The 144,179-nt window shown below is 43.3% G+C and overlaps 1 protein-coding gene across 1 annotated transcript; it reads left to right on the top strand.

Moving 5' to 3' along the window:
- Positions 1-4,320: 4,320 nt before the first annotated feature.
- EBF2 (EBF transcription factor 2) lies at positions 4,321-116,843 on the top strand (the record flags this gene model as incomplete). Its single annotated transcript, XM_082072743.1, has 16 exons — positions 4,321-4,451; positions 7,220-7,376; positions 8,375-8,438; positions 8,725-8,780; positions 9,138-9,211; positions 15,064-15,132; positions 88,737-88,818; positions 96,638-96,755; positions 98,517-98,647; positions 99,188-99,314; positions 105,748-105,836; positions 106,777-106,842; positions 106,942-107,119; positions 107,822-108,007; positions 109,353-109,520; positions 116,252-116,843. The coding sequence occupies 16 exons, from the start codon at positions 4,321-4,323 to the stop codon at positions 116,281-116,283; spliced, it is 1,728 nt and encodes a 575-aa protein (XP_081928869.1). The 3' UTR covers positions 116,284-116,843.
- Between the last annotated feature and the right edge of the window lie 27,336 nt (positions 116,844-144,179).

Below are 144,179 nucleotides of genomic sequence, written 5' to 3' on the forward strand. Positions count from 1 at the left end.
GAACTGCTTGAAACCTCTCATATTAAAAACGTTTTAAGAAACTTTTTTCCCCCCCTTAAGCTCAGTACCTTCTTATTTCAGTTAAATTGAGGGTCTTGTAAATGAAGAGTCGTCCTGCATCAGCTGGAGCAGTTTGGACATAGTGCTCTGAGCACCCCACACCCTTGTCCTTCCACGAGTTCAGAACTCAGCCTGTTCCTGGTTCTTGTCGCCACGTTTCTGCTGCAGGGTATCCCGTGCAAGTAAATGTTTTGTTTATGCTTATGTTAGGCTCTTGAAAGCTATTTTCGGGGACTTCTTTGTTTGTCAAATACCGTTACGTTGCCAAAAAATGTGATTGATGTGTGCTTGAACATGAATCACTTGCATTTAGAATGTCTTAAAACTTTAAGCTGTTAACAGCTTAAATTAACGTTTATAACAGGCACTTTTATTTTTCTGGTACAGGTGTACCGGAAAAATGAAACTTCCAGTGAGATTATTGGATAAAGCGGGAAAGATTAGTTATCCTTCTCCCTTCTGACATGGATAATTTTAACCTACGATTCGTTCCCTTGAGACACCTGAAGGATGGTGAATTCTCACAAATGAATAGGAACAAGAATGAAGTGCTTCCTTCCAAGTGTCGTCTTTAGACGTAGTTTAACTTTCTCATTGACATTTTCTCCTTAAACGTGACAGGAAACAATAGTAGTTTTAAGGTAACGCTTTTAAAGGACTTGAGTATCAGCTTCAATGCATGTGTTTCTTCCTGCTGGCAGCCGCTGTGTCGAGTCGTGAAAGTTGATTCTGGTGTATTAAACGACGTTATTAAAAACCCGCTAACAAAGACGAGCATCTCGCTTTACCACGTCAAAACTGCCTCACCTGTCATTTTGACCCCGGCATGTGGAAACGAGTGTGGCAGTCTGGGGGGGAACAGCCCTTCCTCCAGCAGGAAATCATCAGCGCTCATCGAAACAGTTGCCTTTTTTTTTTTTTTTTTTTTTTTATCCTTAGTACGAGGAAGAAAATCGCTTCAAGCGATTCCCGAGAGTGAAAGCGCCCGTGAAAGTTGTGGGGGTGCGGGGCTGCGCGCAGAGCGGCGCTGCTGCGGGAGCCCCGGCCCGGCGGGCGCGGGGGGTGCGCGGCCCGACACCCTCTCCCCGCTCCGCGCTCACCGCTGCTGCTTTACAGTCCTTTTCGCTCCGAGAAACCCTTTCCCCAAACCTTCGGCGTGCTCTTATTTATGCCTCTAAATTGTATTTAGAACTGGGTGTAAGTACGATATGAAGATACGCTGCTGGAGCTTCCTTCTCTTTACCGCGGTGAACTCGCAGGGGTTTTTTCCCAAGCCAACGCGCCATCCTTCCCGGAGTTATATGGTGCCATTTACCTGCCGGTGGAACCGACTCAGCTGAACCGCAGAAACCTCTAAAGCGCAAATCCAAATGAAGCGGCGGTTGCACCCGTATAATGCTGCTTTTACTCAGTGATTTTTGTATCAGAAGCGTCTGAGAAACAGGCTTTTCCCAAACTATTTAAACGAAGTCCCTGAAATAGGGAATCGGGAGTTTATAACTGCAGAAGTATTTAAGAACTCCTGTCATTTTAAGATACGCTGCAAAGGAGAGGAACTTAAGTGGGGGGAGAAAATTCTCCCCCTGAAAGCGCTTCCTCTCGCAGGAGTCGAAGAGGCGCCCGGGCGCGGGGCTGAGCCTGGCGCAGCGCTTCCCCCCCGGCCTCCAGCGCTTCCCCCCCGGTCTTCAGCGCTCCCCGCCCCCGGCCAGCAGCCCCCGCTGGGGCAGCAGGAGAAGGCTCCGTTCATTTGTCCCTGAAGTGCAAAATTGTGGTGGCAGCTGTTTGGGGCGAAGAAAGTGCATCTCCTCTGACCTGCGCCGCTGCCCTCTGACCCGCTATGAATCCCGAAAAGCGGGGCTCCCCGGGGGCCCCGGCACACGAGTGCCCATTGTTCCCGGAGCTGGCACGGTCCGTGCCCGGCGGTTCTTAAGCGACTGGGTTGGAACTGAATAAGCGTTTGGGTTGGATCCCTTGAACGCGTTTCAGGGACAGACTCGGCTTTATCAGTAGGAGCGAGGGACAGCAGTTATTAGGAAACATTTTCTCCTTATGAGTACGTCGGCCAAGGTTAGATCGAGTGGGAATTCCGCCCCCCCACCTTCCGTCCCTGCCCCAGGTTTAAGAATAAATGCAGGAATGGTCAGAGTGGCATTGCCAAAAATGATCTTATTACAAAGAGGAGGCTTTTATTTGAGGAAATGTACCCACGCCTATTGCAAAATGGTTTTTAAAAAATCGCCATAATATGCCTTTACCATCGCATGTGCGTTTACATCGTGTGTTTTGTTTGTTGTTGGTTTTTTTTCTCACCTTTTTTTTTTTTTTTTCTTTTATTCGAATGTCATACCACTGTTTGGATTGGGTCTTTTCAGATAGAGAAATTGCATCTCAAAGATGCTAATATCATGTCTTGAAAGGTTGGCTTCTGCTCTCTAACACCATCAAACTGCCGGTGCTTTGCTGTAGCGTTAGAATAAATCCAGCCTCGCCTTTTGCTAACCTGACAAAATCACTTACTGCATATTTATCAATTTGGGGAGGTGGGTCAGCGCGATAAATTTCCTTGAACAAAGATTGTGTGAGATGTATTAGTTCATCTAATACCACGTCTGTCACTTTTGTAGACAAAATAATTCGGAGTGCCGGCTTTGCCCTCTATCGTGCTTGAATTAAGTATACATTTTCATGAAAGTTTTATGGGAAGATTTTAATTTGCAATTTTTTTGAGGGAACTGTAGGAAACTCCTTGACAATAATCTAGCCTTTAATAGAAAGGCGGCTTTTTCAAATGCGGCTGAACGTGGGTGGAAGGAATTAGGATTTTTTTTCTGAAATGGAAATTGTATTTCTATCCCGTAAAAAAAAAAAAAAAGGCAGGTTAAAGAGAGGAGCTGCACATAATGAGTCAAGGAAATCCTTACGCTGTCCCTTTAACTACCGAACATCTGATTCCCTCATCTGGCAGATGGTCTCTGAGCACAGATTTGCATTCATTGTCTTGAAATCTGTTTTCGCGTTGGTGTTATATAGATTTCAGAGGCAGATCTATACACAGATCAGAATACAAAAGGGCCAGGAGGAAAATATCACCAAGGCAGAGTGGTTTAAGAAAAAGATTAAATGTGGACGCAGGTATCGTCCCGCTTCACAGCGGGCTGGGCTGAGCTCCAGTTTCCTTTAATGGGAAATTTTGCCTAGATATAGTGTGTTACAAAAAGTTTAAGGCTGAACCTGACAGCTTGTGTAGAGTAAGAACTTCAGGGTCTTCTGGGTGCGTTGAGTCTCACTCGCTCTTGCTTATGCAGATAGTCTCAGCATCCAAAACCCCCGCAGGCTTTGCGACCGGGACCCATTTCATGCCCTCTAAGCACTTAAAAATCTTTTAAAAATACCGCGCCCCGAAATAAACCCGCCAACTACCTGTGTGGTTGCTTTATTATTTCGATATGGAACAGATTTCTAGAGATTGCCGCATTGAGCGCAGGTCAGTTATGTAGCAGGACCGTCTGGTGTGCGGCTGACGACATGAAATTACAAGCCAGCCTGCGGGGCCGGGGCCGCGGGCCGGTCCGGTCCCTCTCCCGCCCGCAGCCGCGGGGCTCCGGCCTCGCCGCCCCCGCCCCGGGGCTGAGCGCTCGGAGCCGGCAGGCGGCAGGATCGCACGCAGCCCTCCAATCGGGGCATCTTATGCAAATGAGAAGCCCTTATTTGGGAGCAGGCTCCGCCCCCTTCCCGCTCTGTGCGCTCCCCTCGCTGTAACCCATTCATGGTGGCCACTTTGGAAAGGATCGGCGCTTCCCAGCCGTAGTGTGTAATCAGACTCTCTTTAGCTCCATTTCTTCCTTTCTTTTACAATTTATCCCGCTTCTTCTTCCTGTTTTTTGTTTTTTTTTTTTTTTTTTTTCCTTCTCCTCTGGATTAGGCAGCAATCAATTCTCCCTGTGTCTGAGAAACAGGTGATCCTTGTTAACTGCTATCAGTTTCTGGATGCAGTTTGCTCTCCTGCGTTTGAAGGATAATGACACCAGGCAAGACCGAATCAGCATAACTTTTACTTTGCAAGAGGAAAAACTTTTTTTCCCTATTTGAAGGCATTAAAAACACGTAACATTTAAAGACAGAAGAAGTTGGTTTTAAAGCTGAACTTCTCCACTTTCTGGGATTTGTGTGTGTCAACTTCAAAGGCTGCGTCTTTTTTTTTTTTTCCTCCTCCCTTATCTCCCAAAAGGAAACTGTTGCTAGTTGGAATAGACTTTTTAAATGTTTGGGATTCAAGATACTTTAGGAAGAGGACCAATTCTGAAAGATAAATCTCTAGGTTCTGAAATGGATTCCGTCAGGTCCTGGGTCAGAAACGTTGGGGTTGTGGATGCAAACGTAGCAGCACAAAGGTAACTGTGACTGTTTTCTCCCCCACTTCCCCCCCCCCCCCTTTTTTTTTAACCAAGCCTTTTCTTTACTCTCTATTGTTTGCATTTGATATTAAATTTATTTTCTCCCTTTCTGTCCCCCTCCTTCCTCCCGGTTTCTTCTAGTCAGTGAAAATTCAGGGTATTACAGCTAAAGCAAGGGAGAAGCACTCCAAAAACGGAGAGCATCAGGAGTCCGAAAATCCAGTGCAGGGATCAGATGACACAGAGCTCGGATCATTCTTTCTTTTTCAGCACAAGGGAGATGTGTGGGGGGGTGGATTGGTTGTACCTAGCGATACACAGAACTCCTTCCCGCTTTCTGGGGCAGACAGCTGAATAGGAGCGGACCAAGTTAGGATTAATTTAAATGTAGATCTTTTCCCTCGCTCCGCCCCGGCCCATCTTGTTTTACTTAATTCAAGTGTCTCTGTAGCTACGGTAAGCACTGGAGAAACCTCAGCTCGTGAATTGCAGGCTGCTAGAGGCAAGCAGCGAGCAAAGCAGGCTTCCGAGGGAGAAGGAGTGTTGGCAGGCAGAAAAGCCGTGCGGGCAGCCCGGCGGTGCCGCGGCCCCAGCGCGGAGCGGCCGCACAGCGCGGAGCCCGCTCGCTGCCTGTCCACTGGCTGCCCCGCTCCCTGCCCGGAGCCCCTCTCCCCTGCCCGCTCCCTGCCCGGAGCCCCTCTCCCCTGCCCGGACCCCGCTCCCTGCGCAGAGCCCCGCTCCCGGCCCCGCTCCTCTTCCCGCAGCCCCGCTCCCTGCCCCGCTCCTCTTCCCGCAGCCCCGCTCCCTGCCCCGCTCCTCTTCCCGCAGCCCCGCTCCCTGCCCCTCTCCTTTTCCCGCAGCCCCGCTCCCTGCCCGCTCCCTGCGCGTAGCCCCACTCCCTTCCCCGCTCCCTGCCCGCTCCATCCCACCTGCACGGCCCGGCTGGTCCAGCACCTGCGGGTGCCAGGGATCGCTGCTGCTCTGCAATGCCAGTAAACACACGGAACTGGGGGGCTCTTTGGTTTTTACTTGTTCGGGCGGCTTAGCTTTCCCCCGCTTTTTAAATTTTCTTTTCCCAGCCAGTCGGCACAAGTCCGTTATTCTAGTCTCTACCCGTTAGGGGTAAGACGATGAAAAACCTTTTTAGGTATTTTTTTTTTTTTTTTCTCCTCACTCTCTGGATACTTTTTAACATTTTTTTTTAAACTAGTAGCATCGGGGAAGGGAAAGGCTAAATTGGTTCCGGGAATAAGTTCGCTTTTATTTAACATAGAGACAAGGCAAAGGGCATATAACAGTAGATGGAACTTCAAATGAAATAGGGACATTATAGAGATAGTCCATCCATGCCCCCACCCACGGCTTGATCCGTGCGAAAGGTTTTCCAAACACTATGGGAGGAGTTATCAGAGTTTTATGAATGTCGATAGACGGTTTAATAACTACGATGACGGGGGGAGAGGTTTATTCCCGGGGAAACCGAAAGTAAAAGGAAGCGGCTCCCAAGCAGCCTCTAATTTGCGGGCGCGGTGGAGACGCGGTCGCGCTGTGTTAGGTGGTGGCATTGCCGGGTTTTTTTCAGAGATCCGTAATAAACCAAGAAATCCGAGTTTTTCCATGTAGAATGAGAGGAAGCCCCAAACTAGGTGCAGTTGTGGCGGATGTGGCGAGTCCCCGCTGTACCTATTTGGCAATGGAAAACACAGGGAAACATCTGTAGTTCTCCGAAAGAGGAAAATACTTTGGCTAATGCGGTGGAGCTGTTTTGGGGACTGACAACTGAAGCTGTTCTGATTCCTAACTTGTCTGGCAGATAAATTTAATCCGTCTGTTAAGTAATATGGAGGTGCTTGCGTGCACCTATTTTCAAATTCGCATTACGGAGAGGGAGCTACAACTAGTTTCACTGAGAAATGTAGCAGTTAGGGATACTCTGGATATGCAAAAGCATTTGAATCTTTACAAGCCCGGCAATGTGTGGGAACCACTGCATTTTCTGCAATCAGGGACAAGATTTGGGCAAGGACTAATTAACTGGAGTCTAAATTCTTTCCATTTAAATCAGAAATTGAAGACCCAGGCATTGGTTCAAATAGGTCAGTGAGTAAAGACTACATTGACGAAATTCATTACTGAGAAAAGCAGATATGCTGCTTGAAACTAGTTGTCTTTTGCCTAAAATGTAGCTGCCCTCAAGCTGACAGTCCACTTGTAGGAAATGTTAAGATCACTTGTCTTGTACAGGAAAAGGGAGAGATGCTGGAATGTACAGATAGCCCTTCCAGACTCTCTGATATGTTACATCTACTTCCCAACCTGTGTGTTGCATTCCAGCCATGAGTGTGACAGGCAAGAAGGAAATAGGTAGAGGAGGAAGTAAAACACTTACTGATCTCTTTACATTCAGGCTCTGTAAATTACTCTTGTCCTCAGAACATAACCATAAAGATACCAGGGCCAAGCCAAAATGAGTGTTACAATGACAGCTTCAAACTTGGGCATCGCTTCGTCCCCCCGCCAGGCTCTGCATTCGGCCGCAGCCGCCCCGGCCCTCCCTGCTGTCCCGCTGGGGAAGGAGCCATGAGAGCCAGGGTGACAAGTGACACTTCCTAACCTTGTGTGACACTCGCACAAGGTGGATGATTCCCAGCTTTTCTCTGAATGTGTTCTGCCTTTTCTGTTGTTGTTCTGCTGTTACTACTGCACAACCTGGTAATGTCTTTGTCTCTTCCCCCCACACCCCATCCCGTGTTTTTCCTCCACAGCGGAGTAGCTTTGTCCAGAGCTCACTTTGAAAAGCAGCCACCCTCCAACTTGAGGAAATCCAATTTCTTTCACTTTGTTCTGGCTCTCTACGACAGACAGGGGCAGCCCGTGGAAATAGAGAGGACAGCTTTTGTGGACTTTGTAGAAAATGATAAAGTAAGGCTTGTTATCTTTCTTCTTCCTCTTTTCTTCTCCAAATTTGACCTTTTCTTCTCCCCCAATTGAGCCGCTAACTTTTAATACCTGTTGTCCCTAACAAAATACAGCCAGCTCTTGGTCGAGTGTTCAGGTGCTTTGGTAAAGCTGTGCGTGCTGCTGTAGTTCAAAAGGCTTGCAAGCCTCTGCTGGATCTGGAATAAAATGGGAATTTCATACATCTGCTAAAAAGAGAATTAAAAAATGCATGAGGGACAACTGCGTGCCTTTTCTTTTTTTTTTTTTTTTTCCGTATCTACCAGATTTGCCAAGTTTTATTAGTACCCTAACAGAAGTGGAATCTGACCTGTAATATGTCGTATTATCTGTTGAGCTTGATTATTTGTATTCCTTAAGACTCCAAAGTAAATGGCAGTACTCGAGAAACATTTGGTTTGAGATTTTTTTAAATCCATGTGTTGACCATTTCACATTGTTTTTACAAGTATTTTCTTAGTCATGGACAAGATTTTTTTAATTATGAAGGGTGCTTGTATAAAATTATCTTCTAGGAAATTATAGTGTAAAAAAACATGCAAGGAACATCCCTGTAGCACAACCTTGGGGAAATAAATAACAATGACTCAAAATAACACTGTTACAAAGCAACGAACACATTAAAAACAAAACCCACCGAGCTTTCCCGGTATTAATCTGCTTTATATTAACTGACTGAAAACATACAGATTTGTCTCGGTGTATTGCTTTGAAAAAGTTGAGAGCATAAGAGCAAAGAAGAGAGGAAAAGAAGTTCTTGAACTCCTACAGGAAAAGATGTCAGCTGTATTTTGTAGTTTGTCCTGGGTCATTTGGAAGGTTAATATACCCCGATCAGTGGATCCACCTCTCGGAATTTTAATGAACTTTGTTGTCACTTCAATCATGATTATCAGGTTTTGCATTTTAAATGTGCCAAGTGTAAGTTCTGGAAGAAATTATTTGAAAATTGTCTCTTTCAGGAGCAAGGCAATGAAAAGACGAACAACGGCACACATTACAAACTCCAGCTTCTTTACAGCAATGGTGAGTCCCATTCCCAGTCACCTTCTGTAGGCTGTAATATGTGGCGTGCTTTGTAGGTGCTGTCACTCTGATTTCCAAAATACCCTGGAATTCCCTGGCTGATGCCCCTTCAGTGCAGGGCTGGGCTCTGAGCTTCACCTGCTGTGGACGGGCTTGGGAAACCAAGCTAAATGGTCTTTCTGAGGGCGTTTAATAAAGCACTGGCTGAAATGAATGATTTTGTTGTGATGTTTAGGGAAAGATGCGTGTTACCAGCATTATTTCTGACTCTCGTCTCTTGCTCTAGGTGTCAGGACTGAACAGGATCTCTACGTTCGGCTCATCGATTCAGTCACCAAGCAGGTGAGCACAGCTAATAAATAAATAGCTACCCTATCCCACCTCATCCTTTCTTTTTTCTTAACAGTGCCCTGCGTAGTTTTTATTCTCTTGTTCATTTGTATTGCAGATCTTATTTTTGAGGGCAATTGAAAAGTAATGCTCTTAAGTCTATTTTTTTTCCTCTGTGAATTATAGGTTTTTATCTATTTTTTATCAATAGTTATGTATAAGCTGCTTTCCCTGCTCACAAAGGCCTTGGGGCAGGTATTTATTTGCAAGCAATGGTGAGGTAAAAAGCCTTGGCCTCAGATCTGAATGTTATGACAAATAAGTAACTCTTGTATGCTACTGGCTTACCTCTTCTCTTTATTTTTGTAGCCCATCACTTATGAAGGACAGAACAAGAACCCAGAAATGTGCAGGGTTTTGCTTACCCATGAAGTCATGTGCAGGTAGGGTGACTTTACGAATGGCATCATTTGTTAAGTTGGTTTCTGTAGATGACAAAGTGGCCTTTTCAATGAAGCTGTAGGTAGGAAGAGTTTGGTTTGTTTGATTTTTGTTGGTGTTGAGTCGGAGAGATTCTTGTGTAGGAAGACTCTCATTTTACATGTGGGTAACATTTGATTTGGGTTCAATGCAGATATTTGGGGGTTTGTGTGTGGTGTTTTATGTCCTTTTTTTTCCCCTTGGCAAGAAATTTAGCAAGCCCAGGCTCACAGTCTCAGCTGCATTATTTTTATTTAAACTAGGCCTTTGTATGTGTTGTTAAATTGAGACTTTTCATACCCTTATTTCTTACAAAAATTCCCGTTCAACTTTTGAAAACAAGCTGTTTAACTTCCAGATTTTGACTTCGAAACTAAAAGGTATACTTAATGTACTTTTCTCTGGTGAAATATTTTATTTTTCTTAATTCAATTATACTCATTAATGTTCTTAAATTTTGCTTAGTTCTACCCCAACCAAAACAGAAGCCTCTCAAACCAAAATACAAATCCTTCTTTTCTATACTGTGTGAGCAATATTTAGAGGACTTCCACCTTTTAATTAAACCCCAGTATTTTTAGTTATAAATTAGAGGGTAAAATGAGTTGAGGATGTTTTTAATAACATTTGTATAAGTCTGAAGTTACATGTACCTTATGTATGTACATCGTGCTTCCATGGTAACTTATTACTTTTCCTGTTCTCGTGTAATTAAATTTTTTTCAATACATATAACAATGCAAACAGTCAGTGTGGTATATTAAAATGTGTTAAATTGTGCATAGAATGTCCTTTCGGAAAATGAGAGGCAAAACCGATCATGACCTTTACTAACAGTTTGTGATTTATTGTATTATGGGAGGCCGTTAAGCTGTTGGACTGAATGTCGCTTCTTTTAATGTTGCAGTTTGCTACTTGATTTTTGTGTTTATTTTTTTTTAAGTAGCCTTTTAAGGTAACATAGTAAGAGCAGCTCGTTTGGACAGACTTCTTGTGGTACTTAACAATTATGTCAACTATCCCTTTACTTTTAAAATATAATAAGAACGAAGTAAATGTCTAGTGTTTATCTGTTGTGCTTTGCTCTCGTTAATTAAGAAAATGAGCATTGTTCTTTTTGACCCACAATCACGTATGTATGCACAAATACAGCACATATCATGTACGAGAGATACGGCGCACTTTGCAAGGACTTGTAGATGTAGTAGCACAGATCAACGGGGTGTATGCTACTTTCTGGCACGTCTAAAACTTGTGTACGTATTTAAATATATATCCTATCTATATTGTTTAAAGTCTTCACTATAACCGGGTGAACATTAGAGAAGAAAAATCTTGGAATCGCTATGGAGTTGGGTCCTGGTTTATGCTAACAAAATAACAGGCAGGATATTTCACCCTCCTCCCCACTTCTGTATAGCGTGCGGTTCTATCTTAGAAGTTAAAATACTTCAGCAAACACCAGTATCCTCCCTCCCAAATGTACTTCTTTAAAATACAGTTATTTTGGCTTTTTCCCCTGCTCCCTGTCCCTGCCTTTATGGCATCAAACACTCTGTTCAGCTTTTATATACCTGGCCTCTGCTGATGCCTACAAACATATTCCGTGCTTGATTTAGGGCTGTGTTCTACAAATGTAAACCATTATTCCGATTATACTGAACTCTCCTGCTTGATGGATTAGCCAAGGAGGAATTACAACTCAGGGATGTTCTTGCCATGTAAAACGCAGATTAGCGAACAAAATCAAAAGCGCTCTGTAACCTAATCAAGTCATTTGACTTTAAATGTCGTGTTTTCCTAAAGTGTCTCTGAACAGGATGCAGCATATTCCGAAGAGGCATTACACACATCACGTTGAATAATGCCAAGGGAATGGATTCGACTCTAGTTAAACTCGACATTTTATTTTATTTCTTTTAAGTACAATAATCAAATCTTCCTCATTGTGTGCTGCTTAAGTGGCAGCATCAATTTTTAAAGCCCCTAGTTTAGTTTGCATTAGTAACAGTATATAAAAATTTAATGCACTGTACCCACTGTGCTGTCCAAATTGATGCCTACTGTTTTTAAAAAGAAGGGTCTGCCTGTCTTTCTCTTCTTCTTCCCATCCTTGCTAGTTGAAGGTAGGCTTTATTTTGGTATTTTTTTTAATGTAATCACACAGGCAGCTATTCTTGCTGTATAGAGACAAGTGCATCCGAAACTCGGCATCTTCCACTCAGACGGTGACAGATGCGTGCTTAGCAGGAAAGTTGTCTAAATATTGATATGGCTACAGCAATCTGTCATACCAATTGAAAGTTAAACTCTCAGCTCTCAATAATTAGTGCTTTCAGCAAGAGGCTCTATTTATTTATTTGCAAATCTGGAATTTTGCATTTGGGTTATTATGGCCTAATGGGAACTGTTCCTGTTAGGTGGATCTAAAATACACAGTCGTTCCCCCCAATGGTTGGAAATCAAGGTAAACAGTCTCCTCTCCTCAAGTAACTTTTTCTTTTCTTCCTTTCTTCCAATTACGGACTAAGAGGAAAGTAGTTGTTATGCTGCTGCCAGCAACCCCCTATGCCCTCAATGCTCAGAGGGTTAAAAGGTATTATAATTTGAACAGAAGTAGTCTCAGGGCCTACAGCTGGCTAATAACAGAGCCGCATTGAGGCAGGCGAGCCCCACAGCTGTGACTTTCGCCACAAGGCTCAGACTAGACAGGAGCTCTAATCAGCTGGGCCAGGCGGCCACTGGGGCCTGTGTCTTTATCGGCCAGATGGTGTGAATTTAGACACTTTTGTTATGCAATTGCAGGGAGGAGTTGGGGAGAAGAAAACAAAACAAAGGCCACCATGCTGTGAGCTTATTTGAGTTTGAAATTAGAGACAGATTTTTTTTTTTTTTGATGGGGGAGTGAGGGGAGGGAAGTTGAGGGCTGAATTTTAAAACCATTTTAGTCAAGTGTGAGGAGGGAAAGGATGCGAGTTTGCCTTAGACATGAGCTTTCTGGAGGATTCAGTTTGTAGAGCTGGTGGTGACTGTGGTAGATTTTTGGTTTCTGTGTTTGTTTTTAGGCTTTTTCAGGACAGTTCATACTGTAAACCATTACTTTTCCTGCGTAGTTAGAGGGGAAAGTATAATAAGAAAAAGTGTAGAAAATAGAAGTCTTGGCCTTGATATTCTTATTTTAAGCAGATGAGTGTCTCTAAAGATATGTTCCTAGCAGAACTGTAAATATTGGTTAAGTCATGCCAATAATTTGTGTTAAGAGAATATTGTAGGCTTAATCCTGGACCACCAGAGTTTGGGATTTTTGCCATTGACTTAAATTAGAACATGTCAATTCTGTTACAGACAGCACTTGTAAAACAAACCCAGTGGAAATGTTCTAAAACGCGATGTGAAGCAATGGCAACTTCTCCGGGAGGAGTGTGAGCGGATGAGATGAGGTGGAGGCGCTGCTGGTGTGTTCTGCTTGACCCTTATGGTGCTGTAGTGCAATTAGAAGTATTTTTTTATTACTGTCTGTGTAAGTTACACAACTAAAGGATATCTCATTAGTATTATCGCAAAGAGAGGAAATGCCTGCTGTTTCAGCTAGCTGGGAAAAACAAACACACACAAAACCAACACCAAAGCAAACAACAAACCACTCCGAAAGTATCTTAAAAATTGAGTTCCTTTTGTTGTTTTATTATAGCAGCATGTAAAACAGCGAGGCATTTATTCCCGGTGTTATTTCCAACGCACCATTATATTGGACATGTCAGAAGTACATGCCAAATTGATATTCTTCCGAGTGAGGCTTTTCTGCCGTTTGGGGATTTATTTTTTGTCTTTAGAAAACACCTTGCATCTTGGCTTTTAGTGCAAAAAATTGCAATTCTTTATAAACAATCATTAGGCAGCGGAATGCATAAGAGATGCACTTAAAAGGAAGTTGGGAGAAGGAGGCAGTGGCGATATTCTTAGCTGGTGTGAATTACCATAGCTTCACTGAAGCCGATGGAGCTATGACAATTTACAGCAGCTAGAGGGGCTGCCCCAGGGATTTTTAAATATTTAGTGTATCCTTTTATTTTAAAAGGGCTAGCATCGATGAATAAGTGCAGGATTGAGGCAAAGGGAATGTAGAAATGTTGAAACAGTTAGAGCTGCTATTCAAATAGATCTGCTAGTTGGATCTCATCTTGCTGGGCAATTTCAACCTGCAGATGGGAAGTTCCTGGCACACGTTGGAACCTCAGGAGAAAATGTCTGCATTTGAAATTTTTCATATCTGAATTTTGTCTAAATGCTTATTTTAGGTATTTATAATTTAATACTAGGCCTTTTGAGAAGAAAAGCTACTCTTTCATATTTTGTACTGCCTTCAGTACAGTTGGACTTTGAGGGAAATATAGTTAACAAAGATGAGGAGAAAGCTGAGGTACTTAATACCTACTTTGCCTCAGTTTTTACCAGTAAGACAGGTGGCCCTCGGGACAGCTGGTCTCTGGAGGTGGTTGACAGAGATAGGAAGCCAAATAGCCCGCTTGTATTCCAGGAGGAAATAGTTGGTGACTTACTGAGCCATCTGGATCTTCACAAGTCTATGGGACCAGATGGGATCCATCCTAGGGTGATGACGGACTGGAAAAATGGGCTGATTCCAATGGGATGAAGTTCAACAAGGCCAAGTGCCGGGTCCTGCACTTTGGCCACAACAACCCCCTGCAGCGCTCCAGGCTGGGCACAGAGCGTCTGGAGAGCAGTCGGGCAGAAAGGGACCTGGGGGGACTAATGGACAGGAAGCTCAACAGGAGCCAGCAGTGTGCCCAGGTGGCCAAGAAGGCCAGTGGTGTCCTGTCCTGTATCCAAACAGCGTGGTCAGCAGGACAAGGGCAGTGACCCTTCCCCTGTGCTCTGCACTGGGGAGGCCACACCTGGAGTCTTGTGTCCAGTTCTGGGCCCCTCAGTTCAGGAAAGAGATTGAAGTGCTGGAGTGGGTCCAGAGAAGAGCAACAAGACTGGGGAAGGGACTGGAACACAAGCCCTATGGGGAGAGGCTGAGGGAGCTGGGCTTGTTCAGTCTGGAGAAGAGGAGGCTTAGAGGTGAGCTCAGCTCTCTCCAGAACTACCTGAAGGGCAGTTCTAGCCAGGTGGGGATTGGGCTCTTCTCCCAGGCATCAGCAATAGGACAAGGGGCCATGGGCTTCAACTCTGCCAGGGGAAATTGAGACTGGATATTAGAAAGCAATTCTGGGCAGAGAGAGTGGTCAGGATTGGAATGGCTGCCCAGGGAGGTGCTGGACTCGCCGGCCCTGGAGGTTTTTAAACTGAGATTGGACATGGCACTTAGTGCCATGATCTAGTCAATGGACTGGAGTTGGACCAAGGGTTGGACTTGATGATCTCTGAGGTCTTTTCCAGCCCAGTCGATTCTGTGATTCAGTGAATTCAAGCATTTTAGTTATTTTTTCAATTCCTTTGCTTGGAATTGTTCTTCAGTTGGAAAACCATAGGATTCAGACTGCCTGGAGAATTTTGCAAATGTGTTCAGCACCTTTTATACTACTGTACAAAAACCATATTGCTGTCCATTTTTGTCTGGGAATTTGAAGAAAAGACGACAGGGAGGCAAGTGCCAAACTCAAGCTGGAATCAAGCAGGATTAGGGCACCTGGTTCCCTTAGTTCGTCTCCCTTCAGGAAAGCCTGGCCAGAGATTTCCCGGTCACTTTTCTAGGCACATAGTGAGTCCTGAAGCTTTGCAGACAAGACTTAGAGCTTTGCAATCAACAGTCCTGGTAATTCTTTAATTTTGGTTTTCTTTCTCTCTCCAGTCGATGCTGTGAGAAGAAAAGTTGCGGCAACAGAAATGAGACACCGTCTGACCCCGTGATCATTGACAGGTAGGAAACAAATCCTCCTTTTCCTACGAAAGCAAGCCCAAATTGTTGTGTGTGCTTTGAGGCAGCCGAGGGTCTTTCTTGCTGGTCTGTGTCTGCCCTTTGGGGATGTTTGTGCTTTGTAATTCTTTAGCGAAACGCCAGCCTAGGAGCTGGTTTGTTTTAGTCCAGCTGGGTCTACCTAGACAAAACTCTTGATGTTTATTTTTTAAATGAAGTTCTCTGTATATCACTTTCATTGTGACCAAATATTCTGTGTATGTCTCTGGAATACTTTCTGTTCACCAGGGATATGATCCATTTGGATTACTGAGGCAGATAAAGCTTTGAGCAACCTGGCAGCTTCAATAATATTCTTTAACAAGATAACAATATTTTTGTAGAAATGTGGGTGGAGCTGGTTTGAACAAAGGTCAGCAATTACTACATTCATTGTTTTCATCACCGAGTCAGTCTAAATTTTGGAACTTTGATGTGCTGGGGTTCTTCCATTCCCTTTACCCCACGGTTTATCCTTTTGATTTTGTACTTACAAGTTGCGCTTGGGGCCAAAGTTGGAAATTGCAGCAGACTGGGCTGTTTGTGCGGGTGCGAGTGGTAGTTTCCTGACTAGAAGCAGAAGTCCTAGATATGCCATCTCGACCTTCTCTGTGAAATTTCTAGCTTATTTTTGGCTGTGTTGATGTTTGGTATGAATCTGCATTTGGGAACTTTCCAATCTGGATTTTCTGAAACTTGTCTGACTGCTGGAGAAGCCGCATGATGTAAGTCTGGTATTAGCCCTGTGAGTTAAGAGCAGGAAGGGGGTAGTTCCCACCACTATTGAGTGAGCCCTCCGTTCTCATGCAAAATGAAGATACTGATGCTTTCTGTGGGGATTTGAGATCTGTTGAGGTCAAACGCAATGGAAGTGGAACTATTACAAAGAAGAGGGTTCTTTCTTTTAACAACTGTGTGTAAAGTATGCATCACAACTCAAAGCTTTTCCTAATTTGCTCTAAGCTTAGAACTTGTATTTGTAACTCTCCTGGTAATGGCAGTAGGCGTTCTGTTCGCACGGAAGCATCCTCTCCTGGAGTGCCGGTTCTTCCCTGTCATCTCTGTGTGTGCATGTCTCAAAACTGTGATTGAAAGCTGGAGTTCAGTAGGGACAATAATGAAGTAGATGAGAGAAATAAAGGGTGCAGCCCCATAAAGCTGTTTTCACTTGGTTTTAAAGGCAATCACTAAATCAGCTTTAGGCCGCAGAGGAAAGGAACGATCCCAAATCTGCACAGCTGTTTGGTGGTGTGGTTTAGTGAGCAGCGTGATGAATAGACACTCAACTCGCTAATCAGTGGTGCAGCATCTAGGAAATGACTCCCTCTTCTGTACAGTTATTTCTATTCCACCATTTTAGCCAGTTACACAAGGTTTGAGTGGCGAGGGATAATCCTCTGTGCTGCATCTTAATCAACACATGTAATGCAAATATAATAACAAAGTTATGCTGTACGTGTCTGTGCACAGAGGAATTCATTGTCTGGTCTGTCATCCTCAGATATTTCCACCACAGTAAGTACAACTGCTTGAGAGTTAAACCGAATGGTCAGCTCTCTCAGGCCACATTCAGACAAGCAGCAAACTCTGCTGGAGAGCCGTGTGTGTTCTGAACCAGACGGGGAATCTGGGCAGCAGTGCTCTTACTTATTTAGGAAGTCTTGATAAATGGCTTCTTGAGAAGAAAACATCTATGCTCAAGAACTTGGTAGCAGGTGGAATGCAATTTCTGAAATGCAGCTTGCAACCGTCTGCAATCACGCAGGTCAATAAATATGGTTGGATTTTCAGTCCAGTATTGGCTTCATGGTGTTTTTTTTCTTAGTTTAAAGTGAATGATAGGTTTTCTTTGAGTAATTGGAATTAAGGTGCTTTTTAATTGTTTGAAATTATAGGTAGATATAAACATTTGACATGTGACAATGCAGCTGTTACATTTTACAGACATACTAGAAAGTGGAAAAAACAGCTTAGAGAAGGGATTACAAAAATACATTTGTGTTAAGAAGAGCTGTGTCTGAACAGTGCGTGCAAAGTGAGATGGGAGCAGAGCTTTCGGTTTGAAATAGAAGGAAAATGGAGGCCAGAGAAGAACTTTGTCTGAAGCAGTTAGTTCTCCCTTTGAGCTTGCGTTAATTAACACGCGTTGCTCCTGCTGCAAGAACGCGTGTGAGAATTGTGGCTGGCGCTCCGGAGGTGCCGTCTGCATTGTCACTGCAGCCGGGGGGAACCTGGTGACAGCTCTGATTGCGCAGCAGATTAGAGACCAACATCTCCAGAGCTCCAGCAGGTGACTGTCACCAGCTGGAACCCGCTCTTAGGTTGAGCTGTGCCTAGCGTAGGTCTAGCAAGTTCCGTGTTTGATTTGCATTCAGATCACTGAGGTTATAACCTGCCATCCAGCGTTTCACTGAGCTAAACACGCACCAAATTTAGCAGAGTTATCATAAGTTGCTGCCAATGAACATAATTCCCTCTGGAATGCAGTATTTTCCCCTTTATTTGGTTCTTTCCCCGCTTCCTTTTTATGCTTCTGCTATTTTAGACTATTGTGTTGGTTCACCTGTTCATTGCGGTTGGGGGACACAATTGATTGGTGTTTGCCAAATCATGGAAACTTGGATCCCGGTTTAAAAAGGAAGAATTAGTTCAGTGGGAAAAAAATGTCAGCCGTGTTGTTGTTGGGCTTTTTCTTCTCCTTGAATGAATTCCAAAAGTTCTTATGCTGAATAAAACGTTTCTGCTGTGACCTTTGCTCCGGGGACTAGATTTAGATCCTAAGGACCTTGCAGTTATTTTTCTGCCCACTCTTGGAAACCAGCACTTGTTTAAATGAAAGGGAGCTGCTTCACTTGAAATCTACTGTGTACCCTCTCCTGCCAACAAAGATCCATAGGATACTGCAAATAAGCTTAATTCTTCATTTTACTGCAGATTTTCTTTCTCATTTTAGGTCAGTTATATAGCTTTGGATATAAATTCCCCATTCTTCAGGTGGGATTATTTTAATTATTCTTTGTGTTTCTTGAAGATTTAAGCTCTTTAGAGCAGGTTATTTTCTGTGCTGGTTACTCTTAGTGCTTTACTTAGTTCACTAAAGCTGTGATCTAATTGAAGCCCCCAGGGTGCCAGGGACAACTGGGTGACTTTTTCAGTTGAACAGCTTATTTGCTTATTATTTTTTTCTTCTAATAAGAGATAAATAGTCAAAAGAAATTTCTGTGTAATGCTGATGAAACATCTTAATTCAATTAAACAATGCAATGTAACTGGGATTTTGCTCCAGCAGAGGAAATTACTTGGAAAACCACTGCAAGATGTGAGCGTATTCTCTGTGCTGTTGCTGCGAGTCCTCTGCTGTCTTTGAGCTGATGGAATGAGATCATTTATCTCGGATGCTTTAAGAATCTGAGATCCTGGGTTCAATTCCTCCTCCTGTAAACCGAAACTCTTCCTGATTGTCCTGCAAGGAATCCACTGTGTTTTGCTACCACCTTTTATTTGTGTATTTATTGCGATTATGAACTGGGGCAGTGACGGTAGTGATGGATGGATTGGGGTGAGGTGCTGGGCTGTGTGTGCGTTACCTGGGTGAACTACGGTATTGGTCAGGCAACATGTGCTGTAAATGTTGAGGGTTTTATTGTTTTTCTTTTTAAAGAAGAAGCCCAACGCAGCTGGCACGCTTGTTAGCATCTCCGTGAAGGAGCAGAAGAGACAGGATTACATTCCTGTGCCATAGGGGTCCATCCCTTCATCGCCAAAATGGGGCGGCACGGGTAGAGCTTTTCTCCCCTGCTGATTCCCATGCCCTACCTGCTGCACAGATAAACAGGGGCCGCAGCTCTCCGGGCTGGCACTATTCACAAGCACTAAAACTCACTTTAGGAAAGACAGCTGTTGCCGGGCTTAAACATTCTCCCTGTGCCCCTATAGTGTTCATGCTGTGTGTTGAAGTGCTCTGTATGAGATGTCCGCGTTAATAGGACTGGGCTTTATGTCGTCTTATGTTCTCCCCCGGATTCCCTCTCCCTAAAAAAGGCAAAAGGGCACATAGATTAGCTTTCATTTTGAAGGATCTGGCTTGAAATAAGTGCAGACTTCTGGCTATTCTAGGGGGTTTTGTTTGGTTGTTTTTTTTCCTATCTTAGCTTCAGCTGTCTAAAAAGGACTTTATCACTTCCATCTCCCTTTCGGATTGATCCCCAAAACCCTTGGGTAACACAAGGATATTTCCTAATGCTTAGAGGCAGAACAACATGAATGGAGAGGCCTGGATCGAATTCCCACTGATACCGAGTTCCCCAGTCACTTTAAACAAGTCACATAACCCCGTGCCTCAGTTCCCCCACAATGCAGTGTTAGCAATTACCAAGCAGTGGGAACAATTTCAGCTCCTCGAATAGGAGTTTCTGGTTTTATTTCCGTGTTTCTACTGCAAGGAGGATTTCATACACATGGCAGAGCTGGATTGTTGTTGTTTTACTGTATTCTCCATAGTCCTTGTAACCCTGCCAAGGTAGAATCAGTGTCTCAGATCTGTTGCTGCCGCGGGTGAGACCAGAACCCACAGAGAGGTGCAGCCTCCTCAGCTCCCCGCGCGCTCCGTCCCCCCTTCCAAGCTCCGAACCCCACAGTGATCCCGTCTCTTGTCTTAGGGAGTCAAAGTCCTTTGTTCCCTGCTAAACCCTGCTCTCCTGCAAAGAGCTGCTGTTCTGCCATCTGTCTCTTTATGAATTTTTTAGTAGACTGGATGTTTGTGGGGAGTCAGTAACTTAAAGTGCACTATCCAGCCATTTGACAAGTGGTTCTGTTAGTGCATCATTTGCTTCTTTTTTTCTTTTCTTTTTGGTTAAACCTGCTCTTTGAGGCCAAAAGAAAATTTCCTTACTAGTTTGCTGTCTTAAAATCTTTGTGTACAATCACTTAAAGCTCGTAGATGGAGTAAGTTGGAGACTAGTTGGTTTCACTGGATCTTTTATTTTTGAATGTTGACAGACAACAGATTTTCCAGCAAGCTGGTGAGTCAAAAGAAGCATAAAGATCTCTCTGAGTGTGCTCGAAAAATGAAGAATGGACTTGTGGTTAAGGGACTACTTGGAGCTGTGCAAGTCTGGGTTCTTTTCCTTTCTCTCACTTGCAGGCTCCCTATATTTTTCTAACCATTCACATAGACTGTGTTTAACAGTAAACCAAGGCTAAGCGTGCTTTTCTAGCTTTCACTGATAACGTAAAGATACATATGCTGAAAATCGATGCGTGAAAATACTATGGTGGTGTGGAAAACTGTTGCCGTTAGACTGAAGATTGTTTTGGAATGATTTAAAAGTTGTTCTCCCCCAGACTGGTAGTTGCTGCTGGCTGGGCTGAAGGTGTTACTGCTTCTGAGACTCAGCCAGAATTAAATGAGAGGAGTTTAAATCGCTGCTGGTTTCTGGCACTGATTTATTAGGAAGGTAACAGAACAGGAACCTGATTTCCACCAGCTTTTTGTACCCGTGACTGTCCTGAGCAGCTCACCTGAGCCTGCTGAGAGCAGCATTTGCCTTTTTGGGTATGTTAGAGGGAAGAAAGTAATGGGTGGAGTGTTAACCACCATTGATTGCTTTAGTTCCACCAAGCCTGTTACTGGAATAGTTAGCACATGTTCTGGTTTCAGAACTGCAAGGGGAGCATGGTTAAGTCTGAGCAAGGACGTATTATATAATTCAGAGAAATAAAATCTGACTATTGCTACTACTGCCTAGAAGCCTTAAGAAAAACTAAGTCAAAAGAAGACAAGACCCAAAGGATTTTAGCCATTCTGCATAGATCAGATAAGCCTCCATGATGTGTTAGTGCAGTTTGGACAGCAAGCGGGGATAGATTCCAGTTGTGCTTTAGCTAAGAGAAAAAACATCGGTGATGCTGGTTTAATCCTATTTAAATTGAAGCTTTGTCCCTACAATAAGGAGGATTTGATCCAGTTTGTGGTGTTCTCGTGAACAGCAAGTGAGGGGGTTAAATGGCTGCTGATAATACGGGGTCTCGGAAGGACAGATGAGATAGTGCGAGGAGCCCTTAGAATCAATGGCTTTGGTAGCAATCAGGAGGGGAATGAAATAAAAGTTTCCCATGAACTAAAGTGCCTCTGGGAATAGAAGACGAGGATAAATTCACTGTGTAAAAGAAATTCTGGGCATGTAGAGCCGTAGCATGTGACATGGGATCTCTACAAGTCACAGCCTTGAAAATGGATCCACATTTGCCTGGATCCATTCGCACTCATCATTGAAAATGCCAACATTTCAGAGTATTTGTATCCTCATGAAAGCATCCGCTGTGTATTTATGACCTCAAATACTCTTCCTTACCCCTTTTGCGCTCCTCTCGGCCTCTGTCTAGACCTGGTTTTACAGACTTGTCACTTCATCTGCCCTGACCTTTTTTGTTACTGCCCCTTACTTTCCTTTTGAACCTTTTGTCTCTGTCCATCCCTTCCCTGTGTGTTTCTTTCACCATCTGTTTCTGGTGGGATCTTGTATATTTTCTACTCTGTAAACATCCCAGGATTTCAGTCTCTGAAGCGAGTGCTTCACATCTGAAGAAGGCCCCCAATTAATATGTAGCGTTTCCTGCTTTCAGACAGACTATGAAATAATTTGTCCTGCTCAGAACATCCCCCAAAGTCCTTGTAAAACGAAAACATGGTTGAGATTGAAAGTATATAACATATATCTGAAACTTGAGTCAGTTGGCGATGGGCTCATAATTTTAAAGATATTAAGAGCTTCCATGACTTGCCCAAGATCACGTTGGAGGTTTGACAGAGTGAGGAGTGGAATCCAAGTCTCATGTGTTCCAGGCTGGATCATGTAAGCGTGTCTTGGAACAGCATTTTCTCTCTGCAGCTCTAATTCACATTCCCATCTTTCTTTCTCTCTGATTTGGATTTAATGTGCTGCTGTCATCCAACCTATATTTTTTTTCCTCTCTATCTCCTCTTCTTTGCTAATTTCCTTCACAAATAAATACTTATTTCTCCATGGGCGTTCCATTTATAACTCCACATTTAGTGGCTTTTCCTTCAAGTGGAGTCCATTGAGCTTGTAAATTGTATTGGATCACTGAGCCTATAATGAGGCTTCTAAGTCCAAACAGTGCAAGTCTGCTGGGATTTTATTGTTCATAAAGCTTCTTCCCTGGGGAGTGATAGAGCCATTAGGTGTGTGCTGTGTTTAATATTTGGTCATGACAGGAAGCAATAATTTTCTATCTTTTACTGTGGCTCGCGAGTTGTTTTTAAGCAGTCAGCTTATTTGAGTCTCGGTGACTGGGAACCCATTAGGCAAAAGGAGTCGCTCTTTCCTACACGGGTTTGTATTTTTTCCTACAAAGGTTATTTCAAGAAAATAAATTAAAATGAAGTGGCAACTGATTGCCCTATGGTGGCTTTTAATCACTTGCCTCTCCTCAACTCCCAAGCACTGTCACCCCCGACAGGAGACGGCGTAAAGCTGATTTCACCAGCTGATGGCATTGCTGGTGCTGAAGGCATTTTAAAAAAATGTATTTCAGCAAAGAACACCCACCAGGGCTCCTATTTGTACGGTATGTTATGGGACTGGGGATTTATCTGGTGCAAAACTACACCAAGCTTCCTTTAATTCCAGCAGAAGCAGGAGCAAGGTTGGATTCCAATATTCTGGAAGTGGTTGTATATTCTAGCAGGAAAAAAAATGCAAAAGCAACCAACAATTTTGGGTACCTCCTCAAAGATCTCATCCGCTTTCTCCGCGGGATGTGCCATCGGTTCGCACTCTTCTCACGCTTCCCATTGTTGCTGCTGACGGCACCACCACGCTGCTTTTTAGCCTGATTATTGCAGGTGTTTGCTTGCTCTAGTTAGGCCTGTTCCTTTGCTCCGGGGGAAAAGTTTCCTCTACCGTATTTTCCCGCTGGGTCCTTGTCTTGATCTTTGCAGCTCTGTGCAAGAGGCTTGTAGCAGAAAGGGAAGAAATAATTGCCTTGCTCTTATGACTCTGTCCCCAAGAGCTGTGTTGCAAAAGCACGACTGCACAAGGTGGGTTTGCATTAGCCAGATACACACATGTTCCTTCTCAAAACTCCAAACCGTAGAGGAAGATCAAGTGCTTGAGAAGAGGTGGCATAGGGAGGGTAATTACAGAGGCGTTTAAAGCAGTTGAAAGCCAAAACGCAGTGAAGAGATGAAATTAGCTGATGGCATAAAGAAATTAGACTTGAAGCCGAGAGGGTTGATGCCAATACAAATTGGATTTAATTATTTTTGAAGAGATGTGGTGAGGTTTTCTTATGCAACATTGATAAAAAGCTATTTCAGCAAATGGGTCCCGATTCAGCAAAGCAATTAGCACTTGATACTATTTAGCATCAACATCAAGAAGCACATAAATATTTTGTTACAACTAAGTCCTGAAAAGAAGAATGAAACTGCGCAGATTCTCATCTGGGCTTTTGGTTTGTTTCACATTTGTACATTTTCCATAAGAAACAAGTTATTGAAATTTGTTTTTTCTGAAAAGATGAAACTTGGATTCTCATGTTCACATGGATCTAAATGGAAAGTGCTGGTTTGGGCTCTCGGTAAAGCTGCAGGGGTCTGTCTGCTTCAAACATGCTCCTTATGTTTTATTCTGGATAGTTTTAAACCATCCTTGAATTTATAACTACTAGAAATGTCACTGGGTCTTCAAAATAAGATTGTGCTGGATACTAATTTGGAGTAGGAGTGAATACTTGGAACGGCGATTTTCCAAATCTCTCCTCTCACCAGGAACATGGGTGCTCGGTACCTTGAAGAAAAATAACGGTGACTTTTAAGGTTGAATCGGTGCCAGTATAAATCCTTCTACTTGATGTTGACAAAATATCTGGTCAGGCAAAATTCCTCTGCTAAAGAGGGGAGGAAAAGTAGACAGTGTTGTGTCAGTGTCACTTGTTGACATAGAACCTCAAAAAAAACCTCCTCTGGGATGGTTTGGTTTAAGGATGTTTTCTCCTTTATCTCAAGCATTTCCCAGCATTCCTTCAGGAACATCTGGTTCTCTCATTTTCCAGCTTAGCTTTGGTGCCTTCAGAAAGTAACACTGCCGGTTTCTTTCTATTTAGCCAAACGCCACAAGCAGGATGGCAGCCCTGCCTGGTACCCGGCCTAAAAGATTGTCGCCCTTCAGAAATAGTGACCGTAACCACTTCTGTGATGGGTGACGCGACTGCATTCCACTTTCTTCTGTAGCTTCAGGCAAAACGTATGTTGGTGTTGTATATAAAGACAGGTGAAGTTTTGCCTTGTTCCTGCAATCGTATTGTACGTTGGGTGGATATTTTGCCCTACTTGAGAGCGCTGCTTTAGCAAGAGAAAAATGCTATATTTATATTATATATATATATATATACACAAATATATATATATACACAAATGCTCTTTTTGCACAGATCAAAGCTGATTTTAGAGCAGCATGGACTCGCTGGCTGATGTGAATTATCTTGCAGCTCAATTTATATCCATATACTCATGGATATGTATTGTGCAGGTTTGGGAGCATCCTTTAATGGCAGATGGTACTTCTGGGCAGGAGAACTGGGCTTTAAGGTTTGGTGAATGATTCAGTGCTGGACTAGGAGTCTGGACTGGAAGATCAGGGCCTGATAATAGGCGGAGCTCAGCTGGAGGCTGGGGAAGGGGCAAGAAGCAGCTGGAATGAGCAGGAAAAGTGGGCTTGGGGTTCAGGTATGTGCTGACATGGGGAGGAATTATATCATAAGATAATGAAGGATTGTACTGTATATGTCAAAAAGCATTTAAATTAGAGTTGCTTCTTTAATCTTAATTCTAGCATTTTCTAGATTCTGAAGGAGTTTTTATGAGCTCGGTGACATTCCTGTACTTCATTTCTTTGGCATGTGAAAGACTTCCCATTGACATTACTCTGAGCTGCAGGTGTGGGTGAAGTTTTATCTTCCTGTGAGCTTTAATATGTGTTTAAAATGTTTTTTTAAATCCCCTGTATCTCTTACATATGTTATTTTCTGTGTGTAAGAAATCTAGAGCAGTTTCCTGAGCTGTTTTGAGACAGTGTCATTGCTGGCAAAGAGCAGCACAGGGTAGCTGGTAACATACTAGTTCTACGTAGCTGTATAAAATAGCCTGCAGCACAATGTGACCATACCCGTGTGTAGTACCTACAGGATTTTAACTGACTACCAAGATCTCGCTCAGCTTAACGCTACACAAATCAAGCCTCTCTGTCGCTGCCTCCTCCTCCCTGCCCAGATACAACATCTCAAGTACACCCCGTGGTCCTGAACTACTGAGTTAAAGCTGAAGTCGTCAGAGTGACAACTTGATCTGAGTCGCAGCCCTTCCCCTCTAAGATCCGAACTTGAAAAATGAGCAGGACGTGTTTGTCCCCGCAGCTGCGTCCAGCCCACCCTGCAAGTGCTCGGCACAGGCTGCAGAATGGAACACGATGGGCAGTACGGGTGATGAATTGGTGTCTTTATCCCAGGAGAATGAGCGTTGCAATGTGCTACCCACTCTGTTCTCCTGTCACCTGTGGTGTGTCATATCCCCTCGATACACGAGGAACTTCAGGTCTTAGTGCCATAAATCTAACTTTTACTCTTCAGTGTGCTTTTCCCCTTGCCCCTGAAGATCTGTATAATGTTTGTTCTTCCTCTGAAACGGTATCTGTTGCTTTTCGACTGCGGTGTGTTAGCAGCACGTCCTTTATCTGTGTGCAGACCCACCTTAGAGCAGAATAGATTATAAGTTCTGCAATGTAGGGGTTTTGTCCTGACGCTTTGTACAGTACCTAATGGATCGGGGTCTCCAGCTGTTCTAAAACAACGCAATCATTTCAGCTGGCACCCGATGCTGATTGCTCCAGCCATTGAGATGTGCTTGTTTATTCCATGAACTCAAGGGCGAAGGTCTCCTTTCTCCCCATGCCACAGGTGTTTGAACCAGTGTGGTACATCTTAAAGTAATTCATAGAAGTAACTGAATAACCACCATTTAAATATTTTCAGTATTATGTTTTAAAAACTGGCTTCCAGAATTCATAACTTTTCTCCTGTTTGGCAAAACATTTCAGTAGGTTCTGTCAGTTGTTGAAACTGTTGTTAAAAATGAAAAGGTTTCCTTTATAAAGCCTTGTTCTATCCCAAGCATGCCCTTGCAAAATTGTGATTTTTTTTCACCAAGAAAAAGTAGTCTCAGACTCAAAATTAGGGATAACTCAAGCTGGATTAAATCCCTCATTAAAACGATTCTACTCAAATACCCCAAATAATAACTGCTAATGACAGGGTCTCTTATTTCTAGACTGCTGGTTTTAATTGATGTTATTTGATCACATCTGTTTGCTGGTCATTCAGTGGCAACTGAAACAAGAGACGGCTTTCTGAGGGCCTATGTGAACAAATAATTTACTGCCATAGTGGCATTGCTGGAGAACTTCTGACAAAGGATGAAAATCCTGTTAAAATCTGTGCCAATACAAAAAACTGGCTTTTAGTCCATTTTTGTTTGAACGAACATTTGTATCCCAAAATGTATTATACCTGTATGTTCTCCCCCAGCTCTAGGACCGGTAGCTCTGCATTACAGCAACATCCATATGGAAAACTTCCCACTAGCATTATCCACCTAGACATCCACCAATAAAAAGAAGTTCCCCCTTATCCCATAGGAAATTTCCTGTCTCGCATGGTCCCGTCTCTCTCCTAAGCCATGTTTTCTCCTGGAGTTGACTATTGTTTTGTCAGCCCACCCATCACAAAGCAGAGGTCACATCAACATGACCTTTTGCTGGTACGAGGAGGCTGCTAAATAATTCACGTGGCCAACTTGATTTCGGGGTCCACATTTGTTTTTTCCACTCTCCTAATCAAGATGCTCATTTAATTCTATTCCAGCACCTGTTCAGCAATTAACACCCTACAATTTGCATCTTACCCTGACATTTGCTATCTTTCCAATTAGTTTTTATATCAGTATAATTAGGTAGGGTTATTACAGTGCATCAAGCAGGGTCGAGGATATTCCCAAGCCTTTAAGCTCTTTCCCAGATTTGTTTAGGGAAGCCACTAAGGGTAAACGGTTGATTAGGATCACTGTTTTTCTTCTTCATTCAGATCAGGCGAAAACTGTTTCCCCATGTGGCTCATGAAAGATCAGGGAAATATGTCAGTCTGTAAGAACTAATATTATGTAGTTCATGACTTTTTGGGTGAATTTACAGGGGATTAGAAGTAAGGGTCAGGCTATGTAGCCACTTGCAGTAGCATTCATGAGGGGACATTATGCTCTTGCTTCATATTAAGCTAAGCAAATTGCAACAATCATTTTAATTTTTAAAATAAAATTTTGGGTGGGGGACAAATCGAAACTGGAGGGCACCCTGTCCATATTGAACACTTAGCTTAATTGGTAAAGATTATGGGAGTGAAATGACTGTTCTTAACACCTTTAATTTAAATTTATGAGAAGGAAGGTGTTGCTGTTCAGCAATCATTGGTTTGGATTGTAGGCTCTTTGAGTCAAAAATTGTCTCGTGGCCAATGTATATAGTGTTGAGCACAGCGCACCTTCCTCATCCTGCTGCACTGCCAGGAGCACAAGAGGAGGCTCCTTGCTGCTACTGTTGATTTTTTTTTAATATATTTTTTCCCCATCAATACACAGTGCTGACATAAGGGAGACTTAGGTGTATGTAGGGGAAGTGGGACACTAGGAGGTGAGATCTATAGCATGGATGAGAGCGGAGAAGTTTTTTCTGATCTCACATTGCCTGGCTCTGCATGGTGCTTCTTTCTCATGTTTGGTTTGAAATGATCTCCCTCCCAGCCCCCAATTCCCCTGCATCTCTCTTAATTCTGTGGGTGCATACAAAGACTGTATTATCAAGAGGCGATATTGCCTTTGGCGGGATTGCAGTGAAGAAAAGGATGCGATTGTAGGAAGATCACGTCTTGCTGGGTAAAGCGAAGAGGTGGATGAAACCCCCCCACAAAGCAGCACCCTTCGTATCTGGTGTGTTGCTGCTGAACATGGTTGTTATTCTGAGCCTTTCTGCAACGTGTCTTAATGAGGCTGGGGCCCAAAGGAGGAATCAGCCCCCTCCAATTCCCCAGCCTGGAAAAGCTGGAGAGAAGCACAGATCTCATGTGCTGGGTTGGTACAGCCAGGGCTACAAGCAGTTCTATACAATAGATTTACTCTTGCGCAATTTAATATTATATGTTTTACTGAGCTTCATCTCTCCTCATTGTGTCTTTTTTTTTAATCTCCAGTTGTTCTATATGGGTAGCTGAACAGGATTAGAAAAATACAGGGTAGAAATGTCTTGGGAAACTGAGGCAACAAGAAAGAAGTGGGATGGAAAAGAAACCTGGGGAGATGAGTTTGATTAATGGGAATGATCAGATCCAGAATAAGAAAACAAGGCCAGCGATCAGACAAGAGTTTTGAACATGAAATCTCATTTTTGTGGGTGAGATCTCGGTCTTAGGACTGGGTAGAGATCTCAGCTGTGCAGTACTCAAGAAGTTGAGGGTTTTTTTTTTTTATATGTTTTATTTTGGTGACTTGAGTCAACAGGAAGGGGAAAGCTGAGCCTCTGCCTTGTGAACCTTTCCCCTTTCCTGAAGCTTTTCTTGGGCTTCAGTTACATTTCCAGGTTTGTGTTGGGATGTGCTGCAGTGGGGGGAGGAGAGGGGGGAATCCTGAGAGGTTTTATGGAGTGGGAGGAAAGGGTTGGAGTTAAAGAAGGGGAAGCAGAACACCAAGATGCTGTAATTCACTCCCTCTACTGGTGCCATGGAACCAGCCTTTGATTTCCCGAGTTCCTTGCTCTTAGTCTGTATTTGAGAGCAGAATCTGAGGTAAGAATCAAGGTAGCAAAGTATTCCTGTTCATTGAATCTCCCTCTTCCTAAGTTAAATACTATTCTAAAGTGGCTGTAAATGCGCTTGGAAGTATGAGAAAGGACAATTTGTATAAAGTAAATTAAAAAGTTCTCTTTATTGACATTTCCTATCAGATTTTTCAAATTCATAGGCTTCAGCTGGATGCTTATCAAAGCTGAACCCTGAGCAGTGTGAGGCTTTACTCCAATGTTCACCCCTATCTCAGGGTAAAATCTGGAGTCTCATGTACTTAGTAGGTGGACAAGAGAGTAAACAAATAGTTCAGTTTGAAATGGTAACAATATGCTGTATTGTGTAGCATAATATCATTATCTGATCACCTTGTCTGCACTGAAATATCACACTTCATCTTTCCCCTTAATAGATTTCACCTTGGGATGCAAATACACTTTGTCACTGCTGAGCAGGCTGGTTAATCCGGTGCCTGGTTGCCCTGGCTGGGGAGAGTTTCTGAACATGCGTCAGAACCCGCTTGGAGTGCTGAACGGCTGGCAAGGGGGTGAGGACAGATTTGGGGTTGGGTGTGTGTGGCAGCGTTGGGAAGGGATGGGTGTCAGGGGTGCACGAGAGCTCCTCTGAAGCTGATCTGCTCATGGACCAAGGTCCTGAACGTTAAAAATTTAAGGTTTAGTTCCATAATCACTATTTAGACAGAGATCCTCTGTGTTACCTAAGAGTTTATAATGGAAATTATAATTCAAATCTAATAGCTGGCTTGGAAAAAAACGCCTAAAGACAGCAGTGGATGTTACAGAAATTGCTGGCTCTTAAGAACTTTTGAAAATGAAGCCATTTCTAGCCTGTTGCTTTTGAATTTAAGAATCCTGCTCTAAATCATCATTTTATCTAATGGTAGGTAACACCAGCAACCTCTTCTCAGGTGAGAGAATGGTGTTGGTTTGAAGAATCTTTCATCAAGTGTCCAAAGAGAAAATTTAACCTGGAGTCTTCAGTGTGTGTTCACAGCGTGTTTCTCTTTGAATCCTTGGGGTCTGGGCTGCTTTGTCAGTGGAATCAGACTGACAGAAGTTCGGTCTTTTCCATTAGGTCAGCCAGTGCTCCCCCAGTGCTGCCCTGCTAAGGAATCTCTGCTCTATTTTATTAATATATTCCCGCTGTAAGTTGGTGCGTTGCTTCCCCGAAGGCAGGTGCCCAGCATTAATGGGAGTTCCATGCACTAGCGCAGGGACGTGTTGGATCATCAGCATCTCTGGAAATGGAAGAAGAAAGAAACGAATTAAGTAAATGAATAATAATATTAATGATGTTTGCTAAATCTCTCCTGTAGTGCACTAGCCAGCGTAATTGCTTTAGTGCTTTGTGTGAAAGCCAGCAGGCTGATTGAGAAATATAAACAGAATTATTCCCCTCCCTTTTTCCCAAACAAGCAGATAGCCATTCATAAGGGTTCTTTGTTTCCTAAAAATAGGACCATGATGTGTGAGCAGGCAAGGTTTGTGGATGTAATCAGTACTAGCTACACAGCCAGTGTATCCAGTTTCCTCTAGTTTTGGGGATCTTGGTGCGTTTACAGTTGTGTTAATAGAAGTGAAGTTTCTCTCTCTCTCTATATATAAATATTTGTGTGTGAGAGAACCTGCAGTGATCAGTTTGATCTGTTTTTTCAACCCTCAGTTTATCAACACATTATTAGACTGAAATGATGTGAAACTCTGCAAATCCTTTTGTAATCTTTAAAAGCAAATCTTGGGGAAAAGAATAATAACAAAGGCTTACGTTGCTAAAGTTGAAACCAAAGTTTGAAAAAAGAAATCCTTCAGGTTAGGTAATATCAGCAGAATATACAACTTCTTGGTTTCTCCTCCTTTAAATCTTGTGGGATGAGTGCAGTGATTGCCAGGTGTCGGGTACAAAAGGGGCTGGCTGCTGTTTGGAAATAAATGAATTTGTAACATGAAAGGTCGTGTAAAATATTTGGGAGCTTGGGAGACACTGCAGAACTCGGTTGGCACCATGAGAAGCTGTTTGGCTTGTTGGGTTTCCTGCGCTGGGTGGCTGCTGTGTCATTTTTCAGGAGCGTACGTGGGGATCGGGATGGAAAAGGGGGAACCCGGTGAGTGTTTTGCTGCCTGAAACAGGTGAGCAAATTGATCAGTCGCTACCGTGTTCTGTTCAAGGAGGGGTCGGAGGAGAAAATGCACTTGGGGAGCAGGGCCAGGCTGTGCGTGGTCGCATTTTAACAGCTCCCGTGCGAAGCAGGAGGCCGGCTTGGGGTGCTGAGCTCCTGCCTGTGCAGTGTGTGCGCTGGGCAGCCCAGGCTGTCAGCAGCGTTCGTGCTGAGGGCTGGGGAGCTTTGCTCGGCGGAGCCGGCGCAGCAGCCGCTAGGGAGCTGTCTTTAGCTCGGATTGCACCGCTCCCTCCTCTCACCAACAGCAGCACACACGCACTTTGTTTTCTTCAAGAATTTGTCAGTCGGGCTGTATTTATAGAGTTATAGCTAGACAATAATATTATCGCATCTCCTGTTACGTTTTGTAATGGCCTAGTGAGTTGGATGGTACATTTTTTTTTCCATAGAGGAGCTTTCCCGTTTCCTGCACCCCTTCTCCCCACAGTGCTCTCTATCTTAGATTGCCAAATCCTTTGTATCTTCTCAGAATCACCAGGGCTTGGCCATCTATTTGGAACACTCAGAAGGAATTTTTGCCCAACTTTTTTTTTTTTTTCCCAGCGCTAACTGTGTTGAACGGGTTGTCTCATTCACATTTCTCCTTCCAAACCTTTCTCCACGCCCCACTCCCCCCCGGCTGGTGCCAATAACACACCGTGATGCTTCCCAGCATCCTTGTGATTTATCAGACAGCACCAGCAGGATCTGCTGAGCTGGGCTCTTTTTTAGCTCCTCCCCTGAAGCTGTTTGGCCTCTTGTTGCACAAGTTTACTTGACCGCTTGTTCTGCTTTCCAATGTTTCTAGTGGCAGCTTCTGTCTGTGGCTCTTGGTGCTAAGGTGTGAGCACAGAGGTATTTTATAGGAATTGTTATGCTATTACTCCAGCCGTTAGTAAAATCCGTCCTGTAGGATGTGGCCACACTCTGCAAACAGATGAGACGGTCCTGGGAACTCCAGTGCAGGAGGAGAAAGAAAATAACCAGAGGAGCATGAGCCAGGAACTCTGGAGTTGTAATCTTAGTATCTAATACACTTTCCCTCTCTGGCCTTAACCACATTGATTTAATGTCTTTGCTTCAATTTCAGTAGTCAGTTTTGACTACTTTTGCTTGGAAGCCTCTGGTTAGGTTCCATACTAACAAAGAGGAATAAAATTGTGAAAGAAAACTAATGCAAAACCTCATATTTTTTACTTATAACTTTAATTTATGAAAAATTGGACTTGCAGCTTTTCAGCCTGATTTAGGTGCTAATAAGCAGACCCTTCTTAGCCTGGCTTGTTACCGTATGACATTTCAGATTGTTAAACCAGAACAGCAATATCAGGGCTTAAAGTTGGACTGAGTATTAAGTAAAAGTGTGGAAATGTGTGATGTTCTTTGGAATTGCAGGCTGCTTGGGCAGCAGGTAGGAACCCTGCAGCCCGTCTGCTGGGCCAGGGAAGGCAGGATGTGATTTTAGGAGGGAGGATACGAACACGCTGTGACCTCCCACTGGAAAATGTCACCACTGGTGGCTGGGAAGCGGGGCTGAGTGTCAGGGCTGGTTCAGAGCCCTGAGCACACAAAGCCCAGACCCTTTCTTTCCATTTCAGGAGGGGTTTGTCTCATTTATCAAATGGAAGAGAGTTATACTCAGCTACCTTACTAGCTATTTTCGTGACTGGAAGATGTTTGGATATTTAAGTATTAAAGAGAACTGGGGGTGAACAAGAGCTAAATATCTTTTCAGGTTATAATGTTGGAAATTCAGTGGTGTGTTTCATGCCTTTTGAGCACAGAGGAAAATCCTGCACAGGAAAAACCCCTGAACTGCGCTCATTACAAGTCTTAATTTTTCTTGATTGAAATATTCTCTCAGCTTTGGATTTCAGCCTAAAATTTGTCCAACTGGTATATATCTATATAGGAAATATTCCAAATAGGGATTAAAAGCAACTAATGCCTAAGTGTCTTTTACCACAGTAACATAACTGTAAATAAGTTAAAGAGATAACAATACAGTGTCATGTTGGTTAAAAGAACAGGGTAGTGGTGGCTTGTCCTTACCAAACAGAAGGTACAACTTTTCTTGCTCCTTATTTGCTTGTACTTATGTCCTAAGGGGAGGTGGGTTTGTATCTGACACTGTAGCTGTGACTCCCGGAACACCACAAACCTGACACCAGGAATCATTTACATCATTTATCAGTCACGGTAGCTCTGCAGTTTTATGTCCCCCTTTCCTGTTCCACGAGGGGCATCGTGGCTGACGGGCAGAAACGGGAGTTACTGGGGGCACCAGTGGCAAACTGGCATTTTGAGCTCATTCCCTGCAGCAGCAGCTGAACGACCGAGTCCAACACAGCGATCTCTGGCAAAAAGCACTGGCAAACTGAGTATTAATTAAACAGCTGATAAAGTTTCATTTGGTTAATTTTCCCTGCAATAAAACACTAATTATAGCAAAATGAGAACATTTCTGAGCGTTGCAGCAGGATGGGACTGAAATGACGGTGAAAGCAGCCAGTCCTCCCACACGTGGAACGGAACAGAGACACGATGCTTGCAGAGCCAAGGTATGAACCCAGTTCAACAGCAAGTGCTGGGCTTTGGTGGTTAAACCTTTTGATTAAGCCTTTTGTTTTCCATAAACAGCTTAGCAGCCCTATACTTAGGCTAATATAAGGAAACTTCCACTCAACTGCGTGATGATGGTGGTAATTAGAAATGGTTGGAAGGTGGTTGGTACTGTGCATAACAAGTCTAAAAATTAATAGTTACGAAGTTTTTCTCTCTTAGCAAGAAGCTCTTGAAACTTGGAAGTGTATTTTCAGTTATTGGAAGGAAAAATCCCAACATTTTTTCCTGCCCACAAGTGCCCAGAAGAAGATGAGCAATTGCACTTCAGTATTTCTTGAGGCCGAAACATTTCCTGGAGGGAGCATAACTAATACTGGAGATAACTGTATTATGGCTGTTTCAGATCTTTTTGGTATAGGATTAGATAAGAGTTGGGGGATCCAGAGACAGAACCAAAGATGAAATTGCAGGACACGAAGGAGTAGGATTGTCAGCAGAAAGCTGCGTTGTTCCTCTACCTTTGTTTCTGCAGATGCCAACCAGCCCATGAGCTTGGTATCCCGCACACTTTGCTGCTGCTTCTGTCCTGTATGGACCAGTGCGGCTTCTCAAATATTATTATTCTCTGCATATAGTCCTGAAGGCAGGAGAATGAACTGCTGTTCTTTCAAGGTCTCTTTCAGTGTTAGTTTTTAATGAGCAAGTGTGTTGTATCCTAATTTCAATCAAATAACAATAATGACAATGCAGTGTTGAGCGTTACCACCCTGGTAGGGACATTCCTGGAAATGGAGCTTTCTGGGATCCATCCAGCAGGCAAGATCTACCCAGATGTCACCAGGGTGCTGGTTTCATGCATGATTTTCTGTAAAGGAAACCATGTTTCTGGTCGTCTGTCTCATCCTCTCTCCTCCCCCATCTCCCCAGCCTGCCGTGGTGGTTGTTTCTCCTCTGAGGTTAAGCTACAGTTAGAGAGAATAAAATAATGAATGCAATAAGGAGAGGAAACCGGAGTTTCTTTTTAGCATTTCAATTTTATTTCTGTCAAATGACATTTCAGGAGTTGGAGCCTGTTAATGCTCTCTCCAAGGAGCAAGGTTTCTTTTGAGAGAAGAACTACAGGGAAATGCAGCAGCAACAACAAAAGTGCACCAGAATCCTTCAGACCTGGGCATTCTCTAAAGAGCTCTGCCTGTCATAATTTACACACCTTGCCTAATTCAGAGCACATGTCTCAGCTACAACAGGCATTCAGTAGACATGCTGCTGTCTTCCTCTCAGTGGGCCTGCTGTGAGTTTGTCAGCAATGCTGTTAACAATGACAAAGTAGTTCATCAATATATTTTTTTTTTCCCTAACACCAATATCCTAGAAGCAGCAAAAATCCTGCGCGCTGTTCCTGTGCAGCGTTCCCTCCTGTAGCCTTAGGGAGAACCGCGGTAGGTAATAGAGCTGCTGCTGGATGCCGGAACCTTGTTCTCCTTTAATCAAGAAATTGGCAGTTTGTCTTTTAATGTAGCACTATCTGGGGTTCGTTCCGATATCTGTGAGGGAGATTATCTGGCTTGTTGGTTAGCTGCTCCGTTAGCACAGAGCTCGGAGATTCTGCTGGGCCAAGGGCTGCGCTGCTCTGGAAGCAGCTTTAAATGCATTGCATATATGTCTATACGGGTTCCACTTGTACTTCTGCATCTGATTTTCCAGCACTTGTAGGTGTGGAAGGACAGACTGCCTTGGATGCACGGTCCTGACAGTCCAGCTTTCAGGACCGAGCCTGCTCTGTGTCTCCTGTGTTACACATGACTAAGTTACAAAGTCCTTCTGGACCCAGAAGCACTTGCAAATGTGATGCAGAGATATCTGAGCTGGCTCTGCAGGAAATCCAGCTGGATGATTGCATTTCATGGGGTTTTTCCTACCGTTGCAATATCTAATGCCAGCTGAATTGTGCTTTGTAATCCAAAAATCATCACTTGCATTTATCCATGGACCTATAAGCTGCCCATTTGCCTCAGTGGGAATGATGGGAATGGAGTAGAAATTTGTCGAATTTAAAGAATGACTTAAAACCACCACCAACAGAAAATTCAACTGTAACTGAAACATTAGTTTGGAAGCTGGAAGAGGTCAGGGAGAAATAGAAGAGTGTTGGATGAGAATTCTGTCCAGCCCGAAAGTTCTGATGAGACTCCTGCTGCACAATGAGCTGCGTGTTTCATCCTAGAGGAACTATGTAAAAGTGGAAATGGGTAAAAAGGTAGAATGAAGGAATATAAAATAGTACAAGGCTTGGAACAGGGGCATAGTTTATTATAAAATAAGCAAAGAGAATATTCCATGAAATGGAAAGACTGCAGACAAAGAAAGAAATAGCGTTATTTTGACGTATAGTTGGCCTCTAGCCTGTGTTCCCAGTCAATATTACAGAATTCATGATTATCAGGGCTTATAAATATTCTGTATGGGTGTGATGTTGAAAGTTTTAGGAAGGACATAGCTAACGGCTCGGTGAGTTCTGACACTTATCAAGAACACTGTAATCATGCATTGCCGGCTTTTCTAGAGGGCTAAGCATAGGATTGAAGGGTCAAATGTTGTGTGTGATGTGGCAACACCCCTGACCAATGCTTGTGTGTCTGACAGAGCTGCTGAACGAGCCCTCCTAGCAACAGATTGTGAGACCAAGTCGAGCAAATAAACCACAATGGGACATAATAGATAAGGCAATCCATAGTTTCACCTTTTTTCAATGCGAAAGTGTGACATAATCCATACGGTTTATTTTATCGTCAGTCTCCATTTATGACACGGGTCTGAGAGCAGCCACGTGTAACCCCGCCAGCTGAGCAGCATGTGGAACACGTTGACCCACTGCAAATTTACTGGCCAATAAAAGGATGAATTCCATGGTTTTCCTGTTGCTTTTATGAATATCTCGTTGCTCCTCGGTTTTCAGTTTCTGGAGCTGTGCGAGGCAGCGCTGGAGCGGACTGGGCAGCCTGGGAAACTGCCTCTCGGAGCTGCCCAAGGAACCCTCTGCTCTGTTCGCCTCCTCCTTCCCCCTCCCTGCTGCCCAAGGAGCTTGTCTGACTCATGTCTGGCCTTTACAACATGTGGTAAGAGTTAAGAGGAGGGGAAAAAGCAAAATAAGACCAAAAAAAAAAAGGTGGGGGAAGGGTAGGATGCAAAGGTTCCACAGAATTTAATAAGACTGCTTAGAATTTATGCTAAAATCCTACAGGGAAAGTATACACCCCTCCATTCCCCCGTCCCTGGTGTTTTTGCAAGTTTAGAGCCAAGAAATGTAAAATTTGGGTGGAGGTGTCAGAAAAGATATGGAGGTAGATCTTGCAGGTAGGAAAAAAATGAAGGAAGGGGTGTTAAAGGAATACAAAGTTAAAGCCTGGGCTTGGTGGAAATAGTCTTAAAGCTGCTGAAGTCACATTCCATTTTGTACCAGCTGGAGGTCTGTTCCTCTCCCAGACAGTGGTTGGGAACGTTGATGGAACTTGCACTTGGCTGCAATGTTGGGTGTTTAAGGGAATAAAATGGATATTGTTGGAGCCAAAGCTGCAGAATCCATGTTTTTTCAATCCCATCCATATTTTTCAGACCCATAGAAGATAGTTTGGAATCGTTTCTAAATACAAGGATTTGTTCAAAAATATAGCTCAGCTGCAGAAGTTTCAGTTGGTCCTTGGCCTTTCCAGCGCCTCGATCCAGAGCTGATGGGCACTGATCTTGAGTGCGTTGCTAAGCAGGGTCTAAGTGCTGGCCTTGTTAGTGCAGATCCTACAGGGAGAGTTTGTGTTTTCCCTTGGATGTCTTAAGGACACATTTGCTTGTGTTACCTCTGTGTGGGCTTTTTGGCTGCTCACGTACTAATTTGTTGACATAAGAATATAACCATCTTTTCAAGCAGCATCTGCTTGTCTTTCTTCCATGAATTCTGCATATTTTCTGCTCTGTTTTTCCAAAAGCCGCTGGGCCTACATCCAATAACCTCTCCCCAACTCTTCCAAAAAGTGTTTCCGGCAATTGCCCAACAGCCTGTATAAATATGAGAGAAAAAGGGACTTGTCTGCATGAGAACGATTGTAACAGTGCGACAAATATGAATAAAGCAAACCCCCCTGCCCCCAGCAAAACATGTAATCAGTGGAGTCCACAGCGATGGAGTTTAAAGCCAGGCCTTGGGGTACAGTTGCAGCAGCACTACAAAATCAGTTTGAAACCTTCTCACTTAAGGCTTTGATTTGTGTTTATTTACAGTACATTAGTTTCAGATGGCGCCTCTTTTTCACTGCAGAGCTGGTGAAGTTACTGACATCATGGACAAAGACGTAGCTCAATGTGCCGCTGAAGGTGTGTTTAAGCTGAGCCTAGCTGGCTTTTACGGGCAGCCCCAGGTAAATGCTGCTCGTTGCATTTTGCCAACTCTGCTCCGAGGGAGGTAACCCCCAAAAAGCAGCAGCATGGAGAGCCCAGGGCAAAAAGTTTGAAACCCCACACGTCAATTTGTGACAGTTTGTCTGTCAGCGCGTTAACTCGGGCAAATTTCTTGATGAAAACCAACTGGACGATAAATAAGGTATATAAAGGATGAACTTGTGCGCTACCCTCGCGCTTCGCGGGTTGTGAATACGGATCATCGAGCTCCTTTGGAAATGAGATCAGTCTCTTCACGCAGTGCCAGATATAGCTCTTAATTGCCCTGTTGTAATGTGTTATTCCTTTGCTAATAGTTTGAGTTATTTCTTTGTTAACCTTTACACAGCCAATAACAAATTAAACATCATTATCTGAGTTTAAAATAGGCTGTAAATCTTGAAGCCCTGGTTAATACTCAGGTACTTACAACGAGGGAGCAATAAAAGGGCATTTAATGACACTCTGAAACGCAATGTGGGAAGTGTTATAAGCAAAAGAGAAGAAAACAGGGCAGTTATGTATTGTCCATGGAAAGATAAGTTTACACAGATGACAGTGTTCATAAAATGTGTCTCTTTCTTACCAAATTATTCACAAATAACACGGTTCCAATGCTCCAAATTGCTTTGACTCAACAAAATTTAAGGCATATAGTAAAACTTTCAATGAAATCGCTTGATGTTCTGCAAATAACATTAGGATGAGAAACAGCATTGACATAAGAGATTGGAAATTTTGGTCTGCTCTCTGTCAGGAATATTTATTCCTTTCTCTATCAAACCAAAGGTGCAGGCACAGCCAGCTCCTGTTTTCCGAGGATGCTGCTCTTGGTTTGTGTAAAGGTGCCGTGTTCCATGAGACCTGGATGTCGGTGTTGGATGTGGGCTAAAAATGTCAGTGCTTTCAACCGGGAAGATGGTGGGAGAAATGGTGGTGATGAGTTTGGAGGGTGTTTCCCTCTGGTATTGAGAGAACAATTCCCTCACAGATATGTTAATAATTCGCCGCTTGCAACTGCACACATTGAACCCTTCTCTGCTACCCTGCAAAAAAAGAAGGGCAAGAAACCACAGAAAATACATAGAAAATATTAATTGGTGTGCAGTTTGGTTACATTAGAACTACGATGGATATTGCTGGTAGTCTCAGAATGACAAGAGGTCAGAAGATGCAAAACAGGGTATCTGTCTGGCTCCCCTGTACCCACCTTGGGGATAAAGAAGGACCAAAATAATCTGATTTTCCTCAGCATTACATTCACTTCACTAAGGCCGGGAGCAAGAGGGTTAACAGACGTTTAGCTCTATATCCTTGGAATTGTAGAGTGAGCGTGTGTATATGTACACACACTTAATTTTTTGCTTGTTTGGAGCACAATCCCTTAAAAATCTGGCCAGTCAGCAAAATCTTTTAGTCTTCTCTTCATTGTGCCTCAGGGTGGGGACCTGGAGCGGGGCCTTTTCGGTGCTGGGAGGCTCCCGGTTCCCATCGTCTCTAACCCTGCTTATCCCGGGGAACCTGGGAGTCCCCTGAGACGGTGGATAAGTGGGATTTATACTTTTATATGAGCTGGCCTGGCAGAGTTTTCAATGGAATATAATGAGAGTCTGTCCGAGTTGGGGATGGAGGGCTGTGTGAGAAAGAAACCCTTCCTAGCTCAGTATATTTCTTAAGGTTAAAAACATTTTTTATCTTTACAGTTGTAATTTGTCTTGGGGAGTCAAGTCCATTCTCCTGCAACCCAACATAACCCGATATAAAGGCAACTTTCCTTCCTGCAGCACTTTGGGTGGGGGCTCAGAAATTTTCCTGCCTAAGGAACCAACCAATTCACATGAGAAGAGATGAACTGCAGAAGATGGTAAAGAAAAGCAAGCACAGGCTTTAATTCATTTTTAAAAACCATACATGCATATATTTCTATATTACAACAACAAAATGCTGTTGCTTGTTGCTCTTGATTCCTCGTGTGCCATTGGCATTGAGAAAGCAGCTGTGATGAGCATCAGGCTTTTGAGGATGTGGAGCAGAGCTGCAGGGTTGATTCCCTTGGCCATTTAGGGCTCTGTAGCAGAGCCGAGAATGAAACCCAGCATTTTGGAATTGTGATGTTTTGTCTTAAGTGTGATGGTTTGTTTTGGAAGAGGAATAGTTGGCTCTGATGATGTAGCCAGATCCCAGTTTAGGAACTGGGTCATTGCATTTCCCTACCTAGGGCTGCTGATGAGGTTATTGAATAACATCTGTCCTCTGTGCCATGACCTAACTGGGTTTAAATACATTCCGCACCATATGTGACTGCATTTCTATAGGGGGTAACTCCTACTTCTTTTTGCACCTACTGAAGATATTCCTTCACCCGTATTTCCTTAAAAATCTCTAAAGATGAAATCCAGTGCAGGTTGGCTTGTGCAGAGGAGCGTGTTTGTCTTTGCTGTTGGAGATGGTGGCTTTTGCTACCACCAACCTAAGCCAAAGATGAGAAGGATGTGGGGAGAGGCCAGATCCTGGAGATGTGGGCAGCTCTTGTGACCTCCTGTGTCTCTGTAGGAAACACTTACTGGGTTGTGCCCACAGACAGGATTTTTATTGATGTGTATTTTTTTCTAAAGGTGCTTGTTTATCTTTTTAACTGTTGAACACCTGTCATCTTTTATTGCAACTTGGAAATCTATTTTGAAAGAAAGACAAAAGATCAGCTGCTTGGTTTTGAGCCTTGTACAATCAAGTAATATGGCGTTTTCATTTTATGTAGAACAAAACATAGAGGACTCGATGATAAAAGTGCGGTTGCCCTTAATCCCACTGTACTGCGGTGATACGGAGATAAGTGAAGAAGGCCTGAGAATCCGAACTCTCCACTTGCTGTAAAGGGCCAGAAACTCTGTGAAGTTGCCTTTAGCGCAGCTTCTCGGTACTGCTTGACTTGGTTATTTATTTTGCACTCGAAGGGACTTTGGGAAGTTTGTGGTGCGCAGGGGGCAGCGGGATGACGAGGAGCTGGACTCTGGGCATCATTAAAGGTGTCAAAGGTCGGCGATCTCAAAATTGACACACTTGACCCATTTCCTTGCCACGCTGGACCTTGAGTCTGGAGTGAGTTCCCCTGGGGACAGCGCAGTGGGTTTGAAGCTGAATCTTCAACCCTTTCTTCCCATGAGGTGTATAATTCGATATTTATAGCCTTTCTCTCCAACAAGGTCTATGGCACCTCAGGGACCCATTCGGTAAAGAATGCTGATTCCCTTTATGAATTTTTGATGGGGGAGGAGGAGCAAGGGAGGCCACAAGGGGAACTTGTGAAATGTTAATATTTTTTTCTTTTTAGCAACGTTCCGAACAGCCCCTCTAATTGCGTTTGTGAGGATAAAGTTGTCTGAATTTTCCTTCTCTTCCCTTGCCCCATTCTTGCGGGCAAAGCAAGAAAACAGAAACTACCATGTCTGACTCCACAGATTTTTCAGCTGCTGGCGTCCTCTGAAAATCAAGATGATTGGTAAACAGGATATTTTCCTTGAACACAGTCGAAATGAGGCTCCTTTTGTCCGGTTTGTTTTGGTGGTCCATGGGGGTGGCCCTCCCGGGACTGGGAGCGTCTGCCTGTGTTTCAGTGCAGAGGAGGAAATGAGGGGTTTACTTTTCCTTAGTGCCTATGAATGCAAGTTACTCAGTTGAAATTTTTCTTCTTCCCGTCATACACACAAACAAATGTACACCCCTGCCTCCTGTTGTAGGCGAAATGTTCACCGATGTGACTTCAACCATGGTTTTCATCACAGGCAGCGTCTTTCTTTCTTGATGTAATTTAAACAAAGCTTTGCATAAATCTGATTTTGTGCCCTTTCCTGTTCTGGTGGTTTTGGGTTTAATTACAGTTTTCTTTTGCTTTGGATGATGATTTGTCCATTCTGTAATAAGAGGAACCACTGAAGTTTAATTTTTGGAAGAGGACAGGGCAAATGTACCCAAATTTGCATCAGTAAGAAAAAACAGAGTTAGATCTGGTGAGAGAAGGGAAATGGTAATACAGGCGCTCAAATGGCAATTTGGAGGGGGGGAGAATATATTTGATTTTTAGAACAAAATACATGATGAAAATGTGCATCAGAGAGACGGTTTGGTCTGAATTTTCATGGGTGACATTCTCGTTGAGGCGGGAGCTGATGAAATAAACGTCGTGTTCCAGCCTGCTCGCCTGGCTGGCCAGGACACCTCTCCCCTTTCATCTTTCTCTCACCTACCGAGATTGTCCCGGTGTCTGTGGTTAAGTGCCCAGACCAGTAAACTTCCTGGCTTTGACTGGGACCTCCTGCTGGTTTTGCGTTACAAACAGCAATAACGAGCCCCAGGCCGGCCGGCTGTCACCTGAACTTGGTGGCTTTGGACTGAACCTTCAGGTCAAATACTGGTGCGCTCCTTTTACTGCTGCGAAATAAGTATCTGTGATATACGGCAATGTGAGGACCTGGCCCACGTTTCCCCCTCTCCCTTCATGTTCTGGGGGGAAGGTGTCAGACAAAACAGTTGGATGGTTCTTTGGATGCAGCTCGTTGGTAGGCAGAGCTGTTTTCTTAACTGAACAACCCAATTAACTGGTGGAGCTCATTGCTGTGTGGTTTTATGGGGGATAAGCCCTTTGTATTGCGCAAAGTAAAATTCTTCACGGCAGAATTCAAATAAAAAGAAAATCCCTTGCCTACCTCTTTGGATGGGGCTACTGATACAGCCGCCTGCTCATTCTGCTTTGATTAGTGTTCTGCTTTCACTCATGTTCCACCTCTTCCTACTGTGAGGTAGAGTTTTGTACTTGCTTTAGAGTTCTGTTTGAATGTTCTCATCTGGATCTGTCCCCAGAACCCTAACCAGTTGCTTCCTCTTTTAGTGAGAATAAGACTTGCTCTCTATGAGCCGCGAAGCCCCTAAGATGATGGAAAATGATGCTGCAAAGCCCTCTGTCGAAAGCTTTGCACGGTGTGAGGAGCTGAGCCTCCTTTTCCGTGCACAGAGATGCAGGCGTCACTGTGATTAGGCAGATAACTCCAAATGCCAGTAGGGGACTGAGATTTTGAGACTATTAAGGGGTTTTACTTTGGATGGGGAAGGTAATAAATTAAACATCTGTAATGTGTTCTGCTTTTCCTATTGATTGTCTCATAAAACAATAGTTGTGAAAACAGAGGCAATTACTAACCCAGCCTTGATCCTGGAGGCGCTTAAAACACAGGCTTGGATTTGCTGTGGTGAGCAGTGCTGGGAAGGCAGCCAGCGCCTGGAGTTTTGGGGTCTTAGTGCTGAGCTGGTGGGTCAGGAGGCTGGAAAGCAGAGCCCGGAGCGTTGCGCGTCGCTCCCAGGGTGCGTGTTGTGCGGTGCTGAGATGACGAGAAGGACCTGGGGGAATGGATGGCGTCTGCTCTGTGTGTGACTTCGGGGCCGAGGGACGGCGACTGGGGCTTTGCCTGAGGTTTTTCCCATTTGTCCAGTAAGGATTAAGATACTTCCTCTGCCTCCCATCAGGGTGTAAAACTTAATGGGTTAGATTGGCTGCTTTTTGATTTCACCTGTTAGATGCTATCTTATCAAACTTGTTAGATGCTGTGTGCTCCAGCAGCTCCTTTCAGCATAATCTTTATCCTCATTGCTTTTTGCAGTGTCAGCCAAGCTCTATTTTAATTCATTTTTTCTTCTTGGACTGGTCTTCCAGAATTTAACTTTGTTCCAGCATTTGCATTCTCTTATCCTCAAATATTTCCCCTTTGTATTGTGTCTTACATGTGCTCCCTGTTTCCCTGCATGGCCAACATACACTATCGCAGCTTTGCACACCTATAGCAATCGCCTTGCAAGGTACATTTGACTGTCTGACTTTTCTTCTGACGACGTGGGATTCTTTTCCAAGAAGCTTTAGTGCTCCATTACCTTGACGAATCACAGGCTCAAGGTCAATCTTAATTTCTTGTTTCTTGCTAAGTGCGGGCAGCATCCTTCCCCTGGTAATTTGTGCCCATGCCCTTGACAGCAGCTTCAGCTTTTCTCCTTTCATTTCTCTACGTTTTTGATTTGCCTTTTCCTGCTACTGTCTCACTGTCTTTCTAGATCCCTCTGTACAGCAGACGTCCTTCTCCAGTTTGAGACTTGGTCATTCTGTACATGCACAGTTACAGCTTCCTCTTGCAACCTGCTTAACACCTTTGGCAATTTAGAAAAGATCTCCCAGTCTTTTCTATCAAAATAACCTTTAACTTTCATGATGACCCAACTTGATATTGTATTGGTTGACTTCATTTTCCTTCTTTTTTCTTTAGTATGTTGGCTTATGAGTTTGCATAGTAAACCCTACGGACAAGCGGTGTTTGTGCAGTATATTGCCAGGCATGCTTAAATTTCTGCCGGTGCTTTGCAAATATTTGCAAAGAGTTGCTTTACATTGCAATCTTGTTGGGAACAGTCTATAGATGTAGAAAGCTTTTAGTGTTAGCAGAGATAGACAACAACTTTCCTACCTAATAAAAACAGCTGAATATAAAAGCCTTCACACAAATGTGTTAAAAGGAGGCTGTTAGGACCTCTTAAATAAAGCACCCTATATAATTAGAGTGAAGTAGGCTATTAAAAACATACATTCCCATCACGATGAAAGTAGGCTAATATAAACATGGATAAAACCCACACCATTACAAAGGTAGACACGGTTCTACAAACACCTATATAAACCTCCCATCATAATAAACGTGAAGTAGACAGCAAACATTTAACAGAAGCCTTGTTCACCATAATAAAAACAAATTAGCCAGGCAAATACCACAGGCATCTGTCAGTAGAATCCCTGCTCTATTTTGAGTATCTTGGAGCATCTCTGCTCCCACCAACCATCTTGCCATGCGGCTGCACACTGAATTGCTCAGGGAACAAGCCGGGCATTTAGCAGTCGTAAAAGGCAAAGCTGCTGCTGCCTTTGGATGGGTGGTTAATGCTCCTGCCATCCTGACTCTGCTGTAGCTTCAGCCTAACGTGTCTCAGGTTCTTTCTGGCACATCTGTCTGTCTCCCTATTGAATGTTCCCTTCATAGAGAGAGGAGGTTTGTGCATGTGTAACTATTCCCTCTGGTTTCCGCGGTGTGACAAGAGTTCGGTGACAGACACTTGTGATGACTCGGGGGTTGACCTGCCCGCCAGCCTGTGACAACTGACTCTCTGCCGGATGGGGCTCGCGGTGCGTTATCTACCACTGCAAAGTGACAGCGGGTCAAAGCCGCTTTACTGAAGCGCCTAGGAAAAGGACAGGGAAATGAGGACGAGAAGAGATAAGCAAATTCACTTGTGGGTCTTCTCTTCTGGTCATTATACCAGTGTTGCGTCCTCCTTAGCCTGGCATGGAGCCGGTGGGGTGAAGTGCCACAAGCGTTTTCATGCAGAGATGCTCACAGAGGCTTCATGAGTCCATGACAGCTCCCAAATGGTAGTGACTTTCCATTTCCAAAGCAAGATGTGAACTACGATTTCCCACTCCTATCCTGGCACTTAAGAAAGCCCATTGAGTTCTTAGCAAAGCTGGTAGCAAAATACTCATCAAATTCAGCGGCGAGAAAGCTAATCTTTGCCTTTTTGATGGCAGGCTCTGATCCTTGCTGCCCGTTGGTTTGGTGGCAGGAGGCACGATGTGTCAGCGCAGCAAAGCCAGACACCTGCCCTCACCCCCCAGCCGCTGATATTTGTGCTGCCTCTACAGCCTCCTGTTGTATATGGATAATAACCCACTCTATCTGCTTAAGCTGATAAGCTCTTTGTTGTTAGAAAAGCACCTCATGTATTGTTATACCGGTATTGACATGTTGTATTGGTTCGTTGTAGGAAAGCGTTGGAATCCAGTGTTTGTCGGAGGCCAGTACTTGCCCTAGTGGGACTGAGAATATTATCTGCTGTGGCAGGGGCAAAGTGACCATCTGAAGTTAAAATTTAATGCTTAAGTGGCAGCTTCCAATTCTGTACTTTGTCACAAGCTTCCTCGGTGACTTGGGGTTACTTCTTTCACTTCCACAAGACTGAGTTTTCCTGTCTATGAGTTGGTTACTATGGGACTTTTCTTACAACTGGGTTGCTAAGATTCAGCGCTGATAATTTTTCAGTATGGATTGGCAAGAAAGATCTTCAATGGACTGCAAGTCGAATGTTTAGTATGTATAAATATTTTCCATGGATTGTTTTGAAGATGGTTATCTGGCTGAAATCCTGATCCTGCTCTATTATTTCTGAGAAGCTATAACTGTTTTCAATTTAATCTCTTCCCAGCTTCCCATATTGTTAGTAAACACAAAGTACCAGCTGCTGATGGTAGTTAGCAGTGAGTTACTGCTCTGGGTTATTTTCTTCAACTCCAGCTTTGGAAATGTCTCTTTTCTCTCTTCCCTAATTGGATATCAGTCAGAAAACAAGCCAGTTCTGGGAACACGAGATGTTAATGTGCGGTGAATAAGCACCTTGAGACTGAGGCCTGTCACTGGCCTCATCTGGAACTGCTTACACAGGGTGCACTTACTGGGGGCTGAGCCTTAATGCGGGACTTTAAAAGGTGGCACCCAAAGAAATCCTCTTAATGTCTCAACAAGCCGATGCTGACAAGCTCTTTGCATTAGCGACTTATGGCCAAGTCCAAATCCTTACTCAGTGTGTCAGACAAATAATTATAGAGAATTTTGATCTTGATGCTTTGCTCTGAGGTATCCATTCATAAAATATTTACAGTAGCTGCAGAGAATGCAACAACCTTTTTTTTCCCCTTTCTTTATCTTCTCTCTTCTTAGCACCATGATTCTTATTACCATAGACTTGTAAGAAAAAACATCAGGCTTTATATTTTTAGCAAAGACACTTCCAAGGTGAAATTCTTTTTCCCTGTAAACCATTGTGTTTTTAAATATACAAAACCTGGAAATTTCAAGCGCTGGAAACTATATAAGAATAACTACAAATTGCTAGAAAATGTGGGGAATCATACCCAAAGACTGAGCTGAGCAGCCTGTATATTTTTGCAGCTAACTCCTACTTTATGTCGTCTTGCCCAGAAGGTTGTGAGCGCGTCTCAAGGTGTCAAACAGCCCCTCGGCATCTGTGGCCCTCAGGACACTGAGCACTTGGACCGTGTTTCATAGCAGCCTGTGATGGGAGGTTGCCAGGTTGGCTAAATTCCACTGATTCGGATTCTGAAGTGGGGAAATAACCTGGAAAAAACTGCACGTGGCCTTTAAGAACTATATTAAATAATGATTTAACAATTTTAACCACATCCTATTGAAGCAACTAACTTATTTTCATGAGGCACATGATGCAACGCGATTTATCTTATGAGAAGTTTATTCATTAGAATCAGAAAGAACAGGTCAGAACTGATTTGTACTACGAATCATTTATATGTGTGTGCGCAGTTGCCTATTTTTAATGGGATATTGGTTTAAATATTATTTAAGAATCTTGTAAAGATTCAAGCCGGATGCATTTTTTGGATTTAGATTTATATTTTTGATCGGTAGCTATGTCAACTCTGAAAAACATTTATGAGAAACCATTATTATTTAAATACAAATCCACGACTTGCTTGTTCCCACCCTCAGCTTTCATAGGAGAGATGGATTTACCTCCAGCTGGAGACTGGTAGAAACTCTATTTGTATTTTTTGGGGGAGATGTGGGTCATGACTCCAAAGAATGAAACCAGTAACATCTCAGGGAACCAGGCTACCTCGAATTAATCTTTGTGCCTCTGGATTTCTCGTTCCCAGCGGCAGAGGCTGTTTCTCGGCCGCGGTGTCAGGCGGTAACGAGGGGGGAGGCGCAGCCGGTAGCTCGATTGTTCTGGATGAACTATCAGCGACCCACTGGGAATACTGGTGCCTTGACCTCCCTGCCCCTCAAAGTGCTGAGTGTGGAAAATGGGAAGTCTCCATGGACCTCAATATGCGCAAGATGTCAGAAAAATGCAGTTCTTGGAAAACTGTACCTTTTTTTTAAGGTTGCATCGTTGTGCTAACATTATGGGGTTTCCTCCTTTTTGTTTGTTTTTTGTCCCCAAATGCGCGTTTTCCTTTTTTTCATCCCTTCAGTAATGTTCACGTTTTTATTGCGTTTAGGGTGTTCACAATTGTCCTAAGAGAAGAAAAACAGCATAGAGGATTTTAAACACAGTTACATTGCAGAACGGGATCCTATTTCTTCTTCTGCCTCCACCATGGGGCTGGGATCTCTTTTAATAATGTCTTCGCCACGTTTAGCCAAAATCTCTGCTGAACTTGAGTAAACTTCCTACAGCTCCTTTTGGACTCATTAAGGGCCCAGCTATATTTCAATTTTGATATTTGGGTGTTTCCTTGGCAACCGTTTTTTCATTTGGACACATGGAAGGTTATGGATCATACACTTGCTTCTCTGAATTCCCAAGTATTGTTCGGTGTAGCAGAGCAGCCTGCAAACCCTTCGTAAGAACGAATCTGATTGCAGACTTGCTGTTTGTGACTCATGGTGCAATTTCAGATTTATAAGCATTTCCAGATTTTTTGCCAATATCCAGAAATGTGTATGGTGAGCATACAACTCGCACAAAGTTTAGTCAACAGTTTAAGATTTCAGTTAGGGAGCCAAGATCTTTTTCTTTCCTTTTTTTTCCTCCTCTTTTGAGGACAGATGGGTGTGTTCAATTCCGAGTTTCTACAGTGTGTCTCTTCGGGGTTTGACTTTTACTAATAAGCATCCTCTGAACACACCTGCCCTTTCTCTTGGTGCTGCATGGGTTTTCTCTCCTGTTCCAAACACGCTGTGTGAAAAAAACAAACTTAAGAGGAACTGAAATTGGATTTTTAGAGTCTAAATGATCTGCTGTTCCAACAGAAAACCTTTGTACTGCACTTGCTAAACTATCATTAACACTCGGTAGTTTTTGCTGTGGTTTCATGAGTGGATCTTGGAGCATCTTCTTGAGGAGGTACAGTAGTTTTTTAGTTTGAAGGATTTTGAGTGCAGTGCCTCAGGGGGCAGTGCTGGGGCCGGTATTATTCAATATATTCATCAATGATTTGGACGAAGGAATAGAGTGACTGTCAGCAAGTTTGCTGATGACACCAAGCTGGGAGGAGTGGCTGACACGGCAGAGGCTGTGCTGCCATCAGAGACCTGGACAGGCTGGAGAGCTGGGCAGGGAAACATTGAATGAAATAGAACAAGGGCAAGTGTAGAGTCTTGAATCTGGGTAGGAACAACCCCAGGTTCCAGTGTAAGTTGGGGAATGACCTATTAGAGAGCAGCGTAGGGGAAAGGGACCTGTGTAACCCCCCTGCTCCATGGGGGGATTGCACTGGATGAGCTTTCCAGGTCCCTCCCAATCCCTGACATTCTGGGATTCTGTGACATGGATGATATTTTTTAAGATGCTGTTCTTAATGAGGTATAATTATTCAGACATGCCAAAAAAATTCTTAATTGACTGAAGAAATCAACAAACAGTCAATATAGGCAAAACCCCCCATATGCACTGTCTACACAAGATCCTGTTCTTTTACTCTTGAAACAGGATCAGTTCTTACTGTGTGAAGTCTGCTACTTGAAAATAAAAATACTAGAAGGATGCCAAAGAGGTAACACCTTTTTGAGGTCTACAAGAAAGGCAAAGGGCTTGTCTCTTTGCCAGGCTCACTCTATATCTTCCTGAAAGTTTAAATCACAACTGCTTCTGGTTTTCGACCCATTCAGTGTCGCCAAAACAACATAACGAGGCCCCAACATAAAGAAAAATCAGGCTTATTGTGCTCCATCCTAAAAATAACTTCATATATACTCAGTATTTTATTAAAGGACTCTTAAAAAAGGTATTTGAATTCTTCATTCCTACAGACTAAATCTTTATTTACCTGAGAGACCACACTTCTCCACTGGTGGTTTTCGGGTGTTGTCGGTAAATACCGAACCCTTCCCAGCAGGGCCTGGTTAAGGCGCTGGCCCCGGTGGTCCCTGGTGATGAGGTGTCCGTGAAGCTGGCAAGGATTAAATACACAAACCGCCATTTAAATTATATAAGCGGGGTGTTGTGTGTGTACTTGCACTTGCAGCTGTGTCCGAGTGGGCTTGATCCGAAAGATAAAGAGTTCTGGCAGGAATTATTTATAGCTCGGACCATTTTGTCATTGCCTTTTATTTTCCACAAGAGCCAGAATTTGTTAGGATCTGCCTTAACTTTCAATTTCCTGGGTTTTGTCAGCTTAAGCCAGACACTTAACCTTATTTAAAAGTGTTTTTCTTTATTTAACTTCTTTTCAGGTTTTGTTGAGGAAGAAATGTTATGAAAAATTGAAAAATAGACTTGGCTCAAACAATATCAAAGACCAAAGTGATTTTTCAGTTCCCTGAAACAAAGGGAAGGTGAAAAATGCTGAATTTTTATCACTGCTCCCCCAGAGAAAAAGGGGAGGTTGGGGAAGGAAAATACCTTGTCTGCGTTTGACTTTGCAAATACAATTCTAAAATCCAGATGTATCATTAAAGTCAGCGGCTCGGAGAACTGTAGAAATTACAGCATGGAGCGTGTAGATCTGTTGCTTAGACGTAGTAACAAAAAGAAAATGAGGGGTTTTTTGGTTCACGAACCTTCAGGAAGCGACATCCATTAACTTCTCCATTTTAGTGAGTGATTTAAAATGCCAACTACCATGTGCCTGCAATAATTTTTGTTGTAAACTCCTCCTTTTGGACTTGCCTACAATATCATTCAGCGTTCATAAATCAATATCCAGAACCACTAGCGGCTTCTTGAGTCTCGTGTCCAGAGCTTTTCTGTCGGGAACCCGTTCATTGAGTGGATGTGAGTGAGATTTTAATCTTTTCCCTGTTTTCTTGCCTTACAAACACCCAAAGTGGTTACAACCACTAAGTGGTTCCAAACCTCCCCAGCTCATCACCAGTACGGTGTAGCTGGAGTATTTAGGGAGAGCTTCCCAACAGCTTTCAACAAATCTCGTTAAAGCCGTAGAAACGGTTAATCCTGAGATACCCTGAGTTGCATCGGTTGTGGGCTGGAGCGGCTCTTTTACCATTAGAGCCCCCTCTTGTTGATGAGGGCCGGTATCTGATGGAGAAATTATGTCTTATTATAATGCCTGTGTCCTGCAGTCTGAATAAAGAAAGGGAAGGTTGGACATTAGTACAACATGAAATAAGGAAACAGTTCTGGGTTCCATTGCATTTTGTCATGGGCTATTTTTGTGACTGGAAATCCATGATATCTAAGAGTGCATGTAGAAAGTTATTTAAAAATAACTAAATAAGCAAGCTTAGAAAAGCCAAGAGTTGGCCTTGGTTCCCCACACATGCACTTTTCTACTTAAAATGGGGAAATTCCAAGATTGCTGCAGTTAAATACTGAAGGGAATGGATGGATTATTCTGTTTTTGAAGCAATAATTGTTATTCTTTGCACTGCAGCACTAACAACACTCAGTGGATGTTGGAAGGGCCGTGTCATTGGGGACGGTGTTTTCTCCCAAGTTCACAGGGCATGTGGCACATTGGGATCCCACCTGTGCTGAGGGTCTTGGGATTTCCCAAACCACAAACTCAGATGGGCCAAAAAATTCCCTCCGCGGCCTTTACCAAGCTTAGAAGTGCTCCAAAAACTCTATTTGAGCACCGTGTCCTTCCTCCCGGAGGCGCGAAACCCTGCGAGAAGTGACCCGCGAGCAGCCGTGTTTGTTGTGGGCTGGTTTATTAGGGCAAGAAAAGCAACTCTCCTCGTTTGCGAGTCTGAGGAGAGCTTAATTAAACTCATTTTTGCTGTTACTTAAAATACGCCTCCACCTGCTTCTGTGGTGCTTTGAGAGGCTCCTGTTCCCAGAAGGCTGGGGCAGATGGGGGAAAACGAGACGAGAGTCGTATTGCAAGTTGTTTTTTTCATCCAGGCTTGTGAGTCTTAAGCTTGTGTGTTTGGATTCAAATCTATACCTGGCGGAGAGAAATTCAGGTGAAGTTCACAGGGAAAATTCCCCAATAGAGGCAAATTCTGCATATGTTCTAAAAATTTAATTTTTTAATTCAAATAAAACTTTAGACATTTTCAAAATGTAGCATTTATAATTTATTTATTCACAGCTTTTTGAAATAGTCCTTAAATAATTAGTTTTGCTGTCTGTCTCACACTTACCCAAACACAGGAAAAATCTGAGAAAAGACCCTTAATGAACCGTTTCATCAAGGGTGTTCTTTCTTTAAGCAAGTAGTTTAAAAAACCTTCCGTTAGCTCTGATTTTACAAGAAGTTATTCCTTGTACAGCCACATCTGGCCAAATTTCAGTGTCGTGTTGCAACGTAATAACTATTGAATAACAAATTGTATGCGATGCATGATTATATGTTACGTTCACATTCCACCTATAACAATATCAGTATCATTGCCAATGAATGAAATTAAATCTGTTGAAGCATTAATGGTTGTGTGTGAAATGCTGCAGTTTTGATGAAATGGGGTTTTCCGTAGGATTCTTGGTTTTGTTGAACTTTCTGTATGCGGCGGCCGAAGAGGCCGAGGGTTGAACACACCGTACGTGCCCTGCGAGGGTTCCGGAGCATTCGCGCACCCTCCAGATATTCCAGAAGCTAAAGCACAAACCAGGGTTTGGGGTCTAGTGAGTATTTGGAGCAGATATTCGAAGCCACCTGGTGCGATGCGGAGGAATTGCAGGTGTGACCCCGATCGGTGAGCGTCAGGAAAACACAAATCGTGGACGGGTTTGGGCTGGGAGGGACGTTCCCAGCTCTGCTGGGTCCCCAGAGAGCAGCTGCGGTGACTTGGACAAGTTTTATCTGCAGCAAATGGTTGTCTTAGCACACCCTGCAATCAACATTTAATTACTATAAAAGCTTATTAATGTGAGCAGTTCCTTTTAAAACTGGTGGGGACATACCAAATGCTGGCTGCGTGCAAAATATTTACAAGGCAGCGTTCTAATATTGTGTAGCTGATTCCTGTACTGTCTCTTTTAGGCATATGTTGCTATCTTTGGGGGGCGTGTTAAAATTTGGGCTGATTTCTTGCTTTTTCTTTCTTTGAAATGACTTTCCTATAGCGCACACACTCTGGTCTCCTTTGTCTTCTCGCCAGCTGAGCCTCAGCTGCAGATTCCCAGGCTCCTCTTTTCCCCTCTGCTCTCAGCAGTGATTTAATAAATACATTTAAAAATCACTTTTTCCTTTCTCCTCCACCCAGCTGCCAACTCCCACCCCCATAACGTGCGTATGCACATCCGTGCATGTGAACTGAATTCACGTCCGCAGCCACTGACAGGTCTGATTTCACCAGAATTTAATACAATCATGACTTTTTTTCATCTATTTCCTTTGTTTTTTCTTTCTTCTCCCACTGTGCATGTCCTTTTTGGATCCTGTTGTGAAAGTCCATCTCGCAGTGAGAATATGAACTAAATATATACTGTAGCCAGCTGAGAAAGGCGAGGTCAGAATGCCCAGGTCCCAGTTACCACCAGTTTGCTGAAGCTTTTGTCAAAGCCTTTTGGCACTAAATAGAATTCCCCATCCGAACTCACTCAGTGCTACAGTAAATATTTTAGTTGTTGTTGCTTCAATTCAAAAGCACGATGTTTGATGGGATTGCCTAATGTGTATGTGGAGCTCTGCTTTCCAGTGCTTGGATATTTATGGGAATTTTGTGCTTCTGAGATCTCAAATTCAATTTTCATTTGCACTGATCTGTCACAACTCCCATAGACTTCAGCAGCACTTCATAACATGGAATCGCTGAATACCTGAGTGTTGGGGGACGGGGATTCTGGAAGCAAGACCCGTTAAACTCTGTGTTAAGCTGGGCTTATGTGCCTCTGGCCATGCTGCCGGTGCTTCCAGCCAGTCACGCCCGGGGGGTTTTTGGTGCTGTCAGCTCCATGTTAAACCTACATGTGCAAAGTGCAAGATGTGCACATTGAGGTGTTCGGTGTAAATGGGCCAAACTGATAAAGGGAAAACAGGGAACGAGATGCTGGGAGGAATGAATTGACTTGCCCCACAGCATAAGACTCCGATCCCCAAATCTTCCGAGTCCCATCCCTGAACTCTTTAGTCTGGCGTTATCTCGAGTTTAAACTTTACCTTCTTGGCTGCAATCAATTCAGATCAAATTAATGTGTAACAAAGAATTAAATAGCAAAGTTCTTGTCTTCTGCTCATTCATCCCAATGGCTATAATGACTGTAATACAAATTCATGCGAAGTAAGGAGCAGTTGGTGACGAATAAACTTGAGGCAGAATGTGGCCCCAAGATTCTTACATTTCATGTCCTTTTGAAACGTGCATATCTAAGCCAGTCCTTGATGCCTTATTGGTGCAACGGTGTGTAGCAAAAGTATCTGAATGAAGCGAAGTAACATAAGACAAGATCTGTCAGCACAGGCTTTAATGTTGCTTAACAAAATATGTTACAGTAAATCTTTATAGACTGTAGAAGTATGTTGAGTTCCAACAAAGTAAACCAAAGTAAACATTTCTCTTATGGGAAATCAAATTCCATGTGGTTAAGGCAGAGCTATGATTAATTCAGCGGCAATGAGAATATAGTAAAGTTATTGACTGTGTCTTAGAAACAATTTAATGTCAGAAAAAAAAATTAAACACCAGATAGTAGGAGTGGAAAAACAGAACCGGAGTTTCTCATCTTTAATTATAAATTAAAGCGCTGATGCTGTAGGTATTAAAGACGCATCAATTATTGATAACGAGCTGGGTACAGTATTAGAACCGTCGTCTGCACCAAACCACGGCAGCTCTGGAGGGGCGGATGTGATGCCGTCCTCCCTGCCCAGTTCGGCAGGAACGGGGAGCACTGGGAGCACTGGGAACGCTGGACTGCGGCCCCCCCCGCGCAGGCTTTCATAATGCTCATTTTAACTTTAAATGATTTTTAATATTCTACATATGGTTTCATGGTTTTAAGCCTCCTCACTGGGAATGAACAAGGCTGTGGTATTATGATGAATAGTGGATCAAGTCCAGGAACACCCACTTGCTTCCCTACATATCAAACATGTGGCGCTCCCATTAAATATGGGAATCTCTCCGGGGATTAGAGTTGTCCTATCTAATCCAGTCCTATTTTGTTCCCCCGACCCGGATTGAGTAGGATGCATTGTTCCCATACATTCTTCTTTTAATTAAATGCAGTAGATATGTCATGTCAATGAAATATTCCAGGTCTGTTTTTACATCTGTAGCCATTTTCTCCTCCTTTACTTCCATTTGCCTTCTTGGAAAGAAACTCTGCATTAAATACAGTCTTGGACTAGTTGATCGGCTGTGTGTCTGCTGCCAGAACAGTTCAAATAAAAATCTTCATGTTGTTTTTTATTTTTTGCCTATGTAAAGCTAGACTATAATGTCATAGGACGCTGCTCCTCTGAGAAGTTTCAGACCCACCAGAACACTCCGTCTCCAGGTGCCCTCGTTAGTTTGGTTTGTTAAGTGGATGTTTTGCAGCAACCACAGCGACCTGTTTTCTCCTTGTTACCTCTGTAATCCCTGTAGGTATCAGCGTGACGGACACTGGACTGGGTTGGTTTTTAAATGTGCTGGAATAATTTGGTAACTGATCCAATTGATACAAAGCTTCATCATTGTTTAAAACAAAATCCTCTCTGAATATACACCAGGCAGATGATCCAGGTTTGAAAACTGATCTCCTTTTAAAAATGCCGTGTTCAATTATTATTTTTAAAATGTTGGATTACAGCTATGAATTCTCTGGAGGTTAAACTGAAGCCTTATTATAAGGGGAACTACAAGTAAACATTATTAATTATAAAAAAAAAAAATGCTTAAATTAGGTTTTTTTCACACCTGCTTCTTTCTTAATTAGCTAGTAGTCCACATATTTCAGTCAGTTGAACTCTTTAGTATTTATTCAAGCATACTTGACATTAACATACTGTTTGATGTTTGATATCCTGAGTTTTTAATTTAACCACATGACAACAAATGGTATTTATGAAATATCAGTGAGCTGGAAAAATATCCCGTGTTGCAGTGGAGCGCTGTAGTGAGCTGAAAGCTGGTTCCTTTGGAGGTTTAAGAAGGGCTTAAATGAACAGGGGGAATCTGTGCCTTGGAGTGCTACCCTGGTTTTGATCCTTTGCAAGATCTCCAGGCTGCCAGGGGTGCAGAGCTGCTGAGAGAGGCCAAGAGACACCAAAATACTTCTGAAGTGATGTCATAACTCAGAGAGTTCCTGCAAAACGGAATCTTTACTGACACACAAGTCATCACCGAAATATGTGACATCTATTTGTCCGGGTTTATTAATGTTATTACGCGTAGTATTTGGATTGTAGCTTCTCCCCCGCCTCGTTATGATCCACAGTAATTTATAAATTTTCCATGAAAACGCATGAAGCTGCTGTTTGTGTTACAGCAGCTCTGGGATCAGGTCTGTGTTAGGTGCTGTTCACCAGCAGAAGACAATTCCTGCCAAGAAGAACTTGCGTTCAAACCACATTGTTGAGCCCAGAAACCACATTGGCCTGTGAAACAAGTGCCGGGGTAGGGGCAGGATCAGAGCAGACTCCCCAGACCCCAGCCTCGCTTAGCACAGCATTACGATATGGATATTTTTTAGTGGGGAAACTGAGGTATGAAGCAGTTTTGGCTTTGCGGAGCAGCTCAGCGTCGAGGACAAAAACCAGCCCCTCAGCTGGTATTTGGGCTCGGCGTTAACTTCAGGATGTATCAGCTATCTGTCTCCAAGCAAATAATCTCACTTTTGTAATGACAAAGCTCCGTAGCCAACAATGACGGTTCCTAGAACTGGCTGGCGTTAAACTCACGGATTCTTTGCCAGAATCTTGATACCTGCTGTTTTGGTTTCGTGTGTCATCCTGTGCAGGGGTTGGGGACCGGCCGGTTGGTGGGTGAGGGATCTCGACAGAAGGGTGGGGAACATCTGACTCATTTGTTCAATCTGCTGCAGATTCTCTTGTGGAGTCTCGTCCCTCTCAGTCTGTTTCCTATCTCACGGCAAGCCTTTCTGATTTTGGTGTATGAGCGTTACAATAAGCAGAACTCAAGTGTTTTGACTGGAGTTATGTTGTTAATTACTTTTCAGTTTATCTGTTAAAATATGTGAAGGATCCCCAATGAAAAATTTTCACAAAAATGGAATACTAGAAATTTCAAGTTGATTTAGGTTAGAATTTTTGGTTTGTTTCGAGTGTAAAAACAGAAATGTAAAACCAGGCAGAATCCTCTGATGAGGAAGAGCTGGTATAACGCCCTGGTTCAGACTGATCACCCCCCCTTTGTTAAGGTTGCTGGTTGTTGTCGTAGACACCAATTTACATGTGATCCTGATCACCAGTAGATAATTTTAGTGTCAGTCAGCTGATGTGTGTTCACACTTGGTTCTCACTATCACTCCTTAGCTCTACCTGTGCCCTTCAAACACTGGCGGGTGGTGAAAGGCAAGAAAGAGATGGTTGTGTTTGCACCCACATGTCAAGAACAGGCTGGTTGTGTTTGCACCCACATCCCAGCTCCACTCCGGGGAACGTGGCTGCTGTGGGTGGGTTTGCCCCGGATCCTCACGAACAAGGGGAGCACGTGTAAAGAAACACTAAGTGTGGATTTAAAGAAAATTCCTCATGTTTGTGGAATGTTCAGTTTAGAAACTGAGAAGAATATCTTAATAAAAATAAATGGGAGACAGATGCATGAATTTCAAGTGGCGGGATAAACTCTGAGTGGAGAGAGCTTTTTTTTAAAGAAATGTTCACATGTGTTAGCAGGTCAGGATAACACCAGAGAAGATGATGCTTTCTCTAGGCTGTTAAAACTCATTCATAGCAAATCTGCAATGTCTTTGCTAGGATCTCAACTTTTGCTGGCTATCCACGTCTTAATTACCATGGGGTAAGAATGCACTTAGCTGTGTTTGGTACTTCTCAAGCAAAGCAAGCTCAAGTCCCATCACCTGCAGGAGAAGGGACGGTTCAACCTGGGCCCGCGGGGCGTGCTCCACCAGTGCCTCTGCATTGGGAGTGGGCAGATTTCTAAATCTTAATGTGTTATTCCTTGCCTGGAATTTGAAACTTCGCTTCGTTTTCCTCATAATTAGATCTGGACTTGGGCAGGTGGACTCGGACAGATGATTATTGCCTTAAAGCCTTACGTGGAGGCAAACTCCCTGAGAAGGTCTGATATTGGGCACGGTTTTAACACAGCTTTAGCTTGAGTTTTCTCTTATTCTCTCACAGTGAGGTCAAGTGAGAAGCTTAAGTGAGATACTGGGATCTAGTTTTGCCAGCTGCAAATCACAGTCAGTTGCCACCAAGATGTAATACATGGTGCTCCCACTGAGTGTCCTCAGAATCAGGTCCCCTAGTGCCTGAAATGAAACAAATGAATAACCATGGTGAGCGGACACCACATTTCAGATCTGCAGTTCTTAGGTTAAAGGAGAAAAGCCCAACTCTAAGAAGGGTGAAAGTGTCAAAAGCTGCAAGAATGGAGAAGTTGAACTGTGAATTACACCAGAGGCAAAGAGCAGAAGGTCTTAATGCTACTGCTACTCAGTGTTTGTAGGACGGACTTTGGAGAGGGAGAGAAGGCGCGAGTGCTACACACAGGGATGCCAGGAATATTTATATAAGTTTAAGAAGTCCTTGAATAAAAATGTTTGTGGAGCGATCAGCTCCTCCAGGAGTGGGAAAGAGCGGGAGAACCTGGAGAGCTCTTCCAGCAGATGGGACCGGCTGCTTTGAAGTGGGAGGCCAAAAAATGCATCGGGATTCCTGGAATAAGTTGATTTAGAGGAAGGAGGTCTTGAGGAGAAGCTGATCTAGACGAGGCAGTGACCCTGGAAGAATGGCACCAAACGCAGAGATGCAGCCCTTTCCGTTTGCAACCCCAGGGAAATATCATTTCGGGTTTAACCCAAGGATTTGCAAAGTGCTGCTTTTGCCTTAGTATCTTAATCCTCCACCTGATCCTCTGACTATCTGTTGGTAGGTGACATCTGCATAGGGTGAATGGGAGCGCTGAGACGCTGCTTCCTGTTTATTCAAAGTATTTCCTTTATGCGTAAAAAGGGGAGAGGTGTTTCGCGAACCCACCAGAACAGTTCGGTGTCATTTAGAATTGGAAAGTCCCTGCGCTCTTGACGTTTCTACTGAGAACTCAGGTTCTGCTGTAGCTCGGCTTTTGGGCTTCACCTGCATGAAACATCCCTTCATTGAGCCACTAAGAGGATGATTTTTCTTTAAAGACCACAATCCTAATACCAGTTTATTCCCCAGCCAGGAACAGAGCCAGATCAACAGACCTGTGTAAACAAGTCACCGTAGACTTTCTTGATTTTGTTCAAAACTTTTTTTATACATATAAAGAGGCTACTTCAGATTCTGCAGAAGTAATAATAAAACCAGACCTAATGGGTCACCATATGTGGAGAGGAGTTCTCTTGGGTCTTAGGATATACACTTAAAGAGTGAAATAAAGAAAAGGAAAAAAGCGGTAATATTGGCAACTGTTGTTAGGTAGTATAAACAATAGCCAGCCATTGGCTTCGAGCGGAGGATCAGGTTCCAATAGCACTCAATAGGGAGCCTTCCTTAAAAAATTAGAAGAAGCTGGGTTGGAGTTGGTCCATGCTGGGAATGGCAGAAGAAGCAAAAACAAGAGTAAATGAATGGAAATTAAGCAGCAGGAAATGGGGATTTGGCACAAGGCTGGAATTTGAAACTGCAGAGAGGTGTCAGTGATAAAGGTTGGATAGAGTTTCTGGCCAAAAACAGAAAGAAAGAATGCAGATGTGTTCATTGAATAAAGTACAGATGTAGAAAGTAGGAGGAGGGGGGCTGGTGGGGAGAGAGGAATAAAGAAAAAGAGAGGGAAAAAAAGAAAAATGGAGGGGAAATAATACTGAAAGTCGGTGCATTCATGTGTAATGTTGTTTTGAAACAGTTTTTCTTTGTGAGTCTGTAGAGGACGACAGGTCTGGGTTTAGTTCAAGCTGCCTTCTATGGGGAGCATCTTTCTGTGTGTAACTTGTTCTCGCCCCTTGTGCATCTCGGCCCCGCGTTCCCTGGGATCCTGCACGGATCGGCGTGGAGCCGGGACCGGCTCATTCATCATCCACAGCGGCTTTGCAGGAGCAGCAGCTCATGGCATTTCAGGACTATGGGGTTGGTGCTGCTGGACTCCTCCTAAAGAGACCAGGGTGTAAAAGTCTTGTTTACAGGTTATCATATAGCAGGTTCCTGTTATCATTTTCTTAATTGTTTTTGTTACTACCTCTCTACAGTGGAGTATTTATGCCTAACTCTAGGCATATGGTTGCACAATCCAAGTTTATCATGTATTATTTAAATAAGCCCACACTGTGGCAATTGACAGTGGCTATGTTCTTCCTAATTACAAAGTGGGCTGATTTGCTTCAACTGTTGTGAATATGAACCCATTTTTCCCTGCACTGGGGCAGGCTAATTGTGGTTTTGTTTCCGTTTCTGGAGTTCATCTGATGAGTAATGCTATTGTATTCTTTCCCTAAAGTCCTTTTATGGCCCATATTATAGTTGCTTCTGAGTATTTCTCTATATATCTGGCTTGAGATTGTCCCAGCGACAGAGGGAAGTCCTGTCCCTCCTCTTTACTGCTGTTCACTTAGTAAACCCAAATGCTCTGAGCTTTGAAGGCATTTAGCCAATTGTCTCCTATCGATTTGAGCACATAAAGTGTGAAATATGGTCTTAGCGATTTGCCAAATAATCACATAGCCTGTAGTAGAGCTCATAGTAGTTTCCGGGCCTTCTAAATCTAGGCTGGGACTTCAACGCTCCTTCAATATTGTGCTTACAGAGCTGAAGCTTAGGAAATAGGCCAGGGATTAAGCAGTGTCCTAGCAGTTTAACTACCTTCACTCTAGAGATCCTACAAACTTAATTACTTTTAATTGACATGTAGTAACTTACGTATTTAAATACAAATGTTATAGATGTCATGGTAGGTTTCTGAAGGGCCTGATTCACTGGTGATCCCTGTCTTGTGTTTCAGTTCCTAAGTAGAAAAGTGAGCATTTTGTGTCTGCTTTCCAGTGGATATGAATAAAAGAAGTGCAGTGCCGCGTAAGACCACAGCTCTGAGAGCAGCAAAAATGAATGGCAGCCTTTGAGTTGCGTTTGAGCAAATTATACTGTGGTTTATGGATTCATAGTGTTAGACCCTGATTCTGTAACTCAATCTGTACCGTGCCCTGTTGACTTTTGAAGAGCCTGTCCAGGAGAATTGTTTCACTGCACTGGGACCTGACCCAAGGCAGTTGCAAAGTCCCATCCTCACTGATGTATTAGGGCTTCACACCTTCGACTCAATCACTGTCAGTTTGTTTGCTATTTTATTTCTGATTGCTGCAGTTTCGGATTGGCCATCTCACTCTAGAAAATAAGGGATATTTTGGTGTCTAAGCACCATTTAATATTTTGCTCAAGTATAAAATATCTTGACTCCAGAAAGTCTTTATTGTCCTTTGAACTCTAGAAGGAATTTGTAGGGCTTTGTCACATCTGTTGTTTTGCTCTTAACTACGAGTGCTTGTTGTGCAATATTTCCTTTATATTTCAGGGTTTTGTTAAAAAAATAATCCAAATATTTGTCTTATATTATTATGTATTATGAATTTTACCACTCTGCTCTGCCAAACCATCATTCTCAAACCCTGGAGAACTCTAAAACTAAGAACTGGCATGTGGGGAAGGCTTCTCCATCCTGCAATAACAACCCCCTCTCAACCCTTAACATTTAGATAGTTTTGCTACTTGATTAATGGATGTTAGAGAATTTACCATGGAGGTATCCAGCAACTTTTGTGTGTCTAACTTGTGTGCAGATTTGAAGGCCCTTGGCGCGGCTCCAGGATCTCGTGCACAGATCCAACATTTCAGCCCTTACCCTGACTTTTCTCCTTGGAAGTGCTGCCTGATTTCAGTTTGCAGGATCAGGCTCTGGAAATGAACTTTGTAGTGGTAGCACGTTCGAAAATCTCTTCTACTTGTTCTTGTATGTAATAATTTGAACTAGAGGCTGTATCCTGCAAAACATTCCACTAAATTCCCTTAATGAAATACTGTGGATTCTCTGCCCTTACTCCCAGATTTTAAAGGGTTTCTGAAGAGAATGAGACAAAAAGGTTGTGTCTGGTTCTTGTGGGGGCTGAATACCCATCACTGGGACTTGAGCAGCTCTCAAGACCCAGAGCCACCCACCCTGGCCAGCTGAGAACGGTGCTGCACAAGTGGGTGTCACAGCTCGACTCCTTTGTGAAATCATTGTGGAGTGGCCTAAATATTGTCTGAGAATGCTTGACTTTTCCTGTGTCAGTTCCTGGGTGACGTTAATAAATAAGGAGATAAACCTGCAAAATCAAATGCATTTTTAAGAGACACAAATCCAGGTTGTTTAGAGGGTTGTTATCCCCGCTTCTAAAGCAGCATCTGGCCACCTTCCTTTTTCTATTTCTCCATTTCTGCTTCATATATCTTCCCCTCTCCCCCACCCTTGCCTTTATGGAGTCTTTTAAGTATAGATGCTACTTACATGCCTAAACAGCTGTAAAACTACCAGTGCAAACCCCTGTAAATGCCGAACAGATGCACAGTGGTGAGATACACATATGGACGGCACTGTCACCACGTTGGAGGCCTGGACCCTTCACCTCCTTCCCTTACTGAGAGAGCAGGATAAAGGAGAACTCTGCGCCAAGATTTATCTCCTTTTGCTAGAGCAGGACAGGTAATGCTGAAGCCTTTGGGTAGCTTGGGAAGGGAGCATAGTCACCTTTATTTTATGCTTGTTTTGCATTGTGCATCTTGGAGTTTTCCAGCCCACATGGCAGCACTGGGAATGCAGCAGGGCACGCAGCAACAAATACTGCAAAAAGCAAGCGTTATGCTGGGTATTTTTGAAGATTTATCGTATTATGTCTTACCTGTGAACTATTTACATGTAGAGAAACAAAATGTGCTTCTCTAGCAAAGGGGTTTTGTGAAGCTTTGCCGCCCTGTCCACACTGGAAGCAGCGAGACTTGCAGCAGGAGGAGGAACGGGGAATTTCTGACAGATCAGAGGTTTGCACGTGGAATCTTCTATCACAGGCTGGGAAGTACAACCTGTTGATATTCAACAGTAAGCATCTTTATGCACTAGGACCTGCAGGTGGTTTACCATAACTGTGGGGAATGTTAGTTCCTTGCCGCTGACAGTGTGCCCCGACATCTGTCTCACCCCACTCCTGATTTCAGATCTGTAACGCGTGCATTTGCAGATCCTTGTGCATTTGCCACAGGACTTTAGGTTTGAAGCTACACTCTTATTGCGCCTTTCTCATGTGAACTGGCAAGTTTCTCTTCTTTGCTCTCCCACCCTGCCCCTTCCACAACGTCCTTATGGTAGCAAAGCAAAGCGTTGGTACTGTGATTCACAAGACGAGAGATTTCTCTAGGTCCAGGCTCCATGGAGCCATCTATGTCTGTGTGGCTTACCCAGCGGTTCCGGCTGACACCTGAACAAAGTACTGACCTGGCTGCTGATCCTGCTGTGGTCAGATGGCCAACTCAGGGGAAGATTCTTTGCTGCACCTCCTCTGGGAACTCCCCTCGACCGTCTCCCAGCACTTGGTTCTGTTGTGCCTCCTCGTGCCGCTGGGCCGGGGGTCTGAAGGTTTGGTTCTGTCACCATCTAACAGTGCGCTCTGGGGGAATCATCCCCGATTCCTTCTCTTTTTCACGGAACTGAAGATGGGTCAGACACCTTTTCTTAATCACCCATTTTATGATTAAGAATCCTCTGCCGACAAAGCAGCACTGATTTGTCACAAAGCAGTTTGTTAGTGTAGGATGATGTGTTAATGCTGTATGGTATCTAGATCAGTGACTGAAAGGTTATGTCATTGACCGGAATCCGAAATGTTTCCACAGCTGAGATCCTCGCTCTGTTATCCAAGACATGTGCGATTCTGATTGTGACACTACTGGTCTCGGTTTGAAAGCAGGAGAGCTTTGCATGTGTGCTTAAAATGAACTGATGCGGTTTGGGTTGAAGGACAGGATGTGATTCCCATTTAACTATACTGAGCATTCATTAGTTTGGTGGGTACCTTGTTTCTGGGGATACTCCAATTTACGGGTTTCAATGTGTCTGTGAGATTGTTGCCCGCAGGATAAATGTTCTAACACAGAGGGACTCATTTCTAATCAAGGTTCTTGGCAGTTGTATTCTCTTAACAACGGAGGAAGCTCAAAATTCACAACCTTTGCATTAAGGGACATGCAAAATTCTTTAAATTTTCAAGTTTGTGTAAATTGGGGAGATTGATAAGCTGATGACTGGAGGAGGAAGATGGTACATTTCCAGACTCAAAAATAGGAGCAGATTTGCCAATAAGGTTGAGAGGACTTCCTGACCCGCGTGGGTGGCTAATGTTGCTGTTTTTGTGCCGAAACTATGTGAAAACTGCAGCTGCGAATAAAGATGTGTCTGAGCCACAAGGTTTGGATTCATGTCCACATTCACAGTCATGGGCGTTGGGATGCGATATTACAGTCTGAGCTACTCCTTGGTTCACATCCAGTTTGGATTGTTGTGTTTTCTTTTCTAGCTTGTTTTGTTCCCTTCAACTCACAGCGTAAGTTTGTGAAGGTTTGCAAGAATGTTTTAAGCACAGTGCTTGCATTAAATGCGAATAATTGTTTCTTGCATCGTCTGTGTGTGATCCTTGCACGTTTCCCGTATTTTGAATTGTAACGTGCAAGTTGCAGTTCTGGTTATGGGGAATCTCTGCTGAAGAGTCTATGGTGAAAGTGAAGGGGCAGGCTGGCAAGGGTGATACTATTGTGGGTGTCTATTACAGGGCACCAGATCAGGGTGAGGAAGTCGATGAGGCCTCTACAGACAGCTGAGAGCAGCCTCACAGTCACAGGCCCTGGTTGTGCTGGGGGATTTTAACTTCCCTGATGTTTGTTGGAAGGACGACTCGGCTGGCCAGCCAGTCTAGGAGGTTCCTCCAGGGCCTATATTATTCAATATATTCATCAATGATTTGGACGAGGGAACAGAGTGACTGTCAGCAAGTTTGCTGATGGCACCAAGGTGGGAGGAGTGGCTGACACGCCAGAGGCTGTGCTGCCATCAGAGACCTGGACAGGCTGGAGAGCTGGGCAGGGAAAAATTGCACTGGATGAGCTTTCCAGGTCCCTTCCAACCCCTGACATCCTGGGATTCTGTGAAGTTGAAGCTCTGTGCAATCAGTTACTTGTGTTCAAGTGGTGCTTCAACCATGGCTCTGGAAATGAGTGTGTCTGCAGCAGTAAAGTGGGGTTTTGTTCATCCCCCAAACTACAGTTCCACCATACACTCCTGATTTTAGCAGTTTGGCCAAATGTTTAACTACTGCAATTACAAGAGGGCATCATACTGCACATCAATCATCTTACATTGCAAATATTTGCACATAGCCAAGATTGAGAAGAAAACAAATACACAAGATGTGCATATGTTCTAATTTTGATGTGAAAGAATCATCTTCAAGCCTGTTAATACGCAGCTAGATTGGAGCAGCACTGTTAGCAGAGAACATCTTTGAGATCGCAAAACTAGAACAAGTCTCCTGTCCTTAGGAACACTGAAGGTTAGTGCAGTGAGTTTTCTGGAGAAGATCCTTTCTACAAGACTTTTGTCACGTCCATATACATATCTTTTAATTTTGCATCTTTGTGATTTAATTTATTAGAGTAGCCGGAAAAAAATATTTATTGCTTCCCTCTTGGAATTCTACTGAGTAAATATCCATAGGATCCTATGTGCTAAATTATGATAGAACCATATGGTTTATTCCCAACTGAATATAGGACTTTTGAAAAGGAGGATGGTGGCGTATTTTTTTTTTCAGCATAACCATCATTGTCTATTTACATCAGTTTCGCAAGTATGTATTAGGGAAAATGAAGCTGTTAAAAGGGTTTCTTTTTGGCCACTGTGAGATGTTGAGAGTCAGTTTGGATTTCTGGAGACGTTCTGACAGTCGAGCTTGTGAACAAATACGGATGAAAAATTGAGAAATGTGTGACTGTTTTGCTGGCTGATTTTTGATTCTGTCTCGTATCGAATTGTTCTAATCAAAAGGGACCTCCCTGTAACTGCTGAAACATCCTCTGAACGGCCGTACACTTGCACTCCCACTTCTCTGCCTTTTTCCTCCATTAAAAAATAGATGATGTCATTAGGGCTTCCTTCCTGACGGTTCAATTCTTTCAGGTGTTGATCTGCTTCTCTTTCTTTCCAGCAAAAATTCACTAAGTATACCAAATTAATTTGTATCTTTAAAATATTGTACAAGCTTAAGATATACTCATCTATGTACATTTTAACCCAGGGAGCTATACTGATTTATTATTTTTCTCTTTTGCCGTGATTTCTTTTGCCTCTTTGCGGGGCAGCGGAATAAGCAGAGAGGAAAGCAAAAAGAATAACATGAACACAAAGGAGCACTTCTTATTAGGAGTAGGTGGGTAAAGGCATTGGAAAAATAATACCTCGAGATGCATTGAAACATTTTAGGGAATTAGGGAATTCTGATCTCCTGCAAAAGAAAAAAAAAAGAAGAGAAGGAGGGGGAGAAAATTAATATTAAAGACAAGCTGTGAGTTTCCATCTGGCCTTGCCGCTTCCGACTAACGCTTCCATGACGGAATTCATCTGTCCATCAACTGTCAAAAATTCTCCTGTCAGTAAATCCCTGGGTACCCTTTCCAGCCCACCCCACTCACAAATATTCTGAGCTGCATAGTCCTGCGAATTCCGAGCGGCCCCGTCCCTCCTCCCTTCCCGCTGTGCTCCCGCTGGTACCCAACGCGTAGGGCTGCGTTATTGCTTTATTTACATCTTTCTCCTTCAAAACTGGGGTTCGGGAGGAGGGGGGAAGGTGTGTGGGGAGCGTTTGGTCATCTGGAGATGAAACCCCCCCCAGACCGTGCGCAGTCTGTCCGTGCGCAGTCTGTCTGTCCAGCAGCCAACCCACATCTGGTAGAAAGCACTGAGTGCTTGGGAAGTGTCAGCTCCCCTCTGGTTAATGGAACGACATGACTATTTAATGTACACACGGTGGCGGCGCTCGGAACGCCGCGCTGTTGTGACATGCCTGAAGGACACATCTAAACATCAGAGCGGCGCTTTATTGTGACAAAGTGCGTCTATACCGCAAACACTGAGAACCCTTTGCTCTCGAGTGGAGTCAAATGGGAGCTTAATACTATTTACCACTTTTTTTTTTTCAAGACAAATATACATTAAACTTATATTCTTTAAAATTGCATGGAGTCTATATAAATCCCACAAAGATGTTTAGTGGATGATTCATCCCAATATTTGTATTCCGTGCTGTTATTGATGATGGGAGTAGAAGGAAGCAGGTAGAGAATTTGGGAAGCCCCCAAAATTCTCGTTTCTTAGGGGTTACACCCCGCAAAGCACTTTTTGGCTTCTCTCTCTGAGCTTAATTGATTTAGAGCAGTAATTGTGGTTTTTAGTCTATTTTTCCTGTCGGTGTTACAAGGTAAAGCCGCCTCTGAAACAGCCGCCTTGTCTATGGTGGGAAGAGGAGCGGGAGAAACATTCCATCTTTAAAAGTGCATTTTGTTTCAGTGTTTTTCCTTCAAAAAAGCATCAGTTACTTGTGGCTTCTGACACCTCATTAATCAAGTGATCAGAATTCAGTATTTTACAGCAGCAAGACCAATTAACCTTTGCTAGCTACATAGCAGCCAAAAAAAATTTCTAATTGTCAAATGGGGAAAAAAACCCACCCCAAACACTGAACCTCTGAAGCACATAGAGATTAAAAAATAAGTGGGATTTCTTGGTTGTTTTGCAAGCACTTAGAGAGAAATCCGAAACTCTGCATGCGTGCCTTTCCTTCTCGGACTTTTGGAAGTAATGAAGAAACGAGGAGAGAAGGAAGTTGAAAGGTTCGACACATCCCCAGATCCCTTAGGATGAAAGATGGGCCTTTCCTCCCTCAAACTCCACATCCCGCTGCCTGAAATAATCTCCCTTTCACAGGTAGGAAATCAGGAGGAGACAAAAGATGGTGTGAAAATCTCAGATCATTCTGTTTTAGCTCAGAGCTCGGTCCGGCTGTTTCCACGACCTGCGGTTGTTCCCCGCAGAACCGCTGGATTCCGTCAGCCCGACCTGCCCTTCGGGCTTCGCTCGCAGCTCCTCACCTGAGAATTTCACGTTAAAACCAAGCGTTACTCCTCAGGGTTTACTTTTCAGTGAGGACTGACTACACTTTAATCAATTTTTACTTATGATTTACGTTTTATTATTTGAGGCAAATTGTGGTTTTAAAGGCAATCAAAACAGTGTTTTGGGCAGCTTTTAATTTTTAGTAGAGCTTATTTTAAATTAAGTCTTTTATATATGAATTGAGGGGAAGGACAGTACAGTAACAAGAAGTTCTTCTTAAAGGGGAAAAGTTAAACAAATCATCCTGATTTTCTTGCTGTTATTTCTGAAGCGTAAGTCCATAGATTTGTCAGAATTCCATTATGGAGCTTCAAATACACACAGTTAACTGGTTTTGGGGAAGGGACCCCAGTGTGCAAACTGCTTGTCTGCCATACAACAACCTTTATTTAGCTCTCCATATGTACCCTGTATTTTTTGCTTGTCCTTCAAGTCCTGTATGGACTTTCAGAAGTCTCTGTTATTTGCCTTTGAAGTCGTGATGAAATTTGCAGTGAAACTGGAGCTCAGGACCTTGAGCTAAATATTGTCATTTACTTCTGAAGCTTAGCTTTTGTATTCTTTATAGGCTGATAGCTTTCATTTTTTAGATCTTAATTATAAAGCAAAATTGGCTTCAAGTAGATTTGTGAAGTTCTCGTCAATAAGTATTTCAAGTCTTGAGTTATTTAAGTTTCATCAGTTGTGGGTTTGATTAAAAACAGCATCTCCAAGAGCATGGACACAAAGTGCTTAATGAAATTGCATATCAGGAGGACCCGTGAGGTTGGGGGTTTTGTTGTTGTTGTTTTTTGGGGTTGTTTTATTCCTCTCCAGGTTTCCCCACCTCCCCCCTTCCAGGGTCGTTCAATCTATTCCAAGCAGCCGAGGTCAAAAACGCTGGTGCATATGCAAGAGCCAAACAAATCGCCTTTCTGCTGGGGTTGGGTGACATGTGTCACCCCCTGTCACCCCGCAACAAGGGCCAGACAAAGGGGAGGGTGGAACGGGGGCGCCCCGGCAGAACCTGCCCCGCGCCGGGGCCTTTGTGCGGCAGATGCCGCCTCTCATTGTTCGCCGCCCCCCTCCCCGGCACCCCTGACAACAGGCGCTGCCGCTGGCATCCCACCCGACATCTGTTCAGCTTTATTGATGCTCTCCTGGAGGAATTCCCAGTGTAAACAGGGAATTCTCTACGGGAGCCCCATGTTGTAAAAGGGATGAGCTGCATAATGCAAAGATTTAACCACTATTTAAAGGTGTGACACTTGATTGAAAGTGACTTGATTTTTTTTTCCTTTTTCCTCCCTCTCTCCCCAACCACCTTAAATGTATTTGGCACAAACTCCATGGGTTGGACTTTTATTTTAAATTTTGGGTAGGATTTCTCCTCCTCCCCTTTCTTTCTCCTGCTCCTCCCTTCTTTTGTTTTCATGAAGCGGAATTGTCAGGATGAATGAAAACTAGGAAACGGAACATGCCAAAAATGGAAAATAAAGCAAAAGCTTGAAAATAAACCCTGGAAAGGTGGGAGAGAAAGACCCAGGTTGTGTGTAGAGGAGTCTGGTTACTCCTCCGAAAGGTCAGAAACCACTGACAGCAAATGTCTTGAAGATCTTTGTGTCTCCTGAACTCCTTCTGTGGGCTGGAAACTGGGGCAGCACGTTCAACATCTACAGCAATAGGAAGGAAAATAACGTGCCCAACCATAATATGTTTTTATTCGTGCCCTTTCCCATTTTGCGTGCTGCGTTCTGCGGGTTTTCGCGGTGAGCGCGCAGATCTGCTCCTCTAGGAAATATTCAGCTGAATTTTGGCACCAAAGGACCTGCTCCAAAATCCATAGCAGCTGATGAGAATCAGCCCATTGATTTGAATTGGCTTTGGGGCAGGATAGTAGATGCTGAAGTGGCCAAAATAGCGGGAGGGCTGGGAATTGCCGTGTGTTCTGGTGAGCGAGGGAGCGCTGTGGGGAGACTGGAGCTGGCCTTGTTTGGACTCCCTCATTTGTTTAAATAAATACGTGAAAATAAACGTGGATGTTGGAAATGCAAACACTAGGCTGTCTGCTGATCAGGTGAACCAAAACTATACAGGAAAAATCATGCTACAGAAATCCTTGTAGAATTTTACCAGGCTATAAGTTAACATGATTCTGTTGAAATTGCTCTATAAAGCCACGGTGCCCAATGCGGGAGGTGCAGCTGAGGTTCTCCCCTGCCCACAAACACGTGCTTATTTAAATTATCTGAGCGTCCAGCCTACAAACCCTTATTCTTTTTTAGAGTTCTGTCTGTGTTCTTTATTCTTTTAAGTAAAATTTTATGCAGGGTATAAATATATCTGTTATTGGATATGATATAGCAACATCCCCCCAAATAGTGAAGTCCAATAAAAAAGCACATCAACCCTACAATAAAAATTACACAGAAGGAAATAAAAATGTTATTAATGTCTAAGTAAGAGGAACAAGTGCTACATTAGAGAGAAATCTCTTAAGTCTGAGAATGTAATACTTAAAATCAATTTGGGGTTAGGCCGTGTTAGGCATGGAGAATACTGTGGAGTTATTTTGGTTCTTAGTGTGATATAATCTGCTAGGCTGGAGTTTTTATTAGCTTTATGGTATCACTGGGATGAATAAAGTGATCTCAAATTCATAGCGAACATGCGTACTCTGCCTTGCTTTAGACGTAATAAAAACCACTGTGGTAGCTGTTCCAAGGAAAGGTCTTATTGAAACCATCACTTGAAGTTTTATTGGACTGTCTATAGGATTTCATAGTCAGTTGTATATTTATTCTGTAATCCCGCTGGATTGTTTAAAAATATATTACCAATCTATAGATAGCATCTTATTTTAAAACAAATTTTACAGGATTTTTGAGGATTTTTTTTAGGAATCTGGCTAAATTATATTGGCATCTTTTAGATTCTTTCTGCGGGGGCAGTTTGATGGGATTTGTAGGAGTGTCTCTAATTAGAATGCCTTGTTTTCCCCCTCACATCTGCTTTTCCCTTGCTTATGGTAACTGAAAAATAACACATGAAATAACGGAGAGAAATCCCGAGTGTTGCTGGCCGGTCGGAGTTGTGGCCAAGTCCCACTTTGTGCTTCCTGTACACTTGCAATTCAAACACCAAGAGAAGTTGCTACTAGAATTCTCATCATCAGTCAGCCCAGAACAAATTTACCATAGAACTCCAACAACAAATCACTTAATGATTTAAGGATGTGAACAAATACCTTGCTTGGAGCATAAAGTGAGTAGTGTCACTAAAACGTGCCTCTTGATGCTGTTTGAAATGCAGCTTTTCTGTCTGTAAATATTTGGGGAAAATAGACGTTTTCTAAAAAGTTAGCAAACATTCTGGGTATTTGTCTTAATGTGAGAAGAGTGTGGGGAATAACGTGGGTTTATGCACTTAATACATTTCTACACATGTGAGGATATGTATATAGTGTCGACGTGTGTACGTATGCATGTGTGCACAAATATATTTGCATCCAGGTAAAATAACAGCTGTTATTATTAAGCTCAGCTTTTATTATCAATTTGTTGGTAGATTCAGGCACTACTACTGAGCTTTTTCCTAATCAGTTCCCTCATTTTGCTAATATTCTAACGACTGTCAATTTACTTCAGTGGTGCCATTTGCAGAATTTTCCAATTAGCAGGAAACCTGTTCCACCTTCTCCCATAATTACAGGGGACTCGCTTCAGATCAGCTGCGGCCAGACAGCATCTGATGTACTTGCCAAAATCTGCGCGCTGTGGGTTTTTGTGTGTGTGTGTGGAATTTGTTTTAACCTTTGTATGAGCTGGCACCGGCTTCCCGTCTCTGTAGGAGGCAGGGAGCTCCCTCACTAGTGGCATGTGTCAAAATATCCAAATAATTTCGAATAAACACACCACAGTGAAAACACAAATATGAGCCGATCTGCATCTTGATGGCTCTGGGCTGTGATGGATGTTCAGTGCCTTGTACTTATCCCCGCGTAGGGAAATATTCCATAGCTGCTGTGTTCTACTCCTATTAGATGATTTTATTCAGGCGGCATCCATTTGGTCACTTTTTATCACCTTTATCCCTCAGCATCTGTGTCAAGCGGTGCAGGAAGGACAATGTTGTTCTGATACTCTCTGATATTACACGGGCTGATCAGAAAACAATCACCCCCCTTTTTTCGAGCTGCTTAACCAGCTGATATTACAGCTATAACAATGGAGCAGCAATAACTATTATTGTTACATGAAAAGAAAATATATTTAATAATAAGCTCATTGATTTTTAACAGCATCTCTGTGTTGCCTAATTGATGGGAAGTTGTATGTTTGTGTAGCCAACGGGGGTTATGAATTAAATATGGTCGTCATTCCTTGAGGGATGCATGTCAATGCAAGAAAGATGGAGGATCTACATTCCCCCCAAGCGAAACAATCCCCTTGTAACAGACACAGGGAAGGCTGGAATAGGAGGAAGGGGGAAAAGGGAATAAAAAGCATCCATCACTGTTTATTAAGTGCTGCTACTTGAAGGTAAAAGGAGTATTGAACTGTTTTTAAATTGGAAGGAACATAGCTAGACAAAACATTGATGGTAATATTAGGTTGGTGACAAATTTTATTCTTTTGTCCACATTTATTACAGTAGCAATTTGAAGTGATTTATGCCTCTTACCCCTGGAAGTCCCTGTGTTTGCGTGCACACAGGCGGGCGCACACACACCAAATCAGCCTCTCTGAGTAATAAAATGAACTCTTCTGGGAACAGCCACAGAAATATGGACTCTGAGTATCTGGAGGCTGGTGATCAGCACTTGGAAAAAATGAGGCTCATCTGCAGATGTCTAAACTGGGCACCTGGTACAGAATCACTGTGCAAAACTTGAGTGACCTGTGCTCAGCTCTGCGCTACACGGGACGTGGTGGTGGATGCCGAGTACTAGGGGTGCATGGCTGTGTGTGTTAACGGCAGTGGAAGTACTTTTTGTTTTGTAAATAAATCCTTACCGTGACGTAGTTCTGAGATGTCAGGAGTGCTGAGCTCTCGGGGAAGCCTGACGTGCTCGGGTCTGGAGCTTGAACTGGGAGTGAAAGGGAAGTTCTGAGCTCATTATACTCATGAGAAACACTTGAAGTTGAAGCATCATCCATGGCTTGGATGAGCAATCACCGCTTTCTCACTCATGTATATAATATTCTGCCATATGAGCTAAAAAAAATCTGCTCTCCCATCTCTATATCAGTTCTATAATCAGGAGTGGTCTGCAGACTGGACCGTTTCACCCTTCAGGCAGCAGATCTCAGTCTCTGGTGGATGCGATTGTTGCTGCTTGTCTTTTTTCATATACCCTTTGCCTGAGTTTTGCTGGACCACGTGGGTCTACTGTTGAACTGTAATGGTTTTTAGCATGTTCACAAATCCTTGAGCTCCAGCATTATCAAACAAATTCCTAGTACAAAATCTCTGAATCATAAATGCCATTCTATTTTCTTCTGGGTGCTACTATTTTACAGCCAGATCTATTATTTTCCTGTGATTAATAGGGGATAACATAATGCAGAGCAAAGCTTGGGGCAGCTGTTTGCAGGACTATGCACTGGAGCCGGCAGATATCAGAACTTGGACAACCCTACAGTAGAACATTAAGTCTTTAATAATCAAACAATTTCTACTAACTTTAAGTAAGACTGCTTGAAATTAAGCTGGAGTGTTTGTCAGAGTTGGATTTGTTCTTGTAAACAGCTATTACAAAAACAATATCAGCTACCTCTGGGGATGCTAATTAAACGGGTAGATTCACATTAAGGCTGTGACAGGCAGAGTTTCCAACATTTCGCCCAAAGTTCAGACCAAACAGGGAGTTCCCTTCAGGATGCTGGAGGAAAATGAAAATCACCTCCCACCTAGAAAAGGAGCAAAATACTCGTGGTGAGAGGGTTGGTTCTAAGAAACCAGGAGAGCTTATTAAACAGGAGAGTTATGGATTTGAATAACAACTTATAGCCAGCTTCGCTTTCCACTTCTGATTTCAGCTGAAGGCTGCAAATGCTCTGTTCGTAAAGCAAAAACTTGTCTTGGATTTGAGCAAGTTATTGGAACCAATTTCCCCTCCTTGTTAGATCCTTGGGGGCTCAGGAAAGGGACTGTTCTGTCTCCTGCTCTTTTATAAGTGCTGGGACACGAGGCCCCGGCCCCTCTTTAAAGGTTTTGGAGAGTCTCTGAGTATAAATAATGTGTGTCATTAAGAGGGAAGGATGCTCAAGCGCTGGGCAGCTCAGGCTGGGCTCTCACCAAACCAAACTCTGCCGAGCACGGGAGAGGAAAAGCCCTTTAGAAAAACAATTGCACTTTTTGCAAAGGTTTGTCATTTTCTAAGCTAAAGTCAAAACGGTGCCAAACATAATAGCTGCACTATTATTTTTACTCAGGTGCCCAGGAATACGGACGTACTCAAGAAGGAAAATAATGAGCAGGCTTTTTTTTTTTATTAGAAAGAAACCCTCTGTTGTGTGTAAAAGACACTTTCTCCCAAATATTTTACTTGCTAATAGATAAGTATGAAGTAATTGCATAGGACAGATTAAATGGTTTGTAATGCCTCACTTGGAGAATTATAGTGAATGTTTTCCTAGCCTGTCCTCCAAATTGGTAGTCTAATTAAGCAAAAAATAATTACACAGAATCCCAGAATGTCAGGGATTGGAAGGGCCCTGGAAAGTTCATCCAGTGCAATCCCCCCAAGGAGCAGGAACACCCAGATGAGGTTACACAGGTCCCATTGGCTTCCTGGCCACAAGGGCCCAGTGCTGGCTCATGGTCACCCTGCTGTCCCCAGGACCCCCAGGTCCCTTTCCCCTACGCTGCTCTCTAATAGGTCATTCCCCAACTTATACTGGAACCCCCAAACTGTTGGCATTCACTGAATTATTGCAAAACCAGTTTAGACTGAAACTGTTGACTAATATTTTAATATTTTTGGAAGGCAGAGACGGAAAGGGGGAACAGAGAAGGGAGGGATCTGTTATTAGCAAAACCCATTAATCTTCTAAAAAAATCTCCCAGTGTCCTGGCAGAGATCAGATTTTCTGCCTTGACATTTCTTGGTTTGATGATTCCTTATGAGTGTTATTAGTAGGTTTAAACCCCGAGAGCTTCAAAGCTCTGGCACATTTTTGAGCATCTATATTAAGATGTGCAATCTTGAGCTGATCTCTCTAGTCAACCTTGATCTGCTAGAAAGAGTCGCAACGTTTTTCTGCTGCGTCCCCAGGAAAGCACATTTTGCTGAAATTGGTGTCTGTGAACTATGTAAAGCTACTTAGCCCTAAATTTTTGTATTAACCTTAATTTTGGGCTGTAAGAATGTTACTGTAATTGTTTTATTAGAACAACGATGTCCTTTACGAAGCAAATGCTGATGGTCACAGTGGCAACCAAGTCAGAACAGTTATCAGAGGCAGTTTTACATTTATGCTTGAAGAAACTTTGCAGACTTAATTTTCTTGGTAGAGAAAAATATCTTTGGAAATGTTCTGGTCTTTCCTGGAGCACTTTCTTCTCTCCTGCTGCTTTATAAAAGATGGATTTGGGGCCCAGTGGACCATAACTCCTGTAAAGTAGCTGTTCCATAGATATTTCGGTAGATACTTCTTAACAGCTCCAGAGGAGCCTTTACAAGGGATTACATCATGATGTGGAGCCAGTAAATCCTTTTTGCATATTACTGGCAAACACAGTTGTGCCATGGAGTAGGGAGGGAATATCCAGTAGCAAATCTCTACCTGGTTCAGATCATTAGAACTGTAGCAACTTCTGTGTTGGATTACAAAGCTGAGATATGCAAGTATTTAAAAAGTTTCACAGAAAATAACTGCAGGAAATACTAGAAAGTCCAGTGATTGTGAGACTGGTCGCCATGCTCAGTTACAGCAGTCTAATTGAAGAATTTATTTTTAAAAATCAGTTTAACAAAGCTACTGCAAACGTGCGTTATAATCTTACTTGCACTTAAGCTGACTTCAGTGAGGTTAAGGTTGGTTCTTAGAAAGTCAAAATCAAAATGTAACAAGAGTTTGACAACAGAGCCATAAATGAGGATGAGGAGTCAGCCTGCAGATGCACAGTGCTTTGGGCAGAGCCCAGGTAACTGCGGTCCCAAACTGTCTCAACATCTTAAATCAAAACAACGGTACTTCCAATAAAGTTATGCAGCAACTCCTGTATTTCATTTGGGAGCGTAACTCTTTACTGTTCAATGAGCTTATTCAAGTGGCCTACAAAGTGGAGAAATGTTTTAATTTTGGGTGCAACTAAATCAAACCATAAAAAGAAATATAAGCTTTTTGTAATGGAAAAGCTCACAACATCTTTTCATTCCAAGTTCTGTGCAGCTGGTGTTGAGCCCTGCTCTCCTGGAGTGTCACGGATGGTCTTGCGTTGATGTGTAATGGTTTTCAACAAGCTCCGTGTCTTTATTCCCTTAACCCGTCATGACATTGTGGGGACTGATTCCTTAGTCTAATGTCTCATCGTACAAGTTCTCTCTAATGACAGTGCTACTCCCATTAGCCTTCCTTGATGTCTATTTACCATAGCAGCTTTTCAATTATTTAAAATGCAAACATCTGGATTAAATAAAGGAAGAAAACATTCGGCAAATGTTGCATGCACACTCAAACTTTTCTCCAGAAATTCTGACTGCAGTAGGACTTGAGAAATTCAGAATTCACTGTACACATCAGCCTCTCTGTGCACCAGGGACGTGGCAGGAAGGGCTCAAGGTGGGAACTGCCAAGAGACCTTTTTCAGTAGAGAGCACGTTGTGATGATGCATGTGGAACGATACCTTGTTATTTAAAGCATCAAAGCACGAATGTTTTCCAATCAATAAGCCAACTGTTGGCTTAAAGTCTATGCTCTGCATGGATGTGCGTATGTCTGCAATTGGAGTACATAAAACATGTAATATGGATGCATAAAACTATGTTGTACATCCAAGAGATAAAATGGGTTGGATTTCCTCCCTGAGAAGTCCTTCAAAGTCAGCACGCATGGGGGTTGTATCCCTCAACACACCTGAAACAGCCTCACCTCTGGCGTTGGTGGTAGCTACTGAAGCACCAAGTTGAATCTGTCTCCATGATCTCCCCAAATCAGGGAAAAATCTGTAGAATTTGAAGTGAATGAAGAATACAGACCCTAGTTGCCATGTTTGGAAACATCTGGAACGCTCACAGAGGCTCATCAGTCTAGTCCTAAAGCAGAGTGTTGCAGAACTCTTACCTTAATGAGATTAAAATCAAGCATGATGAACCCGGAGTGCGAATGCCCACTCTGCCGGGCTCGGGGCGCTGCTGAGCGTTCAGCACTGACCTGGGCTGTGCAGTCAGGAGCTGGAGGGGAATGGAAAGTCTGGTCAATCAAGACCTGGGCTCAGACTGTCCCCAAGGGGGCAATTCCCCTCAAGGCCACGTAGTCCAAAGCCAGGTCTGGATCTGCCCTGTAAAGAGGCCCAGCAATCAGATATCTGCTTTTTGCGTGTGATACATCTCACAGACCTCGTTGGCTTTCGGTAGGTGGAAGGTCAGGAGCTGAAATTGCAAAGTGTTCACTTCGGATCCTCACAGAAGCCCCGGGAATGTGCTTTGCTCTGGGCAGAGGGCACGGCTCCGCAGCTCTGGAACAGCTTTATGAATATACACGTAGACATGCTGTAGGCATCAAGGGGGAAATTAAACCCACGACCTCCACCCATTGCTGTGCTGAAGGAGAAGCTCCCTTACCAAGTCTTGGTGTCTCGAAGGGAGGTTGCTGCTAAAACCAGACCTGAACATGTGCACCCATTCAAGTGAATGGCAAATTTTGCATTGTCTAAAGTGATGTGGGAATAGGTATTACATATACACACTCAAATGAAACCAATCTCATGCTTCAGGGTGTAAATTGATCACTGGAAAGGTCAGGAAGCAATTTTCCTCTCCTGTTAACATCGCTGCACAGTGAACTTGGGGTGTGTGTGAGAGAGGGAGGGATGGAGGGAAGAGAAGCAATTTCTCCTGTAGCATAAAGTATTTGCCAGAGGCAAAATAACTTGCTGCAGCCATGAGTTTGTAGCAAACTGATTGCCCAAGTGTTTGAATTTACCTCATCTTGATTTCTGGGTGCCTGGTCTAAGACGCTTCAAAGGAACGTGGCTCTCATGATGTATTTCATGAAAACCCCGGCTTTTTTTGAACGTTGCGACGTGACGCTGTGAGCAGTTGCACCAAATGGCTCTTCTTGCATGAAACCTGCACTTTAAGCTGTTGTGAGGGGTGTGGATGTATGGCCGTGGGTTTGAATTGTGAATGCATGTTGGCGTTTGGACCTGTTGGGTTCTGGATACGTGAATCTTCTGGGGACGTGACTTAGTGTGATTTCCAAAGGGTCTTAGACTGAGTCTACTGGAGCTGAGCTTATCTTGCTGTGTATCTTCAGAATCTCTGTATCTTCTTAGGGTAAGACGTTTGCCCCGAAATAACTGAGGAGTCAAAACAGGCAGAGTTGAGTCACTTTGAACATCATCCCACAGAGATGCTCAAGAGAAGTGGATTTGCCCCCCTGCCCCATCACTGCAGCCCCATATTGAGGTTCTGGAAAGGCACATCAGCTGTGGGCTGTTCGTCAAATGAAACCGCTCTTACGTTCCAGGCTCACCCATTGCCAATTAACAGGGTTCACACTGGCATTCTCTCATCTAATGGGAGCTCCTACCCCAAAATGCTGCTGCCTTGTTGGCCTCTGGCACAAATGTGCTACATCAAAGGGTACTGAAAAGGTTAATTAAATTTGGAGGATGGTAAGCAGAGATGAGTGAAACGTTTGCAGTGAAAGGTGGAATCACTTTAAACGTATTAATTTATTTACTGCACAAAAGGAATTTTCATATTCCTCATACGTACAAGATGGAGCATGAATATTATTCAATATGTTCATCAATGATTTGGACGAGGGAACAGAGTGACTGTCAGCAAGTTTGCTGATGACACCAAGCTGGGAGGAGTGGCTGACACTGGAAGCTGTGCTGCCATCAGAGACCTGGACAGGCTGGAGAGCTGGGCAGGGAAACATTGAATGAAATAGAACAAGGGCAAGTGTAGAGTCTTGAATCTGGGCAGGAACAACCCCAGGGTCCAGTGTAAGTTGGGGAATGACCTATTAGAGAGCAGCGTAGGGGAAAGGGACCTGGGGGTCCTGGGGACAGCAGGGTGACCATGAGCCAGCACTGGGCCCTTGTGGCTGCAAGATATCTTATTCTGACAAAACCAGAATAGCTTTACAGAGTTGCGGTGACTTGCTCGCGTACCCGGCACCGTGGCTCTGGAGATACGGATTCTATTTCTGCCTCAGCCGTGTGACCTATATATCTTTGGGCCAGTTCATCCATGGTTTAAAATGAGATGCAGTCAAAAATAAGAAGTGAAAAATGCAGACCAAAATCCGGTATTTTTTTAAACTCATTACATCTTTTCTATCTGCCTATCCAGGGTGTGAGAAGGTAAGAAATGGAGACGTATGAGACAGAAAGATGTTTTCTGTAGAGATTTCTCATTTTGTTGCTCATTTTTGTTGCTGCTAAGGATTTTATGTATATCGTATGTAGTAGACAAACCATGCTTGAAGGCTTCAGCAATCTCCTACTATAGGAATTAATTTCTGTCTTGCTTCCTTTGTTTGGGTTGAATCAGGAGTTCCACATTTTGCCTGTTCACAATTGAACCAAACACCCAAAAATGCTGGTGAGCGCTGCATTTGAGAAGGATTGATGTGAAGGCTAAACAAGGATATTAGCAACAGACACTCACATCAGAAAGTATATAAATAAACACAGTAATCAGCAAATGGGATTGTAGACAATGTGTGTGTATGTTAATAAATATAATACATTCATATTGTGAAACACCCTGTGATACTTTTGGGTGCTCTTTCCCTGTAAGATTAAATTGGTGGGGGAGATGTGAGGACTCGGCTGGTTTGTGCTCAGGGCTTGTTTGTGCAGCACAAGTGGGGTCCCCAGTTCAGGGCCTGGAACGCCGCGTGGTTTAGAAAACACACAGGCATGTGCGCTCCTCTGAATCCCAGCTCTTCAACATTAAAGCAAGACCCTTCATTTGAATCATTAGAGAATGAATCCAGTGCTAATAGCACTTAATTGTTTCACTAGAATGATCTCCGTTGGTTTTGGCAGCTGAAATGAAAACAATTCCAAATACCATCAAAGGAGCTTATCCACACACAGCATGCGGAGGGCGAGCGGTTTGATATACAGCGGTGTGTTAATATCAGAACATCTCCGAACGCCACACACGGCTCTGTAATCCTGGTCTGTCTCGGGTCTATGATCTCGGAAAGTCCGACGGGTAAAAGCAAAAGGAATAAAATAGACACAGAAAACCTTGGTCCTTGCCCCTGAAAATAACGCACCAGTGATGTCTTTGCTTCAGCCACGTACCTATATTAATCTTGACTTTCTTGAAGCTTGCCCGCTAGTTTAAATTTGTATGCGACATCAAACATACCTTTTCACATATGTTCTTTCCAGATTTTTTTTAACAGTTACTTAGCAGTTTATAGAAGGAAGTGAATGATCTCATCAAGCTGCTTAGAAATTAAAAAAAAAAAATCTGTGCTTATTAATTATGCAGGATTAGTCTAATTATAATTCAGCAAATTAATTAGCGACAGAAGGTGTTCTGAAACATTGGAGTACATTTGCATGTTAAATGGAGAGGCTAGTCTGTAATATATGTAAATTTATGCATGGCTTCATAGTTTAATTTAAAAATTTGCAGCTGCATATGGTATGGGAGCAGGTGAAAAGTCAGTTTTAGTTTAATGATGCTAACAAACATTGGATGCTGTCCTGTCTTCGGGAAGGAATGCTCTGAACGCACCCCTATCTGCCAATCCATAAATCTGTCATAGGAATATAATGTTACACCCATGTTCAGATTCAAGGTCATCTGTGACTAGACCCACAAGTACAATAGGTGTGAATCTACCAACTGAACAGACCTCGGGAAAGGGGCCCGAGCTGCTGGGTTGTGAATTTGCCTCTTTAGCAAATGGCTGGATGTTTATTCTGCACAAAACCAGTTTAGGGAGCGGTGATGCTCTTGCCGTCGTGAATGAGTGAGAGCTTTCAGCTGAGCGATATCCGCTCTGGCAGGTGTAAAATGGGTGTCTAACCTTGGTTCCGTCTCTAACGTTCGCGTCGGTGCAACTTTCTGCTCTCTTGGAGTCACCGCAAAGTTATTACCAAGTTGTGCATTAACTGCAGGGTAGAGTTTTATGTGCTGGCCTCTGCCATCTGGCAGAAATAGTAAAAACCAGCGGACCCATCAGCAGCAAAAAAGCGATTGGTGTAATTGGTGTTCACTGCTCAGCCTAGCGTGGCTCAATAGACAGAGGGGTTGTGGAGAGCTATGGGGTAAGAGAATGGAAGAGTCGGAAGATAAAGGTCTTAGAGGTTTTTCTGGGTATGGCAAAAAAAAATTGAGCATGCATCAGATTTTGTGCTCATTTAACACCTATGTAAGTCTTTTCTGGGGTCCATAGGGTTCTCAGATTAGAACCTGAGTTAAGTTTGCACCTCTGGAGGGCTATAAGTACCAAACAATACTGAAGAATGAACAGATGCACCAGGACTGCAGAACATCGGCTGGCACCAAACGCGTGTGCGCTGCTGAGCTGCCGTAGGTGTCACGGAGAAGGATTTGGCTGTGTTTTCAAAATCCTGCTGGGTGTTACGGTCCGAGGTAATGAGCTTTATGAAACTTTTGTCACTATTAAAAAGAACCAGTCGAATCACAAACAGGGCTTGCAGGGGCGGCGGGTGGTTCTTGGCTGGGAGAGCAGCTTGATCTGTGCTGTGGGTAAGTCACTTCATTTCTAGGTGCCTTGACTCCCCCCTCAGTGAAACGAGTACAAAAGCCTTTCTTTCCTCCTGTCCTTTGTGTATCTTTTCTCCAATAACAATTTCACAACGTGACACTGCAATGCTTAGCACAGTTGGAGCCCATAGATACTGTAATAAACCAGGGAATATTATCTGAACGTCCCTTTCAACAGCCCGTCAGCCCAATCCTCTACTCTATTACCTCCCTGCCTATTGACTTTTGATTATGCTATGGCATTTGGTCCTGTGCCAAATGGCATGAATAATATGGATCTTACAGTATAAATAAGCTTTTAGCCATTGTCTTGTAACTTACTGGAAAGTTTTGGTGTGGGAGGAAGGAGAAAAACCCAAAGGAAAAGGAAACTGCTCAGATTGCAAAGGGTCCTCCCAAGACTTTTTGGAGAACAATTGCAATTACAAACACGCTGTTAGTGTTGTGTTTCATTTTCAATTCGAACCCATAGAGTTCAATTATTATTTTCATTAATGGTGTCGGGTTTGCACAAACAAGGAGGTTTTCCTTGGAGAGTTTTTTTTCCTAGCAAATGTGGCCATGCCAAATAACTGCATTCAGCGCCGAGAAATGAGCGGCTCTATAACCGGCAGAGCGCTCCCCCAGCCCTTGTTTCTTGAAAATGGGATCACTTTGCAAGACAGAATAAGCATTTACCAAATGAGTGTGAATTGCAGTTTTGGATCCGTGTGCCTGGAACAGAATCTACTTCGGAGATGAAAATTGTACAGAAGGTGGAAAATGTACAGAATATAAATATCAAGTTTACTGACATGTTTTGGGTTTGGATGATGTGTTGCAGGTTTACATTCAATTACTATTAGTTTGGAAACTAAGCTCTGAAAAACCAACCACTAGATAGAGGGTAGAGAGAAATATGTTCTAGGCTGCAGAGATGGGATATTTGAGGAGGAATTGTCCTTTGTTTAAGTGCTAATTCCACCTGTTCTCTGTTAGGCTTATCTGATCTGCGTGTCCTCATATGCTTCGCATTGTGAGTATCTTGGAATGAGCATGCTGTTATTGATCAATTAAATATGAATTTAATAATAAAGATAGGCCTAAACAAAAAACTTTTGACCTCGGCTTTCCTCGGTGCAAAGGATCTGTGTGTCCTGTAGATTTTGGTCCAAACCACCTTGATTTAATAACACAAGTACAAATACAGGAAAGCCTCCCATCTTGAAGGCTTTTGCCATCACAATTTTGCCGATATCAGTGCGGTCACCCTGACCCGCGCTCTTAGGCCTCTGCAGAAGCCGACTTTACCTTGGCAAGTATCTATTTCAAAGCTAAGAAAGACATGAAGAGAAGGAGAAAGTTCCCCTAGACAGGGGTCAGGATCAGTGCCTAGAGGTGGAGAGACAGGGGTGAGATGAGGAGAAAGATGCAATGATAATGTAGAGGGCCGTATGTGCAGAAAGCATCGGTGGAAGCGTAAAAACAAGAATCATAGACATTTATGAGGATTTGAATTATTTTGAATCAAGGCAAGAGGGTAGAGAAGCATTTTTTCATTTCCCATCAGGAAATGCGGCCTTTGTTGGAGGCAGAAGTAGCTGCAAGCGTGATATTCATCTACATTTTTTGGTGCAACTGGAGTCTTTCTATTAAAAAGCAGTGACAAATGAACAGCCAACTCCTCCCCTCCCGGCCCAGGCTTGGGACCTCGTATCATCCGGCTCCCGCTCCCTTCTCCCTCAGTAAATCTCCAAAAAGTCTCCTGACCTACATCTGTTGGCTTTCACATTCGTTAAACTGGGTTCACACTTTATGCACAGGAGTTTTGTGAAGATTAATTAGCTGCTGTTTGTGGAGTATCATATAAATACTCTGGATTATTGTAATAACCTCCCCCATTTCTCACACAGGATAAGGTGGAGGTTCATTCCGAATGCCTTTGTGCAACGCCTGATCCCACACTGGCTGTAACTGCTGCAAAAGAGTAGGAAATCTTCTCATCAGCTCCCTCATAACACACACTGACATAATACAACAAAATTACTCCAGGCATAAATATTCAGATGATAAAGAAGCCTTCTACTGTGATATTCATTAAAATCAAGATGATGATATCAAATAAATGGAATTAATTGATTTGAAATATGGTGCAAGATCAGACATAGTCCCTTTGAAAGGAAGAAGTTTCCAGTAAACCCTTGTCCTCGGTTGTGTTGTGGGGTAGGGTTACTGCTCACACTTATCTCAGGGTTTGCAATGCCAAGACACACACGGGTGGATCAAGGGGGGATGCGAGACCCTGATCTCAGCTTTGCTGGAGCTGGACTGCGGCCCTTGCTGTAACGATGCCTATTTAATCTTAATATTGTTTCACTGGAGCAAAGAAACTCATAATAACAGCTCGAAGGGTATTCTTTGTTAACTTTGTGACTTTTTGGGAGCACTCGAATCATTTCAGCAGAATGCTACCATCACTTTGTATTCCTGTTAGACTGTAGCATCATAAGATCTGCTGATAACCGTAGTAGATGTGTTCTCATGCCAAAAAATGACGCTGACCGTGAATCCGAATTCTGCAGTAACCCAAACAAGACAGAATTAACTCGGTATTTGCTTTACAAGGGATATTTTTGCTCCTCGCAAGATAAAAACCAATGTAATACATAATTCTGTACCTGTATTTTAAGAAAGCACAAAAGGTGGAGAGGGAGGTTAGTTAAGATGTACAAACCAGAGTCAGGAGATATGAGACCAGCGATGGGATGGGGAGCGATTCCCTCCCACTTTCCAGGTGTAAACCGGTGAGTTCCACCAAGGGCTGCAGAGAGGGTTCGTGAGGCAGAATTAATTGAAGTTTAAGTCCCATAGAATGGCGCTGTAAAAGCACAAAGCATATTATCTATTTCTGTGGTTCCATGTGGTGAGACTAATCAGTCCCAGGTCTTGTGGCAGGGCTTTAAAAAACATGAATGGATTCTGTTGCATGCAGGACTGCTCTTTAGGGCTTCTGTCTGGTCCTGTTGAAGTCACAAGAAAGATCTGATGCCAAGAGGATTTGATTAAGGTTCTTCTTAATCACCTGAGATGGAGGATAAACACTCTCAAAGGTGTCAAATATGCGTTGTGATTGTAGCCATGTTTTTCAGTTGCCTCAGGTAGGTACAGAACGTAGTAACATAGACCAGGTGAGAGCGGGTGCAGTGATGGCTTTGGAAAGAGCTTGAGAGGTGCGAGGTGGAAAGTTTGATTATATGAGAGAGACAATACAAAAAAAAAAAATCAGTCTATTATAGTTATATCTTAATTAATCTTATGGCTCTGCATGAAGTTAGTCAGGTTCTCCATAGCGACGCCAGAGTTGTTGGTGGTAGTCGTTCAAAAGTCTTTAGGTTTCCCCAGCGCCCTTGGATGCTCAGTCCACAGCCAGTGCCGTCCTTAGGAAGGAACAAGGTCCTGCTAAGAAACATGAAAATGAGCCACTTTCTTAAATTCTGGCTTTTATTTTTTTATGTCTCTGCAGGTTAAGGCCAAAAACTGGCTAAAGGTTCTCATTTAAAAAAATTAATAAAGCCTTTCTGCAATTCTCCTGTTACCCCTAAATCAGCTTCATTTCGTGCTAAACCTTCCCTCCTCTTTGCTCCCCCCAAGTCATTTTTGTTCTAACGCTGCAATAAATATTAATGCCTTTCCCAGATGCAACCACTGAAAATATATCAGTATATATAACGACCTACCGAATACTTCATGCAGATGCCCAGTTGCAGCTAAAATTTGACTGGAGGAGAAAAAGGGAGACGCGGTTCAACTAGAGGAAAGATAAAAAGGTCTGAGCCCAGGCAATACATCTGAACATATCACCAGTCCTATAACCCAAGAGCAAAGGGAGATGAGGAATTCCTGCTGCCCAAGTTGTGGTATCTTAAAGGTGCCCAATTTTCAGCAATTCCAGAAAGTCGGGCACCTTCAGGTTTGCTCAGATGGGACCCCCAGAACTGCTGTTGGTGAAATACCCGACAGCCCCGAGCGTTTGTGTGCTCAGTGCTGTTTATTGCAAAGTGTTAGCGATGAGAATGCGTCTTGTAGGAGGCACAGAGCTCGGAGAGAAGGAGAGCTTTATTTTCTGTGGATTTTCAATGGAATCAGCACAGATCTAATTGAAATCCAAGTTAATTTTCACGGACGCTGCTGATTTACATTTGCTGGGGCTTTGAACCCCAATTTTCTGGAGACATTGAGTAGCAAATATGCATTTAGCTCGTTGCCGTGCAATGTTGCAGAGTTCAGTCTTGGATACTGTTAAGCGTACATTTAGAATTTTTACCTTATAGCATCTGCCTTTCAGGGTGTGTGTAAATACAGAACCGTGGTGTCCGAGCTCTTCCCAACGTCGGCTCAGCCGACACAGCGAGTTCTCTGACTTCGCTCTCGTTTTCTTCATCCTTTACTTTCCGTGGAGCGTTTTTCCATCTAGACGAACAGAGATGCAAGCACTTAAAACAATTAAAAAAGAACTTGCACATTTTCCTGATTAATTTGATTATTTTTCTTGAAACTAATAACTTCTTGTGGATTTTTGTTTGCAGTTATCCTCCAAAACAATCCGTTAACTCATTGATTTCCATGTGAAAGTTGCTTGCCTTGGTTCCTTTATATAGCTTGGTTACATTCCGTAGATTTTCCTTCCATAGATAGGAACATAAGGACTTTATGTATCGGCAAATATTTTTTGATGTGTGTGAGCAGGATAAAAAGGAGCGTTTGTGAGTAACGTTTCTGCCTCAAATCCTCCTGTGAATCCTCGGCTCTTTTTCCTTCGGAAAACGTTCCTTCAGATAAAATCTTGCTTATGGAATCATTCAAATATCGGGGTCAGCACAGGACCTGGGACCCGACACCCACGTCCCGATGAGCCGGCGAAGGGGATAAAATAACAACAGGCTGCAAAATGCACACGCAGAGAAAATAAGGATTTTCAGTGTGTTTTAAATGTTTCTGAGTGATTTAAGGAAAAAAAAAAGAACGTTTTAATTTTAATAGGATGGGTTTCACGACTGATTTTTTTATGACATTATCTGGGTCTTTTTTGCGGGTTCAGTTGTTGTCGTGAGGTTCTCGAAGGGTTTTATTTGTTCGAGCAACATATGAATGGATCAGATCCTTTGACTTTATGCTTTTTTATACGTTCGGGGCAGATGGAAGAGAAATACCACGATATAAGCGCTGCGAAGAAAGTCGCAATAACAAGGGAGAGCGGCTTTCTGCTTTATTGTCTTGCGTTAGGACTATTTTGGCGGTTGTTGTTGGTAAACCCCAGAAAATATACATCTTTCTCCTTTAAAGTTCTAATTCAAGGCATGAATGTGTGAGTTCTGAAGGGACTTAGGGACTGCGGTAAAAAATCGTTGTCATAGTAACAGAAAGGGAAATAGGCCCGACTCACCTGGGACTTTAACTTACTGCAAAAGCGGGTTTTTTTTTTAAGGAAAGCACTCAGCAAGTGAAATAAATAAAGAAATTGCTCTTTGTATTCTAAATCAATCCTTCCACTATTTATTTTTACTTCTATCCAAGTCTTTTTCCTTCTAAATCCATCCAAAAGCATCTGAGGAATTATTTTCAGTTGTAATTGTTGCGGCGAAACCCGTTTTGTCTGACAAATGGAAATGAAAAGAATCGCAGAAAATCTTTTCACTTGCGATGGGGGATGCCAAAAATGTCTGAATTTTGGAGACGGGCTTGTTTTGGTTTTCATGCAAACAACTGTAGTTTTCATGTAGTTTCTTTCTCTAAACTAAACCCATCGTCATGAGGAAATCTCATCAGCTTCTTCCGGGAGCTGCATTTGTTTCTGCGGGTTTTAATACGTTCTAAGGAGTTTCAAGGCTTATCTGCCTCAGAGTCCGTTTTTGTAGTTGTTACAATATTATCCTTCTATATTGTGTTCATGGAAAATCCCTTCGGACAGCAAAAAGAGCTTGTGTGCAAGGAAGAGATAAAGAAAGGGACTGAAATGGGGTGGTCAAACACACAGGGAGGAAACTGGTGCAAATGGGAGTGGATCTGGTGTTTACAGTCATCATGGTTGTACTTTACCTGATTTTTAACTTCATTCTTTAGGGTTTGGTGTTGTTATGCTTCTATTTTAGTAAGTTCTTACAGTCCTGATCTACTGATACACTATTGTGTAAATCACTATGATATATGCTTTAAAATAGGACGCACCAACCCGTGTTTTGTTTAATAGGAGTGACATGTTCTTTCTCTTTCCAGATTCTTCTTAAAATTTTTTCTCAAGTGCAATCAGAATTGTTTGAAAACAGCAGGAAACCCAAGAGATATGAGACGGTTCCAGGTAAGTCTTATAAGGCTCAGCATTAAGCTGTCTTTTTCCCCTCTCCTCTCTCCTACATTGTTCATAATAAATATGACGACAGTATCTGATAAGCCATATCAGATATTGTTAAAGTTTTTTTTCCATTTGTTGTGTTTAAACCTTTCCCCCCCTCCTTTTTTCCCGTCTTTTTTCCACTGTGAATCCCCAAGGGGTTGTGATGTTCTGTACCAACCAGCAGTGGATATTTGATTTGACACCCTCGGGCAAAGCTCTCGCACATCCAGCTGCCCACAGCGGGGATCGCGCTGGTGATACTCAGATGCCTCCCAATCTTTCAAAGTATCTCTGTACGTGGTACACAAGCAGCCTCCTCATTTCCCTCCACTCTTTCCATCTCTTTTGCCGTTTAACTCTCTCGTGCCATTTCTTTTTTCTAAAAAAAAATGAAGCCAAAATAGCGTTGGTCACTTTAAGACTTTAAGCAAAGCAAACAAGCCCCATGGGATGGTGACCCAGCTGCTTTGCAGTGAAATCTGCCACTGGTTTCATCAGCGCTGGCGCTGATGGATTGTGAATTCCAGCTCAGAAAAACACAGAAGGAGGTGAAGTGTGGCCGTGGTGAGGAGAGAGGCAGGCCCAGGCTCCCATCTTTCATTCCCTAAGCTTTTAAGCAATTATCTTTAATAAATCAGTGTTTTACCTGCAGCTCAGCCCTCCCAACCGTGTAAACTCACGCTGTTTATGGCCTGGATTTGGGAGAATGGAGGAGGAAGGTGATGCCCAAACTAACCCTCGTGGGATTGAGGGTCTGGAGAAAGGATCCAAGTTGACAGTTGGGGTCTGGCTTCTTCCCTTCAGCCAGTTCACAGTCACCTCACTACCCGCTCATCCAGACCACACTCCCTCAGTTCAGCTGTGAGGATGCTGTGGGAGACGGTGTCAAATGACTCAAGTCAAGGTAGATCACGTCCACCGCTCTGCCATCACCCATCCATCTTGTTATGTCCTCATAGAAGTCAATGAGGTTGGTCAAGCACGACTTCCCCTTGGTGAAGCCATGTTGACTGCCCCCAATGACCCTCTTTGTAGCCTATTTGTACCTCTGGTTTGCTGCAGAACCAAATATATCCATTTTCAGTGGAGCAGGGTTTGTCAGCTCTCCAGGAGACATGAAGATCCTCATTTTTATGGTGCATCTTACTGGGTTCTTCCGTAACAACAGTTACTCATGGCTGGAAAAGCGTCAAGTTAATGCTTCTGATTAGAGATGGGTGTGAAACCCCAGTTTGGGCTGGGTTTGGTTGATAGCCAAAGTTCCAGGGCGTTGGGATCCAGTCTCTGAGCCTCAGCCTCACTTCTACATACAAGATTTGGATTTTTAAAAATTATAATTACAATATATTAAACTAAATTAAATGTTCGCTTTCACTTACATCACACTTATTTAAAAGAAGAGGGAGGTGGGGAGAAAAAGGGATTGAAGGTTACATTAACACTGCATTGTAAATTTAATACAGCTCCAGATGCCTGAAGAGGGTTTTTTTTATTTAGTATAATTCTTTAGTTTGGAGAGCAACACCAGCTGCTTTGTGATCACATTAACTATGGGAAATTTGCTATGATATTAAGTAGAACATCACAGATACAATGAAAATCTCTTTTTTACAATCATATACAAAGGTTGTCTTCTGTTGAAAACAGTGTTATACCTCAGAAGTTAAAGGATATGTGATGATGATTTTATTTGGTTTATTTCCCCCAGTAATAACATAATTTTATTGCGAATCACTCACTACTTCAGTGTCTGTCAGTGGCTAAAGCAGGGAAAGAGAGTCTTTCTAGAACTAATGGGTTTTTTCATGGTTACTTGATGGCTGCCCAAATGTGTATGTAGATTGAGTAATATGTCCTTGTGAATTTAACTGAAGCAAATATTGATTATTGATCAATTACAATATTTCTGAATCGAGGTTGTCGTGGAAAGCTCAAACAAAAAGCATGTTAAAATCATAGTGCTGACTATTGGAGTTCAGCTAGTCTGCAAATCTGAGTTTACGTAGGTATTGTCATTACTGTCATTGCTATATTCTCAGGGAATGATTCTCCCAGGAACAGAATGTTTTTAAAAAAATGATGCCCTCCATTTAATGAGGACTTCTCGAGAACTTGATTGAAGCCCAATGATACTTAACGGTAACGACCGGTGTGTAATGGGGGGACAATAATTCCATGGCATTAAGATGAGGCACTTCAGCTCAAATGCTTCAGCTGAGGTTTGGTGCTAACGCATTAGACTCCTGTTGACTGGGAATTTTGCTTCATCCACTCACACGCTGATTAAACAGATCCTACAGGGCCGCGGTCGAGAGAACGGTGCAAGGCAACAGAACATCGATACTAACAATGGGTGTCTGAACCAACGTGCTTTTTTAGAAACAACAAGAGGAAGGTCAGCAATTGCCCCCTGTTTTCAGCAGAAATCGTGACATGAAGTGTTTCCTGGCAGGTGTCCCCCTCTGGGTGCTCTAGGGAGACAGAGAAAGGCAAAATAACAAGGTGTGTCCCTGGGGAGATTCCTGCCTGAGCTCAGAGTGGTTGGATGGGTTCAGCACCAGGCTGAGAATTCCCCCAGCCAGCCTCTGTGCAGCTCTGAAGGATCCGTGTCGCTCAGGAGAAAGGAAAATGGGTAAGAGTGTGAGTTAGGAATGTAGACTGGAAGAAATGAAAAGGGGTAGCAAGAATAAAACATAACTGGTCTAAATCAAAATCCTTTTCAGGCTGGTGATGAAAAAATGTGCTAGAGCCCCACGGTAGGATTTTGGGTGTGGATAGAAATTGGTGAACTGTTGTTAAAGAGGTGAATACCACATGGACTAATGTAAATATGGGAGATTAATGTCCTGGGTATAGGTTGTGAAGCAAATGCAACTGGTATCAGCAGAATCTAGAACTGTTACTGGGTGGCAGATTTCTCCATCGAATAAAGGTGACATTATTTTAGAGTCTATATGAGTAAGGGAAGGACTGACTACAACTGCAAAAGAAAAAACACTCAAGGAGCTTTATGTGTTCAGATCTTTAGACCAAATAGCCATTGTGACAGTGAGTTGCCAGAGTTGTGTGTTGTCTATCAAAAACAAAGCACAGATGAGATTCTCCCACATCTCAGGTAAACTTTGCCAGTAAAAACAAGGATGCATTGGTGCCAATGTACTCCACTGATTTCTTCTTGAAATGGGAACAGGTGCAGGAATGGATCATTAAGGTGATGGGGGAGTGGACAAATGCTTGGCTCAAATATTTCAGTGATATGCACTGAGAAGGGACATGACTGCAGTCTAAAAATATCCTAAGGTAGATTGGAATGGGGAATAATAATTGTAAAGGTAGCGTTAAGTATTAACTGACTAAGAATAAATTTAGGCAGTAAACCATAAATTCCCTGACCATCAGGACAGGCAGGCTATAAAACAAGAGGAGTACCAAAGGCAAAGGCCTGAAATAGTTGAAGACAATTTTATAAAAGTAGCTGCATGGTTTGGTTGTCTGTAACAGCGGGAGATGAGGTGTCAGTGACCAGGAATTATCTCCTTCCCAAAATGAAGGCGACGTGCACAGAATCCCAGAATGTCAGGGGTTGGAGGGCCCTGGAAAGCTCATCCAGTGCAATCCCCCCATGGAGCAGGAACACCCAGATGAGGTTACACAGGAAGGTGTCCGGGCGGGTTGGAATGTCTGCAGAGTAGGAGACAACCTGGGGTTGTTCCTACCCAGATGCAAGACTCTACACTTACCCTTGTTCTATTCCATTAAATCTTTCCTTGCATGCTTTTTTCTGGTAGTTACAGTTTCCTCAGGATCTCAGAGACGATTTCCCAAAAAATCCAATGGAAGTTCTGAGCAGAGGGAGGCTGCTGGCGTTTTTCATATTGTTTATCTTATTCCTAATCCAACTATGAAGCAAACATTATATTCTAGCATCTACTTCCGTATTACTCGCTCTACCAAAATGTCTATTGACATCAATGGCTCCGGAGCCCTGTCCGAGTGAAGCCAGCAGGATGAGGCCTGACATATTTTCTTCCACCCAGCTGGAAAATAATAATAATGATACTAATTTTTTAAATCCTCATAGTAGTTATTCTTTTGAAAAGTTAAAATAACATGGTACTGTGACTAGAGAGTTATAAGGGAAAGTGCATCAGGAATGTAATATTGTTTCCAGATGTACAATGTCATAAAGAATTTTTTCCACACTTGGAATGGTAACAGGAATTTTTTGAGAGAGATCATTTACACGGTGATGAGATGTGTTACATGTAAGTAAATGCCTGTATGCCTGGAATGTTTGTACCATATGTCTAAATAGGTGTCTATGAGTGATACGGCTTCTATATAGATGATGATGTGGATTTACTTGCATGTATGTGATTTGAAGAGAACCATACTTTAGAATATAGAAATACTGATATAATATATAGAGTGGGGGGGGAAGTTGTAGTACCCAGGTAAAGGTTTGTAAAGAAATACAACACCTTGAACTGTGCCGGGAAGGGAAAGAGCAGCTCGGAGAACCCGAGTCTAACGTGCTAAAGACAGTTTGTCTGAATGTCATGGAAGGTGAACCCGCCTGGTTTTTGTGCAGGGATTACATTACAGAAACCCACCTGGGAAACAAAACATAATGTGCAGCTACAACACACGCATTTCTTCAGTACTGCTGGAGAATCGTTGGTTTATGTCTGTGGCTTCATAACTAATAACAAGACCCTTGCAGATTAGCAGAGAGAATCTTAAGAGCTGCCAAAACCTCTGCTTAGAGGCCTGTAAGTCCCTCACTGTTCTAGAGGTGGAACCTGCCCTCGGATGGATGAAGGAATAGCACATTGACCTATTTCTTGCTTGATTGTTGTCCTCTAAAACTTGACAGAGGTGACAGGTCGATCCAGCTGTTGGGTGGCTCAAAATCATTAGTCTTTATGCTGCCTGTGTGAAATTTGCCCTCAGCTACAATTAACAGAACCCACGGCCTACCTGACATATTTTGATGTTCTCAGATCGTTCCCTTAGGATTACATTTTGCATTAACTACTGATTTTAGGGAAAAGATCATCAACTGAATAAGCATAGAAGCCAAATTATCATACACAAGAAGTGCCATCAGATCGGGAAAAGAAAAGCGCACCAAAATAATTTGTCAGTAATTTGCCGCTGCTGTGGACAAATCTGAGAACTTAAATCTCCAAGGAAGTTTGCACATCACCTTTCACTGGCACGAAATAGAGGTTAAAAAAAAGATGCCCAAACTGTTTTATGATGTTAGGAGAACAAGTGTTATTGATAAATACACGTTCAGAAGGGTATTGGCAAAAATGCATAGAAATGGTTAACAAGGTAATGGTAAGAAACGTTGACCTTGATTTGTTTAGCTAAGATGTAAAGATTTTTGAAGGTCAAAGGTGTTCTTGTGTAGTGTTTTGGAGTCTAACTGTGTCTGACCCTCTAACATTAAGCTGCTGTGGCCTGCAGTTTTGAAGAGTGAAGCAAAGCAGGGGGAAGGAGAGAAGGGGGAGAGCGCAGGAAATGGAGTGAGGTGTTTCAGGAAGTTGTCAGGAGTTGACTGATTGATTCCAGATGGAAAGGGTCACCCGTCCTGACCCAGGACATACTCACTGGGGGAAAGCAGTTGGCTTGTGAAAGGGAAGGGCCTGGGAGTTAGAGACCATCGTGGAATGTGCATTCCTCTTCCTTTTATCCATAAAACATTGGGGTTTAGTCTTTGGTATAAAACAATTCCATTGTCACCTCCATCAGGTTCAGAATGACTGGAGCAAAGTGAGGACGTTCAGTAGTTTTCATGTCTGTAATCTCACGTGTTCTTAGTGCACACCATTGCTAATGAGTTGGCCAGCAGTGTCGTGGCAAAGACGACAAAGGTCTCTGCTGAATTTCAACAGTACCTTAGAGATTTCTGCAAATGAGCTTCACGACTTGGAGAAGGTTCTGGTCCAGATCTGAACTTTGCATTTTGTCCAGTCCCCAAGAACACTGTATTTATTTACCCTCGGTCCCAGCCTGTGAAATGCCAAGTGGCTCTGACCCTCCTGTGATGAATGGGAGAGGTAAATAAGAATGGAGCTGCTCCTGGAGAGAGGGCTGGAAGTGCATCTTCCATTCCTGCGGGCTCAGGGAGCAGAGGATGCTCAGCACTTGTCCCCTGAACACAGGGCTGGTTCTTGTTGTTTCTCAAGGAACAGGATCTCGACAATTTCTGAAATGTTGCTCTTGTATTGAGCACAACACACCCCACCGATTATTCAAACAGGGAACGCGTGTATACTTGAAGTCTGCGTCTATTATAAAGATCTCATTGAAGAGCATGTGGGTGTGTGTTTATCACATACGTACCTTGTGTATGTGAGGTCAGATATGTATATATTATATAGTGTAACTGTATATATATGATATACTTTTTATTTACATTTGGTTACAATTTAAACACTTGTCGTAAATATTTCAGACACTGGAATAATTCAGGTCTATTCCCCTGCTGCCATAGTGTGCTCCGCGCTGGCCAGCCAGAGATGAAAATTTATTTCCATTGTTTAACGGAAAATAATGAAGTGCATCTGAGTGGGTTCAGCTATGTCATGCGGGAAATGTTCACTTTGGACAGGAGTCGCACTCCACCCAAATGCGCAATGATGAAATCAGTTGGCACACAAAAGCAACACATTTTGTGACAGGAATGCTTGAGAAGTATAAGAGTACAGTATGACAAGAGCCTTTTGGAATGAATTAAACTTGTCTTAAGAAAGAAAGGATTCTTTAAGCTAGCATAATCCTGTAGGAGGGCAAGGTTTTCTTGCTATATGCTGAATATAGTTTCATCAGCAATTGGAGCTTGGCATTCTCTTATTAGGACAGCTGTATCTGTGAAAATCCATGAACGTGTCCAGGGGCAGATTCTCCATAGCTGTGAATTACTGTAGCTGAGTGGAGTTAAGCTAATTTACACCAACTGATAGTTGAAACCTGAAAGTTTCAATAAGATGCATCGTCTTTCAGTAGTTAGAAAGCAGTTTGCTCATTTTTTTTTTTCCTGAGAGTTTGTGGTTTAAATGCACAATATATTTCCGGATTTATAGGACTTACAGGTTTGGATATTGTATTGTAAAGGGAAAACTAAGTGGGATTAATTAACCTATAGAGTTCCTTCCTCTAAGAATTCATATGCTCTTGGAGCCCAGCAACATGAGTCATGGAGGCGAAGGTTTCAAAACTGCTGCTTGATCTGGGCTCCTCAGGCTCAGATGATTTTCAAGAGGCACTAAGCACACGTATGTCAAAAGCCAGACGTGATATGAGGTACCGCTTTCACATAGTTAGAGTTTCCATTTCAGTAATGGAGAGCTGCGTTTTGCCAGCAGATGCAGATCTGCGTGTGCATGGTGCTGGATGGCTCTGGATCTGCGTGTTTGTATGAGATGCAGAGTCCCCGTGGTGCTCTGCAGCCTGCCCTCCTGCTCGGGATCACGGACATCAGCCCTGCACGGCACATCTAGGAAACTACACTTAGGGCCAACTGCAGCAGATAGTTCATTATCCAGTAAGAACTTTATACGGCCCTTAGGATGCTACGTTAAATGGAATTAACGCATAGAATGAAGGCTGACAATATATTCTCCCCTTCTTATTCAGGAGTAAACCCTGCAGGACGTGATGCCATTTTGCAAGCAGAACGGGGGTTTAACTAAAGTGAATAATTGATACTTAAGTGGAATTTCAAAGTAAATTGTTTACCTGCCTACTTTTTCTTCTCTTTCTAAATACCCAGGTTGTGCTATCGACAACAGTGAATGTGGATGGGCATGTGCTGGCGGTGTCTGACAACATGTTTGTTCACAACAACTCCAAGCATGGACGGAGAGCAAGGAGACTCGACCCCTCAGAAGGTAGGAGATTCGTGTGAAGAACAGTATGCAAACCAATGCAAAAGCATATTACCCATTCTTCAATTTCTGTTTGTTTTCAGGAGGGAAAGAGCTAAGGGGCAACTACAGAACCTCAGGGGGTTTGGAGAAGGAAGAGGCAGGAAAACAGGGTCTACTGTACTCAAAATTTGATCCCCTTGACATCTAAGAGACTGGCTGCCCCACCACCTCCGCAATTTGTTAATTAGTTTGTACTGAAAAGATGAAAAAATAGAAACACGAAGTATTATCTACATTTCAGCCTCTCATTCAGATGGGATAGATTTGATTTCAGGCAAATTAGGCAACCTGACATCTTAGTTAAACAGAACTGTTACAGCACAAGATGTGTATGAAAAAGTGTCACCAGTTCCCTTAAACAAACTACGCGTGAAGCGTAACAATGCACAGAAGGAAAGTGACACTAATTGATTTTAGTTTGTTTGGCTAAGCGAGACTCATGGCCATCTACAGGGATGGGTTTTGGACTATATTAAAGCAATTACAAATACTTGTATCTGTTCAACTTCAAACCGGTTGGCCCCTCCTTTCCCTCTTCCCGTGCATTCATTACCACAGCATTCCACCTCTCACACAAACAGTACCCCAAATTGCTAGAAAATGCTATCTGCGTCTCCTTTTCCCTCCCCTGCAGCTAGTGAAAGTGAGAAGAGCTGCTGATGTTAGTAGAAAAGACAAGCAAGGATATTATTTCATTATAATGTTTTGCTGCCCCACTTCTTAACCGTGCCCTATATCAACCTAAAAGAAGAATTAATGAACTGGAAGAAAATGATTGAATCAGTAAAGAATTCCGAGTGGTGTTAATTCTCCCCCAGCGGGCAGTGAAATGGTAGAAGGAAAATCCCAGGATTCCTAGGCTAGGAAGCCATCCAGTTTTTCCTTGACTGATTGGATGTGATTGACTGGCTGTTCAAAGGAGTCTCGTGTTTTTGGAGCGCTGCCAAAGTTCCCCTCCACCTCTGACCCTGTCAACATTGGGAATGGAGTGATGGATTGACTTTGGTTATGGCCTGGAAACCATATTGGGTTCCTGATGGGATGTATAGTCCAGAGGCCTTGAACATATGGAAGAGAGGAAAAAAAAATTGTACTCTATAAAATCAAGAAAATTATTAGAAATTGTCTCCTGATAGGAATTGGAGGAAACCTTTGAAATTTTGTATCTTTTTTACTTATTGATAAACTTAATAAATCTTAATCTACCTCTTTCCACAGGGTTTAGATTTGTTTGATCGTATGATAATGAGGGGGGAGTTAACAGCCTCTGCACAATCATTTAGGCGTTTCATTTTTACACCCACTACAGTTGGCCTAATAGGCTTTAATGACACAATGTTAAGTGCCAGTAATGAATAGGCAAGTAATTAACACTAGCAAGGCAGAAAACATGCTTTTTATTTATTTATTTATCTATTTATTGGGCTTGGTGGGATGATGCAGCAGCCTTCATGGGTGAGTGGCCGGAGGGGACTCGTCCCAGGTCTTTGTCAGCTCTGGGGAATTCACAATTCACGCCGGCCGTGAAGTGCGGGAACACCAGGACTGGACAGGTGAAGCTACAGGTCACATCAGGATGACTTACGACTCCTTCATGTGCACAGAAGTTGTTTGCACCCATGGGTTGCGAGGGTTTCCACACAGCATTGTGAACAATCTCAAAGCTGCGTGGGGGGAAAAGCCCATAACGTGATGCTCTGCTGTCCTTTTTGTCTTGTTTAGCCACACCGTGCATCAAAGCGATCAGCCCAAGCGAGGGCTGGACTACAGGGGGAGCGATGGTGATCATTATTGGAGACAACTTCTTCGATGGGCTGCAAGTTGTGTTTGGAACCATGCTCGTATGGAGCGAGGTAGGTAGAGATTCCTCCGTGAAGCTCTTCTAAGGAAAGTGGAGGTGGGGACAGTGTTAATTCCCATTCCAACAATGGTACAAAAGTGGTGGCATGTAAGACAGGCCATGCAAACCTGTGTGAAGGAAATTCACGGAACACGTTTAGTCTGTGGAACTCCTTTCTCTGTGGTATTATTGAGGCCAACGGCTCGGTAATATCCAGAACAGAAAATTCTAGGCACCTGGAGACAGGTAGAAGTAAAGAAATAAAGCAAGGGTTAGAGTTTGGGAAGGAGAAAGAATTCCCTCTGGGTCCAGAAATAAGCTGGCAAATAACCAATGGGCATAACCAGCACAATTTTCCTGACTAAAATTTATCCTAAAATGGGTCTTCCCCTCCTGGAGGCAAGAAACTAGACCAGAGGCATCACTTGCCTGATCTATAGTGTCTTCAGGAATAACCAACGCATTTACTCGTTAAACATGTTTGGAGAGTGTAAAGTGAATGCGGGGGGAATAACGTGGAGATAATCGTGCCTCTCCTTTTATTATTTCCCAGCTTATCACGCCTCACGCCATTCGAGTTCAGACTCCTCCACGTCACATTCCCGGAGTGGTAGAAGTGACATTATCGTACAAATCCAAACAGTTCTGCAAAGGTGCACCGGGCAGGTTTATTTACACAGGTAGGTGATGGTGATTTACTCTGGAGGAGCTGAAGCTCAGAGCCTCTTTGTTTTGGTAATAAGTATTGACGACTCTCAGCTTTATCAATGTATTTATTTATTTCTTTAGCCTCCTGCTGTTTGGAGGCCACTCTGGTAGTTGTGGCATTTGAACATGTGAGGAGGTAACTTGACTGTTGTGCAGAGGTGTTGAGGGACTGTTCCTACACCTTAATACTTTTTCCCGATTGTTGTGGTATGGATCTGCCTCTAGGTACAATGAGCGTACAGGAATATGATAGCATTGTTCTACATACTGGAAAATGTTTTATTTATAACCATATTTATTTTACATTTCCCTAAATGGATATGTGCTCTTGGTACCTGTGCTGAAAAGGTTTAGGGATGGAGCAATACAGAGATGAGTAATAGAAATGGGCATTCCTGTATGAAGAAAAGTCATCTTCTTATTGTAAAAACTGGTTTAAGTGCAAGACTTACTTGTACCATCTAGGGCGGACATGAGTCCTCCTGCAGCGCAGCTTTTTGCCATGTTAATTAGAGAGCTTCCACAAAAAAGGACATGAAGTGCACGTCGGAGCCAGCAGAAGAAAGTTAAATATACTATCCCTGTTTTCCTGCTGTTATTGGCATAGGGATATCTGTTAGCGTTCTGAGGGGCGAGTGGGTGCTTCCTGCCATATGTTACAAAACAACATTTCACAGAAGACACCGAGCTGTTAGAGCGAGGGTAGAACAGACAACTTTTCAATCTGTCTGTTCAGGAACCTGCAGTTCTCCCACCATGGCAGGCAAAATGATAAACACAGCTATTAGGTGGAGGCTCACCTGTGTAATCAATTCCCCAGGTTGTTGGTGCTAAGAGTGATAAAAACAACTTCTAAGCTATGAAAATAACATGGTGGCATTTTTTTTTTCTTTCCGCGGCATCAGAAACCCGTGGCCCTGCTGTGCCGTATTGCACCTCTAAGTTTTCCTCAGACCGTCCCCAGCAAGTTTTGAGCCTTTTGACCAATTTCTCTCAGTTTTGATCAGAAAGGCAGGAGCATCACAGATGCACTTTTGGGAAAAAGGAAAGTGGTGAGAGATCGGAATGAACCCTGCACTGAAAGAAAGGGTGAAGAGCTCAGCCACGTTCTCAGCCAGCAGAGAAGCCACCAGAAAACAGCCTTAGGAAAGCAGGTTGTCTAAATGCCCCTGTCCACAGAATGTGTGTGTCCATAGCTCTCTGTGAAATACACTCAGCAGCACCACAGAAATGCAGCTATTTGTTGGCTAGAGTGCAGCAGACGATCGTATCAAATAATGAAGAGGAAAGTTTAATAGATTTTATGATTATTGGTAAGGTAGTCCTGTGCATCATAATGAAAACCTGTTTTTTTTTTTTTCATGATAATTGAAATTTATTATTTTTGTGATACTTTTAGTACCTTCTATTGCAATATATGCCTCTGAGCTGTCACCGAGTTTATAGAAAACAAATCAGAGAGTGCAGTAGGCTTGGAGACACAAAGAAGACCACTTCGCTCTTGAATTGTATGTAGTTGCAATTATATAGTAAATGAGAATTTCTCCTCTAAATAGCTCCCCTTTACCTTCAGCCAGCACTTGGCAAAAACCTGAGAAATGCAGAGGCATTCACATCAAGCCCGGGAGACTGAAAAGTGTGAAATCCTGCAAACTCAAAGCACGGGAAGATGTAGTTCTGTCAGAACTAATAACAGCAGCAACAACCATCAGGGTCATGTTAGATTAAGTCCTTCATAATTATTAAGTGCTGAGATACAACCTCAGATGAAAAGCACGAAGGGTCAAGTCATATGAAAAATACTGCGTAGCTGCCTATAGGTACTTCAGAGGTGTAACAAGAATAATTATTGCTATAAAACCAGACCTCGGCGGGGTGCTCACCGCATCCGACATGGGCAACCAGTTACAGAACGACACGTGTTTCCATCTTATACGAGACATCGCCGCAGTACGGTGGAGAGAGATAAACCACCTGCTCGTGGCTATACAGGGAAGCTGGAGATAGGGAGACAGATCTCTCAGGCTCTAGTAACGTATTTTAATCACCAATACCCTTGTAAAACATGGAACAGATAAACAAGGATCTTATTTAGTATTGTGGGGGGCTGCTTGTGCCCTCAATATTAAGACAGAGTGTAGCAAAAATCGAGAGAGTGGCTTGTTATATGTCATTGGCAGTTGCTGAACCAACTTACCTACTTTAGTAGTTATCTCTAGACTTCAAGCAAGAGATAAGAAGTCTATTTTTAAATCAACCACAACTAAACATTTAGTCCCTGTCTGTACCTTAATCTGGTGAGAATAAAGGTTACACATACATCTCCATGTTCTGAATTACTTAAAGAAAAGTCAGCTGCTCCTAGAACACTGAGACATCTGTTCTCTGCTCCTGATCTAGCAGGAGCCTCATATTCCGCCTTTAATACTACACAAATTCAAACTCTGCCACTGTAAGTAGTTGCATTATAGTTCCCTTGACTTTAATAATGCTTACATCAATTTACGCCAGCTGAGGATATGTCTCGTAGGCTTTCATATCTTCAGCTGGATCACAGCTCTGCATTTACTTTGTCAGAGAGATGCTAACCTGGAAATGTGTATATCAGGGAGATTTTGAACATAATTTTCCTTGCTGAGCAGAAATCCTCCAGGGGTTGACTTGTCAGAGCAACGCAATATAAAATAATCTGTAGGATATGTTGGGCTCCCGGGTCGTGCTGTATCAGTCTCTGTGCCAGCTGCCACGGATAGGAGGGTCTGGTTTGCTAAAGCTTGTAAGTAGATTTGAGAAGGTGGGAAACGACGTTTATGAGCATGCAGTGAGCTCTACAAACTGGAAGAGAGAGTTTGCTTGGGCAGAACACAACTGATGGGCACAAAGAGATCACGGAGAACAGCTCCTGCCCCTGCTTCAGCCTCTGAACGACACAGGCGACAGGAGGCATGGTGGGGTGTTCGGAACAGCTCTTACCAGCACGGCAAATACAACATGAGCCCTTCTAGCAGCGTCCTCCCAACTAGAGCACAGCGTACACCTTGGAGTAGGCTGTGAGTACCTCCTACACCCAGGATTAGCAAAATTACAGCAAGCGAGCTGCTGTAGCCAGCAGCATGGAAGTGTTTTATTGTGTAGGGTGAACACCAAGCATCTCTTTACTGTTGGTTTGAGTGAAGGTTGTCACTAGTACAAAGTTGGAATTCAAGCCTGTAAGGCCACTGGTGCCTTTTTCTCTCTGTTAACATCTTTAAGACGGTCGGGCATTGCACTCCAAATACTATATGTGTCCTCTGGGTCTGTTTTCTGAGTTCCAGATATTTCTAGAGGCACCTGTACTTGGTTTCTTGTAGTTCGTGCTTTACAAACAGAGGACTTGCTGCCCTTTGGTGTGCAAAGAAGAGCTGCAGAACTTCGCTAAGGTCCTTACATGTGTCCCCTTGGTTGGCAGAGCAGGAGAGCGCCCGATATCAGGATGAGCTGTCGCTCACGGGAAACCGTGCAGATCTTCATAACATCATCCTCCTTCAACAGTCTTATGCGCTTTGACGTGTGGTGAAATAATTAATACTTTAAATGTCAGCACTGTTATCGTTGGGTATCGCGGTTGGTCCCCGTTGAGATGAGTGGGGCTGAGCTGTTGTTTCAGGCTTTGCAAATGCAGACAGATGTCACGGCATCAGTTGCTCAAGTGTGAGGGTTTTATTCCAGGGGGTCAGGGTGGCTGGAGACCTGTATTTCAGAGGAAATCACGGACTGGGGAGGGTACGGAACAATATAGAAGAGGAAGCACTGTCTGCGAGCCCTGTTGTAACTAAGTGGGGCAGCCTGGGGGCATTTAGAGCTCTCCCCACTGCCGACTGCAACACTTCTGTTGTTGGAACAGTTATGCCAGGGTGAAGTTTATAGACTAACTACCAATTTGGCTTATTCACCAGACGATTGCTCCTTTTTGCTTACATTAGAGCATGTCATGCCCAATTTTTTAAACTGTTCTCTGGGAAATTCGAGAGCCCCCTTGTCCTGGAACGCTGGGTTTGGGACTCGCCAAGGGGATTCTGCTGTATCTGGATCAGTTTTCTTAGGGGTTGCATTTCAGATATCTGATTTATAGGAGATAACGAGCAGCCTCCTTCTGTGTCAGATGGTCTCCGAATCCATGAATCCAAAAGCATTTCAATGTCATTTTGGCATATTTCTATATAACACATAGATAAATGATCACTGAGCCAGTAGCTCTTTTCTCAATGGAAGTGATATTGTGGTGGGACTGTTCAAACTTGCTGGTGGATCCTACACGTTGCTGTTCAGCTGAACAGGCACCATTTACTTCTACAACCACTGGATGTTGGTTTGTAACAGGATTTCAGGACAGAGATATTTTTGTTTCATTAATGAGTAAAACCATTAGCGGGCAATTTTGCTGCAAGCTGTACAGAAAACATCTTGTGCTGAAAGACATAATATAGACATCGATTCCAAACGGCTGAGTTCTTCTTAAAACCATTTAACGTTGTTGAGAAATGATTTGCTGCTGTTTATCAGAATGAAAATGTCCGTGTCAATCCATTGGAAAATTTTTTGTTGAATAATAGCCAATTTCTTCTTCCTGAATTAGCATTTTGTATATTCCCATTAGCTATTTTTAGTGAAGTATGTATACATATATGTCTAAATTAATATATATTTTATGTTGCTTTTGCTTAGCTCAAGATCTATAACTTAACTGATTAGACTTGCAATCAAGAAGAGAAATGGCACGTAATGATGTATGGGCTCTGGAGGGAATTGGCCTATAATTCTCAGGATTATTGGCAAAAATACCCACCTCCCAAAAACCCCCTTCCCAATTGGGATGTAGACTCTGTAGCAGTTGAAATGTGTATTATTAAACTCCTTAAGCAAACCAGAATGGCTCCCAGTGGAGAGCAGAGACATTCTAAGTATAGCCACGCCGAAATTCTCAGGTCTGGCTTTTCTCTACTCAGTTCCCACTTGATTATCTCCTGTAATATTTAAACTTCGTGCCATGCCATAATTATTTAATAAAAAGTAAATATAAAATGTATCTCAGAGGGGAATATGACCTTTTACCTTCATGTTGTTATACCAAAGACAGACACAGATAAACAGGGTCGGGATCGGTAGAACAGTCTGTCTCACTTGATCAGTTCATTGTTCCTGTGTCTGTGCTGGTTCTCCCGCAAGGTGCTGAGTATAATTTGGAAGGTCCAATAAGTGCCATCAGTGGCTCTTGCAACCAGGTATTTTCTGCTGTGCTGGTATCACCAGTTATTAAAAAAAAACCTCAAAAAACCACAAATGGTACAAGAGGATGGACCAGCACTGAATGGGGATAGTGCTAAAGGACCCGCATATATTACTTATTAAATGTGTCATGGAATTCTTAGCAAGATTCGCGACATGAATGTGTCACTTGAATTATAATGCACATTCTGGAGTATAAAGAAATAAGAAAAAAACCCAACCCGTAGCTTAGTAAACACCAGTAATCCTAATGTCTTAGAGGCAAAGCCCGTGAGAATGCAGAATGCTACGGAACTTTTCGCTTTCTGTATTAATTTGAATTGGAATTTGTTTTGAATAATCAGAAATTAGATGATAATTGCTGCAATTTCATAGTAGAGAGTATTAAAGTGCCTGAAGTTGGACGGAATCCTCAGCGATGCTGGCAGGGCCGTGCCAGCTATTGCTGAGTGAGGATCTGGGTCAAAATATCTTGGTTTATCCACTAGAGATTCACATCATTGCAGCGAAGTGGCTGCGTCTGCACAACAGCCAGATACGAGTGGAGACGTTAATGTGTCTAATGAGTCACCGTGCCCTAGTTTGTGACGGCAAAGTGTCGGGGGGCGGAGTGTAATGTGTTTATTAGCTGAGCAAATACGGTACTTGATTTCTGACTGTACAACCAACATAGAAGACCTGTTGTAGTTTGCATTTGTACCGTAACTTGCTGTATTTCTGCCATAGTCAGTTTTGTCCAGGCTAAAGACATTAACCCTTAAAGCAGTGTTTAGTGACAATGCTGCCCTGCTGTATCTTTCAGATTGTTCACTCAGCCTTTGCCACATGGTGAGGAGTCGGCAGTGGAAACTGGAGCAGTTTTCAGTGCAGAAGTCATTTATTTTCTCTTTTGAGTAAGCCAAACTCACTGGTGTAACCCTCCGGAACACCTTCAGTTAGGAGTTTTTAAATAGCGTGCAGCATTCGGATAAATTGTGCCATTTGCTTCAACATACCTGCCTCTGAATGCATTTTCCGGAGCTCTGGCGGATGATGAACCTGTGCAGGCGAGGAAGCTGTGAACTGTCTGAGCTAACGCAGCTTCAGATTCAGACAAACATATTAACTCATACAGGGGTTTTTCTTCTGTTTTCCTTTCAGCTTTAAATGAACCTACCATAGATTATGGTTTCCAAAGGCTGCAGAAGGTCATCCCAAGACACCCTGGTGACCCTGAAAGACTGGCAAAGGTAAAATATTTATAAGCATTTCACCGAGCCCACTTTGTTCTTTCACTTGTAACTCACAAAAGAGACAAAATGTGTCTCAAATGACTCTTACATGTGAACATATGTTCAGCAATTAGTTGTAGGACCAAATAAGAATTTGATTATGTAGAATGCACAGCTACCAGTAACTGTTTTCTCTTAGAACTCAAACACTACGAACTTCTTTTGCTGCTTCAGTGCAGGCTCCCTCCCAGTTCATAATCACAGTCCTTTGCATTTATCTATATGGGCAAATCACTGAGCCTAGACGATACATGCAACAGGATTTATTGCAGAGGTTAATCTGAAGGGAATCTTTTAGTAAAAAACACTTAAAGCTCAACTCTCTGTGCAGCAACGGCTGCAGAATGCACGTGTTGGAACAGCTCGGGGTTTAATGTATCCGTAATGCTGCACCTGCCATGGTGAGAGTGGCATTAATTATATTGCTAGATTTTTAGTGCAGTACCGCAATTACTTATTATCGTCTTTGCATGGTGAAAGACTGTTTTATTCAGATAGTCTACTGTGTGATTTTTTTTCCTACAAGCAGAGGTAATATAAGATACAGGTAGTGTTGTTATTAAGCTACCAACAGTGAGAAAAAATAAATGGACGTGGGATTAATTAGATTCTTATGTGTCTATGCAAAAGAATATGGTGGGATTCAGCAGGGAGGGGGGTTCCTGTTGGAATGGGGAGTTTTGAAGCGGGTTCAGGACTCTGGGGTGCTCCTGGTGCACCCATCAGCCCTTCCAGAGCCACAGTGGGTGTGCAGCTCTGGTTTGAGATACTGCAAGAGAAGAGTGGCAAACAGCAGCTCTTGAAGGGACTCCTTTTTCAGCAAACCCCATGGTTTTGTTTGCACCAAAAACCTTTTTCTGTTAAAAATGTCCATTTTCTTCATCTGCTCTTCCTCCAGGAAATGCTGTTGAAACGAGCTGCTGACCTAGTTGAAGCCCTGTACGGGACGCCACACAACAACCAGGTCAGAATGACTCCAGGGCAGCGCTGCGCGGGTGTGTTTAGTTCTAAACACTAGACAATGTCTCCGAGCCCCTTTCTGACCGTCCCCTCTGGTCGGCAGGACATCATCCTGAAGCGGGCGGCGGACATCGCCGAGGCGCTGTACAGCGTCCCGCGCAACCCCGCGCAGATCCCCGCGCTCTCCAGCTCTCCCGCCCACAGCAGCATGATGGGCATCAACTCCTACGGCAGCCAGCTGGGGGTCAGCATTTCCGAGTCCGCGCAGGGGAACAACCAAGGTGAGCGCTGCGAGTCGCGACGCGCTCGGTTCATCAACCGATAATTGCATCACAGGTGCTTCCGTCGGAGTTTCTCATCTTGTTCACCTGTTCAGCTTTCAAGTAGATGTGTGTGTGTGGCCATTGGGGGTGACGCTGTGTCTGCACCAGCTTCCAGGCACCACATTGGCAATGGTTGGAATCGTTTTTGACTATTTTTTGATACCAGCTTAACCCAGAATTCTCTCCCTGCTCCCCTCAATATTATATCTCTGTTTTCATAAAAGACAATGACAGCAACTGAACAAAACCTCTTAAAAAGGTGGGGAATTTCTTGATTGCTCTGTTTCTCTTTCTCTTTCTCTCTCTCTCTCTCTCTCTCTCTCCCCGCTAAAATTGTAGAAAATCCCATATATACATTATAAATCCTACCTCAGGAAAAGATAAGCGCACACAGTTTTTTCCAGGTCTTAGAACAAGTTTCAACTTTTAATAAATCAAATCTGATTAGAAAAGGATGTCAAAATTTAGTTTCTCACGTTGTTTTACAATTTAATATTGCTTAACTTGAAAGAATATGCATAAAACACATTGAATTTAATAGTACTTGCTTAAATGTTTAATCTGGATTTATTAATAAATCATTTGTATAAAGCAGGGAATATGCAGGAGAAAGTTCTATGCCAAATCCATTGACATGCTTTGAACTGTGTTTTATTTCAGGTTACATTCGCAACACAAGCAGCATCTCACCGCGCGGTTACTCCTCCAGCTCCACCCCCCAACAGTCCAACTACAGCACGTCCAGCAACAGCATGAACGGCTACAGCAACGTGCCCATGGGCAACCTGGGCGTGCCGGGCTCGCCCGGCTTCATCAACGGCTCCCCGACCGGCTCCCCGTACGGACGTACGTGCTCCTCGGTCATTAATGCTCCCCATCAGAAACCAGCAAGGGTTGTGTTTCCAGAGACGTTCTCAAGATTTAGTGAAGATTGTTCTGATTTGTGTTCTGGTATTTTTTAGTATGAACCAGAAAATGTTCCCTTTTCCAGGAAGAACAGAGGAATATTGAATCCTACTTGTGTTTCCTTCATTCTTTATCCTTATACAGATTCCTAAGTGGCAAAGTCCACAGTGAGACACGAGGTATAATTTGTATAATATATATAAGGTATAATCTCCAGATCCTATCTTAAAGCCACTCTAAAATCATTTTTATGTGTATGAACTATATTAACAGTAACTGATAGCTGAATAATTTCCTGTAAAGCTGTATTATCTTGATAACCAGGAATATAACAATGATAGACTTCAGTTCTGGGAGTTAGTATTGTTGTGTTTCTAGTTACTAGTTTTACCATGAGCAAGTCTCTCTTCCTTTCACACCTTCATTTCCCTCTGCCAAGAGTGTGTGGTTTCTCTCTCTTTCTCCATATGTATATGTATTTCTACCTATCTATCTCTCTCTATATATGTATATATACATATATCTATCTCCATATCTATCTATATCTCTCTATATCTATCTCTGTCTCTCCATTTATGTATTTCTATCTGTCTATTTATCTCTATCTAATTATCTATCTCTCTATCTATATCTCTACCTCTATCTCTCCATCTCTGTCTCTATATCTCTCTCTCTCTCCATCTATGTATCTCTATCTCTACTATGTATCTCTCTATATATATATAATCTATCTCTATCTATATCTCTATATATCTATCTTTCTCTATATCTCTCGCTATCTCCATCTACTATCTATCTACTATTTATCTATATCTCTCTGTCTCTTTCTGTCCATGTATCTCTATTTCTATGTATCTATTTCCATGTATCTCTCTCTATATATCTGTCTATCTCTAGCATCTCTGTCTCTAGCATCTCTATCATCTCTGTCTCTATCTATCACTGTCTCTGTCTCTATCATCTCTATCATCTCTGTCTCTATCATCTCTATCATCTCTATCATCTCTGTCTCTATCATCTCTATCATCTCTATCACTATCTCTCTATATATCTCTCTCTCTATCATCTATTTATAAGAGGACGAGCAGTTAAACAGCTATTTACTTACTGACTTCTTTAATTACTTACTCACACTGTAACTCTTGCAGAGTGTAACTCCCAACAACATGAGGATCTTGTCTTTCCAGAAAACACCTGCTATCCTGCCCAATATAGATATTTTAAGCAGTTTTACCCAACTTCTTTAACTGCATTTCTGATAAGCATTCACTATTTTCTTTTGCAGTCATGTCTTCAAGTCCAACAGTTGGCTCCTCCAGCACTTCTTCCATCCTCCCGTTCTCCTCGTCCGTCTTCCCCGCCGTCAAACAGAAGAGTGCCTTCGCTCCTGTCATCAGACCCCAAGGGTCTCCTTCCCCCGCCTGCTCCAGTGGCAATGGAAATGGGTTTAGAGGTAAGAAACGTGCAATTACTATTCACCTGCACACGTACAGCCCGCTGTGTTAGTCCAGGTAAATACAGTAATCACCTGAATAGCATCACACTGATATCACAGCCTCCGTGGTGAAAATCTGACCCAGTCCCACGGGATCAAAGCAATGCTCCCAGCTTTGTCTGGTTGGTGTTAAACCATCAGGGACAGACACTCATTTACACCGAGAGGGATTTCACCCCGGCTGCGTTTCACTGGCAGCTCTTTCGTGAGGAACGACTTCTCCTTGGGCTTCAGGGACCCGTAAAGCAACCGGCAGAGCTCCTGCACAGCTCTGCACGGACACGACGGCCAGAGCCCCAAAGCTGGGCAAGGTTTAGGCCCATACCGGGAATTGAGCCCTATAGGACATTTACAGCCTTTTTAAAGGTGATCTGCAAAACAAATGTGAGTATTAAGATAAGAATGGAAACCTGTACTAAATTCTTTCTTTTAACAGGCTGTGGGGGGCACACGGCACATAAATATGCTCCAAGTCTCCATAAAAAAAGCCTTTATAGGGCCTGAGAAGTCATCTGGCTCCCTCAGACTTCACTAGAGATACCAGAGCAAACACGACTCTGGGAATTGAGCCATGCCAAGAGCCGGGGTAATTCCGAAATGAGCCCTACAAACCGCACCTGTTGACTTGGGTGCATTATAAATCCTTAGCTAGGCCACAGGGACTTACAGAAACTGTGATTATTTTATGTAATAAGGAAATTCTAAGTCTGTTGAACAAAAACAATTACATTTTTAAAAGCTAACTTACAGAATTCTGAAACAGCGTCTTCCTGTCCCAATTACATGAAACTCTGTCTTCTCCCATTAATGTAAGACATTGTTCCACCCTGTAAACGCCCAGGTATCACGCTGACAGGGAATAAAACTTATTTTCCACTCTGTTTAAAGAAGATGAAAAAAAGGATTTGAAGCAATTTTTTAAAGTACAGGTATAGAAAGTTTTGTTGGAACAACAGTTGTAGCTGTTTCTTGAAATTATTTAGGAATGGTTTATCTCTGTTAATATTTTGTACGATTATGGTGTCGAAGGAGAAAATCACAGATTGTTTCTGGGAGGCAGAAAAAGGACAGATTAAAAAATACTTTACATTTAAGTCAATACTTTTCCTTTAGCTCCCCTGTCTGTCTGGTCTCTTTTTTAACCCTTTTGTAAACAGGTAAATACTAGAGACCATTTGATGCTATTCATGCCACTTAGTGTTTACAACATATTTTATCCACTATAAATTAGTAATCAATAAGAGATTCTAAAATTGAACTGTAATATTAAGTATAACATAAAATCTCAAAGCTAAAAGCCCAGTCCTCACACTCATGCATTTTTACTGGCAAAGGTGCGCTCTTGAGGGGTTCAGGATCCATCTGTCAGGTTATGGATTACTTACTGAAATAGCTTATGCAAACAGAGCTGCGGTGACTTGGCCACAGATAAATGGATGCAGAAGTTATGAAGCAGATCCCTTTCTTGGTGGGATGTCTCCTTATACGTCAGCGCCCTGATACACAAATACAGTAATACACTACAACTGTTATTTAAACAAGTTTTCAGAGATACAGTACCTAGTACACCTTGTACTCGTCAGTCAGACGCAACAAGACAGAGCAGATGTGGCTCCAGCTCAGGCAGCGGCTGCTCCGCAGAGTCGACCGTGTCTGCCCGAGGGTCCTTGTGCCAGGTCTTCCCACTGTTTAACTGTTTCAGCCATAGATGCAAATTCTTCTTTCCGACTGAAATATTTAAATTGATGCAAGCTGGGGAGCACATGCTTTGGAAAGGCTCCAGATCCACACAGCCTGATATCCAAATTAACATTCCCACAGTGTTGACAGACAGATGTGGCCAGAAAGTCAACAGGAGGGTCCCAAAGAGGCTCCTTGAACGGACTTACCGTGCTGCAGCGGTGGAGACTGTTGATCTCTGCTGTGCCGTCACCCTGGCCCGGAAACTAGAATAGTTGTGCTGCAAATCTAAGTTATTTATTTACTTATCAAATTTAGGCATCAGTAAATACTTGGTGGAGACAATAACACAAGCACCGAGCAGGCAGTAAGTAATGGGGGAAACATCTCCTTTAACATAACGTTTGCAATGTAGTTTTTGTTGAAAGGCAAACGTTTTCCATCCTACTTATTGCATCCTGTTGCAATGAGAACATTAGAAATACTACTAGAGACAGTAAGATAGGTGGTAAAAAGCACATTGTAACTCAAAAGTATTAACTAAGCATGAAACTTGCATATCTACCGGCTTTGGGCTGCACAACACAGCCAGGCCATGGGATACCCTCAGATAACCCTGTGCCATGTGTTCCTGCTTACCCCCCTCACCTGCCATCTGCTATACATTGGGATAGGTAGAGAACAAGCAGCAATCCATACTGGACACCACGCGCTTCTATAGGCTCTCCAAATTGAGAGCAGGTGATCCTGATCAGAGCCATCGCGTGCGCCGCCCATGTCACGCGTCAGGGCGGTTTAAAAAAGGCACCGGGAAGATGTAACGTGACGTGACGCAACGCGGCATGATAAGTACACAAATGCCCCATCATCTCGTCTCAGATGGGAGGCAGCTGATGGGAGAAGCAAATTGGAAACTGCTGGAACAGCATGGGCTGCTGACTGCCCACATTACCTTTGGCCAGCTCAGCACATCGCAACACAGAAATGCAAGCTCAGTTACAAGGAATAGCAGGCAAGCCCCAGAAGGTCAGATGTTCCATTAACCGTCAGGATTGTAGCCAATCCAAAAGGTACTGAAGTCTGATACCCTTAGGAACAGCCTCAATTTAGCGACGGGGACATCTGCGCTATTCCCCGAGAAAACGCGGGTATTTGAGTTGAAGACCCTCATTATGGGGATCTTGTCTGGCCAAAGTCAGGGGTGTCACCAGCACTGGGGATGCCGGTCCCCTGGCACTCCAAGGCTGCGCAAACGAGCTCCAGCCAACACTTCAGACACGACAACTTAAAATCATTCTTACCAGAACCCTGAACCAGGTGAAAAGCACTGGGCCGTTTCCACGCTGGGAACGCTCAGCACGGAGCTTCTGCTGGAACCAGCGCGATTCCAGAGCCCAGACAGCGACCGAAGGCTGCAAATGATACACACGTCGTGCTGTCAATAGGGATGGAAAATACTGAGCTGTCACCTGACTAAATTGGATATATTGCAAGGATCAAGTACACTTTTCTCCCTGGTTTATTGGCAGAGAGGCAAGTGGCACAGGCTGCTTCAGAATAAAGAAAACCCGAAGAGATATTTAGAACTTCTTGCTGACACTTTACAAAAATATCTCCTGTTACTATTAATTACTTATCTTTCATTTGATGGGATGCTAAATTTAGTATCTCATCGTATGTCACAGATGTATTCGGGCTTGACAAGAGCTCAATTTTTAATGGGAGAAAACAAAAATCTGCCTTTTTAAATGGAAGAAAATATTCCAGACTGCTTCGTGTCACACACAATAAAGAGGATATTGGGCAAAACGGGAAAAATATATCACTGCAGAGTGGCTATACATTTCTGTGCTCTTTAGTAATTAAACTAAGGCATATATGATTTAGCAAACACATATCTTGATTTGAAGGGTGTTCCTAATTAACGTGAATTAAATCAAAATAATTGCTCAGGCAGCCTTTTGTGCAGACACAGCTCAGCACCCGGTGAGACAGTAACTACTTCAAACAACTCAATAGATGAGGCCAAGGGAACTTCTCTATTTGGCTACCAATGGTTTTCTCTAGATTTTTAAAAGACATATTACATAAAATATGGATTAACTTGCTTATCGTCTAAAAGGACTGCATATCTATAGATATCTTACCTGGCTGTGGAGAGACAATCAGGGATGCACGAATGAAAATCTCCCATCCAAATACAGGAGGATTTCTGGGGAAAAACAAAAAAAAAGGTGTTAATTACTATGGAGGCAAAAAGAAAGAGAAATTCTTTAGGAAAAACTGGAAGCTTTTAGCTACTTTTTAATGTCTTAGTTGGGACCATTTTCAGGGGCTACTCGTACACATCAGGCTTATGAGCATTATTAATTACACCCATTAAAGGTGCCTATCACTATAGCATCTGCTTACTATCCATGTTTGATTATTTATTTATAAAAAAATTCTCCAACCTTGTGACAATTTTAATCAAGTGTTTCAGTTGATAATTGCAAGCTGTCAAGGTTAATACAATAAGGCTCATCTCTAATTCTTTTTCCATTTCCCTCCAAGTGAAAAAAAAAGACCCTCTGGGATAATGACTGTGGTTTCTATATTCCCAACTCATCAGGGAGTGTCCTGCATTGAACCACCTTTATTGAAAAGTTACATCGATTCAATATATAGTAATACAGGCAAAAATAATTACAGCTTTGCTAGCAGTGTAAGACCTTAATCCAAACCTCACAAACATTCAATAAAAAGCGATACAGGCTGGGAATAAGCTTTTGACAGTGCGGCCCCACGGGGGAGCGGCGCTGGGTGTGGAGAGAGAGAAGCGCAGAGCAGAGACTCCCCAACACCCTCGTGCTCGGCTGCAGGAGGGGAAGCTGCGATATTGGGATGGAACACCAGGGAAACGATGGGGCTTTGCTGGTCTTTTCTGGGTTATATCAGAGTGGTACCTGAATTTGTTCGCTGGTGGATTCCATCCCAACAACTTCTGGGGAGACGCTCTGCTCTGGAGCACTCGCAGCACGGAACGGAAACATGGACAAGGCGAGGAAAGCGGGGACTCACGTCTTCCTCAGGAGGAAAGGGAAAGGGAAAAAGGGAAAGGCAAAAAGGGAAAGGCAAAAAGGAAAGGGAAAAAGGAAAGGGAAAAAGGAAAGGGAAAAAGGAAAGGGAAAAAGGAAAGGGAAAAAGGAAAGGGAAAAAGGAAAGGGAAAAAGGAAAGGGAAAAAGGAAAGGGAAAAAGGAAAGGGAAAAAGGAAAGGGAAAAAGGGAAGGGAAAAAGGGAAGGGAAAAAGGGAAGGGAAAAAGGGAAGGGAAGGGAAAAAGGAAAGGGAAAGTGAAAGGATCAGCAGAACCCCAGGGGTATTACCTGCTCCTCCTGATTGCAGGTGGCAGTTTCGCCGCTGCCATCACCAGTTTGAGTCCAGGACTGCTGGATAACAGAATCTCTCTAATTTTACAAAAAAAATATGCACTTCCCCTTCAATTTAAAGGACTTTCCAAAATGCGGCATCTACAAATATGCTTCAAATATTTCTAAGAGACATGGCAGACACTTGGGCTTGGGCTTTGCTTTGATCTGCTAGAAGTTTTCCCTGATTAAAAAAAGGAAATAAATGTTGATAACAATAGTATCAGATAAAATCATCTATGCCGATAGGGCCTGTCCCCCTGGAAACAGAGCTCACACTGCACCGGCTCCCACCCGCTCCTCAGGGCTACCAGAGCATCTCTGCACTTGTAATGCACCCTGGCTCCCCACTGCCCAAAACAGGCGTACAAATCCTCACCTGCTTTATTTGGGGTTAGGTAGACTGCCTGTTTGAAAATCTGTTTGAGAAATAATTTCTAAGCAATTCAAATAAGTAGCTATTTGACTTAAGACTGTTTGGTTTCACTTTCAGTGATCAGCCGAAATTGGCAGGGACGTCCAGCCCCAGTCACTGACTGAAGAGGAAAATACTTATTTTCCTATTGTATTAAATCACAGCCCATACCCACGGTTGGTTAAAATCAACACAGCTCCAATGAAAGGCTCATGTTAGCTGAGGGTCTGGCTCTAAGCATTTTTTTAAACACTATGAACATAGGGGTGAAATTAATTCTCAGAGGATGGGGCTTTAAACACATGAATAATCCCACAAATTCCAGTGAACATAAATCTCTGCAGGATTAGGACCTCGCGCTGCGCTGAGGCCCCTTTGAAAATATGACTCACTCATTTGTTATATAAATACGTATAAACTTAACTTACCCCTCAAAACCTTTGGGAACAGCACCGGTCCCAGGCAGCTTCAAATGTTGCTGTTGTCAGTTATGAAGAAAATAGCTGCAATTAAAGGTAGTGAGAGTGACTAATAAATAATTTACATAAGCCCAGCGTTCTGGGAACGTGCCAGGTAGGACTCGAGCGGTTCAGACACAGACACACGGGCTAAGCCAAGCGACAAAGAGCCTGGTCCGTTGTTTGCACTGCAGCTGAACGAGCAAACCGGCTCCGGTCACCGGCCAGTGAACCCGGACCTGTCATTCTCGGGCGAGGGCCCGTGAGCAGCGCAGGGGCCAGTTCCCCTTTGCTCTCACATCTTCCTCACTCCCAACACGACCGTTCCTGCGAGGAACTGAGGGAAGGGAAACGCTGCTCGATCCTGGTTTGCAGGAATGATTTTGAGTGTTCAGTGGGATCTCCAAGGACCCAGGAACGGTTGGGCATTGCTGAAAGTTCATGTACTGAGACCTGAATTAATCTTCTATCCCCTTTATCCATTTAAGAACCACAAATTGCCTTTTGGTGAATATACTATGAAATAACCCGTCGTCCCTTGTCTGTGCTCATTGTCAGTCTCACATCTTAGTTCTCACTAAAGCATGAAAACATTAAACCGAAGGTCTAGTTTAACCTGCAGATCGGGCCGCTCCTGCAATGTCAGTGCACGCAGAGGGTGAAGGGCTCAAGTATATTTTGTTCCACACCAATTTGCCAGAATTTCATGTTTGTCCATTTTCTCTTTCAGCCATGACCGGCCTTGTCGTTCCCCCGATGTAAGGCCGAGCAGCTTTGCTCCTCTCCCTCTGCCCTTTTTTCCTCTTCTTTTCATTCTTCTTTTACAGCACAAAACTACTTATTGTGATGGACCACTAAAAAATAGCACTACAAGCTCTTTTTTTGGGGGAAAGCCAGGCCCAGGAAAACAAAACCAACACAAAGGAACATTTTTTATGGATCGGACAAGATAGAAATCGGCATCTCTGACCTGTTTCATATTCCTGACACAACCACGTCAGCTCCGAAAAGCGTGTGAGCGAAGAAGCAGCCCAGAGCCAGGACGAACAGCGGGACCAGGAACGCAGAGCCAAGAAACCTTCCTAACGTTTGTAAAATACAAAAAGGAGAAAGAAATTGGCAAAATGATTCAAGCTTGATATTTTGGATACAATTTGTTTTACTTTGTAGGGGAAAAAAGTTGAAGTTTCTATTTTCTATCAGATATCGATTTAGTTTATGCAGAAAAAAATGCAACAAAACAGGGTACCAGCATGAAAGAATTTCTAGGACAAACTGACATGAATGATGGAACTTTGGTGTGTGTGTGTATTTGCTTATAGTTTAACCTCTTTAAAAAATGTAAGATGTTTTACAATTATTTAAATAAATAAACTTGTAACTTATTGTATGTAGAGGTAGAAATTAAACCCTTTTTTGGATTTTTTCCTCCAGTTGTACAATGAAGAAAAATGATGCAAAACTGTAGTGATAAGTTTGAGATATATTATTACTGCTGCAATTGCTCCTCACTTCTCCCCTCCTACTGAACTCACGTGCAAGGATGTACAGGATTCTTTCTGATTAGCAAAACTCACCAAATCTTATGTACGTTGTGGTATCACTAAGTCACGCGCGACTCTCACCCTCCTCATCCTCCCCCTGCCGGCTCCTGTTTCCACTCAGACGTTCAGGTTCTGAGGTGACGTGCTGAGTGTCACAGGCCCCGCGGCGAGCGGGCGGCACCTGGGGACCGAACGGCCCGAGTTCCCACGATACCGCCTTGATTTAGAGAGTCAGTGCAGGAACGAGGAGGGAAAGGGTTCTCCATGTCTTTCCGTGTAGTTAGAACACCTTACGTTCAGTTATACTTCATATTAAGGGTGCATTTATAAAGGGTAACTATGTATTTGAATGATTTATGCACTTTTATCCTGAGTTGTTAAAAGCGGTAAGTATTTTCCATATATATATATTGAAGTTCATAGAAGTAATCAATTGCTTTGAATTTTTCTGCATTTTAGCATAAAGAAAAGTTTGGTTCCCCTTTGCGTGTCCTCTCCTGAAACTGGAAGGTGAGAACAAGTCTGATTAAAAATATCACGAGTTTTCTGACTAAACCACAGACCACTCTAACGAATTTGATTACTGGAAAGCCACTTTTAGACGAAAAAAGTATCAGCTACCCTACTCACAGCCCCCTGAGTACACAGGACCGATTCGGAGCTGTTCCTATGATTCCAGCTTTATCTTCATAAATAAACCCTTAATATGGCCCCTGCACTTGCCTGTTGCCAGTAGTTCATGGATGGGTAAGTGAAAGAGCGTTCTTGGCCATCGGTACGTGTGGTAGGAGCTGTTTGGAGATCTGGAGCTCGTTTGGAGCTAATTAGGATCACTAAGCCTAGAAAGCCCTGTCTAGACTCACAGTTCCAATCCAGCTGCAGCGACCACTGACTACAAGGCCGAAATGTCAATTAGAAGCAAATTTAAATGGTGGGAACAATGTGCTTTAAGTCAGGGTCTTACAGTCACGCTACTGACAGCATCTATGTTCCAGAAAAAAGGAAATCAAAGCACTCACCGTGAACTGCGGTCGCAAGGCCTTCGCGCTGCTGGTCTCTGCGGGTCAGCGAGGCCGCCAGCGTCACTCCGGGAGCTCTGGAACGGGAGGGCACGCGGTCTGACCCGGGCAGTGCTGTTCGGAACAAAACTAACACACAGGTAGTTCACACGGTCATGGGCACCGGTGCCCAGCAAGGGGAGGGACAAACGCGTGTTGGGAATCCTGCAGCACACGGGACAAAAGCAGATTGAGGTTACTGGAGCTGGGACTCAGACTTCCCGAAATCTCAGTAAATACCACATTGAGTCCTGGAGTTCAGCACCGTGATGGACCAGGCTCGTTTCTGAGACACCTCCCACCTTCCCCCGTTTTGACCTAAAAAATACCCCACACAGCCCCAAAGCTTCAACATAGCGGATTGTTTTTCCTCTGCCCTTCATGTTAATTTTGAGGTCTATCAGCTCTGCTTACACTCAAAATTCTATTCTGTTAATTGTCCACCCTTCTGGTTTAATTCTCAGTTAGTCTGTGCAGGCACATACAAAGATCACTGGGGTCTCAGGAAGGTTCAGGTAACGAAATCCCAGGCTGGCCACACCAAGGAAAGGTCCCGACACGCTCCACGGTCCTTTCACACTTCAGTTGCTGCTTCTCAGCTCAAGTGGGAGAATCGTGAGTCCCAGTGAAAAACAAAATATCCTGAAAAAGCTGCTTTGAGTGCATACAGGAAGAGACCCAAACGTAGCTGCCTATAGTGATGTAAACATGGAAAATGGGTTTTTCTGGCTTGATTTGAGGCAAATAAATGAAAATAATTCAACACAGGACTGATTTAGAACATGGATTTTGCTCATGCATGGAAATGGTTGTACTCGAGGTGGGTGTAGAACTTACTGGTAGCTTCCCAAATGAAAATGTGTGTAAATAAATGCAACCAGAACCCTTGCCCATGCAAGAAGGACTTTGGCAGTGGCAAAGCACCCAACCAAACGGAAAAGTCACGTCAAACTTTCTGTGTAAGGATTTGTCCGGTGTAATAAAGCAAATCTGTCCTCTCTCAGTTCTTGCTGCTCCATATTCCTGACAGCTTTCCCTTCTGCCTCTAGAAAACCAGAGTGCTGCAATAGGTAACCACAGGTTTGCTCTGAGCGAGGACGATTCCATGGTTCCTCTGGGTGTAGCATCTTACTCCCTGTTTCTTTGCACACCTCAATATGCATGGTTTTGAAAGACCATTTTCTCCCTTCTGTAAATTAAGGCCTCATTTCTCCCTCCTGTATAGTTTTGGGGTTCGTTTGGGGTCGGCTGGTTGTTTTTTGGGGTTTTTTGCTTTGTCCGTTATATCCGGTATGAAGTTGCTATGCACAGAGCTTTTGTAAAGATAGCTTTTTTGGTTTACTGTTTTTAATGGTCCTACTTATGGAATAATATCTTGTTTGTAAAATGAATATGTCTACTTCCGTTTTAAACTTTAAATTATCCTAACAAAAAATAAAATTTTTGTACTGTAAACAAGGAGGGGAATTTTCTTCATGTCGGAGTATTCAATGCGCTTTATTCTTTATCATCTTTATAGGTTGCTGTTACAGCAATGATGCTTTTTAAAAGGTGACAGTTTTCAAATCAAACCCCCATGTCTGTAGCACGTCCACCCGCTATTTGGTAGAACCAGATCAAAAAGGTAAATGAGCTTTATGAGGAAAAAATAAAGAGTGCTAAAACGTGGCTTGAAAAACAGAGATTGACTGTCTAACCCAGGAATATTCTGTTTTCTGGGGTGAAAATCACTGGAACAGTTCAAACAAATGAACGTTTTCTTTAATGATAAAAGCCACTTTTAGACTAACAGAATATGAGTCAGTGTTTAAACTGCTGCCAGATGTCAGTGGAGCATCTGAAAACAACCAACCCAACGCTGAGAAGAAAGCAGATTTTTGGGTAATCTGCCTCAACTCCTCACTCAGGGACAACACGCGGTCAGTCGGTGACCTTCTGCCCAGCAGGGAACCGCGGGGGCCGCTGTCCCACTGAATCCCCGCGTCCGGGGCCCTTTTCCAAAGCAACGTGTCCAGGTAGCACCACCAACACCAATGAACGGCCCAGACGGTCCGGTCACACACATCCCAACGCACGATTCCCGGCTCAAGAACGGCCGCCTAGAGACGCAGGTTCCCTCCCACCCTCCTCTTCCCCTTTCCAGGGCTTTTCTAGGTGGCTGTTTTGTAAGAACTTAAATTTCTCTCTAATAAATGGGGACACAACAGCCACTCACTCACCCACTTACGCGGGGCAGCGAGGGAATTGCCGGACCCGTTAAAATATTTATCTCGGTGACAACACACAGCTGTTGAGGTGCAAAGATCCGAAGCTCTAATCGGAGCAGGTTATTTAAGTAGGAATGTCTCATTAACTCCGCTTGCGGGACTGGATTAAACAGACAGCTGGTGGCCAGAGCAGCCGCTGCATTTGCCATTGCAGTTGGAGTTAATGTCACAACACAACACTTTCCTCTTACTGAGATGAAACACGCAAGCAAAGCTGATGCATGTTTAGATTCCCCATATCTATTTATTTCCAACAGAAAAACTGATTCACCCAAAGGCATGTCAGCCAACTGCAGCCACTAGTTTGCCTCGTCCCTGAAAACACAAACTTGCTATTTCATAGGATTTGAGGCGAGAAATAACGACCCAAAAGGCTTGAGCTATGACACGTTAACCACAAAACAGACCAGAGAAATAACTCGTCACTTTTCCCACCCCGGAGCTCTTCCCAGCCACAGCCGTGACCCTCCCTTAGCTCCGGTGGTGAAGGACTTGGATCGAACACCAGTGTGCAAAGGGGGTGTCTGTGCCTCCTGTAGCGCTCGAGGAGCAGCAGAAAGGGAGGCGAGGACGGAACGGGGAATAAATCTCCAGCACAAGCGCGGGAGCGTGTCCCTTGGTAACGACACCATCGCTCCGTGTTTACAAGCTCTAAACCTGACAAGACACCAGATCCTCAGCTACCGCAACCCCGAGTCAGTGCACACGTACCGATTTATGCCACCTATAGATCTGACCATATAATTACTTTCCCCTCCGGCCTGCAAACCAGAAGCACAGCTACAAAATAAGCGTAGAAAAAATAAAAACCACCAGCATTGGATTCCTTTGATGTTCCAGTTACCCCAGCGCAGCACCGAACACACGCAGGTCGCTGTAACGACACCGCGATGGTGTGTGGGCTCCCCAAGATGTACCCGCCGCGAGGAAACACCTCCGACCCGCAGCGGTCACCGTCATTTGTCACGTTAATGCGCTGGGGTTGCAGCAAAGACAGAGGGAGGTTGGGCAGGAAAAGGAAACAGCAGAAACTCAAGTAGGTCTGCACAGTCTGTACCGACCGCGAGGTGCTGCTTATTGAAACTGAGCAGTTTTGCAGCTCTTTGTCAGAATAAAGGAGCCTCTATACATTTTGTCATATTCCAAAATAACAGCGACTTTACAAAGACGCTGGATTCTCATGTTTACAGCTATTCTGCACATCTCCAACTTCAGGAGGCACATGGTTTTTAGCTTCTTAAGCAACTTTCTGGCCTATTCAATTGCAAAGGAAGATTCTTAAAAATACAACGCAGCTTTCAGAAAGGCATCGATGAGTGTGTTCGCAATTACGATTATTTTTAATCTAAGCCGTGAGTTTTTCAGACGCAACTCTTGAATTATTAGAATTAAGAGAGCTGAGAGTAGAAAGAAATACTTCCAAGAGCAAGTGGGCTTTTGAGAATGCTTCAATTCAATGTTGAGAATGCAGCTGACCTGGGAGAGGGTTCGAGCAGCCCCTTCCCTGCGGAGCGGCTGGTGCTGCCGGGCCGGATGCGCAAGGACTTCGCTCCACACTCCACTGCGATCGCAGGAACCTGATTGAAATCTCCCAGCAGGGTCCCTGTGACACTGCAATTGCCGTAGTCATTTCTTTGTCTTTAAAATGCCATATAATTGCTAATGTAATTAGTGATGTATACAGAGGGGGCCTGTGCAATTACCAAGTCCTAAGATCGAGTAATTAATGTTCTGTCAACAAAACAGCAACTGTTTCATTAACAACTGTCTGGGTCTGAAAACAGATCAACTCAGAACTTACCCACTTGGCTGAGTTTGGCAACGGCAGCGAATCCAACCCCAGCACACAGCGCCCACGGCCCCCTGAGCAGCGCCGGGGCCGAGGCCCCTCGGGCTGCAGGGTCACGGACACGCTGCCGGACTGGCCACTCCTGTCCCAGCTTTACCACCGAGTCTGAAAAACTTGCAGAGGGTTTCAAGGACCTGGAGAGTTTTATTCCACATTGCAGGACTTTTACTTTTTGGTATGGTAGATTATTTTGTTGTCCTTTGGGGTTTTGGGTTGTATTTCCAAGTTTTCTCTGCCACCAGGTCCCTGAACAGCTACCTCGTGACGTGAAAGGAGGAGCTGGGTGTCCACCCTGATTTTTCATTCTTCCTTCCTTTATAAAACAAGTAATAGTTTTAAAGAGGTTTTTATAAAATATTTAGCTTGCCTTTTTCCTTACAACTACTTCTGTTTTGACAGTTGACATCCCTTCAAGTGTTAAAATGACTTTTGTGTCTCTTTGGTTTGAATGCTGACATCAAGAGGCCGTTTTTGATGGTGAGTGAAGCCTGGAGGAGCCGCATTGCCCTGTGTGACCTGGTGGGTGCTCTACAACCTGCAGGGACATCTCCTGGTTCTTTCTCTCCCGGTTTGCTATTTAGAGAGGGATTCAAGGTCCTGCTGTCCCAGAACACGACACAGACTCAAAATACTGATGCACCAACTGGGGAATGGTCCCTGCAGCCTAAATCAGAGCACGGGGTTCAGCAGCCCCGCTGCCTCCAACCCCCAGATAAACTCTGATCCTCGCCCAAGGTGAGTGTCTGTGGCTGTGACATCCTCCGGAACGCAGCTCAGAAACCCCACACGCTTTTCCCCGTCTCCGAACGGCACCGCATGCGGTTAACGCGGCTAAACGATAAACAATAGCTGTGGCAGAACAGAATTAAGCAGCAGAAGCAAGAGGGATCAACAAGGATTTCCAGGGAGATTTGAAACACAAACAAGCATGAGGAACTCTAAAAGTATACAATTTTTCCTCCCGCTCTGCTCGTGTCATTTTATTACAGGGTAATTAAAGAACACTTTAAAATTGTGATTAATAGGCTTTTTAGCTTCAGAGAAATCAAATCTTTGATGTCAGATGCTTAAACATTCAGTTTACTTTGCCATTGAGGAATGCAATAAATAAGGAATGGCAAGTATGGGGTTTTTCCTTCTTTCATTTTACTTACTACGAGAAAGCTTTATAACAGTACTGAGGATAAAAATGAGAGTTGAGCAGGCGAACGATGCCCTCGCAGTGTGAACGGCAGGTCTGTGGCATCTCGGGAACGGCCGCACAGCATCACTGGCCGCAGTTCCAGCGCAGCCGGTGCTCACGCACAGCCGGCAAACAGGGCGCTGTACAATTCACAACCATACACCAAGTTGTTAACCATGGGTGAAGTTACACATGACGGAGAGTTGAGAAAGAAATCAGTCCTAATTGCCCTTATTTTCCCTTCTGTTAAAGATCTGGACTGTGCAACCACGCAGCACAAACCCCTGATGGCCTCGCTACCCGTCTGTTGTCGTACAGATTATGGAGGTGCCATAATAGCATTTTCAGCCCCCTGGTGGCCTATATGTCCAATATATTTTTCTTAAAGAATAATTGTTAGCTTTTCTCCATTTCTCCTTTCTCCACTCAGCCCTTCCCTTCGCATCCATAATAACGCATCTGTCCGGAGAACTTACGCACCCAGGGTCGCTGATGCCCCACAGCGTCAGCAAGGCCAGGCCGTGCTGTGGGATCTGCTGCTGTGGGTCACGGAGCAGGCTCTGGCGCACTGAGATCCACGTGAAAATCAATGACATCTGAAGGCCCTGAGGTGCCTTGTGATCTGCCCAAAGCCAGTAAAACCTGTGGGGCCAGCGGAGACTGGAACCTGTGCCCTAAAGTGACAAAGGTGCTGCAGGAAACGTGGAAAGAGTAAAAAGGCATGGTTTAGAGTATAAGTGACTATATTAGTCTATTAGCCTATATATAAGAATCAGTTTCTTATACAATTCTCGAAGCATTACTGGCAGTGCTTTTCTTCTTCTGTTCTATTCTTTGCAAGAATCCTGACACGCTCCCTTCCTTCCAATATCTGTAACGTGTCACACCTATATGCAGATTAAAATCATGGAAGCTTTTCATTCAATTGCTCTTAGAAGAAAAAGGGAGGAGAGGAAGGAGGAGAAGAACCAAGTTTAATACTCTACAGTAGCACAAACCTCTTGGGCATAAACCACCGTTCAGGTAGACACATCTGGTGAAATGCATCACATCAAATTAGTATCAAGGGTATTGAGATTCTGAGACGACTGGCAGACAATTCCCCTTCTAATGTACTGCTTTTTAGATTGTTGAAGAAACTTGAATCCCAAATCTCCTGTGAAATGAGTGATACTAAACATGCCTGCTCAAATACTGAAAGTGAAGATCAAAGACGCGCTGTCCAAATTGGCTTTGCAAACAAAGCAAGCCCAGAGATCCCCAGGAGAACGTGGTGCTAATTTTATCAGATCTCCTTGACTTCTTCCTCCCAACAGTTTGTCATTTAAGAAAAATAATAATAATGAGAATGTATTTCTCTCTGTCAGAAGCGTTGTTGTAAGACAAACAATTCCATTCCCTTTTAAGCCCATGCTTTGCAAGTCACCTAAGAGTCTTAATCTAGTTTAAATGAAAAATGAGGAGGTTTCACTCTCTGAAAGGTACCTACATCTTAGTCCCCGAACCACACATATACAAACACACGCGCTGCCATGAATATTTCAATACGACTCAGCCTTTCAGATCAATACAGGCAACTCTCAACTTCTATTGATTTTTCAGAGGTTTGGCTCACAAGGGTGATAAAATATTTCTCAAGTTATGAAACCTGAGTTAAGGAGCTTTTGCTGACACTTCAGCATTTACTGGACACATGTCTCCCTCTGCCTCGATTTATGACTAAGCAATAAGTCTTGCTAAGGTGGGCAATATCATCCCATAGGGCCCACTTAAGGTCCAAAAGAGAAGTCAGGATAATAGGACAGCCCTTCAGGTCCCTAAACTTCTGCTTTCTGAGGTAATCACTTATTCTTTTCCACATGCCCTCCAAGTCCTTATTCCAACATTCATTAGGCGGTGAGTGAAACTTGCTTTCAGTTGTACCTCTGTAAGCTGTCAAAAGGGAAGGGACACCAAAGCAGACACCAAATAAAGCAACTCCCTGCTGAGGCAAGGAAGCTAATCCTCTCCATATGGAAAGGAAATATACTTAATTATGTATTTATGCATGTCATTGCAGGCTTATATCTTGTTTCACTTTCATCCACAGTGATCCAAACCCATTTAAATATAATGAGTAAACATTTCTGGTTTTACAATAACATAAGCACAGGGTCGCTCAACGTTTCCCAACCATTTCCTTGCAGGACGCGGCAATTTAGTGTCGTTATTATTATCCGTACCGAAGGGAAGCCAGTCACGGACCACAACTCCGTTGTGTTAAGGTGTTCATAATCACGAAAAACAGACGGCAATCACTGGCCCCGAAGAGCTTACGGCTGAGCTGAAGAAGCATCCTGAGTTAGAACATGGAATCTGTGGATTGTGGTTCCCGTGTTTCAATTATTCCTTCCCAAAACGGGTATCTCTGCATAACAAGGAATTCCGCTGTTGATCCAGCGGATAACACCCAGCCTAGCGCACTGTCCGTCTGGGACCTGCTCCGTACGGCGGGTTAATAACGCTCCCTGCTCTCCGTGCCTCAGTTTCCCTCTGTCCCTTGTAACTGTCCCATCTGCTACATCACTAATCCCTTGGCGTGTGGATTGGCTAAATCATGCCCAAAGACCTGACCCTAAGGAGAGGAGAATATACACAAGCAACAAATCTGACAGTAGAATTCACCCAGGCAACACTGACGTATTTAAAAAATAATAAACACATTTCAAATGTCAGAATTTTGAAATAAAAAAGGCCGCCTATCAATAGAGGTCGTTACGGGCAGGGTGATTAGCTGTGGAGGCAGGAATCGGTTTGCACGCACAGACACACAGAGGAGAGCCAAGGCTAATTCAGGCTCCCTGTTTGTTCTGAACCCCAATAGTCCCGCACCTCCCGCTGCATCCATCACTGCAGCACCACGAGGCGCTGTTGTAAAAAGATGACTACTTATTATTCCTGGTGAACAGACAGCAGCATAACGAAAAAAATGAGGTTAACTGACTTGACCCACAGAAGCGATCGAGTCCGTGGCAGTCGCATTGATTCCCCATTGCCTTCTCCAGCTTCCCCTCCATTTTGTGTTAGCTCTTTTGTTTTCAGGAATTAGGATTCATCTTTCATCACCTGAAATTTAAAGAGCTTTATCTTGGAATAACCTCATTAAGCGGGACAAGTCCTCCAGCCTCTCATTACCCGCCGGAGCCATCCCTTCCCTGGGATGCCCATCCGCTGTTTACCACACACAATAGACGGGGCAATTTCTGGCCTGGCAGGAAACACGTTCGTCACATTTCAATGGGAAACCTGAAATTGTAGGGTTGTGCATTAAGAGATATTAACAGTACATTAATTTCTGGCTAGTAGACACAGAATCTGTGTTACTCTGTCCATAACCCGCTTTGCAGCAGTTTAAAGACTTTGCCCCGAAGCCTAAACATATTTGCATTAAAAGTATATGTTCAACTTACTGGCCTCGGACTCAAGCTCTTCTAAAGGGGGTGGCATTGGAACCTCTGTGCTCAGTCCATCCTCTGCTTTCAGAAAAAATACACTAAAATATCAACTGTTCCCATACATACACAGGACAATACTAGAAAGAGACATTCTCAAGAGCACCTACAGAACTTAAAATCCTAAAGCATGCAATACTTTCGAAACATCATGCCCAAAAAGCCTGAATTCAGAAGCACTAAACAAATAGTTGTTATGATGCTCGGTATTTCAGGAAAAAAAGAGAAAAATCCAGTTAATTATTTAGCCTAAGAAATGCTCAGTACCCTGACTTCGGGTCTTATCCCCAAAGTTATCAGCAAATCTCTTCTGGAGTATTGTTTTTAAAGTAAATCAATCTTGTTCCTGATCCTAAGTTGGTTTTGGTAGTTTAGGAGTATAATCCCAGCTCTGTTTAAGGTTATTTTTATTATGACCTCAAGAAAACACTGGATTGCAGTTAGATACGCAGGAAAGCTCATTTGAGAGACTCTTCCCTGGAGCAGCGTCCCCGAGGTGCCAGAGGCTGGCAGGAGAGCCCAGCTCACCCAGTTTCATTTTCCCCCCACGTGATGGTCTTTAAGACTTTCGAGAAGCAGAAGGTAAAATGAAATGCACTTCGTTTCACTTCTTCAAACAAACTATGGCTCTCAGCCCCCTGCCTGGCTAAGAGGATTCATCATTCCCCTCCTTTAAAGCCATTTCCAGCAGGTTCAGCAGCACAGCTCAGTGGAACCAGGAGGAGCTCTGCGTTTGCGTCCCAGTTTGCCACTTCAAAACCGTAGCGCAAGCACACGCCATCCAATCGAGATCCATCGCCTCCCACGGCAGCAATTCCTTGGAAGAATCCGAAGTTAGTTAAAACCCACACCAAAAGCCCACATTGGCCATCTCTAATCAAATTACACTTTTCAATCTGTTCACTCCCCAAACCCCAACAAATGGTTTCTAATATTTTTCCCACAACTGGTGTTAAACCGTAATTGCTCGCTGTATCTTTTTGCCCCTCTTGAATAATTGGTGTTAGATTCGCCACTTTATAGTCCTTGGGAATGTGACCTGTCATTATAAAGCTTCTAAAAATATCAGTTAACACTTCACAATTTTCTCTCCTTTATTTCCTTCTGCAGCAATGGATGTGCCCTCCCCGGACCAGATACCTGATCTGCCTTTGAGCGGAAAACCTTTCAGCAATAATTTCTGCAGTCATTTGCACAGTAACACCTTTAACGTGCCTGGGAATAGAAAGTCAGATCTTTAACTGATGTAAACTGGCATAGCTCCACTGATCCTAATAGTTACCTCAGCTTACACCAGTTGAAGAGATCACTGAGAATTTCTATGCGTTCATTTAAAAGCCAAAACAAATTCATTTCTCATTAAAGACTTGAATACTTCATAGAAAATCAAACTCATGTGATAAGGATAGCTGCTATTAAACAATAGATTTTCAGTCTAACTTAAGAATATATTTCAGGACATCACTAATGTGAGGTCTTGTTGAAACTATCAATATGCTTAATTACCTCCCTGAACTGGACCCCCAGTTTATAAGCTCAGCGTCTCATCTTCCAACATGCCAAAAAAAACACATTTCCAATGGCAGGTGCATGGACAAGGGTGTGCAGAAAGTACGTTTTTGACAGCAGTAGCCATGAGGATTCTCATATAGGATACGTTATACACAGGGTGCCTTTTGGAGACAAGGAATTTGAATACAGAAAAGGTTCTGAAAGCCCTAGTGCAATCACCAACTTCTGGCCCTTTCTCTCCTCATCCCCTCGGCAGGTCTGTCCAGATTTTCCGCAGCTGATTCCCGTCTCCAACAGCCCTCGCCCACAGCCACAATTGTCATTTATAGCACCGCAACACACACGACCCTGTTGCTCCAGCTAGCTCTGGTCTTTTTGCAGAAGTATTCTCCGACACCCCAAGCCACAGTGTCCACTAGAATATTGAGAAGCACATTTCTTGAGCAAGGATTGCCCAAGCTCTTTGTAAAGAGAAGGGTGGTATTCCTGAGCAGCCTTGGCCATTGGATGCTCTTCCTTCCCAGCACAGCCCAAAGTGGTTCTAGCACAGCTCATCTTGTACTTTAAGCGCAGGGCTCGTACTAACATCTCACACAATAAGCCCAGGTCTCAAGAGGAAGGGAGGAAGCAGAGAGTCGCCTATATTCGGCACTGTTGCTAAAACTCCACAGTAGGTTGACCCCCTGGCCTTTTCCAACAATCTTTAATACCCAGCGTTACATGACTCCTAACGGCACTTTTTTGGCGCTGGACAGGGCAGAGGTCAAGGTCTGGAATGTCACCAGGGCTGCTACTTACTGAGGAAAGACAATTAGACGATTGTCTAGACAACTGCGCTTTGTGCTGTGTGTGATAAGCTGCCATCAGCTCTCCGCGGTGACACAAACAAGCTGCCTTTTCCTTCTCGGCCTCGGCCTTCCCTTGCTGGGGATTTTTCACTCTTCCTCCGTCTGCGCTGCTCTCAGTAACTCTCCTCTGCGGCTGCTGTTAGAAACAAGCCAGCTGTGGACATTGCAGTTGCACAACACAGAAGATACTTTAGCCACTGAGATAAAGAGCCAGACTAGTGTAATCCTTTAAGCTTAGGGTTTGGCCATTTACAGATATTATTCATATTATAACATTATTTATGCAGAATTGGCAACAGGATCGATTGAGAACTCCTAATTCTAAACAAACAGCTTTTCTCTGACACGAACTGTGGATTCAACCACTTAGAGGAACTGAAACTCTGTTCCCAAAGTCCAGAAATGCACATTAAGCCACCAAGTCATTGCTTTTAAAAACCCAAACAAACCAAAAGGGGTCAGCCAAACCATTATTCCCTAACACCTCAAGCTATTTGTCAAATCTAAACCCTGTGCTTAAGGTGACCCAATCCCCATCTATTACTTGTTGGAAGTAGGGAAAAAACATCACCACGGTTTGTTTTACCGCAAGATACTGATAATGATATCTTACAGTTCCAATGATCTCGAAGCATTTTATTGTGGTCCTAGTTCACCAAACAATGTAATCACAGAATTAGAATCCCATTTACTCCAACAGAATGTGCTCAAGTGCTTTGCTGAACTGGGGACTAAACTATTAAAATTTACATGCCTGCGAGGCAAAAATTATCTATCCTGTTTCACAGAGAAGAAAATGAGGCTTGCAGAGAAACTCCCTTAGACTTTGTGATTCTAAGTATGTTCAAATCAAACAGAGGGATGCACAAGATTCCAAAAACAACAGACCAGAGGCAGACCCTGTTTTCAAGAGTTTTGTATTTTCATCCCTGTGCCACAGAGACCAGACTCACATGTTTGAGAAGCAGCAAGACCATATGGTAGAGACGAGCGCATCACCACTGAATATATATATATTTAGTCTAGAATAATTATCTTAACTGTTCTTTTCCCTCAAAGCGGACACCCAGTTCTAGTTTCAGACCTGGCAAACTGGCACAAACTCAACATGTTAAATCTAAATCTTGCCTCTGGGTTCACAAAAGGATTTATGGAAATATGAGCCTTTTCAGGCTCTGGGGCCTGCAGGAAAACCCTCGTGGACGTCTGTCTTACCCAGAGCTGGTTTATAGGACCTTCTCAAGCAGAACTTGCAACACACAACCTCCTGGGAATCCTTCCCCCAAGTTTCTAAGTGGGACTTGGGAAGGATTGCGTCTCAGGAGAATCCTCCTTGTGTGTTACACTGAACCCACCCACGCGTAAAGGGAGGTATTCTGGTATTCTGCAGCCCCGCGCTGTGTGGATACCGTCAATAAAGCTCACAGCTCCCTCTCTCACTATCCATTCTCACTGCCTTGATTTAAAGAGCTCCCAATAACTTGGGACATAACAGCAAACTTCACACAGAGTGAACATTAAGTGAGGGTGAATTCCCCCTTACATCACCCAAAGGCTGACTACAGCCCAGTTAAGAGAATATGCAGGACGTGGTTTATTTACACTCTTCAAATAAGGCACTTGGGCTTTGGGGGTTTTGTGCCTTTTTTTTTTAAAACCAACTTTTGTCAGATGAGTTTGTCTGAAAATTTCTTGTAAAGCCCTGAACAAGTTCTGCTGAGCAAAGCCAGGTCTGCATTTACTATTCTCCAAGCTTGCAAGGCACCTTCTTGCACTATAATCGCACCGTGATAGAGCAATGATATAAAACTGAAGGGAAATGAATCAAGGCTGTTAAGTATCCAAACTATTAAATGTAAAACTTCTGTTTGTGAGCCTCAGAGGCTTCTTAAAGCACAAGGAACGTCATCAGTCTAACCATGCTAGGAGCTGGGAGTTGTTTAAAGCTTGATTTAGCGCAGTTTCTTTTAGGTTCAGAACCACTTGAGATGAAGTGCTGCCATGTATGAAGTTAGACATTCTATTAACATTGGGAAAGAACAGCTCACTTGAAAAACATCTGTTCAAATATTCTTTGTCATCTAGACTATTGATAGATTCAGATCCAGAGGAGTCCAACAAGTACAATTAAAGGCTTGATAAAGATACAGGGGAATGCAGGTACAGAAGAGGTTAATTAATCCACCTTTCTGAAAAAAAAAAGCTAAGTTCTGTGTTGCCACTGGTCCAGTACTTCCAGTGCCACACTACCCCAAGATTTCAATCAAGTAGCAGCATGAAAGAAATAGGCAAACTTCCCCATGTCCTCACTCCTGTCTGCAGATCCAGCTGAAAGGGAAGGGACGCTCACACATCATACCTGGGAGAGCCTGATGCAATAGGAATCTACTCCAGGAGTAATTTCTATTGCATTATAAACAAACAATAAAAGATGAATGTTTGTATAGCCTGGGCAGGCTTTATAGCAACTAGCAACAGTAAGTGGAAACCTTAGCTTATATTGCCAGTTCTGTACTATGTGTTAAATCAAGTTCCGCTGGTACAATTCTCCAGCAGAAAGAGGGCCCTGCCTCCTTCCTTCATATCATTTGAGCCCTGGGGCACAAGAGCTTTCTCCTCTGCAGCTCTTGCCCACCAGTGCATCTTCTTTGCATCTCTTTTCCCCTTCAACTCATTCACACTCTCTTCTAAACTCAGCTGGAAGCGTCTGTTTTCCCCCTTGCCCATGACTCTTAATTTCTCTCTCCCTTGGCAGTTATTTAACTCATTAACTGAATTAATTTTAACCCTAAAGCACTTTGGGTGAATAGATTTTATGAAAGATCTGATACAAAATAAAGTCTTGGGGGCCTTATGCCACAGTAGGTGCACAAAGGAGCCTCAGTGTAACTGAGAATCAGACCTGTATTTCACGGATTCTACACGGAGTTTAATCTCAGCGCGACTCAGAGATTCCATTTAATGACAAAGCGGCTCTTTGATTGATAAAGGTCCCATGCCTCTGATGCAGACTAAATAGCCAAGCATCCAGAACAGTGGAAAAATTATTCTTGGATCTGTATGAAACAAGACTCTCCATCATTTTCCCACACACGCTTCTTAGAAAAATTCCTTTTCATTTTGGAATGCTGTTTTATTAGGAAATATTAAGAGCAGAGTAGACTCCGACACGGTGGTTTTGCCTTTTGCTCTAAGAGGTGGCTGTTCGGCAGGGGAAAAAAACAGAAAGTCAACAGAGAAATAACGTGGAAGTTGTCCTACAGAGTGTTTATTTTGCTGGGTGCTCTGATGGCTTTGAAAACCAGGGAGGTTTCTCTTTCAGGTCAATTAAACTTTTGTTCAGCAAAATCGCACTGGAGACAAGAGTCTAAGAACATGAGGTATTGATTGGAACCTGCTAGCACCCAAAAAGGGGCATTTTCAGCAGGCTGTGCCTAAGTGCTTTCTGAGCCTACAATTTTCCACATAAATGCTCGGAAAAGGAGGACGGGAGCCTGCAGAGGCTCCAGAAGTGCGGTCAGAAGGACCAAAGAGAATTATGGCCCTTTAGCACAGTCACACTCCATAGACTCTCATCTTCATGCTATTCTTATTACCTAATCTCATAGATATACATAAACAATATAAATATATACACATAAATGATGATATATAGAGATAAAACGATGCTTACTGTCCACCACTACTCTTTAGCACGGTGAAATCCGCTTTTCTTCCCAACGCTTCCTGGCTCAGACCATCAGCTACTGGGAGAGGGACACTCATGACTGGCTTAACGTTCTGATATCTCCACAGCTAAATAATATATTGTTACCACAAGCATAGACACAAGCACACAAAGAGACATAAATAACAGGGAAAGAAGTCCCGGTTGGCTACTATCCTGTTCACTGAAAGGAAAAGCAGCATCTGTTTGAAGAGCCAATCTGGCACACGAATGCCTCGTCCCATTTTTGTTGCAATATACTTATTTCAGTGTAGTTCTAAGTTTCATCAGCTTCTGTAGCTGGACCACTCTGCTGATGGGCTGGGGAGAAAAGGGGGAAAAAGGAGGAGGTAGAGGGGAAAAAAAGTGGGAACCTGTCTGCAACTGCCACTGGTTTCTCCATTACAGACACTCACACACTATAATCACAGGCACCGAAGAACTTGCTCTGATCTTCTCAGAACAGATGACCTCGCAGCTCTTTCCTCACCTGTAATTTCTAGATTTGAGCTGATTTAAAAGACTGCTAGGAAACAAAACACTGTTCAGAGGTTGGTGTCAAAGAGAAGCCCCTGTACCAGGAACACGTCTGCCTGTTTCTGATACAAGGAGTAAATTGACGCCAAATCCAGCCCCGGACTGTTGGTCGTTTTCCCTCGAAGCAGTAAATAAGGAGCAGGGCTGAGAAGCTAAGCCCAACTAATTTGGCCAGTTATTATTTGACTGAAAGGTGATACTGAACGTTTAAATGGTTTATCCCCTTCTTGTTAGTGGCATCATTCAATCAGGACTACTAAGCCTCCAAGTGAAGGGATTGCAACTACCGAGGGAATTACTCACTCCAACCAGGAAATGTGGGGTTTGTTAGTTCAAACAGCATCTGTAGGAAGCTGGTAAACAACAGCTGAGATGATGAAAGATCACATCAACTCCTTGCTTTGAAGTAAAAGATATTAAAACCACGGGCGTACGAGTTCTTATTATAGCTTAGCCGCCCCTGCGTGCTGATCCCCAAGAACCTGGCATGGTTGTTCTTGCTGCATAACAAGCTGTATAATAAAAATCCATACAAATATCAACGAGGCACTTGAAAGTGACATGAAAAAGCGACGGAGGCCTATTTCTGGTGATGCTGCCATTACCGGCAATTTGTTACTTTATGCCTGGAACGAAATCAAACATTCTTCCAGGCCCAGAGTGACATTTTTAGTCTCAAATACTTAAGATACGCTGTCACCTGGATGGGCATGTTATGAATACTCAGAAGCAGAACCGTCAGCATCATTTGTACACGGAGTGTCTGTCAGGCGATTTGCAAATGAGCACAAGGACAAGGGGTCATATTTTAACAGCAGACTCTTAAGGCATTGAATTCTCCCATTTGCAAAGTTAGTTAGGTATTTGTTGTTAATTACGAAAGCACAAAGACACGTGAGGTGCCTCCATGTGGAGCACATGTTGCAGGGACACAAGGCTGGACTCGGGACGGTCCTCACCTAAGCAGTGTTGTTGGTCTACGAGATCATCTCTTTCTCCAGCACAGAGCTGCTGAATCTGATTCAATCAGCTTTGAAATGTAGAATGTGAAAACAAATCTGTTCAGGTTCTTTCCCTCCGATTACAAGACTTAGCACCTTTGCAGAATGAGCATGGAGAGAAACACACGCTCTGCAAATGAATTAATTAGACCCCATGAAAGAACATGTAGGCTTGGAGGAGTGTCTTAGCGAGCAGTTTCCAAAGTAACAATTGGTGAAAAAAATGAAGTTGCGTTCCCCAGTGCTGTAAATATGACAGATTAGAACAAGCAGGGTAGAGAGAAACATGTGTTAGGATGGATACGCTGATTGTGAATGCACACCTATTGGAAATGGTTGTGCAGTCAGCTGTCAGAATGTGCTGTTCTTTCACTACCCCTCCCCTGCTCTCCGGGTATCTGCCTGCATTATGGGGCTACGAGTAATGCAATAAAACAAAAATTCCAGTTTCATTTGACTCTTGTTGCGCTGTACACCAGAGCTGCGTGCTTTACAAGTCTACCAGAGTGAAATAAAAAGTAAGACTTCCTGTATGTCTGCTCCACTTCTCAGGTTATGAGGCAGAGAAAAAAAAAGAATCAGTAATTGCTTTACATATAAATGTGAAAACCATTTTAGAACTCCCTGGTCCTGTATCAACGTGCATGCATATGTCTTTTACCAGCTCGGAACTGCACATTATCATAACACGTAAGAGCAATGATAAAGGGTTTACTCCACAGTTCTGTGTTAACCTGTTTATATCCAAGCATTTGCAAAACTGCTTTTGCCCCTTGAGGTGTCCATGGGAACACTGGGCTCTAGAGCTTGTTTTATTTTGCATCTCCCCCAGTCCTGCCCCCCTCCAAAGTCACAAAACGCAACAGGAGAAGGAATCTAACATGTAGACAAATGTAGACATCATATCAGTTCACAATAATGATGGCTCTGTGATATCGCTATGGTGTTACATCAATGCAGAAATACGATAAAGAGGAAAATGCTCAGTTATGTCAAAAGCAAGCTGAATTCCAGGCGTCTGACATACAGAGACGTGCACCAAAATAACCCAACGGATTTAAAACCCATTCAGTTGTATTGTTATTTCAGTGCTAATCTATCCACGTAAAGCAGCCCTGGATTCTACTGCATCCATCAACAACAGAACATACGCTCCACCAAGAAAAAAGAAAATCAATACAATGCAATTAAAAATATTTCTTTTAAGTAGCAGTAACCTGTCTTTTCCTTTGGCAAAGACAGCCAAAAGCTTGTTTAGTACGTACACAACAAAAATAAACCCGAGTGGACGTTCTCCTCAAGCATTCATAAGGAAACCCTGGGGAGTTGAGTGCCACTTGAGGGAGAAACAAAGCACTTGCCTCAGTGAAATGCATTGCCAGAAACCATTTAAGAAGAAAAACAACAAACACACACACACAAAACATCCCCCCAAAAACCCAAACAAAACCAGCAACCCGGAGCACTACAACTATTTGCCCTGCCTGCAGCGTATGGCCCTGCACTCCAGTTTTCTCTGCGTAGCAGCAGTTAAAGCTCTTTGAAAGCGGATTGAAATTCAAGTTGTATTAATTAATGCACTGCGACTGGTGCCCTGCCAAACCGGGTCCGGTTCTCATCGCGTGGGGAAGCCCGTGGAGCACCTTGTGCAAACCCATCGTTATCAGCGGGGATCTGCAAAAGTCCTTGCACGGGCCCAGGACCTGGTAGAATTATTTCTTGGGCTTGAAGGTCAGCAAATCCCATCAGATCACGTAACCCAATCTCCTGTACAGCCCAGCTGCCCCCGCTCGGAGCTCACCACCTCTTGCTGCGTTGAAGCGCATCTGCCAAAGAGGCACTCAGTCAAACTGGGACGGTGCCATAACTTTAGTTCTGGGAAGTTGCTAGCACTGGATTTAGCAAACAATTTTTGTATAAAGATCTGAACAGGCATATATCAAAGGCCTTAGTCTTGAGGAGCTCAGAAACCGTACAAAATGAAGGAAGTATTTTATTCCTAAGGAAAGAGTGAAAGATCAACAGGCAGAGTAAGCTGGACTTGAACTTGAACCATCATGGACTGCCTGGGTGCCAGAGGAGCCAGTCTGAACACTGTCCAGAATGCTTAAGGCTCTGATTTAGTGCCCGGTGAAATCAATTATTGATTTCAGCAGGAGATGGAAGATGTCTTCTGTGACTTGCCCAAAGGGACACGGGAAGTTTATGGCAGAGTTGAGAACCAACGCAGATCTCCAGACTTTCCATTTAACCATATGTCCATCTGTCCTTTCACATTTTTCTGTATTCTCTTTAAAAGTGATTCCCCCCCCTCCTCTGCTAGGAAGAAGTAGATGGCACTTTACCTCTCCGAGCTGCGCTCTGTCAGCTCTCACTGCCACTTGGGATGTGCTGTCGCTTCCATGGAAACAGAATCATGAATCTTTTTCCCAGGAAATGCCTCCAAACTGCCTTCATTTTGTTTGGTTGTTGTTTCTAGGCGAGCCTGTGTGCGCACGTGCACGCTGAGCCTGGAGGACTTCTGCTGCTGGTTAACGGAGAAACAACCTTTTGGAAACCAAAGGCGGTGCAATATTAATAGAAGTGTAAAATATTGTCTCTTTTTCAAAGGATTTCCCCTCTCCTGTGAACTCTTTGCTAACATTGGCCTTGCTGTTTGGATGGCATGTGGGTGTTAAAATGTTCACCGGTTTCTCTGTGTCTGTCACCGTCAAGGACAGACAGTTGTGTTGCACTCCCACCAGGTTTGTCTGCTCTGAGCTGGGTTTACCTGCTGGGTTTACAGGACGGAGACCCAGAACAGCCAACGGGACTATGGAAATCTTGAACTGTGCTGCTCAGGAGCTCATTGCAGAATAACCAGTGCTTTGATATGCTCAGCTTAAATCCCGCATCATCTATTCTCAACTGGTTCTCTCATGATTTACTCTGTACAAGAGACAAATATATGCCTATTTTTCACTTATTCAAAAACTTTTTGCCATGATCCAGTCATAACAAACCTATAATTCAAGCACATTGGCTTAATTTTCCTCTGCTATTCAACACGAGAGGAAACAAGAATAAAACCTTTTCATTGAACACTAAGGTGCAGGAAAATAAACTGGTTTAAAGATGCTGAAGAAAGCAAAAGCTGCCCCAGTGACAGGGCACTTGGATGGGAGATGTGCCCCTGTTACAGGCATCATCCAGAAATTCCGAGTTAATTCTCCAAACAGGCCTTAGCACAAAGTTCAATATGATACAAGTGCTTGCGATAGCGACTCCTGTTCTTAGACATATTACATTTTCAGCCAGTCCTCAGAGAAAACAGAAACCAGCATAACAATAGTAGCGACCGAGTAACACACGTTGCTGGTAAGAGCAGTTCGTGAAGCCAGCTCCAACGTGACAAGGGTCAAGCTACTCAACATCATATAACTGTATGTGACAGGGGCAGAGAAACTCTGCTCTGCCACGTCCTTGTACCGACTCGCACCGTACAACACATGATTTTGCCTGCAAAGGACAATTCTCCCACTGTTCATCCGCAATGCTGGTGCGACCCACAGAAACCGTCTTGGTTTCATGTATCATAACAGCCTGAGGGAAACTTTACTCTTTTCTTATTTCATTCCTATCTCTTCCTATTTTTTCCTCCATCCCGCAAACAATTAATTATAAAGCTATACCTAAATTATAAATTACCAACTTTAGGGGGAAAAAAATTTACTTAAAATTCTGAAAGGCTGATATGTCAAGATTGGAGAGAAGCAGCTGTTTTGGAAATGTTGCCTTTTCTTTGTTCCGAATGCTATTTAAACATTGGCAGGGGGCCTCATTAAAGATGAATCAATGAATTAGTAAGTAGTGTTGTAGCCAGAAGAGACAGCATGTGCTCCTGTGGTGAAAACAGATTTACACAAAAGAAAGGAAGGGGGGGAGAAAATACCCCCTCTCAATGTGTAACAAAGTCAGTGTTTTACAATATTCTATCAGAGCTGCACCAATCCCAGGCAGGATCCATCAGAATTTCCAATATAAATTCATATTTGGGGATAGAAGTTGGAGAGGGATGCAAAGTTTCCTCTGGGCTAAAATGTAATAGACAAGTTTTGAACCCTGGAGCATTTTAGTTACCAAAATGTTATGAAGTGTGAAATAATAATAATTAGGAATATAACATGGGAATCACAAACACAAAGATATAATCCAGCTGAAAAAGCAAAGAGAGATATCAGATCAGCTATCACAACTGATGTATGCGTGCATTAATATGTTAATAGCACCTTACTTTTGGCACCAGACTTCAATGGAAGTCTCAGAAAAAAGGATCAGCTTTAGCCGTGGAACTGCAGGGGCGTTTTACATCGTCCAGGATGAGGGGGGTATAAATATCAAGGGACAGACCCTAAGTGGAACTGCTTATCTGACTCCGAAATGCAAAGAAGTCAGTGAAGACAAAAGACCCGTCACAGCTCCTGCCCTCAGCACGATACTCACTCCTTTGGCCTTTATCTCTTGCTCTGGCACCAGGAGACGCAAAATAGGAGCGAGGTGGCAGTTCTGCACCAAAGTAATGTGAGCGGCACTTCATCAGCCAGCTGAACGCACCTTCCGCACAACCCACGCGCCGGCCGTGCCCACCCTCACACCGCCGGCCACCAACCAACGCCGAGAGCAGGACTGCGACTCCGATCTCAACCACGGAAACCGGATCCAAGCACCCCTTGAACGTTTTGCAAAGCTCCCAAGACGACTTCTGAGAAACGTTTGACAGAAAAGTGCTTGCTACCCTTTCCCATGCAGGTCTCCTGGGAGGGTTCTCAAGTATTCTGCCAACCAAAAACACCCACAACAATTCAAAAGTTACTAGAAGATGCATTTCTATTTTAAACAAGTGGAAGAGAAGGAACTTACACTGACCTACACACTAAGTAACCCCACCTTGTGTTGTTCCATGATACTTTGTGTCCCTAATAATAATTTGGCCTCTGCCTAACAAATAGAAGCATGAAATTTTAGCTGGTGTTTATAGAAGACTAGAGAAGGATGAGGGAGAAATAAACCATTATTATTATCACCTGTGAGCTGCTAATTATTCTCCCTTTGTGCTAGGCACTATACAGGCATAGGTAAATTAAAAACGTACGCAGCCCAGAGAATCTTTTAAATAACTCAGACTGAAAAAAAAACAGAGCAAATATAATTACGAAGTTTTGCAAATGGAGAGTGGAGGCACAGAGAGGTTCTGGGATTTACTCAAGGTCACCCTGGGAGTCTCTAGCAAAGCCACAAGCTGAATCCAGACCTCTGGTATTCAGTACGTTCTCATCTATGACCTATCCTGCAAATCACAAAATGAGGGAACACAAGCAACTACCAAGTAAACATAAGATTTCTGAGTGACTCCAGTGGGTTTTTAACTCATATATAAAATATATAGATATATATTGCTCCAGCTTCCAAGGCTCCGATTCATTTCAGATCTATCACTATTAATAAACCTCAAGAAGAGTGCTAAAAACTTGCAAGACATTAGTTGCTCTTTTACAGTTACCAGAGGACCATTTATCCTACTTTAAGTGTAAAGAGTTGAGATTTTCAACTACTATAAGTTTTTATCCATGTCAAGGATTTGGAGTGAATAAAAATTAGTGTTACAAGGCTGGGCTTCCTCTGTTGTTTTGTCCATTTACTAATTATGATCTGGTTCAAGACACTTTGTATCTGATATACTTTGCTTTCCTTAAAATAAAAAACTAACCGCTTCATCTACCACTTAAATTACTGACCTTCAGAGGGGAAACGGAGACACGGAGCAGGCGGGAGACGTGAGCATCCTGAGCCACAATTGGACTTGGCCTGAGAATGCCCAAACGCCCGAAACTGGGACCGTTTCACTGCCTCCTCCTGCTGCTCCCTCGCAGTCCCAAAGCAGAGGACACAGCTGGAACACAAAACACTGTACATGATGGCATACGTGGGTTGAATTCTATCTCCTCCCATACAGAGAGACTATAGGAGAAATATACGGGATGACAGAAAGTTCCCTTCAAAATGCCAGCCCTGCTCTCATGCACTCAGGTGTGCTAACGGTGGAGAGAGAAGAGCTCATTTCCCTTCTAAACCAACTTGTGACATCTTTCTGTCGCTTTAAGTTTGTTATTAGGGATATTAAGAACGGGGGGTTTTTTTTAATTAACTTTATGTCCCCTGACTCCTCCTCAGCTGCTTCAGGTACATGATTATTCACATTGACTCCCCGTGACCGTGACCCAGATTCTGCCCAACGCGGAGATGTGATCAGACAGAACTGGGACCACAGAGAGGCGAGACAGGGCTCCCCGGCCACCCTGGGCAGCCACACCAGACCCGACTTGATGGCTTCAGTTACAGCAGCCCAGAGGACACCCCAACACACACAATGAGAAATTCAGCCTTTTTGGACCCAACATGAGGTGCCACCAGATCCTCTGTCTATCTTATAACGAACGTCTCTATAAGAACACATAATTTAGAACGTCCCTCCATTAATAATTGCCATTGACATCTAAAGTCCCATCACTTTGCACTATGGACTAGATAATCTTTCAAGGTCCCTTCCAATCCCTAACATTCTGTGATTCCTTAAAGAGCAAATGAATGGCTTGCAAAATAAAATGCCACTTAGCGTAAATAAAGGGAATGGTATTTGGCCCATAAACAACACTCTTATTTAAATGAACTACAAAAAAAAGGCATGGGGACAATCCTCCATCAGATTGTTTTCTAGCTCAGACTAAGAACCACCAACAGAAACGCCAAAGGTAAGATGAAGTCTGAATTATTACAATTATTTAAATCAAAGGGGCAAAAATGCTAAAAAAAAAGCTGAGAGAGAACAGTTACAGAGAGTAATATAAACAAAAAACAGAAGTTGGCAGAGAAATAATTGGGTATCTAATGCCAGAGAAGTTCTAGGGCTCCAGCCCAGAAATGGTTAACACATTCTTGCAGCAGAACTTGTTTTAAAAGTAAATAAATAATAAATTGTAGCTCTATTCTTCTAAACCGACATGGCTTCCATTCCAAATGCTTGTTCCATACCCTGGCTGTTGCTCTGCCTTTGCTGCACTTTCTTTAGGTAGGGTCATAAAAAAAATATTGTACCTTAAAAAAAGAAAGTACTTGAATCTATTGATTTCTGCTGTAGTAAAGCCCCTGACATTCCGGCGCGATGAAGATATTGCTCTGGACCCTGTGTGCCTCCTCATACTTCTCCTCTGCTTATGAGGGTCTCTAAGGATGGTATTAAAGATATTGTAGTTCCCACTTTCCGACTCTGGGATATCAGCGAGATTCTCCTGTGTAAAGAATAATTATCAGCACTGCTGTTACCTCTAGTAAGTGTGTAATTACATGCTCTGTTTTGTGGGCTGTAGGCTGTGCAATTTTAAATTATACAGTAATGACAAATTCTCTCTTTTTCGCCACCTTCTTCCAAATAATAATAATCATCATCATTGAAATCCTAATGAAAGAAAGAAAAGCTTCTTCTCATTTTAGGATTAGCAGTTTGCATTTGGTTGCGGATTTTTTTTATCTTTTAGACTGAAAGGAGCTTTGAAATTGAAAATTTCTGCTGAAAAGTAGACGAAGAAAGATAATTGAGGGAGAAAGGGAATGAATAAAAGCACATAGTGAATACAGAAGAAGCCTTAAGAGAGGGAGAGCACACAGGCATGGAAGAATATTTGATTCCATTCATCCAACAGACTTTTCCCTGCTTTTGTTGCAAAGTCAGGTCAATAACAGGAACCCAACGCACACTGGAATCCTTCCCCAAAATGGAAAGAATCTCCTCACAAGCCCCAAATTGAGATTTCTCCATAGAAAGATATCGGCACTCGGTGAAGGAAATTAGCCTGACCATGATAAACAACATGTAGTGCAAAGTGCGTGTAATCAGTTCAAGAGATCAGATGTCAGAGTGCTCCCTCGTCTGTCCCTGATCATCACACCAATTAGCGATTAAATATTAAAACAAGAGCACTATATATGGGCAGGGCTTGCTAGAAGCTGTCACAAGTGTGCTGCTGTGCCCACACAAAGGCAGAAGACACGGTCATGGCATAGCAAGCCTGGCCAGGAAACAGGGAATAAAACCAAAATTCATTTGCAGCAAGAGAAAAGCACCATTTACCTGTGTGACAGGGAAAAGCTTTGTGAATGGAGAAGCAGGTCTTCAGCTGGTTTGTCTGCAAGAGACTTAAAAAGTTTATTCTTCTTGAAAATTTGGTTCGTAACTCTAAAATTTAATGAAATATAACAAGGGCAAGTGTAGAGTCTTGCATCTGGGCAGGAACAACCCCAAGTTCCAGTATAAATTGGGGAATGACCTATTAGAGAGCAGCGTAGGGGAAAGGGACCTGGGGGTCCTGGGGACAGCAGGGTGACCATGAGCCAGCACTGGGCCCTTGTGGCCAGGAAGCCAATGGGACCTGGGGTGGGTTAGAAGGGGGTGGTCAGTAGGTCAGAGAGGTTCTCCTGCCCCTCTGCTCTGCCCTGGGGAGACCACACCTGGAATCTTGTGTCCAGTTGTGGCCCCTCAGTTCCAGCAGGACAGGGAACTGCTGCAGAGAGTCCAGCGCAGGGCAACAAAGATGATTAAGGGAGGTTGTGGAGTCTCCTTCTGTGCAGACATTCCAACCCGCCTGGACACCTTCCTGTGTAACCTCATCTGGGTGTTCCTGCTCCATGGGGGGATTGCACTGGATGAGCTTTCCAGGTCCCTTCCAACCCCTGACATTCCGTGATTCTGTGGTATTATTTACTATTCGGGCTTCTTTTTGTTTATTTCCAACAGCAGAATGCGGTTTTAATTCCCAATATCACAAGATTTAGCGACGTAACACTATTTCACATCCATCCTGTAGGATTTGATACAGGACTCCAGAAGATTTCAACTGATGCTCAGAGATCCTCCTTGGTTTTATAGCTTCTTCAGTCCCTGGGTCAGAATATTGACAGGGATGGCAAAGAGAGCAGCTTGCAATTAACTCCCACTGGAAGTCCATGAGATCTGGGGACTAACTGGCCTTGGTAAAATCCTCTATTAACATCTGTGGGACTGGTTAGATGCTTATGTGAGTTACTGGATCAGACTCAAAAGACAAGAATCAAGCCCTAAAAGAACAAGGTGAGGGATTTGAACGACTGGGACGTGAAAAATAGGAATTAAGTCAAGCATGCAAAATTGTCATTAAAATTTACCAGGCCAGGGACTAAATATACAAAGCCGCATGGAGAAATCTTATAAAAATTAATAGGCACTGAGTCAATAGCAGTCTATAGGAATAAAACGGGGTGCTACAGAAATTACTTCAAAATCTACAAGGAAACGTGAAGTTTTAAGTATGTTTTCTTTTTATAAAGGTTCCTATTGCAACAGAAATAAAAGCCTAAGAAAAGTCTAGAAGAGGAAATGATTTACAATTAAATGTCATGGAGATACAGGGGGAAAAACGCTATTGCACTTGCCTTGGAAAAAAAATTCCTTGCCCATAGCTAGTAGAATTTTACTCTAGAGTTACATCTTGGATTAATCTGAATGGTATTCTACTGTTCTTGATAAAACCAAGAGGAAATTCACTTAAATGGCATCTTTAATCTCTTAGCGCTACCTTGTTTATTCTGTTCTG

The sequence above is a fragment of the Streptopelia decaocto genome (genome assembly GCF_964273445.1).
Source record: "Streptopelia decaocto genome assembly, chromosome: 25".
Taxonomy (NCBI): Eukaryota; Metazoa; Chordata; class Aves; order Columbiformes; family Columbidae; genus Streptopelia; species Streptopelia decaocto.